This window comes from Thamnophis elegans, chromosome 10 (assembly GCF_009769535.1).
Source record: "Thamnophis elegans isolate rThaEle1 chromosome 10, rThaEle1.pri, whole genome shotgun sequence".
Taxonomy (NCBI): Eukaryota; Metazoa; Chordata; class Lepidosauria; order Squamata; family Colubridae; genus Thamnophis; species Thamnophis elegans.
The window spans coordinates 52,854,935-52,999,113 of NC_045550.1; the positions used below are offsets into that span (position 1 = coordinate 52,854,935).

The 144,179-nt window shown below is 40.6% G+C and overlaps 1 protein-coding gene across 1 annotated transcript; it reads right to left on the bottom strand.

The window, feature by feature from the left end:
- Window positions 1-271: 271 nt before the first annotated feature.
- Window positions 272-76,953, bottom strand: GOLIM4 (golgi integral membrane protein 4). The gene is given in 19 exon segments (XM_032224979.1): window positions 272-3,743; window positions 3,746-3,794; window positions 6,349-6,428; window positions 8,134-8,206; window positions 21,658-21,686; window positions 21,689-21,824; window positions 25,854-25,972; window positions 26,915-26,994; window positions 30,125-30,213; window positions 30,215-30,364; window positions 32,446-32,802; window positions 41,234-41,401; window positions 45,432-45,515; window positions 49,121-49,203; window positions 50,092-50,242; window positions 51,273-51,326; window positions 53,348-53,397; window positions 54,518-54,592; window positions 76,082-76,953. Coding segments are annotated over 19 exon segments (2,142 nt in total). The 5' UTR covers window positions 76,269-76,953; the 3' UTR covers window positions 272-3,615.
- Window positions 76,954-144,179: the final 67,226 nt, after the last annotated feature.

Consider the following 144,179-nt stretch of genomic DNA (forward strand, 5'->3'; position numbering starts at 1 on the left):
TCAAATCCAAACTTATGTTTATGTACTTATGATAAGCATTATATTTTAACAGGGTCATTGCTAGATCTTGATTCTATACATTCTTTTCTTGATCACCTACTTATATTTGTTGCAATGATCAGAAAAATGATTTATGAATCAAAACCCAGATTATTTGAACTTGATTATGAAAAGCAATGTTACTCATCTACTTGGATGGTGCACATTGCTTGAATTTATAGCCAGCACAATAGTAGAAATAAATTAAAAAGCATACACCTTAAAATCAGCATTATTTCAAATTCTACCATTTATTGATGGTCTTCAGTTAAAGCCTCAGAAAAATTAAATACTGCCCCAAGGCATGAAAAATACACAAAATTTTATCAAAATATTTGTATTCCAAAGGGTATGTACATATCATACACTTTACATAACTGTAAACAGGGAAGTTCTTTCACCACCTGTAAGATAATTTTGTTTAATTAGTAAACTCAGATTTGTATTGTTATACATATACAATTGGATGCCATGTTTAACACAAAATCATTTTTTAAAAAAATGTATAAAGATATGGTTCAAAACATTTACAAAAGTAAATACCATCAGGTTAGTACAAAATGAATTATATTACATTCATATAAAAAGACTAAATGAAATTTTCCATTATGGTGGTTGTGGTGTATCTTAAAGAAAAAAAAAGGGAAAAGATTCTCCAGCATTGAATTATTATTTTTTTCCTGTGATGCAAATAAAATGGAATTTCACACATGATCTGAAGAAGGTTTTGTGCTTCTGAAAAACGCTCTAGAATATTGTGTCCTAACCTTGGCAACTTGAAGAAGTGTGGAGTTTCAATTCTTCAATTACCTGGGGAATTCTGGGAGTTGAAGTGCACACATTTTCAAGCTGCCACATTTGAAAAACCATTGTCCCAGAAGATGTACAATTGGCCTGTGCATGAAGGAATCTTCCAAACCTTCAAACTCTTCTCAGTAATCACCATGCTAAGATGCGGAATTCTGGGAAGTAAAGTCCATGCTCGAGTTGGGGAAGACTGCCATAAATAATTGAAATGTGCAAGGATATTGGTAGGTATGCATATGTGTATATGTGCATATACTGCAAGTTACAAACATTTGACAAACTTCACGAATATCCCCTATTCCCAGTGCACTGTATTAAGGGGGGGGGATGGGGGGGAGTAGCACCAGAGACCAATACAGGCTAAAGACCAGTATAAACATAATGAAATCCACATATACGGTTCACATACCTGACATTATTGGATGCAAGCAGAAACATTGAATAAACCTTGAACTTGGGATTTTCCCCCAATGTGTGTATATGTGAAATTCCCCCTCTTGTGCAAAAGATAAGGGGGAGAATTATAGTGAGGAAAATGACTTTTGGGATGGGATCTTCATCAGGGCTCTGTGGCACAGGAGGTGAGAGGCTTCTTTCCAGGATCTGCATAGAATATGTGTTGGAGGTCATAGTCTATTGTGTTTGGGAACAAGCTTTTACTTCCCAGGTAGTTGTACAGCATTTGTGATCCTTATAGCATCAGGTGGTGGAGGCACTGTTACCTTCTGTGCATGCACATATTAATGTATATTGATTAGTCCATCAGCAAGTGCATGAGGCAAGCACTATTGGTTAATCAAAACAAGTCTAATATCTGAAGAAGACAGGAATGGCTACAAGTATTGAAACTTCAAACACTATGAGCATTTGAAAACATTCGGTTACCGATTTTGACACAGATTGGTCAGTTGACATACAGTTCTCATACTTAGTTCCAAAGATGAGCAGATTCAAAAGAAAATTGCCTCTGTTTCCTAGCACCCTAAGGAACAATAAAGATGCTCCAAGATCATTTGGAAGTTATTAAGAACTTGACGTCAGAAATACAAGCATGAATAAAGCAAGAGAGTTGGCCAAAGGCTCCCTCTAGCTATCCACATCTTCCTTTTTTAAATGTTTCATAGTTGGCCCAAAACAAGTATATGGAAAAAGTCCATTTAAGACCAGAATATCTGAGGAAAACAATATCTAATTCTCTTGTGAGTATGACTACTAGAAACATCCCTTAAAATTTAAACAAAACAAGAAAGAGTGCCTTAAAAATAGGGAGCATGGATAATGGAAGGGGTGTGCAAGCGGAACTTTGTAGAGTAGAATAGAGAACATATGGTATATTAGACACCAGGTAAAGTTTTCCATGACTAAACTTAAGTGATTAACTTGTGTCTATGCTGTACTGTTTCAGATGCTAGAGGGGTGACAGGGCTAACAAATCTGGGCTAAAATCCAGTGCAATAAAGAACAGCCATCTGGACTTTTGGACCAAGATACTCAACAAGAAAAAAAATATATAAATATACTTCCAATCCTGTACTATTCGATTAATCCCAACACACTAGCTTTTTGTATGTATAAAATACTTCCTGTACTTTGAATTGATATAACCAAGATCATTGTGATAAAAGAAAAGGCCTTTAGGGAAAGCTATTTTTTAAAAACTTAAAAAGTTAGTCCAGTGTGACTTTTTATAAATTAGACAATGGTGAAAAACAAAGTATGATTGACTGCAAATAAACCAGAGGAAGAAGAGACACACATATACATATCACCTTTTAAACTAGACAAAATGGGAGTTTCTAATAGCAAAAATGTACACAGGTCCACTCAAGAAGCAATTTCCATAGTTTTCAAATGTGCGCTTTCATAGAAAATGAAAACAAGTCAATGTGAAAGACTAAGAACATTCTATCTTGATCAATGGATGACAACCAATCTTGGGTTAAGGCGGATTTTTCAGCTTCATACCATCTAGTTGAGTTATGGCTGTTAAGTCCCCAAATTTCTACCCAGTTGCAATCCTAACACCCCTGAAGAAGAACTAGGTCATGTAAGGCAGAACCAAACATAAAAGCTACCCTGCTGATCAGAACAAAACAACCATCTAGACTAGCATTCTGTGTCATATGATGGGCAACCACTGGGGAGTTCATAAGGTTGGACAGAAGGGTAATAGTCGGCCTACAAACATAGAAGTGAAATGAACACTCTGATCTGACACAAGGTCAGGCATTCATTCACCTTTCACTGTGCCTTTTGGAACATGCCAACATAAGCTGTTATAAATCTGTGCTAACAACATCTGCATTCTATGACACCTGGGAAAACTGATTCTAACCAAAACGATCACAGAGCAGGTCAGCAACCGGCAAGCTCACAGAAGTGAATGAATTGAGATATAGGGAAGCAGTCAGCCCTTCCTCAAGCTTCAAACTCAGGCACTAGTTTTATCGTTGGCTTAAAGAATACCTTGGCTTCTCACCATTTGGGCAATGCCAAACAAAACACATGCACCCTTAAAAAAAAAAAAAAAGCACCATAAAAATTAAGAAAAAAAAGAATACTTTTCCTATTCTATTTTTGTTCCATAAAACTTATATTAAGAATGCAACCTAAAAATACTGTATTCATATAAATGCACAAAAACCCTCCAATAAAAAAAAATATAATATATCATTTTTGTTAAAAGGCTCATTTTCTCTCTCTCTTTCTCTCTCTCTAGAATCTACACAATTTTGTTCTTGCCCTCGTTCCTTTTTCTTCCACGTAATGTCAAGAAACAATCCCAGAATTACATTCCCCTCGGCGGCGGCTTTTATCTGCAACAGGAGCACCATCTTCCTCTTCTTCCTCTTCCTCTTCCTCATAGTTTTCATCGTGTCCTTCTTTCTGTTGCTTCCTTCCTGAATGTCTTCCTCTTGATCAACTCCTTCGCTCACCTTTTCTTCAGCCTGGATATCCAAAATTGGTAAGAGAGAGAGATGATTTCAGAACACAAATTGGAAAAAAAAAAAAACCAAGCAAAATAGGGAAAGGGATATATTTTGGGAAGTAAAACTAATACATTTTATAACTGGAAATATAAAGGATGGAAACTAATCAAGGAGAGAAGCAACTTGGAATTAAGGTGAAACTTCCTAACAGTGAGGACAATTAACCAGTGCAAGCCCTTGCTTTAGAGGTTGTGGGTGCTTCATTACTACAGGTTTTTAAGAAGAGACTAGATAGCCACTTGTCTGAAATGGTATAGGGCTTCCTTCTTGAGCAGATTGGACTAGAGCATGGGTGTCAAACTTGACTGTGTCACATGACGTCTCGTGACTTTTTTGGCTTTGCGGAGCCGGGGTGGGCGTGGCCTGCATGTGATGCATCTGGCCTGCTGGCAGCCAGTTTGATAGGCCTGGACTAGAAGACTTCCAAGGTCTCTTCCAGCTCTATTCTGATTTAAATTTAGATTAAATTCTATAGTATTCTAATTGTTACACCAAAACAGATGGAATTGCTTCCCTCCCTCTCTTCCAGATAATTTTCTGGAAACGGCAGAAAATTCAAAGGAGTATGTGTAATGATATTAGCTTCCTATACCTTTCGCTTCTTTAAAGATGACACAGTCATAAATGAAGTGTGCAGCTTCTAAACAACATAATCTTATCCGATTGAATTGTCTCAGACGCCAACTTTCACAGCTTTAGCTAACGTCATGGAACTCACCCCATATTTAAGAGGTCCCCCCCCAATGGAAGTATGTAAGTCACTAATGTTTCCTATTGCTCTTGTCACATTTTAATTTTTTTATTTGCTCATTCGGATTTGTATTTCATCTGACAAACAACAAACAAATAAATAAACAAAAAATAAATAAGCATTTGGAGTCACCGAACCCATCCAGCAGCAAAATGATTAAATGCAATCCTGTTTATCTATTTTTAATGAATATTATTGTCATTTTGTTTAAAATAATGTAATGTTCTATTGGTCTCTCCTGAGTTGCCTATTGGGAAAGATGGTGATAAAAAGCAGTGACATGCAGTGAGGTTTATGGCTGGTGAGGCACTGGCACAGGGGTTTCAAATTTTTTAGACTTGTGGACTTCAACTCCCAGAATTCCACAGCCAGGCATGATCAGTTTCCAATTTAAAGCGACAGCATTTGTTTTTCTCCTTTGCGAAAAAGTTTTCCATCATTCTTTTTCTTCTCCCTCTCCCTCCTCCCCCCTCTCTCAAACAGACACACGCACACAGAGAAGTTGGATCCCTGTCTCACTCACCTCACTCTCAAACAAACACAAACACAGAAGTTGGATTGGATATATTTTCCAATGGCTTGAAAGCAGTTCCTCTGCCATACCCCCCCCCCCCCCCGATTCCCCTGCTGCCTGCTGATCCGAGCCTTTGATTGCAGGTGGAGCCATGTTGGCCTTTTCAAATTTGTAATTAGTGAAGCTGGGCTTATATACTTTGTTTGTTTGTGTGTAAGGCAATGTAGCTCTGCATGCAATCAAACTAAACTTGGGAAGGGATCTACACTTGAGGATGAGTTTGAATTCCTCCCCCTCCCTCCGACCTACACACATACCTTTTCCAGCTGTTTCAGAGAGGATTTCAACTCTGCTCTTGCTTGCCATCATGAAAAGAAAAAAAATGTAAAAGGAAAAGGCAAGAACTGAGGTCAGGCTGGGCTAGTTGTTGCCAGAGTCACCATGGATGACTCTGCTTAGTGCTTAACTGTTTAAAAAGCCCTCTAAAAAAGTGCCCTCTACAGAGGAGGCGGGAGAAACGATGTGCCTCACCTACGTCAGGAATTTTTCAGCTTTTAACCCTTGCTTAACTCTGCTCGAGTGATCATAAAACACCAGACTAGATGAGGCACATCATTCTCCCACCTCCTCCTGTAGAGGGCACTTTTTAGAGGCTTTTTTAACAGTTAAGCACTAAGCAGAGTCATCCATGGTGACTCTGGCAGCAACTAGCTCAGCCTTTTCCTTTACATTTTTTTTCTTTTCATGATGACAGTGGTGAGGTTTCTGCCTCCCCTGCCTGCACGTTCCGGATAAAAAGCCAAGTGCAATCAGGTTGGAAAAAGCTTGCATCCCTTCACCCAAATGGACCTTTGTTAGCATTTTATTAATGCTGTGCAGATTTGTGATAGTGCTTCACAGGTAAATCCATACATCCCTGGTATTCATTCCTGGTTTCACTACAATCTAATTAGCAGTCCCTTCCCCCCCCCCCCCCACACACACAAGGGCTATATCACTGATTCTATTGAATTTGGCATCTGTTATGTTTGTAAAAATTCTGAAAACTGGTATGAGGATCAAACTGTTTGCCAGTCCAAATGCTGATTACGACTTATTTGCTTTAAATAAGGAATACATTTGCTTTTATCAAAGCAGAAAGAGTAATAGTTAAGCGATTCAATGGATAAGTAACAACATTTTAGATCCGAGTCCATTTCCCACTGTAGCATCTTCTTCGCTTCATTATTTAATTGTGCAGTACTTACATTTTCATCATTTTCCCCATATGGATCTTCACCATTGTGTTCCAGCTCCCTTTTCTTCTCTTCGGGTAGATCTCCTTGGCCTAATAAAAACATACTTATCTAAGAACAAAGTGATATTCATATATATATAAAAATGGTTGTATGTGTGTATGTATCCGAGCATAACTCTGGAATGCCTCGAGCCAATTTCAACCAAACTTAGTACACAGATGATTACTCTCTGGAGAGAAAATACTGTGGTGGTATAGACACGCGCTAACAACCCTTGGGTGTGTGTGTCTGTAAGCTACAGCTTGCTGTGCCTTAAAATGGCTTCTACTGTACTGCCGTAAAATGGCTTCTAATGTACAGCGCAGTGGATTTGCCATGTTAACGGCTTCACGTACTCCACAAGGGCACTCCATCTGTTTAAGGGGGAAATCCAACATTAGAAATTACATGTCTGGAGTTCTACGATGAAATCCATTGCGATCTCCTCCCATGCTCCGGCCATTTTTCCTCCTATAAATGAATACCCAGCAACGCCGGGTTATCAGCTAGTAGAAGATAAAGTATACATTTGGGCTATACTGTGCCTATCGGGTATAAAACATTTATCTTGGCTACTGTATGTATTTATTTGGTGGATGTATTTTACTGCTTTATTGCTTTTAACTGTTTTATAGTTTTAGAATTGTAAGTCCCTTGGTTGAGTGGGAAGCTATAGAGAAGCAAGAAAGCAAGAAAGCAAGAAAGCAAGAAAGCAAGAAAGAAAGAAGACCAATTTTCTTTTTAATGGCTTGGAATAAAGTTCTAAGAATTACCCGTCCGTAAAAATTTCTGGCAGTTATAATCCTGTTTCCTCCTCTAACCCAATAGGATTATGAAGTACAGTTAGTCCTCACCTTACAACATTTAGTGACTGTTCAAAGTTACAACACCACTGGAAAAAAGAGATTTATGACCATTTTTTCACACTTATGACCATTGCAGCATCCCCATGGTCATGTGATTTGCATCTGGATGCTTGACAACTAACTCACATTTATGACGGTTTCAGTGTCCCGGAAGTCATGTGATCCCCTTTTGGGACCTCCTGACAAGCAAAGTCAATGGGGAAACCAGATTCACTTTAACAACCATGTTTACTAATTTAACAACTGCAAGTGATTCATTTAACAAATGTGGCAAGAAAAGTCGTAAAATGGGGCAAAACTCACTTAACAAATTTCTCACTTAGCAACATAAATTTGGGGCTCCAATTATGGCCGTTAAATTGAGGACCACCTGTACGTGAAGTACTTCTTTGGGCTATGTAACAAAGGCCGAGGTGGCCACAGTGGTTAAATGCAGCACTGCAGGCTACTTCAGCTGACTGCAGTTCTGCAGTTCGGACTGTTCAAATCTCACCGGCTCAGGGTTGACTCAGCCTTCCATCCTTCCGAGGTGGATAAAATGAGGACCCTGATTGTTGGGGGCCATATGCTGACTCTGTAAACCGCTTAGAGAGGGCTGAAAGCCCTATGAAGCGGTATATAAGTCTAACTGCTATTGCTATTGCTATGTACTGCTTGAGCTTGTCCTTGCTTGCAGAGACTACCTGTGGACTATACATTACATTGTTGGACTTGAAAAATATGGGCTTAGGGTTCCACTCAGATCTATTATCACAGTTTTTTTCTGTAATGTTTTCCATCATTCAGCCCTGCCCTTCCTCCAAGAACAACAGGACACATAATTCAACCCACCGCCATATATTATCCTCACCATAAACCTGCGAAGTGGAGGTTCATAATTTCACCTTACTTACCTCTTCTTCTCCCTCTTCCTGGTACTGCTCATCCAGATTGTCTTCCTTCTGATCTGGATTGCCCACCACCTGCAGATAAATCAAACAGATTCTGCTGCTCTTATTCCTGCAGGCTCCAGGAATTCAGAAAATAAGCATTAACTTTAAAAATAAAATAAAAATAAAGGACAGGCAAAAACACAGACAGGCTGGGCTATTGCAAAGGTTTAAATCTGAAAGCTCACATATCACTGAGAACTGTACGGGCATACGTTTGGCCAGTCTATTAACTGTGGTTGAAAGATCTGGAATAGTTGATACACAGGGCCATAAAAATGAAACTGATACATGGTCTAATGTAGGAGTGCTGGAAATATCTATCATGGATATCTTTCAAGCACAGAGTCTTTGTCTGCCAAAACGGAGTCTGTTGCGGTACAAATGAGGCCATAATTCACCAAGTTCTTTCGCCTACCCTTTGAAATATTTCTCAGCTAAAATACACTAGGTGCTAAGTGCTTATCACGTTGCATTAAAATTTGCACTAAATTTAAATTTTAGATTCACATTAAGCTCGTAGGTTGGCAAAGATGTATGCAAAAATAAATGCAGGTTTTGTGTCATTCCTCCAGAATAAGACCCTGTTTTTAAAAAAATGCAGAACCACCCAGAATTTTGATGGAACGAATCACTCAAGACATACGATACATCAATTGGATTATCCACTAATTGCTTCCATATATTCTGAGAGTGAGATGAAGCAAATACATTATTAATCAACACTAAACAAACTGGATGTTCTCTTCCCATCATTTTAAACAAATTATTTACATTTATAAGGTTGATACGCTTCTCACAATCAACACAGTGATTCTGTAGTCCACTCAGTAAAAAAATAAAAATAAAAAAATAGGACAACCATAATAATATTCATGAAAGAACACTAGCTACTGATCAAACTAATAAACAAAGAAAAAGAAACTTGTGAACTGAGAATATCAGTTAGCCAACTACATTCACTTAAAGAAATAATTCATTTCATCCGTCAGAATCGAATGCAGTGGAGTGTGTGCAGTGTATGAGGTGGAGTACCCCCAAGGCTCTGTTTTAGGCCCAGTACTCTTCAACATCTTCAGCAATGATTTGGATGAGGGAATAAATGGGGAACTCATCAAATTTACAGATGACACCAAGCTGGAAGGAATAGCCAACATTCCAGAAGACAGGCTTAAGATACAGAAGGATCTTGACAAACTTGAACATTGGGCACTATCTACAAAATGAAATTCAATGGTGAAAAGAGTAAGGTTCTACATTTAGGCAAGAAAAACGTAATGCACAGGTACAGTATTGTGGTACCTTGCTCAACAGTAGTAACTGTGAAAGGGATCTTGGAGTCCTAGTGGACAGCCATTTAAATATAGACAGCAGTGTGCAGCAGCTGCCAAAAAAGCCAACACAGTTCTAGGCTGCTTAAACAGAGGGATAGAATCAAGATCACATGAAGTGTTATACCACTTTATAATGCCTTGGTAGGCCAACGCTTGGAATAATGCATTCAGTTTTGGTAGCCACAAGGTAGAAAAGATTTCGCGGCTCCAGAAAGAGTGCAGAAAAGAGCAACAAAGATGATTAGGGGACTGGAGGCTAAAACATATCTGCGCATGTGCGAAGGAACATGGCTACCGGGCTTTTCGCTCCGGCGTCTACACGGGAAAAATAGCCAAAGAAGGAGAAATTGCCCCGAGAAAATCGAGCTTGAGAGAGACCAGGGCACGAGCGATTTCTCGGAGGGTCTGGTGCTGGCAGCGGACTGGAGAGTTTTTGCTCTCCAAGGCTGCCCTCCACGAAAAACGCCGACGCCGCTCGGAGGTGCCCGGAAGAAGCCGCGGCCCAGCTGATTAGTGAGGCGCTTAAAGACATCGCCCGGGTGCCGTTCGGAGCCTGAAGAGAGACCAGGGCACGAGCGATTTTACGGAGAGTCTGGTGCAGGCAGCGGACTGGAGAGATTCTGCTCTCGAGGCTGCCTTTCGCGAAAGACGCTGATGCCGTTCGGGGACGCCCGGAAGACGCCGCGGCCCAGCTGATTTAGAGCAGCGTTTAAAGATACCGTCCGGGTGCCGCTTGGAAGGCGTTGCGGCCCAACTCGGCTAGAGACGGTGGGTAACTATTGTTGGAGGTTCGTCGTGACCTGTCTGACTTGAGAGAGCCTTAACTCTCCTCCACTTGCTGGCTGAGAGGAATCTCCCCCCCCCCTTTATGCTACTTTCTTTATCCCGTCTGTGTTTGGTTGCTGTGGACTTGCATTGGACTATTCATCGCCCCAGGGAGAAGGCGGTTAGCCTGGAACAGCACTGGGAGAGAATGGGAGGCTGTCTCCATCTGTTGCTATTGCACCCCCCTTCCTCTCCCCTCGGCTTGGCCTCCCCTGTTGGTGCATTCCCCCCTCCACTAGGCCATCGCCATCGCAGGGCCTTTTGCTGGGCGAGATTAGAATCCTTTTGGAATGCGGCTTTTGGACTTTTTGGAGTATATCTCATCTGCTCTTCTATTTGGACTTCCATCTGCCACGGCCATTGTTGCCTGATGCCGCCTTGGACCTGCTACACAGATAGCGCCATTACCGGCCGAGCGGGGGTACTTACAGTACATAGAAGGCCTCTCCTTGCCTCAACCATCTTGGACTTTTTGGACCTTCCCAGAACTATTCGCACTTTAAATTAATTAATTTTTTGCGCAATTTATAATTTATAATCTCTTTCTTTTCTTTCATCTTTTTCTTCTTTCTTGTATGGGTTATGCATGAGGTACGCTTGAGATGAATGAATGTCCCACTTTTATGATCATATTGTTGTAATTTTGTGTTTTTAACTTTTTACGTGGGGACTGCTTGGGGGAGTGTATAAGTATGCGTGATTCGGAGGACCTGCCGGGAGTTGCGGAGGCCACGGGGGTGGTTGAGGGGACCAGAGACACGGGAGAGGGTCGGGGTATTGCGGTCGTAACAGGGAGGGGCAGATACGGCGGGACTTTAGGGCAGGCCATTACCGGGGAAGGAGGGTTCGCTACATTACAGAGATCCCTCCTTCCGGCCCTAGGAGTCCCACTCCAAGACCAGATGGTGCAAGTAGTCAGGACCCTGGTCTCAGGCTGTTGTCGCTAAATGCCAGGTCTGTTGTACATAAAGCTCCTCTCGTCCGGGACTTAATTTTAGACGAGAGGGCAGACCTGGCATGTATTACTGAAACCTGGCTGGGCCCAGAGGGAGGAGTCCCCTTGTAGAGCTGTGCCCAGAAGGATTTCAGGTGCTGCATCAGCCGAGAGCCCAGGGAAGGGGTGGGGGTGTGGCCGCTGTTATCCGAGAGTCGTTAGTTCCTCGTAGGGTCCCTGCTCCGGAGATTGTCGGGTGTGAGTCTTTGCTGTTAAAGTTGGACCTCAAGGGTCAAGTGGGTCTGCTGCTAACGTACCTGCCTCCCAACAGCGTTGCAGCAGCCCTCCCCTCGCTCCTCGAGTCGGTAGCCGAGCTGGCAATTGAGTTCCCTAGGTTGATGGTCCTGGGGGACTTTAATTTGCCGTCGCTCGGCGAAAACTCTGATGGGGCGCAGGAGTTCATGGCTTCCATGACAGCCATGGGCTTGACCCAAGTAATTCGGGGCCCAACCCATTCAGCGGGGCACATGCTTGACCTCGTATTTCTCTCGGAGCAGTGGATTTGTGATCTTGGTCTGAGGGGGAGTGACATCATACCCTGTCGTGGTCAGACCATTACCTACTGAGGCTCGACTTCCGGAGGCCAAACCCCCACTGTAGGGAGGAGGAACCGACCAGGTGGTTCCGCCCCCAGGCGTCTTATGGAGCCGTCAAGGTTCCAGACAGAGCTTGGGGTTATTCCTGACACTTTCGCCCACAGTCCGGTGGAGACTCTGGCTGCTGCGTGGCACTCGGCAGCGTCGGAGGCCCTCGACCGGATTGCGCCACTGCGGCTCCTCCGAGGCGGCGGATCCCGGAGACCCCCTTGGTTTACCGAGGAACTCCGGGAGATGAAGCGCCGGAGGAGATGCCTAGAGCACCGTTGGAGGTCCGATAAGTCCGAACCGAACCGGGCAATGGTAACCGCCTGCACCAGGGAATACACCAGGGCACTTAGGGCTGCAAAAAGATCGCATATAGCCACCCTGGTAGCATCCGCTGAGTCCCGTCCAGCCGCCCTGTTTAGGATAACCCGCTCCCTACTGAACAAAAGGGAGGCGGGGGAACCCTTGCAGGGCAGAGCTGAAGAATATGCCCAATTCTTAGCGGACAAAATTGCTCGGTTTCGGTCGGACTTGGACTCCACCCCTGCAGTTCCAGCCGAGGCGCAAGGGGACCAAGTAGAACAGCTCTGGTTGAGTTTCAGGACGTTACCCCCGGGGATGTGGACAAGGCCATGAGAGCTGTAAGTACCTCCACCTGCGTCCTGGATCCGTGTCCCTCATGGCTGGTTACTAACTGCAGTGAGGTGACACGAGGCTGGATCCAGGCGGTTGTAACCGCCTCCCTTCGGGAGGGGAACTTCCCCGCCACACTGAAAGCGGCGGTGGTGAGACCCCTCCTGAAGAAACCATCCTTGGATCCAGCTGTTCTTAATAGCTATCGTCCAGTCTCCAACCTTCCATTTCTGGGGAAGGTTGTTGAGAAGGTGGTGGCCTTCCAGCTCCAACGGTCCTTGGAGGAAGCAAACTACCTAGACCCCTTCCAGTCAGGCTTCAGGCCCGGTTACAGCACAGAAACCGCTTTGGTCGCATTGATGGATGATCTCTGGAGAGCCAGAGATGAAGGACGTTCCTCCATCCTGGTCCTCCTTGACCTCTCAGCGGCTTTCGATACCATCGACCATGGTATCCTTCTGCGACGACTGCGGGAGGTGGGAGTGGGAGGCACCGTGCTACGGTGGTTCTCCTCCTACCTCTCGGACAGGTCGCAGTCGGTGTTAGTGGGGGGGCAGAGATCGTCCCCTAGGCCCCTAAATTATGGGGTGCCTCAGGGCTCGGTCTTATCCCCCCTACTATTCAACATCTACATGAAACCGCTGGGAGAGATCATCCGCAGGCACGGGATTAGATACCATCAATATGCGGACGATACTCAATTGTATCTGTCCGCCCCGTGCCAACTCAATGAAGCGGTGGACGTGATGTGCCGGGGCCTTGAGGCCGTCATGGACTGGATGAGGGTTAACAAGCTTGTGCTCAACCCAGAAAAGACCGAGTGGCTGTTGTGTTTCCCTCCCAAAGATTTGGCTACTGTTCCACCACTCAGGCTGGGGGGTCAAATTTTATACCCCTCAGAGAGGGTTCGCAACTTGGGAGTCCTCCTGGATCCACAGCTGTCATTTGACCACCACTTAACGGCTGTGACCAGGGGGGCGTTCGCCCAGGTTCGCCTGGTGCGCCAGTTGCGACCCTACCTGAATCGGGAGGCTCTCACAACAGTCACTCGGGCCCTTGTGACCTCTAGGCTGGAATACTGCAATGTGCTCTACATGGGGCTGCCCTTGAAGAGCATCCGGCGACTTCAGCTAGTGCAGAATGCAGCCGCGCGAGTGATTGCGGGTGCACCCCGATTCACCCGCATTACACCTATCCTCCGCGAGCTGCGCTGGCTACCTGTTGATCTCCGGATGCGCTTCAAGGTGCTATTAATCACCCATAAAGCCCTACATGGCAGTGGATCTGGATACTTGAGAGACCGCCTTCTGCCAATTACATCCCTGCGACCGATAAGATCCCATAGATTAGGCCTCCTCCGCATTCCATCGGCCAGCCAGTGTCGGCTGGCAACTACAAGGAGGAGGGCCTTCTCAGCAGTAGCCCCGACCCTTTGGAACGAGCTCCCCGTGGAGATTCGTACCCTCTCCACCGTCCAGGCCTTCCGCATAGCCTTGAAGAACTGGCTCGCCCGTCAGGCCTGGGGATAGGATAGTTGCCCCTCCCGAATGATGAATGTATGTTGTTTGCTATTTTATTACATGTTGTCCTACTGTCTGTATTCCCCCCCTTCCCAGTTTTTGTGTGAGCCGCCCTGAGTCCCCTCAGGGAAAAGGGCGGCCTACAAATTCTAATAAAATTCTAAATTCTAAATTCATATGAAGAACAGTTGCAGGAACTGGGTATGTCTAGTTTAATGAAAAGAAGGACTAGGGGAGACATGATAGCAGTGTTCCAATATCTCAAGGGTTGCCATAAAGAAGAGGGAGTCAAACTATTCTCAAGGCACCTGAGGGTAGAAGAAGAAGCAATGGGTAGAAACTAATCAAGGAGAGAAGCAATTTAGAACTGAGGAGAAATTTCCTGACAGTTGGAACAATTAATCAGTGGAACAGCTTGCCTCCAGAAGTTGTGAATGTTCCAACACTGGAAGTTTTTAAGAAGATGTTGGATAGCCATTTGTCTGAAATGGTATAGGGTTTCCTGCCTAAGCAGGGGGTTGGACTCGAAGACCTCCAAGGTCCCTTCCAACTCTGCTATTGTATCATATTGTATTGTATGTATGAAAAAGGCTTAAACAGCCAGATCTCAATGGTTTTATAGAAACTCAAGAATGGGGAAAATATTAGGTTCTCTGCAGAGATGTTATTGCAGAAAAGTGGGGCCACAAAGGCAGGACAGGTCTCCAGGATCCCTGCATATGTAGGGACCCAAATCAGGGACCCAGAGGGAATCCTTCCTCTTAGATCGCTTCAGGTGACAAAGGCCACTGGGCGAAGACATTTCAGAAGATATACAAGGCCAAAGCTATGAAGAGATTTACATGAACTATGAACACATTTAGTCATACCTGGAAACCCAAAGGTAACCTGAGCAGTTCTCAGAGAAAAGGTATTTATTATTGAATAAATAAATTGCCCTTAACAATCTGAGTTCTATGTTCTGGACTAGCTTATGGACTCAGGTAAAGGTAAATGTTCCCCTCGCACATATGTGATAGTTATTCCCGACTTTAGGGAACAATGGTCATCTCTGTTTCAAAGCCGAAGAGCCAGCGCTGTCCGAAAACGTCTCCGTGGTCATGTGGCAGGCATGACTAAATGCCAAAGGTGCACGGAATGCTGTTACCTGCCCACCAAGGTGGTCCCTATTTTTCTACTTGCATTTTTACATGTTTTCAAACTGCTAGGATGGCAGAAGCTCAGACAGGTAATGGGAGCTCACTCCGTTACCCGGCACTAGGGATTCAAACCCCTGAACTGCCAACCTTTCTGATCAACAAATTCAGTGTCTTAGCTACTGAAACCACCATGTCCCATTTTAGCGTCTTAACCACTGAGTCACCGTGTCCCATTTTACATGGGGCTGTCTTTGAACATCAGTGATGTTCAAAGACAGCCCCATGTAAAATGAGTCCAAATGAGGAGTCACTGGTGCGCTCTGAGCTTGGATATTTTCTTGCAGATGTTTCATTAGCTAAATTAGATAACACCATCAGTGTTAACAAAACCCCGCATTTCAATCCTGAGCTACAAGTATTCTCCTTTATTAGTAGTCCAAATGAAAGTTGGCCAAGGCATGAGTGACTGTGAGCAAGCGCGCGCGCGCGCGCGCGCACACACACACACACACGTGTAGATCCCTCCCCAAATGTAGTTTGATTGCATGCAGAGCTACATTGCCTTACACACACACACACACACACACACACACACACACACACCATGAAGGTTGTAACTGGAGCAAAAAATGAAACTGTGGAGAAAGCCTTCCAATCACAACTGTGACCAAAATGTGTTGAACCTTTTGTATTTATTTATTTTAAAAAATAATAATTTGGAGGCAATTAGATTGCCCAGAGTCACTGGGTGTCAGGTATATAATATATGCATTTAATCTATTATTATTTAGAAATGTACTGCAAGTCACCATTGAATATGGATAGTATAAAACACATTTTTTCTGGCAACGCTTAAGAATATGAACACAGCAATTAAAATTATATAAATATTATATTCATGCTTCAGCAAATGATATGGATATTTTTTTTGTAAACATACATTTTAATATAATTTCCACTTCAAAACTCTTTTCAGTGATGTGAAAGGTGGACACAGCGTTTAGAAACAAGATTACTTAATTCAATATTTATTCTTAAAGCTTCTCTCTTTCTCTTGATCTCTATCTTTATAATGAATTTATCCAGAGGACAAGAATAAATTAACGTTTATTGTCTAGACCTTATAATGCTAGTTTGTATGTATTAGGAGAATCAATGTGAAGCAGAAGAAAGAGGATCAATGCTCTTCTTAATATATATTTTTTAAACATCAGAAAGCCAGATGCTGGATTAAGCATTTATTCTTTCAAAAGCTCCTTGTAACAACCACATTTTAAGCTATCATCAATATCTGCTAATGCCTTTACACAGTGTTTGTACTGTATTTCAACAACAAAAAATATTCAAAAAGTACCATATTTTTCAGAATATAAGATACTCCGGGGTATAAGACTCACCAAGATTTTGAAGAGGTAATAAGAAAAAAAAAGTTTTTCTCCTCCCCGGCCTCCAGGAGCACTCTGCAGGCTTCAGAAGGCTGGGGGAAGGCAAAAATGCCCCTTTTGTTATTTGGTTACAAAATGGGGGCATTGTCCCTTTTGCCCAGCCCTGCTGAAGCCTGCAAAGTGCTTCTGGGGGCTGGAGGAAGGAAAAAACGTCTCTGCTTTTGCAAAAAACAGCCTGTTTTTTTGCAAAAAATGGGATGCGGCAACAGGGCTTTGGGAGGCCAAAAATGGCTGTATTCTATGTATAAGACGCACCAACATTTCCAGGTTCTTGGGGGGGGAGGGTGCATCTTATACTCTGAAAATATGGTAGTTTTGAGTATCTAGACCAGAAATAAACCAGTCCTGTTAGTTCAAGGGCCATAAAACAGTATAAAGAGGGCCACTCTGCAAAAGTGGGTACAGGGCAGCTCTCCCCTCAAGTGTTTAAGGGGAGAAAATAACACTTTAAAACTTTAACCCATGAAGGCTTTAACCCCCCCCCCCCTGCCCCCCAATTTTCCTAATAAAATCTCTTTCCAACCATCCAAAGACAGAAAAGGACTGATTTACCAGAGGGCTCTAGCAATAGCAATACCACTTTAGACTTATATACCGCTTCACAGTGGTTTTACAGCCCTCTCTAAGCAGTTTACAGAGTCAACATATTGCCCCCAAGAATCTGGGTCCTCATTCTACCCACCATGGAAGGATGGAAGGCTGAGTCAATCATGAGCATGGTGAGATTTGAACTGCCAAATTGTAGGCAGCTGACGGTCAGCAGAAGTAGCCTGCAGTACTGCACTCTAACCACTGAGCCAGTGATCTAGGACTGCAGACCCCTGCAGAGAGGTAGCACATTATATAAATGCTTCAAACAAAGCTTAGAAATCCTTACAATACCTTTCTGCTTCTTTGTAGGATATAAAATAAAGATCATGATAGAGAGAGGGACATTTTTGAGCCACCTCTCCTAAAAAAGAGGATTGAGTGACTTATGCATGACTTATGAATAGCAGAGTTTGAATGGATAGACCTTGGAGTTCTTCTAGTGCAACCCCCTGCGCAGGCAGGAAACTCTACGGTCAGGCCTGCAGCAATCTTTTCTTTTGGATCTTTGGCCTGCCACACTTTCTATTATTCTACAATGCATTTTCTATTGTGGGAAAATGGAAGGGGGGATTGTACGGAGTTAGATGCTATGTAGCCATAACAAAATTCTTTCTAGAAAGCCAAGGTCATCCTTTGTCCTTGCATCTCTGCACCTAACCGGAACTGGATGGGTGGAATTGCCAGCAAGACAGTGGCAGATTGGACTTGTGGGTGTGGGGACAGGATCTTCAACTTTCAGCTGAGTAGGGAAAACCAGGAAGCTTTCAGATTTGGGCCAACATGGCTCTCTTAATAAATTGGAACTTTGAGCAATACTTTGCCTTCGACTCTGATTTACTTTTGGATGCTATTTGGAACTCTAACACCTACACCATTTCAGACAAATGGTTGTCCAATATCTTCTTTAAAACCTCCAGCCTTGGAGCCCCCACAACTTCTGGAGGCAAGTCGTTCTACTGATTAATTGTTCTGTCAGAAAATTTCTCCTTAGTTCTACATTGGTTTTCTTCTGATTCGTTTCCATCCATTTTGTGCTTTTTGCGGACGCCACTAAGAGAAGGGATGCGATAGCTAGAGTTTGCGGTAGCAGCCTCCGCATGGATAGCAGATGCATGTGAGGTGTGTGGAGCATCTTCTCCCCACCCCCCAGGAAATGGCAGGGACCAGCTGCACATGCGTTTAAATATTTTAGGGGACAGCTTATTTTGGGGGAGGGCTTATTTTAGCGCATGCGCTCCAAAGCCCTATTGGGCTTATTATTCGGGGAAGTCTTATTTTTGGGGAAAACAGTGTAGATTACAGTGTAGATGCAGTGTAGGTTAATTAAGAAAGGAATGGGATCAAAGGTTGTTTTATTTCAATGATGGCTTGGTTAATATATTTTGGTTTTCACTGAAAGAAAAATGTCAGAAGCCTGACACGAAGAATATATTTTCTGATGTTCAAAGCTCTATTATGAGACCTCTTTCTCCAAGGTATTCTGCTAAAACATTAAAACTATTCATTTAGTTGATGTGGAGTCCTTAGTGTTTTATGAACGTGGCTGTTTACTTGCAGACATTTCCTAGGTAACATCATCAGTCGATCAAAAGCTCGGAGAGCACCAAAGGACACCACAGTTCAACCCTGAGCTACATATGTATTCTCTTGTATTGGAATTTAATTGGTGTGTTCACCTTTATATTATTCAAGCAGGTTTCTGGTGATTTATTAATTGAGCTCTATTATATGTTGCTGCTTTTCTAAAAATAAAAACATAATTTTATGATGTCTTGGGGCTGTTTTGATTTCTGTTTGTTTTTACGTGGCTTTTGAGTTTGCCAAGGAAGGTGAGATAAAATATTCTAAAATATTCTAAAGAACTATAATGAATTTCATCACATGAAAAGTAGCACATTCAAATATTAATAATAAGTGGTTTCAGGAAAGGGAGTTCATAAGGATTTTAGTTATTTGGTAACCCGGAAATGCTTGTGAACTCTCTTTTAGTGCACTGGTTAAACAGTTAAAAATCATTGTGTCATAGATAACTACTACAGGAACAAGGCTGGGGTTCATGTTTACCCCCTTGGGGTACCTGGTAAAGGTAAAAGTTCCCCTTATATATATATATATATGTGTGCTAGTCATTCCTGACTCTAGGGGGCGGTGTTCATCTCCGTTTCAAAGCCGAAGAGCCAGCACTGTCCAAAGACGTCTCTGTGGTCACGTGGCCAGCATGACTAAATGCCAAATGCTCACGGAATAATGTTAGCTTTGCACCAAAGGTGGTTCCTATTTTTCTACTTGCATTTTTACATGCTTTCAAACTGCTAGGTTGGCAGAAGCTGGGACAAGTAACGGGAGCTCATTCCGTTACGTGGTGCTAGAGATTCAAACTGCCGAACACAGACCCTTTCTGATCAATAAGCTCAGCATCTTAGCCACTGAGCCACCACGTCCCTGGAGTGTCTGGAGGTTATAGTAAATAAACATACTCTACATGAGGCTACCCTTGAACAGTATGCAGAAATTTTAGCTGGCACAGAATGCAGATGCACAGATATTAGGAGTCCAAAAATGGTGCATGTTAACACCTTTGCTGCACAAGTTGCATTGGGTGTAGTTTGTTCTAAGGTCCACTTCAACATGTTGGTTATGATCATGCCCTACATGGCATGGGGCCAGGTTACCTTTGGTACTGTCTTCATCTCATCACATCGGTCTCTCCTACCCAGTCAGACTGGGGAGGTAATTTGTGGAGTCCATCAGCCAAACAATTCTGACTGGTGGGGTACAAGAACTGAGCTTTTTCTGCCATTGCCCCTGCCCTGTGAAACATAGGCCCCCTCCCCCTCAAGCGGTGAGATGGGCCCTATTATCCTGCCGTTCTGGAAAGGCATGAAAACATGGCTCTGCAACCTTCCTTGGGGCTCATAGTGATGCACACAGCCATGGGATTGGTTAGCATCCAGAAATCCCTTTTAATTAACTTTTGACATTCTTCTGTGCCTCTTTTTAAATGTTGTATATTGTTTTTATGTTTTAATACTTTATTTTGTACATCACCCAGAGCTTCTGTTTGAAAATTTGATGGATTTGATAAATAAAAATAAGCCACAACAAAATCCATCAATACATCTGCCTCAACAGTGTAACTGAAGCTCCCCCTTTATGTAAGTTGCACATAAAATGGATATACATACTGATATTTATCTTTAGCTGTAGCTTTAATTACATCATCAAAACACCACTTTTATTAAAATACTTTTGTTATTTAGTCAGAAATGGGCCATAGGAACATGCCTTACACATTGTGCTAAGCCATGTTTTTTTGAATATATCACAATTTGACTAGAGTCAAACAAATCAAAACTTACAAACCAGAACAGTTTAGACAAACTGTTAACCAAACTAATCAAAATTCAAAATGCCTTTGTGTGATTTGTGAAACAAGCTTAATTTTCATTTTAGGTACAGAAAATATATCCTATTGTACTACATAAAACCATAAGCAGAAACTTGCTTAGGAAAAGAAATAAGTTCTATATAGATAAAACTAAACTAAGTTTTGCACACACCAAACTTCCCCATATATTGTTGATCATGCCAGCCGAGAATTCTGAAAACTATCATTCAATATATCTTGACGATACTACATTAGGCAAGACCATCTAACATGTTTTTGTGTACTTGTTGGTTGGCAGATTGATGCACGAACAGAATCACCCGAGAACATTGCTTTCATTCATGCAGTTCACTGCTGGGTACTGTATTGATATTCATGTCTAACACAAGGAAACAGATTTCCCCATTTCCCCCTTTGTTTTGTGATTCTAATCCCTGGCAGAGTTTGGCCACAGAGTGCTGATGCTTTGCAATTCTTCCCTTTTGGATTTCTGAAGTTCTCATAAATCATTTGCAGATGCAGCTTCCTTCCAATTTCTATTCTCCTTTACTGATTCCCCCGCGTCCCCCTACCTCCTTTCCCCTTCTCTCCGTTCAAGCTACAGATGCTCACACATGCTCATGTGCACGAAGCATAACTCATCAAGTAGATCTAATGCAATGATGCATATCACTGCATCTGGATTCCTTCGATGTCCTGCACTTCATCAAAGATGCACAAGGGTAACATTGAGTGGAGCAGAAGAGGGAGAGATGTCAAGGAATGGAAGATGGAAGACTCCCGAGCTTGATTTTAGAAATTTTCCATATTCATCCGAAAGAAATATGAGAGGTAGGCGGGGCAAAAGAAACCCATAAAATGCTATCGCAATAGGAAACCTAAATTTCTCCAGTATCCATCCAGAATGACCAGCAGACAAGCCTTAAGATGTTATAATGAATGTATTGCACCTTATGTTTGCAAGGGTTCTTTCACCCGTGCATGGAAAACACTTGTTTCATGAAGAGAGCCATTGTGTTTCACTGACTCACCACCAAATGGTCTTCCATTTCAGAATTGCTTGTTTCTGGTTATTTGGTTTTAGCTCCTTATTCTCTTCAGGGATATTCTCTTCCCTCTCTTGCTCTGCTTCTTCAAATTCATCTTCTCCCTGGTTGTTGGGATCATCAGCTGGGTTGATATCATCCATGACTGTCTTCTGCATTTACAAGATCAAGTGAAAAAACAACAACTGAACAGCTATATATATTTCACTACAGTACCACCACCGTCACTTAGATTTAACGTATTATGAACTAACTAGCAACTTCTGGATATACCCTAGCAATACCGAAGCACATTCTATAATTATATCCTTTCAGCATATGTTTAATGTAGAAATTTCTATTCTGCTTTTTCTTCCATTAGAAGAAAATACAACATGTCAGCAGCATAAAGGCACAGATGAAAGCAGTATGAAATATGTTCATAAATTAAAAAAAAACAAGTAAAGCAAGCAGAACAGAAAGTAAATTCAGGTACAAATTCCTTTTTAGAAATAAGGTATGTTATCCATCTTATTCTCTAGATTGCTTTAAGTGCTTTAAACATTAAAATAGGGGCGCCCGCCAAATATTTTGGATAAAATTGCTGTTTAGAGATAGTGAGTAATATAGTCCACATTCTACTCAGGAATCCTGTGCATGACCACAAGGAACATTTAGAATGATGGATGGTATAGTATAGTATATAGTATGGCAGCCACAAACCTCTCACCCAGTTGGTATGTTGTGGTATGCATATACAGTAGCTAAATTGTTTTTTTAAAAAACAGGGGTGAAATTCAGCTGGTTCTGACAGGTTATGGAGAACCGGTAGTGGAAATTTTGAGTAGTCCAGAGAACTGGCAAATACCACCTCTGGCTGGCCCCAGAGTGGGGGGTGGGAATGGAGATTTTGCAGTAATTTTCCCTGAGTGGGGAGGGAATGGGGATTTTGCAATATCCTTCCCCCAGGAGTGGGGAGGGAATGGGGATTTTGAAGTATCCTTCCCCTGCCATGCCCACCAAGGCCACGCCCACGGAACTGGTAGTACAAAAATTTGAATTTCACCACTATAAAAAACCACAACATCCTATGAAAGCAGGTTATACTAAAATAATGATGGGGCTTACACATTGGATTAAACCATGTGTTTAATGTTTGATTTTGCAGAATGTAAGAACCTGACCATTATGATTCTAAACTATGATTCTAGTTTATAGGCATAATGTTTGAAAGACTGTCCCCAAATCATTCAATGGGCTTTATGACCAAACATAGGTTGATTCAATCATCATGGAAAACCAGAAAATGGTCTGTTTGATATAGGCTTAGTTTGCTGTTTGAACTCAGTAATTATATCATATGAATAAAATTGTGGCTTTGTTTGCTGTGTAAATCTCATCCATAGACTTGAAGGTCAAGTTCACTCGATGTGTTTGTCATTAGAGCAACTCATTCTGCCAGTTTGATTCTGACTTGTCATCTTGCAAATTGGTCTCTGTGAGCACTATAACTATAACAACAGAAGATGGGTAAGTCCATAATGCATTAGAGTCATCTGGATTCATCTCAACTCAATATAGAATTTCATCCTGTAAGTTAATATAGTGTAAGCTTGATCTCGAAAGTTATTACTGAACTATAAAGATGCATCCCCGTATAAATCTTGTGCTTAACACAATAACAGAGTTAGAAGAGACCTTGGAGGTCTCTAGTCCAACCCCTGCTCAAGCAGGAAACCCTATATACCACTTCAGACAAACTGTCCAATTTGTTCTTATCAAGGATATGATTGGATTCCTAAGGAAAGTAACTATCTCTTGCCCTCAATGCCTCTGCTACTGGTTTTATAACCAAGAGCCAAGGTGGCACAGTGGTTAGAGCGCAGTACTGCAGGCTACTTCAGTTGACTGCTAGCTGCAGTTTGGCAGTTCAAATCTCATCAGGCTCAAGGTCCGACTCAGCCTTCCATCATTCCGAGGTGGGTAAAATGAGGACCCAGATTGTTGGGGGCAATAGGCTGACTCTGTAAACCACTTAGAGAGGGCTGTAAAAGCACTGTGAAGCAGTTATAAGTCTAAGTGCTGTTGCTATATGATCCTAGATGGCATTCTGAAGACTCTATTAAACCCTTTTTATATTCTTTTCCCTGGAATTGGCATTTATTTAGAAAAATGTGATGTACATCTTTGCTGAAATTGAAAGGCACTCTGATGGTTCTCGCTTGGTATCATTTAAACACTAAGCACTATTATTCTACTCTCATACACAGCTCTTCTTACTTTCTCCCAAAACAGTCTCTGGAGAAGAGAGTCTAAAGATACTGTTTCTTTTCATAATCCATCTAAAGATTCTTCACTCTAGGACACACCATTCCTTCTTTTTTTTTTTCCATAACAAGACCGTCAAGCTCAGTAGTGGGCTACTGTATGGGTAACTGGCAATCGTTGCTCTAATTTTTGTTTTCCCAAAGTGCTTAAAATTACTACTTCAGGGCCTGACCAGCTTATGTTTACCTCTTTCTGGAAAGAATTAACATCTGTCTACCGATAAAGGAGAATATTTGTAGCTCAGGGTTGAAATAGGTGCTCTCTGAGCTTGGTGTTTTCTTTTTCCATACATATTTCTCTTAGACAAACCACTACAGAGCTATTGTGTGTGCAAACATACAAACACAAATACATATTCTCTCTTGGGATAAATAGCATTATGTAACGCACAGGAGGGTAAAGAAGTACAGGTTGATTTTGATTAGTGACTGTTTGAAGCTATAGAGGATCCCCCAATAGTTACTTATGACCCAATTTTGAAGTTACAATATAAAAATGTGTTGAGTCACATATGCTTAACAATTGCAACGGTTTGAATTATGGGCATAAGTCAAGGACTACCAGAAGTAAAAAAAAAAAAGAATACATTTGTTTTGCAACTGATCCTCATACATCTTCTCTCTATGATCAAAGCAGCTCCACATTTTTGTACTGGTCATTCACTTTTGTACTCAATTCATGCTCATTCATCACCCATTCATTATTGACTTATTCCTTGTTGCTTTAGCACACACACACGTCTTAAATACTCTATTCCAACTACATTCAGGCGCAGTGGTCAGAATGCGAACTGCAAGCAAACTCTGACCACAGCCTGGAGTTCAATCCTCACAGGGCTCAAAGTTGACTCAGCCTTCCATCCTTCTGAGGTCAGTAAATGAGGACACTGGTTTGTTGGGGGCGATATGCTGACACTGTATACATTCCAGAGAGTGGTATAAAGCACTGTAAAGCGGTATATAAGTCTAAGTGCTATTGCTATTCAACTTACTGTACTTTTTGCTCCATAAGGCGCACTTCCCTCCCCCCTCCCCCCAGTCCTTTGGCGAATATCAGATGGGCCCTGGTGGCGGGGTCCTTTCACAGTGCTGAATCCCACCTCGTCTGTCCTTTGTCATTGCCCGCCTCTTCTGTCTCTTTTCCGCAGTGCAGGAGTCAATAGGCAGAGCTGGCACATGAGAGGACACCTATCTGTGGTCCTCTCAGGCTCTCCCTCCTGCCCACACTACACTGCTACTCCATATTTTTGCTTGTTTTCCTCCTCTAAACCTAGGTGAGTCCTATGGAGCGTAAAATATAATAGCTTTCTTATTTCAGTTTATCAAACTGTTTTGGGGTACAGAATGGGGTTAAATTGGAACTGGGTATGTCTAGTTTAATGAAAAGAAGGACTAGGGGAGACATGATAGCAGTGTTCCAATATCTCAGGGGTTGCCACAAAGAAGAGGGAGTCAAACTATTCTCCAAGGCACCTGAGGGTAGAACAAGAAGCAATGGGTGGAAACTAATTAAGAAGAGAAGCAACTTAGAACTGAGGAGAAATTTCCTGACAGTTAGAACAATTAGTGAGTGGAACAGCTTGCCTCCAGAAGTTGTGAATGTCCCAACACTGGAAGTCTTTAAGAAGATGTGGGATAGCCATTTGTCTGAAACAGTATAGGGTTTCCTGCCTAGGCAGGGGGTTGGACTAGAAGACCTCCAAGGTCCCTTCCAACGCTACTATTGTATTATTGTATTAAATACATTTATTGATAATGAGAGAGGGGGGGGAGGATGGAGGGGGATGGAGAGAAAATAGATTGAATGAATGAACACATTAGCTAGAAAAGAATCTGTTTCTCTTAAAAAGTTGCTGAGAAGTTGCCGCCACTTACTGGTTCTTCATTTTGCTCATTCTCTGACTGGTGCTCCAGCTCTGGGTCCTGTTGATCATTTGCATTATTCTGATCATCATCTTCGGCTCTTCTTGGATGATGGTTATGTCTCTCATAATCTAATTGAAAAGAAAATACATCTCATTCCTTCCTCCCACAGGCAGGAAGCATCAACGCAAGCTTAATTCCACAGTTGGAAGCACCATAAAACAGCATCTCAGCTCTAGATTCACTGTGAAAATCACCACAAAATGATGACATATTCTATTGATAAGCCAATTGTCTTTTGCCTATATTGGATATGATCAACCAATAAAAATGGTTGTGTTAATGTTTATATTTTAAAATTTTATTCCATAATTGCTGTTTGAAGGACTTTTTTTCCCCCACAAGCCAGGTCTTTTTCAAATGGAAGTCAGATTAATGGTGATTTTATCTGTTTAAAATATGGTGGGTTTTTTTCTTTAAATTAACAGTTAAGCTCTATTGTACACTGTGCCCTGGACAGGGTTCCAACTCCGAGCAGGGCACAGAGAGGCTGGTTGGCCACCAGGAGACACCTGAGCCTTGGACCAGTGGGGAGGAGACAAGGGAGAGTGAGCCTGAGTCCAGCAGTGAGTTGTTCCTGGATGCCCGGCATCGACGAACTAATAGGTGTAAGAATAGTTGCGCAGTTACAGGAGGTAATTGCACTCAGCTGGTGGTCATTAGGCTCTTCTCCAGACTATAAAAAGACTGCTTGTGCACACGCCCCTCTTTGCAGAAGTCAACACAGGATTGAATGTCGGAGGACATTACTGTGAGCTTGGCAGGCTGGATTGCTGACAAGCCTTATCTGTGTTTATTGCTGCCCAAGCTTGTCTGTGCCGGTTTGCTGCCAAGGGACCTGTCTGTCTGTTAATTAAATGCTGTAACTTATCTTTGGCTCGGAGTGTACTTGGTGTGGAACGAGGGGGGTCAGAACAGTATACTATCATTACCTGTGTTAAGTGGTATAATTTTCAAGAAAAAAAAACATCTGAGAAATAAGACAAACTGTTGACAGGGAAGAGAATTATTACTTACTTCATCTTCTTCGTGTACACCTCCTTCTCCTCCTTGGACGATATCCTGATCTACATTGTCATAGTGGGATTGCTGGCTGAAATGATTGGAAGGTCTATTAATTCAGATTCATATGGAAGGAACCCTTACTGATATACAACATCTGAGCTGATTAATGCTATGTTTCTTTTTTGCTCCAGGCTAATTTAACATTACCCAGGAGGTGGACGAATGAGTTCAAAAAATATAGTCAAATTCTTGGTTTATTAGGTCAGTATAATAGTCTGTATTGTCCAGGGTCTAAGAAAAAAAATTATTCCCAACCCTACTTGGAGAGGTCAGCAATTGAACTTGAGATGCTCCATCTCACCAATTCCTATTCTGTTAGGAAAACATGATCTCTCCTCTAAACTAAAACCCATACTATTGTTCTGACACAGGCTTCCTTAGAAAGCAAGAAGCAAAGTCTTGGTTCCTGCAAAACCTCTTTTATTTACATGACTGTGAATTCCTTGATTCACAGTCAGCAAGGCTTTAGCAAACAGTCTTTCAGAGGAATGTTTATCCACATGCACCTTATCTCAATTAGAGTGCTGCCAGATAACTAGTTTCCAAACACAGGGCAAAGCAAAACTTGGCACAGAGTCTCTTATAATCAGAAACAGAACTCTTTGGACCAAATGAGCGAATTGTTTCCTGCAAAAGCCCACTCCCTGTTCGTTCCTCTCCTGTTTCCTATGGGAGGGGCCAATCACCTCCAAGGTGTGGCTTTACTCCCAAGTCGACCCTGCTTTCTTTGTTGTTCTTGTCTTCTGGCAGCTCTGCGCATGTGCATACTGGGAACAGGCTCCAGCTGTTCCTCTGTCGCGCTGCTGTCTAGCCTCTGACGCAGAGCCCTTCTCTGAACTTTTCTCAGCCCTCAGGACTGACCCATGTTCCTCCACAACCTCCTCCCTGTCTGACTCTACTGCCAGCTCTGCTGGCTGCCAGCGGGCCACAACACCTATTGATAGAGAAACATAGGAATATGTCTTACTTGAAATTAGAATGCCAGTCCATCCAGCTCACCAATTGGGGGAGTTTCAAAGGATAGTAATGATGTTAAATTTTCCCACTACTTCCAATCTTTCTATACAATTTGCCAAGTAATAAAATAGTTCCAAACAAATCTAAAATGGATTGGGAAGGAGCCACAATGGACGACAGCAGAAAAACAGTAGAATCATCCTCAGTATCTCTTTATGCCTAAGAGCATGCATGCTGCCTGGGTGTTTGCCATTTGGCTTTACGTAAAGTAACTTCTCCCCTTAAAACTTAACCAAACTGAAGAAACAAATGTATGGAAATAGATGGGAAGCTTCAGCCTCTAGGGCTATAATCATGTTCAACACTGTGTAGGCCCAATTGGTCGGTGACTGCAGCCTAGTGCTTTACGTAGAAGCATTTTCTACATTTACCTTAAATAATAGAAAAGTACGTTGGGACAATAGAAAGTATTGGGGGTAGTGGTGAGCAGAGGCTTGAGGGGAAAACAATTATTTGATTTTGCTTTCTCATGAACAAATGTTTTCTCATCTGCATCCATTCTGTATCTAGGAAAACCTTCCAAGTGGCAACAGTCTTGTTTGAACGAACTAGGAAATGTTCTCAAAATTCCAAACACGACAATTGCTATCAAAAAGGTGCTACCGCTGGTTTAAACAATGCTAATAATAGGATTGCCTTCTTCAGGGAGGAAAAAATCAGCACAAAAAAGAGACAGTAATATATCTCAGTGTACTGTACATACAAAGATATATGAATTCTGTCTCTTGTCTGCCTGTCCTTATCTGCACAGTTTGCACAAACAATGGTAAAGCTTGAACAGCGGCATATGAATCACTTAAAGCAGAAGTGTCAAACTCAAGGCCCACGGGCGGGACGCTGCTCACAGGATGCTTAAATCTGGCCCATGGGACCAGCCTAGAAATAGCAAAGGACCAGGCTGTGGTGCCTCTGGCAGCCAAAATGGGACATGGGTGGGGATGTGCACCCCCTCCCCGTGTCAAGTTTTCGGCCTGGGCAACCTCCTGCAACACCCTGCCAGCCAAAATGGGGAACGGGGGAAATAGCAAGGACCAGCCTATGGTGCCTCTGACCAGCAGGGTCCCATCTCCTCTCATCCCACCCACCCACCCCTGGCCAGCCCACAGAGGAAAACTACAATGCTGATCCATCTCTTGAAAAAATCCAGTTTGACACCCCTGACTTAAAGGATTCCTAAAGGATACACAGTAGAGGTGGGTTCCTACCGGTTTGGCCAAGTAGATAGTAACTCTGCTGAACATGCACCCGAACTGGTTCTATTGGCACCCGTATCCGAAGCGCGTCCCTGAGCGAACCAGCAGTAAAAGAAACCGGAACCCACCCGGCAGCCATTCTTTTGCTGACCATTAGAGACACACAGCCCTAATACTGAAAACTTTAAAAGTCACTTTTTGAGGGCAGCCATTACAAATGCCATCTTGGAAACAGTTACCATATTTTTTGGAGTATAAGATGCACCAAGGTTTTGAAGAAGCAAATTTTTTTTTAAAAAATTTGCATTCTGCAAACCTCCCAAAAACGGCCCATTTTTTGCAAAACGGGCCCGTTTCCCCCCCCCAAAAAGGCATGAATAGCCTTTAGGGGGTTTGCAGAGTGCTCCTGGGGGGGTGAGCAAAAAAAATGAGCAAAAAAAAGCCAATTTTTCACAAAAAGAGGCCCGTTTTTGTCAAAACAAAATTGCATGCATAGCCTTTAGGAGGCTTATAGAGTACTCCTGGGGGCTGGGGGGGGGAGTTAAGTAAAAAACAGCCCGTTTTTCACTCATTTCTGCCCTCCCCAGTCCCCAGGAGCTCACTGAAAGCCTTCTACAGAATCTGCAGGGCCATTTTGGTGAAGGGGGCGGGATTTCAGGAGGCAAAAACAGGCTGTATTCAGGATATAAGATGCACCCAGATTTTCAGCCTCTTTTTTGAGGGAAAAAGGTGCGTCTTATACTCTGAAAAATACGGTACTTCTCAGATAGGCAATTCATTCATCAGGCCTTGTTTATATACCTACCCTGAAATAGAAAATATTTATAAAAAAAAGGGGGGGCAGCATTCTAAGAGATTTGCAATTCTAGAATTTTCTGAGAAATTTCTTCCTTGCTCAAGTAAGGGAGGGTGGGGCAGAGAGAACTGGCCCTTTGTTGCAAAGACAACCTGAGTTGTTGCTTAAATTGTTCTTCATCCTGTTCGGCCTGTCTCCGCAGCATCAGCTCTCTCTCTTGAAGTTGCTGATGCCGGTGCAAACTGCTCCTGAAGCCTCTCATGGTGCAGAGCCTCCTGATGCTCTCTTAGGCGGGTGGCTTCTTCTTCTCTCTGAGCAGCCAGCTTCTGTTGCTCCAACTGCTGCTCATAAGGTGATTTGTGCCTGGTTACAATCTTCGCTGTGGGTGGCTCCTGGCGGAACACACACACACAAGATCACTCAAGTAATTTTACATTTTGTTTTGCCTGCAGAACCCCCCCCCCCAAGTTCTACTTTGGCACCCCAGAAGTCATAGAAAAATGTATGCATTGTCAGAACATTCATGAACTGGAATAGGGCAAAGCAACAGGTCAGCTATTGGGGACTGGCTGGAATAGGACATGGTAACAAGGTTAGCCAATGTATAGACATGGCAACTGGATCAGCCAATGGGAACAATATGGTGACTGAGAGCCATGCCAGACTGCTCGGAACCTGGGCGTGGCTTACCTATGCAGCTCTGAGTCTGTGCAAGAGAATGAAACTAGTCTGGACTTGTCTGCTGATCTGAACTGAAATGAACTTCTCTGCTGTTGATATTGTATATATATTCTCATACATAAAGAAGTTTCTTATTTAAATGAATCAGTTATCTGTGTGAGCTTTCTGGATGTGATTTTTCCAACAAACTCTGACATGCATGTGACTTTAAACAAGAGTTGCCAACTCATAGCCTCATTTCCAAAGCCCTCTTTTCCAGCTTTTGGTAAGAAAAAATTATTACTGCTTCATTCTCAAGAAAAGAGGGGGGTGCCATATTAAATACAGAAAATCTACATTGTCTAACTCATATTTGGATATGGCTCCACTACTAATTACTTAAACTTCATCCCTTCCTCATTCCCAGGCCAGGTTTACATTTATAAAGCCCACCCACCACTAATTTTTCCCAAAACAAGGTACTTTATGGCATATATTAAAAAAAGCTCCCGTTCTTGAGCCAGAAAAGACAATATTAAGCTAAATGAGACAACAGTTTGAAGTGGGTGTAGGACGAATTTGAATGGAAAGTTTGACTACATCCTTTGGCAGGAGTAATCAAGGATGACTAGGGAGAAATGACCATTTTAAATGTTTGTGAGATAGGTTAAATGTCTAAGTTTCTATAATTTTATACTTAGAATGAATAGAAAGACAACATCTAATGTTGGCATTGGGATAATAGAAAAAGTCTGAAACATCAGGAGGGCTTGGCACATTGTGTATGCTTCAATTTGAAAATTAGTTGAAACAAATGAAAAAGTATATTTTGGTGCCCCAAGATATGACCTAGAAAGTAGAAGCATTTCTTGACACTTCTATTTATAGTTCTGTACAAAATGTGACCTGCATAATCTGTACCTCTGGGATTCTGCCTGCTGGATGCATATCTTATTTAAAGTGAAAGGATTTGCCAAATATTAAGTTACACCAAGGTGGAGGAAAGAGCATTCTGGATTCATAAAGATAAATCTGCAAGTAGAAAAATCTACCTTTCAGACTAACAAGACTCTGTTAATGTAGCCTTGCAATAAAGAAGAATTAATTGAACTGGGCATGGTTTTTTTATGGATTAGGGCAAGCATTAATCTTGCCACTCTGAAAATACATGTCTTCCACATCGCCTTTTCAACCCAAGAACATGGAAAAGTCCTTTCTGAGATATTTGCCATAACCACATTCCTGCTGTGAGCTAAGGTGCCTCTTATCTGAATGTTCCCTGGCTGCAGATCATCTCCTGCCTCCCAAGGTCATTCCCTCATACCATTACACCTGCCTTTTTGTTAGGAATGCAATGAAGCCCAAGTTAGTCTATAACCCAACAGCCTTTTCTTCCCCATTAATTACAAATGAATTCAACGGCAGGAGGCACCCAGAGGTTGCTGCCAAGCAATGATAACCTAAAATTCTCAACAAGTGTGTCTTAATATATCAAAGGTAGCCGATTGATTCCAATTAAATACAACGGGATTGACTTCTAAATAAACCTGAAAATGGTTCTCAGATTCAGGTTTTCAGATCAGGTTGTCTAACCTGATTCACAGCCTTGGCCAATCTCAAAATTGCTAAACAGAATCAGACCTGGTTAGTACTCAGATGGGAAAGCACAAGTCGTAAGGTCATAATCTAGACTAGAAAGTTGCCACAGAAACAATAATGAAGGTGTCCATGAACAATACGAAGAGGTTCACCAAGAGTCAAACTTGACTTGAGAAAGACATGCAAATATTCTCGGGAGGAAAAGTGGGCCCACCTGTGAATGGTTGTGTTCTCCAACCATGTTGGTTTCCTCGTCAGTCTGTTCTTTGTCCTTCCATTCATGCTCTTCTGGGACTTGATCGAGATCATCTGTTAAGTGTTCTGGTTGCCCAGCTTGCTCCATTTCTTCTTCTTCTAATTCTTTTTTCTGCTCTTCTTCATCTTGCTCTGCATGTTGTTCCTCATCTTCTCCTGCTTCTTGCTTTTCCTGAATATTTAATTCCCGTGGCCCGTGACCTTCCATCACTTTTCTGTCAGGGTGAAAAAGTTCTGCTGTCTGTTCTCTTCCTTCCCTGGGGTTTACTTTAATAGCTTCTTCTCCCTCTTGTGACTGCTCACCATTTTGCATAATCTACAATAATATCAATCATTAAATCTGAGAGGTTAGTTCCAAATAATATGCTTCTGGACTATACATTGAATTTCAAAGGATTTACTTCCTGTCAAGCTTTCAATAGTCTGATGTGGCAGTTAAAATATATAAAATTGGGCTAGGATTGGGAGACCATTCAACCATGGAAGCTCACTTAGATGACTTCAGGTCAAATATGATTGTTCTGTCCAATCTACTTTGCAAGATTGCCCTTCTCTCTTTACGTGATTTGCTATTATAGGGGGGAAAAAATGGAGGAAGAAGTTCTTATATGGTACCCAGATTCCCTGGAGGAAAATCAATCTAATCAGCACATAAATCATGATACATTGGAAAAGTTAGAATATACATCATAATATATATATATATTTTCCTACAGTGATGCAGAGAGGGGAAAAATAGAACAGTTTTTGAAAGTAGTTTTGGAAGTTTTGCCTGGCGAAAAATACACAATTCAAAGTGCTACTTTTTAGTGCTAAAGCGCTAGAATAGCTTAGAATTAGGTCGTCTATGAACTGCTTACTTCCCTATGAGTACATGTTCACTGATAACAGGTCCATTCAAGGTGAGAATGGTGAAGGACAGAGTTTTTCTGCTGGTTTGTTTTTCAGTTCAAGCACCTGTCTTCCTAAAACAGATGTTCTAATTTTTTTATTTTCTTTACAAAGGCCATGGAAATATTCATCTTTGTTGTGAGCTTTGTTGAACTTAGAAACTCACAGTCTAGGGCAGGGATCCCAAAACGTGGCAACTTTAAGACTTGTGGACTTCAACTCTTAGAATTCTCCAGCCAGCTAATTCTGGGAGTTGAAGTCCACAAGTCTTAAAGTTGCCAAGTTTGAAGACTCTTGGTCTAGGGCCTTGAAATGGATCTTTGAACATGACTCCAGAGATCCTCCAAATAGTTGCTACTGAATGATGTTTAATATGAAAGAAATGAATAAAAAACACATCAGTTGTCATTAATATTATAATAACCATATGGGAATAAATTATGAAGAACTGCATTTGAATTATTTCAATTATAATTCCACTTTTATTTTTCTTAAGCCTCCTGACATTTCTATTCTATCCTTTTAGGGAAGAGGTACTCACCACAAAATGCTGAGAAAATTGCTGTCCTTAAAAAAAAAACTTTTTATCTTGTTTGGAATAAATCCAGATTGTTGGCTAAACTGATGATGTAGTTTACACTATTTTTACTTTTTTTAAAAAAATATGTAACTAGGGCGAAGGATCATTTTTAAACATTTTACTGCAATTTTTGTCCATATAGTCTTGCTGTAAAGATTTAAGCACTTTTAAAGAAAGTATTTGTGTGCCTCGGTACACATCTTAAATAATTCAAAAGCTACCCCTCAGTCAACTCACATTCTCAAGATGAATAGCCTAAGGATCAAGAATGGAAAAAGGAAGGTAAATACAATGTACCGAGGACAATCTGTAAGGTCCAGGGAATTATGTTGCCATGTTTTATTAATGGAAATAGCTTTATGCCGAGACAAAGTGAGCACTGAAATAATTATTGGACCTATTATACACAAATTAAGTGGCAACCTTACAGAACCCAATTTTAGCTTTCAGCTTTCACCTGTATTACTCTCTAAAACTATTTGGCTAGAAATTGCTGTATCATAAAGCTAGACTTTAATTTTAATCCATCACAAGGTGAATAGATATTTAAGGATAAATTCACATGTATATATTTCATCAGAGATAGAAACAGATGTTTCTGATCACTTACTATGACTTGAGAATTAAGGCCATATTAAGCATAATCTGGTGGCAATTTCAGCACTGAATTCCTTTCCATAGTTGGGTATCAGACTACTAAGACATTAAGGCTTAGGACATCAACAGGTAGATATTCATGTGTGAAATGTAGCCCTAAAAAAACTCAATTTGCCTATGTAAATCTGTATTTTTGCTTCACAGCTAATGTCCCACATCAGCCATATTCTTGGGACCTATTTTTCTCAATCTCACAATCCACAATTACTTCCAAGAGCTATATTTTCCTGATCTGAAGCACCCATTCCTGCCGCTTATTCTTTCTTGATTTTATTTTTTTTATCCGACTCTTAAGAGGAAAAAAAAAAGGCAGACTTACAGATTTTCATTAAGAAATAAAACTGAAGCTTTTTGTATCCAAACAAGATGATATCTGGAATTTAGACTCCTTTACCTTGCTTAAATTATAATAATGTGACATTTGGAAAGAGCAAAGATCTCTATCAATGTTTTATTAAACACAAACATTCACAGAGGGACCATATCTGATTATGCATGGTTGTCCATATGCTGTGGGAGTAAAAAGGACACAAAGGTCTCTTTTCGGATTACTTCCAGCCTGCGCAGCCTAAGCTAAATCAATGCTATGATTCATACTTTTATAGTGCAGACCACTAGCTTGCTTGTTCTTGTGCCAAGGGCTGCATTTTCCTGATGCAAGCAACCAGCCTCCAATTAAAACATCTCCTCCAGAATGGATACAAATGGAACGGGGGGGGGGGGGGAGGAAAACCATGGGTAGGAAAGCAAAATGCTAGGTAACAACCTGTTCCTGTTAAATAGGATAAAAGGTTGATAGTTGCTGAAAATCAATGGCACTTTTAAAAAAATCATTTTATGGTAGAAAACACTGAAAACCTGTCTTAAACCAGCAACAAAGGCCTGAAACAGCCCAACTAGAAAATCCCAGCCTCGTCCATGTTCAAGATGCTTTGTATCATGACATACGGTGACCTTGAAAGTGGGAGAGAGAGAGAAAGGAAAAATAAGAAAAGATAGACTGCCTCTTTTGGCCCCCTTAGCTATTTGTGTGTCTTCTGGAAGGAGCGTCATTCTCCTTCTCAGGTGCAAAAGAAAATTGAAAAGTAAAAGCTAGGGTGAGGGGAAAAGGAAATCTCCTTTCCCTTGCCAAAAAAAAAAAAAAAGTTGAGGAAAAATTCTCTGTATCTGAAGAAACTCATATCTCAAGAGCAGAAGCACAGATACCAAGGGAAGGGTGGCTGATACAACTTCCACCATTTATGGTGCTGAAAGACAAATTACTTAGGAAGTCAAGATTAGTAATTCTTTGAAACAGATAACAAACATGTTTACACTCTAGTGCAGGGGTGTCAAATGTGCGGCCTGCGGGTCTGATGCATCACATGCTGGCCATACCCACGCCCGGTTTAGCAAAGGGGGGAAAAGTCGCGATACGTCATGTGATGCCGCCGTGCGCCACGAGTTTGACACCCCTGCTCTAGTGGGTGGGGAGGCAGTAACGTACCTACCATTGCTAAGGTATTCCTGGACACATTCTTTCCTAGTTGCCTTATGGATGGATGGATGGATGGATGGATGGATGGATGGATGGATGGATGGATGGATGGATGGAAAGCAGGCAGGCAAAGTAAAGCACCAGTCATTTACTTATGCACATATTGATTAAATGTGCAGATTAAATCCCAACAACTCTGCGAGGTTCACAAAGTAAAATACAGAAAAATAGCAACAAAACAAGATAAAAATAAAAACAAAGGAAAAAATATATGATATCGTATTTATTTACAGAATGGCTTTGAGCTCCACAAAGGTCCCAAGAGGATACCAGAGCAAAAGGTAAACCAACCAGCTTCACTTTTCTCATTTAACCCATTTTACATGGCAGAAATGATGGAATTTTCCCTCTCAGGATAAAGAAGCCATGTGGGTCTCCTCAATATGGTGCTCTGTATCACTCTGAAGCCTCAAATGGCTTCAGGCCGACATCCGGAAGTGACTTGTTCAGCTGCAACTTGTACAAAAGTCACTGACTAGAAGACCATCCTGCCCCAAGGCTTAGAAAGCATAGAAACTGATTCTAGATATTGTATCTGCAAGCCCAAGCAAAACATCTTCAAGGGATAATTTGGAAGCATTGCTGACATGAAGTACCCTGTGAAAGATTTGCACCAGTCTAGTGGAAAGCTTTCTGATAAATTGGTATATTGAGACTCACCATATCCAATACAGGAGCCAATTGTGAGTGCACTTGCCAATTACTTTAAAGATGTCAAATGGGACTCTGTGCGCATCATAATGTTTACTCCGTAAGGTAGGACACTCCTGTTTTCCATCATCCATCCAATTTTCTGCCTACCTTCTGCCTTGTATTAATATTTCTGCCTAGAATCAATTAATAATACTAATATTTAATAATGTTAAGTATTCTGCTGCAGTGCTGTGGAAAGCTAGTAAAGTTCCCTTTCCTAGCCAGCCTTGAAAAAGATTGCTTCTCTAGTCTTGATGAAAACTGTATTTATTAGCTTTCTAATTGAGCTTTGCATTGGCTGGGTGCATCTGTCAGCAGCAGCAGGGAAAGGTAAGTGAACTTGGGTGTGGTAGGACAGAGAGAAGGCCAGAGGGGAGGGAGAAGGCCAGGCTTTTCAGGAGTTCAGCATACTACTGGCAGATTTCCATATCCTGTGGCTATCAAGACTGCCAAGGCCTCCCCCACCTCTTGAGGCATGGGAAGTGCTAGGATCGTGGTCATTGAGTGAGACAGCCATGTGGGTGTCTTGCTTAATGGTCATGACAATGGACAATCAAAATTCCAGACTCAATTGTGGTCATAAGTCAAGGACTACTTGTATTTCAGCCAAGCTTCACTAACTTCACTTCAGGGAGAAGTCCCGCCATTGTTTATTTAACATCACATCCCCCTAGATCAGAAATTCTTTTACACTGTCTCATGGTAATACCATCTCACTTTTCTTCCTTTGGGAGGGCAGATTTTGCAATCTTAAACCGCCACCTCTGCTTATGTGGTGAGAAGAACTCCAAACTGTGAGTTGTGTATTGCCCTGTTGCCTCTTTTATACATACATTTGGACTTTCTGTACTTCCCCATCTATAACATATCTAGGCAGGCTGGAGGATAACTATCTAGTAGCTGATCTGGGAAACAGACATCTCAGATAACGTATCCAGATTCTGTCACTTGGCTATGATGGAAGGCAAACTATTATATACAATGGCAAGCACATGTGATGTCGCACTTAATGAACTGAGGTAATTCACTACATCCAAAACTGACGTTACAAGTCAGTACCATTGTGTGATGCTTCATTTAACGACTGTGCCGCTTAGCAGTTGAGTTGCTAGTTCCAACTGTGGTTGGTAAGTGTGGGCTACTTCTATGTGTATTGGTATACCATGCTGCTTTGTTCTTGAAATATCTATTACCTTGTAAGTTATTCTGGGCTATGACTTAACACAGCCCATGCTGACTTACTATTCTGACATAAAACACGTACTGTAGAAGACCCCCTGATTTGTCTAAACAAGGTACAAAGTGATTATGTGTATTTTAGGGTTAAAAAGTTGGAATCCTTATATTCACAAAGCTGGTGCTTTTTTTCTTGCAAACATTTCATTAATTGTGACATTTGCAAAAAGGAAATCAAGCTCAGTAAACATGAAAATCCCCACAGAAAGCTTTTTTTAATGAATATTTATGTTTTATTTCATTTGAAATAAAGACTGGCCATTTCTGACAGCTTTCTGCTGGATTCTTTTATACTTTGGAGACACATCACAAAATGTGTCCTACATCGTAATGCTGGAAATGCAAGCAGCCGTCCTCAGATGACACCAATGTTTTTCCATAACTGAAAATCTGAACATCTAGAAATCATATTTCACCACTGTCCTTTCACCCTATGTCGATCTAACAATTCCACTGTACAGTGGTACCTCAGTACTTACTGTTAATTGGTTCCAGGAGGCGCAATGATTACCACAAACATTGAGTACCAAGCAATTTTCCCCCCCATAAGGAATAATAGAGTGAGTCACAAGGAATCCCTGACAAATTCTAGCTTGTCAGATGAGTACCAGGACAAAATGTTTGCATAAAAATGCATTGAGTACCAAATTTTATGAGTTCCAAGGCAGTTGAGTACCAAGGTGCAACCAAGGTACCACTGTAGTTAAATTCTTCCATTCTTATTGCTATACTTATAAAGTTGAATTTGTCCTACCTAACCTGGTTAGAGTAAAAATGGATGTCATCTACGTGTTCTCTACTACAACTGCCCTATCACTTTGTCTGGAACTGGTATCCTTAATGGACATTTTTTGCCGATCCAAGGCCTGAAAAGGTCAATGCTTTATGGATTTGTCTATAAGAGATGGGATATGGGATAAAGAGAACTTTGGTTGTAAAATAAGAGGGGGTACAGAGTTACAGAATTGGTTTAAACGGTACTTGTGATGAAGATTGGAAGTCACTTTACATATTTCTCTCTCTGTCTCTCTCTCTTTCTCTCTCTCTCTCTCGATTATATTTCTACTTTTCTTTCTCTCAAAGATGCTTGTTCAAGAGGCAACTAAACTTTCTGGTTTTTCTTTGAAGACATATCACTTCTCATCCAAGAAGCTACTTCAACTCTGAAACGTCTTCCAAAAAACCCCCCCAGAAAGTCCAGTTGCCTCTTGAAAAAACACCCCTGGGACAACTCTGACCTGGATGACTGAGAATCTCCACAGGCATTTAATTTTCTTTCTATTTTTTTCTTCTCCCTTGCACTTTTCATTCTCTCTTTCTAGCCTTCTTTCTTTTGTATTAGATTTTACTATTGTAATTAAAACCCTTAATAAAAATTATTCGCAAGTATAAAAAAAGGAATACTACTACATTTGGGGTGCATTGAGTCTGACTAACCCTAGTCAGACTGATTAGCATACATGCCAATAGGTGTGAAATGCACTATGATGTGAAAAATATACAATGTTTAATTCAATCATTTGTATAAAAATGGAGTCAGGTCAAATTACTCAAAATGACCAATGTAAAACTGGCAAATTGGTCTTGGAACACACTTTAGGATAGACGATGTCAAAATTCTAGTCAGACACACAACCTTTACTTGAGATAGTCCTAATTGTCATTTTCTGTTGTCAAAGATTGTACTCAGCTGCCAATTGGCAGTTTCAGGTATCTTTCGTCCTACTGTCCATTTTCAAGATTTTTCTACCCCCATTATACACTATATTGCCAAAAGTATTCGCTCAACCATCCAAATAATCAGAATCAGGTGTTCCAATCACTTCCATGGCCACAGGTGTATAAAATCAAGTACCTAGGCATGCAGACTGTTTTTACAAACATTGGTGAAAGAATGGGTGGCTCTCAGGAGCTCAGTGAATTCCAGCATGGAACTGTGATAGGATGCCACCTGTGCAACAAATCCAGTCGTGAAATTTCCTCGCTCCTAAATATTCCACAGTCAACTGTCAGCTGTATTATGAGAACGTGGAAGTGTTTGGGAATGACAGCAACTCAGCCACGAAGTGGTAAGCCACGTAAACTCGTCCAACATCTCTGTGTGACCTAACAAATGCGCTTCTGGAAGAATGGTCAAAAATTCCCATAAACACACTCCTGAACCTTGTGGACAGCCTTCCCAGAAGAGCTGAAGCTGTTATAGCTGCAAAGGGTGGACTGACGTCATATTGAACCCTATGGATTAGGAATGGGAGGTCACTTACAGTAAGTTCATATGCGAGTAAAGGCAGGTGAGCGAATACTTTTGGCAATATAGTGTATATTTTTCTCCTGTAATCACAGGCCTCCGCCAAACCATAGGAGGCTGTACTTGTTATACATGTGTTCTGCAATTTGGAAATCTGGTTCACTTCTAATTTATATGCCTGGAACAAAGGAATAGGGATCGGGGACATTGATGAAGTTGGAATCTGGTTCAAGAATTTGCCAGAAGCTTCTATTCTTCTCCAAAATTTCCTCTAATCCAGAAGCGGTTTGTGGCCTGCCTACATCCGAAGAGGGAGGACACAGCCACAGAAAATGAAGAAATACATCAGATCCTGCAACTGAAAGTACTTTTCTTAATTTGTATTATTCCTTCCCCTCCTCAGATGTGGAGGAGTTTCATTTTTAGGCAATTCTTCAACTATCTCAACAGGGAGCTCTAGAAGCAAGAACAGATTCCAATATTAGCCTTGGCTGTAAATCAGATCCTTATTATGGCCAATGTTCTGATGTTTATTAAATAACTGCTAGAATAAAGTAAGTGTCCTTTATCATAGTAGGAGTCTGCCATTGCCATAATGATCATAATTCCTTGTCAGAAGGAATTCTAATTTTCATAACCTGGCTGAGGATATCTTAGGAAACTACTTAGGAAATCACTATTCGAGGTTTTTTTTTTAACTGTGTTTTAATGTGATATCTAGATTAAATCATTTGTCCTGCTCAGCTTCTCTTCTCCTGCCCTTTGAAATGATAACAGCGACCTTTTTAATAGGATTGTTACATGGACTACTGCTGCAGTAATGTTCAGAGCACTGTATCAATGCTAATAACCATGATGATGATTAAATACGATTGCTTTGCCTTAATACAGTCATTTCATATTACCTCTTTTTGCTCTTTAGCGGCATCTGTGCCCTGTGTTTTGGAATCACTCAGAGGAGAAGGCACAGGTGTCGCAGGGAAACCATGTGGCGACTCAAATTTTTCAGGTTTCTGGAAACTGGGCATCTTTTTTAAGGTGTCCTTCAACTGCCTGTATTCTTCCACCTGAGACTAGAAATCAAATGTAACCATTAGATTTCACTGACAGAGAAGCTGGTCTCAGTAATAAATGCAGGGAAGCAAGAGGCTCCGAGCTGATGCAGGTATTTTAACTAAACATGCACATTTGATCAAAAATGTCCATGTGCTACATCTTTCTATGCGGCAGAGTGCATCAGTTTAATACATTACAGCAGACATGCAAAGTCTAGCAGAAAATCCCCATAGCTCAGAAAGGGGATTAGTTTTTCATGCCACGCAGAAGAAGAAACTGTCAGTAGTGAATTATTACATCTTCCTTCAATCTTTGGGAAGGAAAAAAAAACAACACCCACAAATAGAAAGCATCATGGAATAAAATAAAAAAGGAGGGAGGAAGGGAAGGAAGGAAGGAAAGAAGAAGAGAAGGAAAGAAGGGAGGAGGGATGGAGGGAGGGAGGGGAAGGGATGGAGGGAGGAAGGAAAGAAGGAAGGGGAAGGGGAAGGGAGGGAGGGAGAAAGGAAGGAAGGATTGTCTTGTTCAGTTGCCCGTAAGGATAGGCTTCCCTTTTTTAAACAAAAGTGTTTGTTTAAGAATGGATCAACCCCAGGATGTCTTGGGGACTCTTGGAAAGAATCTGCAGAGTAGGAGATTGGGAAATATTACCCTGCTAAATTCAGCTTGCTGCTGTCTATAGTGTTTAAAAAGAGTGACTCTTGATAAAATATGGAGAGAGAGAGAGAGACAGAGACAGAGACAGAGACAAAGCGAGAGAGAAAGAGAGAGAGGGGGAAAGAGAGAGGAAGAAAGAGAGGGGGAAAAGAGAGAGAAAGAGACAGAGATAGAGACAAAGAGAGAGAAAGAAAAAGAGAGAGAGACAAAGAGAGAGAGACAAAGAGAGAGGGAAAGAGAGAGGGAAAGAGAGAGGAAGAAAGAGAGGAGGGAAGAGAGAGGAAGAGAGAAAGAGAAAGAGAAAGAGAAAGAGAGAGAGAGAGAGAGAGAGAGAGAGAGAGAGAGAGAGAGAGAGAGAGAGATAGATAGATGACAGAACAGCTCCTTGAAACAAACTTACTCATCATTCTCCAGCACAATTACTAGGTCAGAAGAGCAAGACCTGGTGATGGAGCCACACCAATAGACACCATCTAGTTCAAAACTCCCTGTAAATCCATGTGACGAAGGCTGCATGTGGAGTTAATTTTAATAGTCTCACAGAAAGGAAGACATGACTGAGTGAATGGAATAGAGTGATTATTGGCTTTCTGCAATATGTCTGTGTTATACCTGTGGCTAAGAGACGTGATGACGCAGTGCTTAGAATGTAAAATTGCAGGCTAATTCAGCTCACTGCCAAGAGTTCAATTCTCACTGGCTCAAGACTACTCAGCCCTCCATACTTCCAAGGTCGGTAAAATGAGAAGCCAGACTGTTGAGCCGGGGGGGGGGGGGAATGTGCTGACTCTGTAAACCGCTTAGACAGGGCTGTAAATCATTGTATATAAATCTAAATAGCTATTGCTATTGCTATACAAAACATGAGGGTCCACAATCACCATCTACCTAGCAAACATTAAATTGGGCCTACCTTTCACTGTAAAACATCCAGTGAAATTATCACTGTCAGAGAGCATGGGAAAGAATTCTAAAACTACATAGATAAAAATAAAATAATTTTCACTAACTTAATTGCCAAGTAGATAGAGACTAAGTTTAAAGAATTTTTTTAAAACAGAACAACAACAACTGCATCATTACCTTGATAGAAAGAAAACCCTACACCATTTTAGACAAATGGTTGTCTAATCTGTTCTTAAAAATGTCCAGTGTTAGAACAACCACAACTTCTGGAGGCAACGTGTTCTACTGGTGAATTGTTATGTCATGAAATTTCTCCTTGATTAATCCACTACTTCTTGTCCAGCCTTCAGGTACTTATGAAAATAAGTTAACCCCGTCTTCTTTGTGGTACCCCTCAAATACTGAAACACTGCAAGTGCCCCTAGTTCTTATTTTCATTAAACTAGATCTATCCAATTCCTGAAGCTGTTCTTCATAGGTTTTAGCCTCCAGTCCCTTAATCATCTTCATTGCTCCTCTCTGCACTCTTTCTAGAGTCTCAGCTGCTTTTTATATCATGGTGACCAAAACTAGATGTTGAGGAAGCAACTGCAATAGAGTTCCTAAACCAGAGAGCCATGATGCTTCTCCATATAGTCCACCACACCAGCAAGTTTCCCTCTCCTCATCCACTTCCTGACATGAAAAGCACTCATCTCCAGTCAGCAGCTGATAGGAAATTAAACCTTAAGGGCTTTTGAAAAGGCTGTGTTGATGTCGGTGATGACAGTTTTTAGCTTAATGCCAAATAGAAGACATTTAATCCAAACGCAGGAAAAGTACCAGGACCAGCCTTTGCTGATAAAGCAGAGGCAATGGAATTGGCATCAACTGGGAAGCCAAGGGGATATGCTCTGTTCAAGGGACACTTCTGAGCCCTGAGACTTGTTTCAGGCTACAAAGATACGCAGACCTGCCATGTCGGTTCTCCCTCAAGGGAGGGAAAAAAGATGTTATACCTAAGAAGAGATGATATGGACAAAGCAAAGCAAAACAGATAAGGATTTTCTTTCCTGTGGCTTTCTGTTTATATTTTGTCCCCTTTTTTGAAATTCAAATCATACATAGACACACAAAACAAACTGCAATCTGTTCATCAAAATAGCTTTCACTATGGTTACAATGGGTTGAGGAAGATACAATGGGAGATGGGAGGCTGCAAGAGCAGGCGAGGACACTGTCTGGCTCCCCAGCCTGATCCAAGGACTTATTAAAGCTCCCTTGGCTTTAGTTTGGCTCATATTTAATACTTTGGGGCAGTAGATTAGGTATGCTGCTCCTTTTATTTTTTCTTCCCTTCAACAACATTTATTTATTTGTAAAACCTATTGTAAAAGCCCATCTTGCCTCAGGGTAACAGCATAGTTACTCTTAGGTAAGAAATATTCAGGTGTAAATTACCTAGCTACAGCTCTGGCAGAAATGAGGCAGAATCTAACTCTCAGAGGAGATTGAATAGAGAATGACCTTGAAGGACAGAGGAAGAATCACTACCCAAGCAACAGCTGGATACAGGGAGGGCTGAATCTATTCCAAGAGACTAATAGCAGGAAACATCCAGGGGTGGGCTTTAAAAATTTCAGCAACAGGTTCCCTGCTCGGTTACTAAGTGGGCGTGGTCATGTAGGGTGTGGCCTACTCGGCCTCCTGCACCATGGTGATGGGGGATATTTTCACCCTCCTCAGGCTCCAGAGGCTTTCCTCGAGCTTCCGGGAGGACAAACACTATTTCCCCCCAGGCTCCGGAGGGTCCATTTCCGGCCTTCCAGAACTTCTGGGAGGTCCATTTCTCCCCCCCCCCCCACCACTCCATGAGCCTCTGTGCGAGCCCTGCATTTATCTCGCATCCAAAACAGGCGGTGTGGAGACTCCTGGGAGGGGAGGGCGGGGAGAGGCCAACCAGGGTTGGGATTTGGAGGTTCTTTGAACCGGCCATAACATTAGCTATGGGTTCTGGAAACATCTCAACAGCCCGCCCCACCAGATTCACAATAAAACGAGAAGATTGGGAGAATGTATTCAGTCTTGCAAAATGATTTCTAAAGTCTCTACAGTCTCAAGATCATACAGCTGTAGTGATTCACTTAACAAATATGGCAAGAAATGTCGTAAAATGGGGCAAAAGTCACGTAACAACTGCCTCACTTAGCAACAGAAATGGTGGGCTCAATTGGGGTCATAGGTCGAAGACTACCTGAACATTACTGGAGCTGTAATAATAATAATAAAAAATAGTTTAGCACTGATTTCTTAGCTCTGCAATTCTGGTATAGCAGAAATCCTTCTAGGCATGCAGATCTTGCCCCAGAGGGCAGCTGGTTATTAATGAGAGAACCCAGGTTTGCATGCATAAAAGTTACGGACAGCAGGAAAAAAAGAAGCAAGAAATATTAGAAGCAAAAAGAAAACCACCACTGCTAACGCAATGCCGATCTGGTGGCTGACCTGCGCAGCTTTTAGTGCGCTCTTGTGTTCTTCCAGTGTCATTACAAGCTGGTTGTGTTGGGAGATTAAATTCTTATGCTGAAACTACACAAAAGAAAATACCACATTAAATGTGAGCCCAGGTGTTTCTTCAAAGCTTAGAAGATATTTCTTAAGGAGGCTGTCAAGCGTTGACTTCTCACTTGCTTTTTAACCTTGCTTTTATTAAATATACAGCAAAGCCTCGGTTTAACAGGTAAATTAAAAGGAGTGGCTCTTTCTTGCTTCTCACTATTAAATCAAAGGGTATGTTATCTCCGGCACCATTGTTATGCGTGACATAGATTATGCCATTTATGACAAATGATGTAATTACACACAGTGTTTTCATTCATGCCATTTAAGTTCATTAATATGAGGTTACACTGTACAGAATATGCATTTTATCAAACTTTAATAAATGAGGGGTGGGTTTATGCAGTCACAACTAGAAAACATAGATTGAGAACAGACATAAACCAGGAATGACAAACTTTAGTGCACAGGTTTGCTGCTTGAATATAGTCAAGTGTGGGCGATTTAATACGCCATCATTTAAAAAAATGATTTAACAAGAAAAAATGCTAAAATTGATTTTTCTGTTCTTAATTAGCGTTATACATCAGAACCCAAACAGCCTCTAAAGTTAAATAGGTTATCTTTCCTAATTAAAATGAATCCCATGGAGGAAATCTTAGTTTTATACTGTCCACACACATACACACATATTCTATTCTATTCTATTCATTTTTCTATTACATCCTCTCCTCTCCTATCGAACATACCAGCTAGCTTGTTCCCAGGACGAATGGTTTTGTGCATGAATTTCTACAGAAAATTATTGTTCCTCATTTCCCATCAATAAAAATTATTTCCTCATACATTTCAGGAGAAAAATGGTTCTGAACAAATAAGGAAGTTTCTTTCCACCATCTAATGCATTGGGCATTTCTATGAACTTCATCTGCTAAAAAAACCTATTAGGTGTAATTATTGTATTGATTTCAATATTCCATAAGCAACATTTATATGTTTTATTTATCCATGCATTTATAAATTGAACACATACAAATGTTCTGACGATACTGCCTTTTTACTCTAGCCTTAAACTGATTCTGCAGCTCATAATTCTTAGAGAATTACAAGCTAAGATAATTAATCTGTGAACTATCTATGATCTATTTGGCAACAAGAATGGTTTATGGAAGATTGTAGACTTGGAATGTTAATGGAGTAAAAGGGAAGAGGATGAATGAATAACTGAAAGGAATGAATGAAAGAAAGAAAGATAGGTACATTGTATGCCTGAGAATCTAAGCGGATTGTAAGAGATATGAACGAAGGTAGTTTGATCTTGCGCAATGCTGTTGATGAATACATGCATGAGCATGAAGGTGTGAGTTCAATTAGGAATAGAAGAATTAAACTGAATGCCAAAAACTACTAGCTAGTATTACGCGGACTGTTTTAAGGGTACATGAAAATAGAAATTTATAGGCAAATGCTGCATGTTACGCTCCAGTGAACTGTGATAATGAAAAAATGAGGAATGAATTCAGAGAAAAACTGTTCAACATTCTAAGTGAATGCTGGGGAGGGGAGGGGTGTGTGTGAATTATACAGGTGGTGTGAATGCAAGGATGGGAATGAGTCAAGCAAGTGGAGAAAAACTTTCAGATTCCAACCTTCAGAGACTCAAGACTAAGTAAGTATCGTGAATGTTTAGCATGATCAGCTTAGGAGAAGATTCTCATACTCCCTGACTGGTGTCTCCACACACCTCCTCATATGCTCCCTGACCTGTGTGGTACCTTTAGCACCCCCCTCAACCCATGCAGGGCCTCTTCTGTCACCCCTCACATCTTTGTGCATCCACTCCAACCCTACTATCCCCAACCTATGCAGTGCCTCTTAAAACCCCAGGCAGCCTTCCAACCCACACTTCCCTTTGCATCTTTATGCATCCTACCTGACCTCCACTGAGTCTCCCTCACCCCCTCCTGCCCTTGTGCATCCTCCCAGACCTTCCCTCACACCCTCATGTATCTTCCCCATGCCACACCTCATGTGCATCTTCACTCTGTCTTCCACATTGCAGCAGCCACTTTACCTGCCTGAAGATTTGGGACTTGCAACTTCACCTCAGCTTCCCCACTCTTCTGACCCAGCTCTCCAAACACGACAAATCCTCTGAAGTTAACTCAAAAGATTTCTTTGTTAGGAGCACCAGCAGCCCTGGAAAAAAGTCTCTCTCTCACAGCAGGCTAACAAGTCCATCCATCCAGAAGATAGTTGTCTGCCGCATCTATTCACCTCTTCCCCTTGTCTTTTATCCCCAGAGCTAGGGTGGAGCTTTGCTAGCAGCGATGGCTCTTCCTTTCCCAAGATCGGCCCATAGACTTCCACTGCTCTCTTCTCCTCTGCCTTCTGTAAATCCGCACGTCAGATACAGGACCTAGATGTTCCTCCTCTTTCTCATCAGCCACCTCCAGACCTGGGGGCTCTTGACTCTCCATCTGGAGGCTAATGGGCCATACAGGCTCCATCTCTGTCTCTATCTCTAACGATTCCATTCCCTTTTCCCCCAGGAGTTCTCAGATTGCCTTGATGCTGACCCTGACTCCCACGCCATCTCGTCCTCTGATTCGGTTGCTGAAGGGGCCAGCAGGCAACAGGTTACAACACCCACTGACTTTGCTTGTGGGAAGCTAGACTGGAAGTTACCTGGTCTAATAACCATGGCATTCCGTTAACAATGGCAATCAGGACTGCAGGGATTGCTGCTGCTAAGTGATATAGCCATGCTTTAGTACTGCAATCCCTAGCAAAGGAAATTCTCCTCCCAATTGCTGTCATAAGTTGAGGACTACTTGTGTGAAAAATCTTGAGGTTGCTCAGTCATAAGAGAAAAAAATGAATGTGGCTGGAGCAGAAAACATACAGGAAGGAAGAATGAATGGGTTGAGAAGACACCCAAGAAATTGGAGCTGATGAAATGGATGATGAACACAGTATGAAATACTGTACAGATATAGTGGAAGCAAAGAGGATTTGAAAGGATAGAAGTATCTGTAGTGAATAGCATTAGTATAAAGTAGAATTAAGTAGATCTCCTCTTCTTTTATTATCTCATCTCTTTAATGTCTTTAGCTTATTATTTTCTTACTGCAGTGCTGCACTCTGCATTACCCTGCCAACTTCAAAAAGGGAAAAGTGCAATGGGTATGTGTGTAGCAAACCATATGGAAGTCAGAATTTAATTCACATTTCTACTAGCAATATATGGAAGCCAAAAATGTGACTTACTATGATTTCTTAACATGGAAAAACCAGGGCTTATATTGGTTTATTTAGTAATTTACTGATTTTTTAAAAAAATCAAAAATGCAACGGTTTATATGCAAGATACATGTTTCCTTCTCCTTTTAATTATTAAGAGGGCAGGAAGTAGAGTGATGATATGTTAAATTGTGCATGGGTGATCTGTGTGAACAATTCCAAAATGCTACAATGTGTACTTAAAAAAATATCTACCATATTCCCTTAAGTCACAAAGGTGAAACATTTTTCCCATTGTGTTACATTGCAACATTTGTATTCCTCTTTGCAAAAAAAAGAGGCATTTCTCTCTTTCTCACCACTCATGTCTTTTTAGGAGATAAAGATCTTACCTTCACATCTTGCAGCTGAGTATGTATATTCTGGTGGGATCTCCTCAATTGTCTGTTTTCTTCTTGCAGATTGTACATGGATTCTGTTTGAAATTCAGTGTAAAGAAGTGTTCAAACAGACATATCTTCGTAGGAGGAATTCTAATTGATTTATGTTTTCAAATATTAACTAAATGCTAATCTGAATAGACCTGTCTTGCCCAAATATATGCCTCCCACCGCTGTATCAAACTACAAAAACCCATAATTCATTTCTAAAGGTAAAGGTTCCGCTCGCACATATGTGCTAGTCGTTCCCAACTCTAGGGGGAGATGCTCATCTGTTTCAAAGCTGAAGAGCTAGCGCTGTCTGAAGACGTCTCCATGGTCATGTGGATGGCATGACTAAACGCCAAAGGCGCATGGAACGCTGTTACCTTCCCATCAAAGGTGGTTCCTATTTTTCTACTTGCATTTTTACATGCTTTCGAACTGCTAGGTTGGCAGAAGCTGGGACAAGTAGGGAACTCACTCCATTACGTGACACTAGGGATTCGAACTGCCGAACTGCCAACCTTCTGATCGACAAGTTCAGTGTCAGTGTCTTAGCCACTGAGCCACTGTGTCCCCTACTCATTAGAGCCGAGGTGGTGCAGTGGTTAGAGTGCAGTATTGCAGGCCACTTCAGCTGACTGCTAGCTGCAGTTCGGTGGTTCAAATCTCACCGGCTCAAAGTTGACTCAGCCTTCCATCCTTCCGAGGTGGGTGAAATGAGGACCCAGACTGTGGAGGCAATATGCTGACTCTGTAAACCACTTAGAGAAGGCTGAAAGCCCTATGAAGCGGTATATAAGTCTAACTGCTATTGCTATTGCTATCCCTACCAACTTCATTCATTCATTCATTCCTACCAACTAGCAAATGAGAGCTGGCTCTACAGGATGGCCTATGTTCCCCAATTCCAAAATTACTTAAGCAGCATCCCTCTATACCTTTTAACTTGGACATCGCCTGCTCCTTTTCTTGCTGTAACTGCACATATTTCTGCTTGTGGTCATCAACTGCTCGGTTGAAATCATCTCCCTGTCTCTTGTGTTCGTCTTCCAGATCTGAGTGCTGTTTCTTTAGTTCTTCATGCTGGCTCTGCATAGCACAAAACCAAAACAAGACAAGAGCACAAGGATTTCTTGATCTATGCAGCTGCCAAATTTTGTTTTTGATTTTTCAATGCAGCATCACTCCAATGATCGTTGCGGTTTGTGTGTCTGTGTGTCTGTGTGTGTGTGTGTGTGTGTGCGCGCGCGCAGTGTTGATGAAGATGCTCCCAGTATACCATTTCTGGCCTACTTCTTTATTTTGATTTTTTCTTTTTTTGTTCCATCATGTCCGATTCTCAGAGAATATCTGCAGAAGGATCTGCAGGTTTTTTTGGTGGGATTTTCCCCCCAGAAATGATTTGCCATTGCTTCTTTTCCCAGGGCTGAGAGAAAGCGACTGGCTCAAGGTCAAGCTCAAACCATAAACCTTTACACCCAATTGCTTTCTGTACTCACACGTCAATCCTATGAAATATTTGTGGGGATTTCATATGTGAAAAATATATCTAATTTTCTTCAAAGTACAAAGAAATCTGAGGGGATGATTGGATGGAAAATATTTTGCCATCAGAAAGCCCGCCTTCTCATAAAATCTAGAAGACGCATTGAAGTAAAAAAGATTTTTTAAACTGGGGATTTTGACAAATGCTTAATAGGAATAGAAGCCTAATTTCATCATCACACACCCATCATCTCTTATTTAAAGACTGGATAAAAACAGAGGTGGTCTTATTTTATGTAGCTGAATAAGGGAATAGAAGGTAGCTCAATGGTAGAATGATCTTCTGAGAGATTTCAAGTTTTTCAGATCTTCTACAGTTTTCAAGTTAAATCTAACATTTAATGGCATGGATATTATAAAATTAAGCAGACAAAGATTCTCCAAATGTAGCATGGGCACCCTTGTTGATCCCATAGGGTAGCCACCTGGTTCAGGAAAGGTTTTTTGGGCCAGCAGGAATGCCCACGTTGATTGTAAAATGCCTTTGCCAAATTTATCAAGGCCGTTTTTACAGCTTCTACATAAAATTTCCTTTGTTTGCCAGGAAACTAACAACAACAACTCAAGTATCTACCTTCAGCATCTGATGTTGTACGTTCAGTGCACTATATCTGCTATTGGAATCTTGCTGCAAAACAAACAAACAAACAAAAAGAAACACATAGTTAGATAAGACCTCAACTGCTTTTGGCATAGCAATGGCACTTCTCTGAATGCTATGGAAATTGCAAACTTGTTCTTGAATGTTCCCAAGAAAATTCAAGAGGTGCACAGGGAACAAATTTTAAGCTGCATACTTTCTTGTCTCAGTTGCTGTGTTGAAGTGTTGAATTCGATTGCTAGAGGTCTCCAACTTGGGGAGGTTCAGGGATGTAGAAATCCAGCATTTCAGGACAACACTGAAACAAATCTGGATTGCAGACTGACTGAAGATGCTGGTGCTGAAATCCAATAATTTAAAAAGACACCACAGCATCGAAGACTTATTGTAAAGCTTGCCCATATGCTTGTCTGCCATATTTCTCTGTTCCCTCATATGAAAGCCATGAATTATCCAGGGATCCTACTCACAACTGATTAACATGCTTCAGGGTAAAAGAAGAATGTGGGTCATATTGGTAGAATGGCACAAGTACAAAAAAAACACCCAAAATCCTGTTTAGAATTGTTACAAAAGGACAAGCAATTTCCTTGTATTTGCTATTATTGGCATCTTTTTGAGAACTGTATCGACATAATTAGTATCAATTCTATTCCTAATTATCCCCAACATGGAATTTATTTATTTATTTGTCCATTACCAGATCATTTTCTTGGGAAATCATTAGCATCTCAGATCTCAAGGCATACAATTAAAAACTCCCCCATCGCAGGATTTATGCTCATTTTGAAAATTATTTTAGCAATAGCAATAGCACTTAGATTATTATACTGCGCCTAGTGTTCTATAGCACCTCTGAGAGACTTACAGCGTCAGCATATTGCCCTCAACAATCTGGCTCCTCATTTTACTGAACTTGGCAGGATGGAAGACTGAGTTCCAGCCAAGGTGGCGCAGTGGTTAAATGCAGCACTGCAGGCTACTGCTAGATCAGCAGGTCAGCGGTTCAAATCTCACCGGCTCAGGGTTGACTCAGCCTTCCATCCTTCCGAGGTGGGTAAAATGAGGACCCAGATTGTTGGGGGCAATATGCTGACTCTCTGTAAACCGCTTAGAGAGGCCTGAAAGGCCTATGAAGCGGTATATAAGTCTACTGCTATTGCTATTGCTATTGAGTTAACCTTAAGCTGGTAAGAGTCGAACTGCAGGCAGTGGGCAGAGTTAGCCTGCAATTCTGCATTCTAGCCACTGTGCCATCAGGGCTCCTAAATTTTCCATTTTAACAACATTTTTTTTCTATTTCAGATGATACTTCTGAAAGTAATGTGTTATCACCTTGAACGACATTGTTCCTCCAGTTCAAGCATTCTTAGTGAGGCATCAATGCCTCTGAGGAAACTTCATTTCTCATCTGCCAAGCTCCACACCCCACCTTCTACAATTTTTTTTAAATGTAAAGCTGTGACGTTGTACAAAATCAAAATACAAGCTTCGAGCATAATCCTTATTGCTAAAAATATATCTGGGCTCCCAATGGCTCCTACATGCTTTTTCAGAAAATAAAAATGTTGGACAGCTGAAGACCAATATTGTCTTCACCTGCCCACCCACCACAACAGTAAACGGTTAAATAAGGTCAACTTTATGATAGAAGGGACTGAGGATCTGACAGGAAGCATTCTGGGAAAGGAATATTACGCATTTGATCCCGTTATCCATGGGACTTTTTATGAATAGGTAAAATCATTCCCTCCCAGCAGCTATTTTGCAAAACCACCAAAAACATTTTCAGAATTCCAAATTACAGTTGATTTGGTGACACGCTCTAGATCATTTATGATATTTAAAAGCATCAATCCCAGTACTACAGCCCTGGAGAACACCATGGCTTAAAATCCTTCCTTTTCAGGAAGTGACGATATATTTCAAGTTATTCAGAATTCAGACAATTAGATCTTATTCATTATACCTGGAATTTTCAAAGGGTAGAGGCTTTGATAAAATCCTTACGTGAAAAAAAAACTTATCAATTACTTCTGCTGACTTACCCTTCCTTTATTTAATGTTTCTTGTGCTTCTAATTTATAAACAAGAAAATCTAAAATACAAAAATAAAAAGGGGAGAAATGAATGAACTTCAGGAACATATACATAAATAAAACCCCAGAACCACAGCTATTCTCTCTGGAGGCAACTCCATCTCAAACCTCCTTTCACTGGCAAGATTTCACACAGTAATTCAGCCTTACACAATTTCTCTGCATTCAATTACCATATACCCTTTAGCAGTACCTGAGAACTGATAAATATGGAAACTGACTCTGCCTGTGGCTCAGTGTCCCCCACCCCCACTCCCAAATTAGGGCACTTGGCACCAGTTAAAATCAATAGCACTTCAGTCATCATTAAAATAGATAAGAACTAGGTTTAAATTCAACTCATACAAATGCATGAGATTTGAAGTGAGTGCATCCAGGTATCCAGGTACAGATAGTGTTGTGTTGTACAATGCAGCACTGCAGTTCATTCACACAAATATGTGTCTAGTTATCCTTGTGTGTAAAGAAACTAGTTTTCAGTCTATGAAGATTCTCAGTCATCCAGGTCATGGTTGTCCCAAAGGTGTTTTTTCAGGAGGCAACTGGACTTTCTGTTTTTTTTTCTTTTGAAGACATTTGGATTTTCATCCCAGAAACTTCTTCAGCTCTTTTCAGTTTAGCTTTACCGAGAGATAAAATTCCTTGGTTTCAAGGAAAAGAGCACAAATGACTAACTCATCCCTATGCCAGGCCTGTAGTTCAGTCTGCACCTGACTTTTCAATATGTATCCAGTCTTCAAACAACAGAATGTTCATTGTTAACTGGATTACTACCATGCCTATTGTCATTTTTGACAGAACAGAATCACCAGAAATTCAGCCAGACTGAGTGCTTGGCTCCAACCTGCTGAATGAAATATGTCTCTGTTGGCAGAGAAATTGTTGCAGAGTTTTATCCACTAGATGGTGGTAAGAAACCATAAAACAACCAGCTCTTATTTGCATAGCTGTGGAAATCTCACTCAACCATCACCACCAACAGCATTCAAAAGCCTGTCATTTTTTGAAAAAACACAATTTCAATCCATACCACCCTAAATTGCCTATCTGAATTCTTACACTACAAAACATCATTGCTCAGCTGATAAAATCCTTTAAAATTTATCTGAAATGTTTTACCTTCTTTTGCTTTCTTATGTTCAAGCCTTTCTTTTTGTAAAGATTTTTCTAGTCTTGATCGATGTTCATACACCACTGAAAAAGAGAGAAAAGTTTCAGGGAAATAGCAGATAAGCAAATAAGTAGCTGTTCAGCTAAAAAAGAAATCTATATTTTAGGGATAGTAAGAATGAAGATTCCCAGCAAGTAGCAAACAGTTGGCCAACGTTATCAAGGATCAGAAGGTTTTGGTTTGGTTTTATTGGACTTATATGCTGCCCTTCTCCTAAAGGACTCAGGGTGGCGTACAACATAAAAACATATATGACAAAAGTTTAAAAAGATTAACTTTTGGTTAATCTTTTAAGGTAATTTAGATAGCCCTACACCCCTGTAGTTGTTGACAATTGAGCTTGACTCAAAGGCATTTTTACCTTTAAGAGCAATGAATATAAACTGTCAAGAGAAAAATACTTTAAAATGTTTTGAAAATGGGTGTGTGAGAGAACATGAAGGTATCAATAAAAATGCATGCACCAAGCAAAATATTCTACACATTCAAGTTGATACTTGAACAGACAATGGTGGATTGTACCCACTAAGTTAAATTGCTTCAGCTTGACATTCAAATTTACAGATAGTGACTACATAATGAAATTCAATTCTCCAGCATTTGTACCAATGCTGCACCAATTGTATGTGCTTGTTTGGTGTATGGAGAACATTTGAAATGTGAAATGAAACACACTCTCCAAACAACTGAGTTCAATCATTTCAAATTCCAATCTTTTCATACCCCTGTTGCTCAGATATATATGTGTGCGCGTACATGCACATACAGAAGAAATGTCTCACCATACTGGAAAAGAACAAACATTATCCTTTGTATCCAAGAGTCTGTTGTTGCCTGCCAATGCCCAGCGGAGTTGGCAGCAGATTCAGATAGTGAGGAGGTTGGGGAGGAACATGGGCTAGTCCTGGAGTCTGGGGAAGGCTCTGACGAGGGCTCTGCATCGGAGGCAGAGAGGGGGCCAGGGCCATCTGACTGTTATCAGCTGCCTTTGGAGTCAGACGTCAGTGAGGCAGACGAACAGCTGGAGCCTGTTCCCAGTGTGCGCATGCGCAGAGTTGCCAGACGAAGGGAACAGCTAAGGAACAAGGGTTGACTTGGGTGGTGAATGGCCCCTCCCATAGGGAATAAAAGAGGAACAAAAGGGAAGGTGTGTTTGCAGGAGACAATTAGTTCATTCCTGCATTCTTGCCAAGTATTGTGGCGTCTGAAAGATACCGGCCTGGCCACTTTCCAAGCCTGATAAAGGTTGGTAATTGGGAATTATCTTGAAAGACTGTGGGAGAGGAAAGACTTTGCTGGAGAGGAATTCACTCTATATTAAATAAAAGGGGTTTATCGGGACGAGGACTCAGCTTCGTGCTGCTGGGGGTCAGAACAGTATCTGAGCTCACAAAAGCTCTTTTCAGAAAAGTTTGACAAGTACCAAAGGGGGGAGGGTGGGGAGCTAGGAAAGCTGGGAGTGTGTGTGAAGCAATAAGCCTTGTTTTACCCATTTCTCAGATCTCTCAACTTCCAGATTTCCCTGTAAAGAACATAATGAAAAAAGGCACTTGCAGTTAGGTTTAGAATTGCTAAGTGCCTGGATAAGGCTTCGAACTCAGAACATTTTGCATACTTCTTAGTTTTGCATTAAACCTACTAGATATATTTTGAGTGCAAGTTATGGTATTGGGGCACAATGTATCCAATATTTGTAACAGTACCTTCATCACTATTGGCAGAGGTATTGCACCATGTATGTAATGTCATAACATATGACCACACCTGAAGTACTGCATCCAGTTTTGGTCACCACACTATAAAAAAGATGTCAAGATTCTAGAAAAAGTGCAGAGAAGAGCAACTGAAATGATTAGGGGACTGGAAATTAAAACATATGAAGAACAGTTGCAGGAACTGAGCATGGCTAGTCTAGTGAAGAGAAGGATCAGGGGACACCTGATAGCAGTGTTCCAATATTTGAGGGGCTGCCAAAGAGAGGAGGGGGTCAAGCTAGTTTCCAAAGCACATAAAGGCCAGACAAGGAATGATGGATGGATGGAAACTGACAAAGGAAAGACTCAACCTAGAAATAAGGAGGAACTTTCTGACAGTGAGAACAATCATCCAATGGAACAGCTTGCCTTCGGAAGTTGTGGGAGCTTCATCACTTGAGACTTTCAAGAAAAGATTGGACTGCCATTTGTCAGAAATGGTCTCCTGCTTGAGTGCAGGTGGACCAGATAACTTATAAGGTCCCTTCCAACTCTGTTAATTTGTTATATGTTAAAAAGAGGGGTGTCTCAGTTATGCAATGCTATTGCTCCTGGGATGGGAGTACCACAGTGATTGACAAATCCCTTCAAAATGTATTGCATGTTATTCAATTTCAGGTTAGTATGATATATGGACCCTATAGGTTCATATATCATACTAAAAACCCTATAGGTCCATATATAGGTTATAAATCATGGTTCATGGCCCATTGTTATCTGGAAATCATGTCACAATAGATGGTTCTATAAATTGTACTTAAAACAAACCAGCTCAGCACAATGTGTGAACTGATCCAAAACAGGATCATAGCTTTACATTCTATTGATAGGTCTGGCTGCCAATTCATTTCCAAAGACTTTATACGGGCCTTTGAAGTCCCAAATAGCCAAATATTTGGATGAATGCATCACCCTATTGCTGTCCCACTGTAAATGAAGTCAAGTGGATGTTTGCAAGGGAGAAGGTTTCAGATGTAGGAAGCTAGACAGGGAAGTCTATCTGGCACCCCCACACACCCAACAATGACTTCTCACAAGCATTTTTGCACCTAGCTTTTGAGTTCCTGGATTCCTGTGATATATATGGTTCATGAGCATTGAACACTGAGCCTAGTTCAAGAATCCTAGGCTGGGAAAAAGAGATTTTGAATTTGAAACATCCTGTTTCTGAACTTTTGCTTCAGTTCTGAAATTAGCTGTCCTTGAGACTTTTGAAATTTGAAGTAGAAATTTCTGGAGTTCAGAACAGTCTCCAAATGCTTGAAATGGTCCGTTTTGCATTTGAAACACCATCCTGCATCAGTCCAGCGGTTTAGAGCTTAAAAGAAGATGTACTGCGCTCACAACAGAGAGTTAGAAATTTGAAAATGTCTTAATTTGAAACATTCTCTACATTACTAGAGAAAACAGAGTATTCTCTAGACTATCCATTTAAGATGCAGACTTATCAATGGTTTCTGCTGTGTTGCTTTGTACTCTTGCAAACTATCAGTTGTAGATAACTATGCTTCGTTCAAATTTTCCATATGACTCCAACGAAATTGTGTAAGTGCAGATGAACTGGAGAAACAGGATATCACTACTAGTTTTATGAAAACTACTAATTTCCCTTGCAGAGGTCTAAATCTGTAAATCATTCTTACTAAAGAGATAAAGGCTGAAAGGAATGGAGTGGGTCCTGCTTCTACAACTCTATTTCTGTATGTAAATTAATATAATCCTGCACCACTTTAGAATCAAAACAATTCACTCAGTTCAGAGTTCTCAATGCAACATGGAAGTTTTCAACTATATGATGAAAATATCATATTGATAAAAATATCAGTAGCATACGGCTAGATATGTAATTCAAAAGGACCAACGTTATCAGAACATCATGGGGTACTCATAAAGGGACTCTGAATGAACAAATAATATCAAAGCTTGATGTCTTTTTTCATTTATGTTAGCTATATCTTTTTGCTACTGGAATACGCCATATAATTATCTAGTTCAATTCAATTCAATTAAAGGTCAGGGTCTTTAGTATTTCATTAAATGATCAGAGCTGATTTTGGCTATCCCCATCCTACATAAATCTCAAGACATTGACTTATCAGTGAAGTTCTGACCATGCATATTTTTAAAGTCACACCATATTCTGCTCAAACAAAATATTTGAAAGCCTCTACAAGCAGGTCATTGATGGCTATCAGTCCAAAAATCATACAACGCCATTTCTAGAACTCTGAGCATTCAACAATCCAATTAAAGAACAATGGAGGTGGTCTGGAACAACAGTGAATCCTCCTAGGAGTTACTATCTTGACAAAATCATTCCAAAAGCACAGCATAAACCCACACAGGAATTCACAAAGAACGTCTAGGATCTGCAGGGCTCTCTTATCTTGGCTGAATGTTTACAACTCCATCATCAGAATAGCACTAAGTAATGATTCATAAAGAGTAAGAAGGGAGAAGCCATAGTTCACTTAGAAGAACGCTGTTGTTCATCTTAACTTTTTCAAAAAGGCTACTGGATTATCTTCCAGACTTCTAAAGGAATATTCTATATATAGATGAGCCCAAAGTAAAAAAAAGGACTCCCTTGATGTAATGTATATTAGAACCCAAGCATTAAATTGGACAATAAGAACTTTATAATAAACTGTCAGTTGTGGGGATGGTCATATCATGGTTTAGGGATGCCAAGCTTTTTTGGAACTGAAAAAACTTATTATTTTTTTAATATAATTTTTATAAAAACTTTCAAATAAGAAGATATAAACTAACAGAACCGAATATAAAGTAGAGGGAAAGAAAGAAATCAAAGTAAAATCAAAAAGTAAGAAAATTAGATACAAAAAAGATATAATGAAGTGGCTTCATTATATCTTTTCATAGCAGTTACAAGTATAGATATATATTTAACTTCTCTTTCTAAAATGCCATCCTATTACTCTTCTTCCTATAATATACCATATCTAATCACCAAAACCATGAATCATAAATGAATTTTTTTTCATTTTTACACAAATAGCTTTTAAGAGGTTACTACTCATCAATAAATGTAGGTAGTACATTTTCTATGCAATCAATGAATTTATTCATTTCAGCAAAATCTGTTGACTTTACCAAAATAAATTCTTATTATAGAACTTTGCTCTGTATTAAAGAATTTCACAGGAGAATATTAGGATTTCTACCTATCAGCAAATGGGTGATATATCCCAGATGTACAAGCAAATCTAAATAAAGTAAATTAAAAGTAAATGTTTTAGAATAATCAAATCCAAATCCAGACCTAAATGCCCTTGAAATGTTGAATAGGATCTGAAATGAATAGTTCATTTTAGAAAATCTTAAAAATATTACTGGTTTGAAGCTATTTGCCACTGAAAAGGGGGACGACATTTCTACATAGTGTTCTGAAATAACTGTTTGTCAGTTACAGGAAATCTTCAGTCAAAGTTATTGCAGCCGAATATGGTGCAACTATAATTCCTTAAGCTTTCAAACCAGCACATTACATGTTGGACAAAGGTTTGTTTCAACTTTGGTGTCATTTGCTCACTTAGATTCGATTTATAGATGAACTAACATGAAGCTCTAATAACATTTGGTGAGAAATTCAGAAGGGAGCAAAAAATAATAATAATTCACAAATCTTAAAATCCCCTTTTCTGTTGATTTCATGTTTATATTCCACGCAACTTTGTAGGAGCAGAAAGTTGTACTGCACCAAGGAAGATACTGGTATGCAGATTCTACCTTTGTACAGTTTATGAAATACTACAAAATCTGCTTCTTGGAATGTTTCTAAAGTTTGACATATATTGTACTTTATTGTTATATTTTTTATTTTCATTTTAATGGAGATTTCAATAGACAAGTTTTACTGAAGTATGAAAAGCTTTTTTTCTTAGCCTTCATCTATCAAAAGTCCCTTCTAATTTTCCCTCCCACCTAACAAACTAATAATTAATTCAAAAAGAATATTTATTCTGAGTACAACACAAAATACAATATTGCTGCATTAACCTCTTTGCATGTACAGCTCATTAGATCACTGCAGATTTAAAAGAGTGCTGTAGATTGAACCTAATAATTATCACATCTTTTAAATATATTTTTTTAGGATAAATCCTGAAATGCTTATGAATTTTGCTTGAGAATAAACACTTCTAAAATCAGTATTAGATAGATGTATCTACTGTGTATACGCTTTAATCCCCACACAAAAACAGAAACAAACAGGCCATCTATAAAAGCAGGATCTCTGTTTCCCCAAAATTTTCCACTTGGCAAAAGGATCTCCTGAAAACCAAGAGCTTATTCATCCCTTTCACATTCTCCTTTCTCCCTGCTACAAGGCATGGCCAAGTTCTTCAGCCGTAGGGATTTTCTATAATTACAGATTATATAATTATATACAATTCTATAATTATAGATTTCTATAATTATATTGCCATCTGAAAGTCAGATATCAAATTCACGGAACAGATAAGATTTAATTTACTATTTCATATAAATTTCATGAAATGACATTCATTCAAAATGAATGAAGAAAAGGTTTTAGAAGAAAATAAATAAAAATAAGGAAAATGCAAGAAGGCTAGGTCTATTGCAACCTTTTCGGCACCAAGAGCCGAAACAGAAGCGCGCAGGCGTGCCAGAAACTGGAAGAGCAGCCACCCGGTGCGCATACACATGTTGGGAAGATGGAATTCCAGTTTCCGGCATGTGCATACGCACCAGCCAGCTGGTCTTCGCATGTGCATGCCTGCCAGAAACCAGAAGATCATGCACATGCCAGAAACCAGAAGATCAGCTTCCCAGTGGGGGCATGCGCACCAGGTGGCTGCTCTTCTGGTTCCCAGCACTCTTGCACACATGGAGACCAGCTGGCCAGTGTGTCGGAACCTGGAAGAGCAACGGGCAACGGCTCGCGTGCCCGGAGAGATGGCTCTGCGTACCATAGGTTTGCCTTCACGGGTCTATTGGTTAGGAAGGCCTGATTGAGATCCTATGGGGTAACAAACAAGAGGGTGTCTTTAAAAGGAGGCAATATCCTTAGCACATGTCTTAGAGACAGGAAATCTCAGACTAAGTCTACAATATCTCCAGATAGGAATCGAAAACTCTTTTCTGAAAGCAGACCTAATACTGAACCAATTATCTGCCTCATAAGAGCAGTCCTGCTAGAGTAGGATTAGAGCAACAACCATCTTAACACAGTATTTTTTTCCCTTTCTGTTATACCTGAAGATGGAGACATGGATATATATATCTCCTTTTCATTATTGCTCCCCACAACTGGAATTTTGAGTCATATAGTTTAGAGGTACATAAACTTTTAAGACTAAAGTCTGTCCTCCATGAAATTAGTTAATCTCTCTTTAAAACAATCCTACTTACTGACCATCAGCATGTCTTGTGCTAATGACATTCACAGTTTAATAATTCAATGTATGAAGTATGGGTGGGTTTTGTGTGTGTGTGTTTGTGTAAAAACTCTTACCCTGTTTGTCACCTTTCCAAGGAAAACAAGCTGGCAAACATAGAACATAAATATGATCTAATAAGATTTACCATTACCTACTGACCCTGAAGTGAACAGGTTGAAAAGAGTCTGGCAAACACTGGACACAAATATGATGTAATAAGATTTATCACTTATATCACTTTATCACTTACATTTATCATTATAAATAACCCTGAAGTGAACAGGTTTTAATTTAGCTCTGATTAAGCCCTCAACCACTGCTTTCTAGAAAATGGAGTTCAAGTAGGTTTTGTTGACTTATTCCAAGGTACAAGGTTTCTAGGAGTTTGTAACACTGAAAGAACATCTTTAGACCAATAAAGTAGGATTGATTGGTTGACTGTACCTTAGCAAGTGTATTTTAGGAGTATGTCTAGATCAAACCAAGTTTCCCCAAAAGTAAGACAAGATCTTATTTTCTTTTGATCCCCAAAATAAATGCTTGGCCTTATTTTCGGGGAGGTCTTATTGTTTTTGAGGTGCAGGAAGGGGTGAGCATGATCATCTCATGGCTGCTGCTGTGTTGCAATATTTTCAGGGAGGGCTTATTTTAGCGCATGCGCTCAAAAGCCTGATTCGTTGCAATATTAGATTATCTGGGGAGGTCTTATTTTCAGGAAAATGGTATATATGGTAGGTTGACAGTCAGTTCTGAAATACATCTTTTCTTGTGAGGCACAAAACTGTTTTTTAATGTTTTATTTATTTACCATCGTGACTCTGAAGAGCGTACAATAGCTGAAAAATATAAGAACAGTGAATACAAATATATATAAAAACCCTGGTAATATATTATATTATTATATTGTATTATATTATATTATATTATATTAATTATATTTATATATAAATAAAAACAAAATACAATGAAAATGGAGGAAGAATAAGAAATGCCCTCCTTAACAGTGTCTCCAATTCCTTCGCCTGGTCACCTAGCCTGGTCTTGAGGATCTTACCAAATGTCAAAAGGGATGAGGCCAATCTAATTTCAGGGGGAAGGATGTTCCATAAAGTAGACCTCACCAAATGTAGATCGCTGGCCAATGGTACCTGTAGCAAGATCTCTGCAAGATCTGATGGGTCAGACTAATAGAAGCACCAAAATGTTGATAAGCTACTTTCTCGTATGATATAATAATGAACTAACCTCTACTGCTGCTATTGTTTCTTGGCTCAGGCCTTCTTTGCAAAGGATTGGTGACAAAGACAAAACCTCAAGAAAGATGTGGTTCTTGCTATCTAAAAACGGTTACAGCCACTTCCTTAATGCAGGTCCTATTGCAAGATAAAGGGGGAGGCAAAAAACAACAACAACAACAACCCTTAAACCCTTAAGACCACAACTGGTTAGAGCTATCAATTTGTTCCATTGGTGATGAAAGTTAATGACATTCAGGACAAACATTGGTTCCCATCTGTTCCTATTTTGGAACAGATAAAAGCGAAGAAAATCAAGCAGCTTGATTGGCAAACCGAATACTTCTCTCCACAAAATAAATAAATCTATCTATCTATCTATCTATCTATCTATCTATCTATCTATCTATCTATCTATCTATCTATCCCTCCCTCTTTCTATTTACCTCTGTCTCTCTCCCTCTCTCTCTCTGTCGTCTACGATTCAAATCCTCATCTTAAGTGCTTCTGCAAAATTAATCACAATACAAAAGGCATGTTAAAACATCCATTTTTCAATTTAAGTTAAATGTTTAAAATTATAAAGAGCTGAAAAGCACACATTTACTTGGTCTTCTAAGGCCCTGAATGCAAGTTTAAAACGCCCTGGAGTGCGGTACTTTTCCCATTACAGGGTAGATTGTGGAGAATTGTTCAAAAGTCTTCTCAAATGGAAAAAGTTTTTTGTCCCACACAACTGAGAGTTTATATAAAATTATATTAGTGTTGTTTTTTTAACGGAAATGGGAAGATACTTAAAGACTTGTTTGTTATTTTTCTGTTTGCCATTACTCCAAAGCATTACACTAACAACCTGCACTTCCCAAAGAACAAGAATTGTTCACCACTACTTCCCCACATTTAACCGAAGCATGGAAATTTAGTGTGGCTATATATGTTTCTGAAGAGATAGATAGGGGATTCATTATTTGGCACCGTGGCTACTTTTTCATTAAACCAAACATAAGAACACCACATTCCTTCTAGAAGAATTTTAGCAAAGTTTTTTTCTCTTTAAAACAAATGTCAAAAAGAGATTCTCTTTAATTAAGAAAACTCATAGATTCTTTTTTTTAAAGGAGAGTCTTTCTGTACAGCACTATTAAAATAGAATCCTACTGAAGGCTTAAATGTCAGTTCTGACTGCCTAAGTTCATTACATTTCTGGCTTTTAAAAATAAGCAGCACAGTAAGCTCAAGACATTACCACATATTTATTCCCACTTTGCTCTGATCTCCTGTGAAGAAAAGAATAAAGCAAAAACGCCAAAGATAACTATAACTTCCCAGTTCATTTCAATGGAGATATGTGGGATTAGACTATGAAAAAGACTATCAGTATAAGCCTCATCTTAAAAACTATTGGTCAAATTTCATCTTCTCTTGGGAGAACATTCTATGTAATTGTGTTCATTTTAGTTACCTGCACATCAGGAGATTTCAAGAAATTATCTTTTCTAGGATTTTCCCATGTATTGATGTCAAGCTGATTTGTCTGTAGTACCTGGTTTCCTTTTTTTCCTGATTTTTGGAAAATTGGAACCACTACAACACTTTTCCAGTCCTCTGGTATTCCCAGGATCTTTTATAAGGATCACTAACAGAGGTTAGGGCTACAAGAATCAACTCTTCAGTTCGTGTCTGTAGGAAGTTAGCATCCACCCCTCTCTTAGAAAAATGAAATATTTAGGAAATTTTAAAAGGCCAGAATATTTCCCCTAAAAGGGAAGCAGAAACTCAGCCCGCCTAGCTTCTGTCAATGAGCCATTAAGGCCTGAGCAGGTTTATTTTACATAACAAAGATCTACCTCCTTCAGACAGAGCCATAGGAGGAATTGCCGAAAGCCCCTTCATTATATCACCCAGCAAGGTTCAACCAAGCCTGGGACACAAACACAACCTACAAGGTTACCCCTGCATGACCCCAAGGGAGTCTGGCAACCAATCAGAATACAAGCTCAAATTCAAAAGCCCAGAGAGGGCATGAAACCTAGGCATTCTCAGCATCACTTCCCTTTTTGCCCAGCATCCCCAGCCATGTGATCCTGTTCATCATTAAACCATCTTTCCAAACAGCCACCATGTTTCTACCCACTTGCAACTGAACCCAGATGGACATTTCTTCCAACATGTTGTTGAAGTTTTACTCCTAGTTGCATTCCTTTTAGCAGTCATCCGGAAACAGGAAAATCCTATTTATAGCAGCTGTTTCATGTCAACTTCCAAGATCAGGGTTACTAAACATGAGCTGCAAATATCCAGGCAACTATAGATTCAGATTTCTCTGAAATCTTGTGCTGCCACTTCATAGTTGTGTAGATTGTTGCACCCCAAATCTGGTAGCAATACCCATTACAGACCGCCTACTGCCTCCACTAGACCGATACGATTGCATAGATTAGGCCTCCTCCGAATTCCATCATCCAGCCAGGGTAGACTGGCAACTACCCGGAGGAGAGCCTTCTCGGTGGCTGCTCCGACCCTCTGGAACGAACTCCCCGTGGAGATTCGGACCCTCACCACCCTCCAATCCTTCTGCGCCGCTTTAAAGATCTGGCTGTCCGGGCTGGCCTGGGGTTAAGATTCTAACCCCACTCGAATTGTGTGACTGTTGTGTTTTCTTTTAATATGTTGTATTGTCTTCATGTTGGAACATTGTTTGTCCTCCCCCCCCCCTTTTTTTGAACTGTGAGCCGCCCTGAGTCCCCCCAGGGAAAAGGGCGGCATACAAATAAAGGGAAAATGAAAAAAAAATGGAAATTCCCTGGCTTTAAAAGATGGCTTATTTCTGCCATCTTTCTACATCTGCACAATATACAGATGCATCTAAAAAAAGTATTGGTATCCCTCCGCTTCTTCTCTATTTCCCCAATTTTCTGTGAAATCATTTGAAACCAATTCAAGTGTATAGCATCTGCCTTTCTTTATTCCATAGTCCATAGAGCAGGCACATTGCTTTTGATGTCTGACTTCACATATTCTTGTAAACAATAAAGCAAATGAAAATGTCATTCCTGCGCTATAAGACACATCAGGGAGTAATCTCAACAATTTGCTCTGTTGGAATTGAATGTTTTGTAATTAGTCATGCTTGTGGTGGCAGTTAGTGCTTATTACACAGTCAATAAATAACTACTTGTCTCTTCTGTAGGGTTTGTGTCTTCTGTGAGTGATAACTTTCCACTGATTGTAGAATCAGAAAAAAAAAAAGATCACCTTAGTCCAATACAGAGTTGGGTTCCTATGGGTTCGGACCGGTTTGGCTGAGTAGGTAGTAACTCGTCCTGCTACGCCCCCGAACCAGTTCTATCCTTGGCGGCGCCATCTTGATTTTTGGTTTCATGCATGGGCAGAACAATCTTCATTACAAAATGTATTTTTTCCCTTTTCTAACGTTGTGCACGTGCTCAGACCCATTTAGGTGCAAATGTGCACAAGCGGAGTGAGTACATGCACGCAAAACGTTTTGCCCGCCAAACCAGCAGTAATGCCGGCAGCAACCTCCCCTTAGTCCAATACTTTGTAAAGTGCTGAAAAACTATTTCAACCATCCATGAAAGATGGTTGTCCAGCATCTTCTTAAACATTTTTAGAGTACACTTTCCATGTGCCGAGGTGGTGCAGTGGTTAAATGCAGCACTGCAAGCTACTTCAGCTGACTGCAGTTCTGCAGTTCGGCTGTTGAAATCTCACCTGCTCAGGGTTGACTCAGCCTTCCATCCTTCCGAGGTGGGTAAAATGAGGACCCGGATTGTTGTTGGGGGCAATATGCTGACTCTGTAAACCGCTTAGAGAGGGCTGAAAGCCCTATGAAGCGGTATATAAGTCTAACTGCTATTGCTGTTGCTAAGTAGACTGTTCCACTGTTGTACAGTTCTGGCTGCCAAGAGCTTTCTCATTATATTTATGTTGCCAGGTATCAGTTGATCTTATGCCTGTTACTTCTAGTCCTAATTCCAAAATATGTTCTTTTCTGCAGGGTGTCTTGATCCCAAAGGCAAGAAACAGTGGGAGTTGGACTTTCCATATCAACTGCACAACCTTCTCTGCATTGTACATCTCTTCATGTCAGGCCTTGTCAGCAGTTTCATTCCATCCTGCTCAGATAGAATCATAGAGATGATTATACAGCCAGACTGGATTAATGTTAATATATGTTTTAACTCTTCTTAACTCAACTAGTACTTGCTTAATCAAAAACATAAGATGTAAATTGAATAAAATAAACAAGTTACTCCTGTTAAGTTTGTGTATTGTTAAGTACACGTAGCTTTTTAAAATTTATTTATGATGCTAAACTATTTTCTCGATGTACTGTTGGCACTGTACATTTCAAACTTTAAGTCAGCCTTCCACGATCAAGTCTACTGCAAATAGACTATTTATACATTAGTTGCACAAATACATTAGACTAAAGAATGTGTCTAATACAATGCAAAATATTATTTTAGTGTTGGAGACTTTCAGATGTAACAAACAGAAATTGAAAAACATTAAGGAACATGAGCCACGGTGGCTCAGTGGTTAGAGTGCAGGCCACTTCTGCTGACTGCCGGCTGCCTGCAATTTGGCAGTTTGAATCTTACCAGGCTCAAAGTTGATTCAGCCTTCCATCCTTCTAAGGTGGGTAAAATGAGGACCCAGATTTTTGGGGGGCAATATATGCTGACTGTGTAAACTGCTTAGAAGGGACTGTTAAACACTATGAAGCAGTATATAAGTCTAAGTGCTAAGTCTAAGTGCTATCAAAGTATAATTTTAGGATGCTGATTTACAAAACACAAACTTTATTTATAAATGTTTCTGTTTACAGAGATTGAGACTTAAACACAACCTCCAACTTCAGACTTGTTTTTAGGTAGACGTTAACTCCAGTCTAATACTAGCTGACTGATTTTATTAGAAACATGGTGTGGTAATTATCTAGACCTTATATGCTATCATATTTATTTTAGCTAGTCTGGGCAGGCATTTTTTTAATTCTTCCTCAAGACCAAGGACTTAAATAGGAGTGTTTCCTATTTAAAGCTGTGTAGCATGCTCATTCCAGTGCTCCAAAATTACATCAGTATCCATTTCACAAAAGAACAAGTGGTAAAGCCAGACTGGGGGGAAAAAAACATAGGGGTTATTTATAGAGGGACTTTTTTTAATCACAATCTTGCATGGAATTATATATATGCTTAACAATTGTTATTTTAATTCCACTGAAGTCTGCAAAAATATGGCATGGCATCATACCTTTTCAGTTCTTCTCTAATAATGTACTCATGTCTTAGTAAAACATAAACAAGAAGAAATACTATTTACACTTCTGCAGGCAAGACATGCTCTATAGTTAGACAAAGTATATACATTTTTGAGAGGTGAGAATGCCATTAAAAACAATCCCGAGTCAAGCTCTTATGAATAGCTATACATACTTTAGAAACTGTGGAATGGAAGATGTCTATGTATACAAAACACATTGGCCAGTGATTATGGGAATAACAAATATGCCTCCTGTCTCTACTTCCAGAGCCATGTTAATTAGTGTGTGTGTGTGTTTGTGTGTGTGTGTTTTCGTAGATTTTCACGGGTGTAGGTATGCTAGTCTTGTTGTATTCGGGACTTTTCCCGTGTAAGATTGAGATTGTCTTGGCGATGTTTCAGAGAGGTCTCACTCCCCAGCCTAGTGGCTAATACATGTATGTATGTATGTATGTATGTATGTGTATGTGTGTGTATGTATGTATGTATATGATAAAAGGAGAAGAGCCTGTGGCCTAGTGGTTAACACATCTGCCTAATATGTAATACAGCCCAGGTTCGAATCCCAGTAAGGGTATGGCTAGCTGATGAGAGCTAAATAGCTTGAAATAGATTTATACTAGTCTCCCTTTATTTATTTATCAGCACAAATGCAACACACACACACACACACATCACAGTCATGTAATTAAAATTTGGGATCCTGGGCACCTGGCATGTATTTACAATGTTTGCAGTGTCCTGGGGTGATGTGATCACCATTGGTAACCTTCCCAGGTGACTTCTAAAAAGCGAAGTCATTAGGGAAAACTGGAAATGATTCACTAAACAACTTTCTTGCCTAGCAATGGAAAATCTGTGTCCAACTGTGTCTGTAAGTTGAAAACTAGCTGTATTGTGAACTGAATGGTGTGGTCATTTTAACAAGCCAGGGTCAAAACCATTCATGATTTAGCACTATGAATGAACTAAGCCCCAGAAATGTTAACTAGGAAGCAGCTGTACAAATACACATCAGCCAACCATTAACAATCGTCCCCGACGCTTCTAAAAATAAACCTACATGTTGGTACACACATAACCGGTTATTATTTTAGTTTGATGCCAAACTGAAAAAAAAAAGAATCTAATTCATTGTAACCCAAGTGTTCTCAATGGTAGATAGCATTCCTCTCCTACTGAGCTTTCCACGGGCATAGCAGAATATACCCTTGGTTTTTGTGCTGTCATCCAGAACAGATGTTTGTGCTTAAAACATTCCTGCTGCCTTCTCTGCCTGCTCCACAATCCTCATTATCCTCAAATTATTAATGTGAACAAAAGAGACAAAGAGCAATAACCAACCCAGGAGGAAACACAGAAAATTGCAAGAGGACTGTACAAAACTCATTATTCATCACCTGATGACTGCGACATTCTTTGATAATTTGCAAATGAAAGACATTTGTATGACTGTTTGGTCAACAGAAAGCCAAAGACAGAATTCCTGAATTGGAGCACAAGTCATTGAATAATCTGAAATGGTGTGTGTTGGTGGGTGAATCAAAACTTCACCCATTCCAAAGAAGAAATGTAACAAAAAATATAAATGTGTATGTCTTTTCGCTACCATAAACACATTGAAACATAGTTGGAAAAGTGACCATCCCTCACCTCCCTTTCCAGAATTTTTGCCTCGTATTTGTCTAAACAGAAGGTTCAACAGAGCTTCGATGAGACTTTACCTAATGTATTAAGTATTAACAGATTATTTCATGAATGCCTATTCAAATAAACTGCTCTGTGATCTATGATCTTTTTCTCTCTTGACCAACCACTATGGTACAATGGCCCTGTGAGCTTATTTTGCTATGAAAATACCACCGTTGACTCCAAAAAATAGCAACTTGCCAAAGTTTCCTGTAACTAGGAAAAAAAAAATCCGGAGAAAGGACTGGTAGTTTTCCAGACTGCCGAGAACAAATTGGTAAGAAGCAAGCTGACACGTTGAATTTTAACCTTGTATGGGGACAGGACGTTCATACTCAGCAACTGCTCTCCAAATACGTTCAACAAACATGCCAAGCTGCCAGAGTGGTCCATCTGCCACATTGTCGGTTTCTAGCCAAAATATCTGTTTTATCACTTGGGGCACAGTAGTTGGATTGTACAGGTCTGTCCGTTTTCAATAATACCAGCATGTTTCAACCTGGGGTGTTGAATACGGTATATTCTATTCTAGAATATGGTACACACCTATATAAATTATATAGTAATTATTTATTAATAATATCTTGCACACGTTCTTAGACATATGCTTGAACAAAGAACAATAGCTCAAAGAATGGACATGTGTCTTCTACGCTCCCAGATATAATTTCAGCATCTTTTCTAATGGCCCCATCAGAGCCTGGTTCAGAGGAGGGGTTGGAAATGGGACCATCCAACAGGCATGGTACGTCTCCCTTGGCATGTTTGGAAAGGCCAATGGCTGAGGACAATGCTGTCCCAGGCCACTCAGGCTTTGGGGGGAGTTGGTTGACCCGAGGAAGAGTTGTCTGCCTGCAGACCCAGGGGAGGATCGTCTGATGACAGGAAGCGCTAATAGAAAACAGATCTCCTCTAATGAGGAACAGCTGCCTCATCCACTCCATCCAAGGGTACAGAGAGCTGAGTGTAGGCAAGCTCAGAGAATGGCTGCAAGTCTATTTGCCCCATTCCTCCTCACAAGGAACACCTGGAGGGGAGTGACTTAAGGAGAAGCCATGGAGAGTTAGTCTTTGCCGGGAACAATTGTTTGTTTTGGCTTACACAACCCCAGCTTTTGACTCGTGCTTTTTTGCCTTTCCTTGCTTTGAAGCAGAGGTGGGTTCCTACCAGTTTGTACCTATTCGGTAGAACCGGTTCGTCAAATCTACCGAACCGGTTAGGACAGGTTCCACCAGTTGACCCGGAAAGCAGGCCACACCTACAGAAGAGGTTCCAAAATTTTTTGAAACCCACCACTGGTCCTTGGATATGATTATTCTACACTATCATGCTCATATTTATAAAACTCAGCGCCTCTGTGAAAGGTAAGGATGACTATTGCGTTTGTGGTGCAATCAGAACATTGCATGTGTTGAAGTTGTTTTAATGCAAACCAAAGATGCCTTTTAAAAAACAAGTTTACACCATATTCTTATGCATGCCAGTGCTGTGTGTGAGGTAATTTAAGGTGGTTCTGACAAGTGTCATTGGCATCTTCATATCCGGTCACATGGGCGGCAAGCCACTCCCATCTGGTCACATGGGCGGCAAGCCACTCCCATTTGGTCATAGGGTGGCAAGCCACTCCCACAAAGGAGGCCACACCCACAGAGTAGGTTTTTGAATTTTTGAAACCCACCACTGCTTTGAAGACTGTTTTTCGCCTTTTGCTTTGCCTAGCCTTGACTGCTTTGCCCTTAGAACTTCCTCTTCTCTTTTCTTTGTCTGTGCCCTGAGGACTGCCATTTGTTGTGTGCCTGGACTCTGCTTTGTGGACTCGCTTAGCCGGATGAACCAGACTTGGAAGACCTGGACGGCGTCCTGTGAGCGTGCTCCTACTCTGTGGACTTTACTTGTGTCCTTTTTATGATAACATTGACTCTCCAAAATAATTCACCCAAAATCTTTAAGATGTCGATCATCTACAGTAGCATACAAAATTATTTTACCATACTTGTTTTAAACAAGAGCTTGTCTAAGAAAGCCAAAATATTCTAACATGATTATCTCATGGAATTCTAGTAATTTTTAAATTATGTTTATTTAATTCTTGCTGATGTGACATAGGAATGTTACCCTTGCCCTACTGCCAATCTACACACTCAGGTCGTCAGAACTAAGACAGAAAACATCATTCTTATCAAGCATGTATGTCTATGGATGGTTACATTAAAAAATTGAAAACTCATGGATTGACTTTCTAACTGGATTGCAATAGAACCTGACGCAATAATTGTCAGATCTATTAGTACCGTAACTAAATTAATTGAGATTCTGTATGCAATGTTTTTGGAAAAACAGCTCTATGCCATATATATATAAAGGCTGAAAATTACTATAATTACTAGTATGGCTCTAATAATTAATGCTTTAACTATATTAATTACTGTATGTTTTGACCTCCAAAAATGCATTTCCAATATTCATCTCCAACACAATTGATTTTCACAAGATGCGATATCAATGTTTATATGCTTTATGTCAGTACTAAATGGAAATTCCAATATCCCAATTCCAAAATTCCAATGTAATTATGCTTTTAGATTCCACTTCTCAACATTGCTTTATGGAACATTAATTTTCACAAACGCATTAGAGATTAACAATCTTTCATTATAACATCATGTCATTAGCCAGCAAGCAAAATTGATCACTAGAACCATATTTTTCCCAGCAGATTGACTTGGCTTAAATACTTTAGGAAATCTAGATGAAATCTTATTTCAATATGCCTCTTTTTAAATGGCCAAATATCTGATGATTCACAATTATCAAATATGTATTTATTCCATTAATTTGAACTCGTAATCTCATAAATTCTAAAGTAATGATACAATGATGTATTACACATCTAAAAATATATGTATGTTTATTCAGTTATCTGATTCAGTTTAACAAGCCTTATTTTTAGGCAGCTATGTATAATGGATCCGAGTCTGCAAATATTTGGAGCAACCCCCAATAACCCTTGCTTTTAAACACGTGAGCCAGGATAGAGGGAAATTGGAGACTGGCAAAATCTGAACATATTACTAATCCCAAGTGCAAAATATTATACGAATGTCAGTAATTTACAACTCTACTGCAATAGATTCTACTTGGGCCTACCTTTGGAGATTACCTGGAAGCTGCAGTTGATACAAAATGTAACAGATTATTGCTAGAGTAATCCTTGTGAGGGTAAAATAACACTTATACTGGAGTTGCTTCATTAGTTGCTTGTACATTTCCAGGCCCAAATCAATGGTTCACTATTTTTAAAGTCTTTTGTAGTGCAGCACTGGGAAGTATCAGGTATACTCTTGTTAAGATTACTGGTCTGGTTCAATCATCTAGGGAAGGTCTATAGGGAGTCTCTTCTCCTCGTGAGGTGCATAGAGTGTAGACAATATGACATGCTTTTTCCATTGTAGTCCCCAAAAGTATGTGTCACCTCCCCCATGTCGACTGTCCAAAGCAATTTAATCAATTTATTTCAATGAGCCCTAGCTGGTTAAAAACATTTCCTTATGTTTTTGATTGGAGTATTATTGTTAAGGTTTTATTTTTTAATTCCTTTTTGCTATGGTATGCTACCCAGAATTTCTTGCAGTTGGGGCAGATTACAAGTACTATCAAGAAATAGAGCTGTAAATTTGAATTACAGGCTACCCTATGTAATTCTGAAGTTGGCCAGTCTCCAAACTAAATAGATTAGAAGATAGATAGATAGATAGATAGATAGATAGATAGATAGATAGATAGATAGATAGATAATTAAGATTGTTCATAAAGCCATTCAGCAGCTAGTTGCTAAACTCCCATATCTAATGCATATCCAGGATCATCATAACAATAAAACAAAGGAGAAAGGGATGGTTATTAACACACACACCCATCTCTGAAGGTATTTAAAAGCCCCTACTTTTGGCACATCTGGTTTCAGAGAAACGAGATTCTTTAGTTTGAAACAATCCAATTCTTATCAAAATACTACTTCTCTTCAATATTTGGAAGGCAGCCTTTAGGGCATTTACACAGACTGAATTCAGAAAACATGATAAACCCAGGTTTGGGTTTTAAATGCATTTATTGAATGAATTTGCCAACCTAGCAGTTTAAAAGCACTTAAATGCGAGTAGATAAATAGATACCACTTCAGTGGGAAGGTAACAGCGCTCTGTGATGTCATGCTGACCACATGACCACGGAAATGTGTTCGGATAGCACTGGCTAAATGGCCTTGAAATGAGTACAGCCCCCTATAGTCAACAATGACTAGCGGACTAAAATCCACAGACCCTATTTTACCTTTTTATTGAATGAATTACAACTGGTAGATTTCTACAACATATCAAATCACAATTCATTATTCAGAAACCACAATAGTAAAGATCAAATAAAATTAAAAATAAAGTTAAATTTAACAGAATGGATGACGTGAGAAACAAACTGATCTGTTTCCCACATTATTTGACTGTTGATTTTGGCCAAATGAAATCTGATATATTCAATTTTGCTGAGGATCCTCTTAAACATTTTTCTGCAAATTTTAGTTTCTACATTTTTTTTACGGCAGGCTACTTTCAAGATCACTAACTTTTGAGTTCCTGAGAAATCTGTATTATCCAGAAAGTACAGGGAGGGCAGAAGGAGGGAGGGAGAGAGAGAGAATATAGGTAGTCTTTGACTTAAAAAAACAGTTCATGTTCAAAGTTCCAACAGCTCTGAAAAAAGTGACTTATGACCATTTTTCACACTTACAACTGTTGCAGGATCCCTATGGTCAAATCATCAAAATTCAGATGCTTGGCAATTGGTTCATATTTATGATGGCTGCAGTGTCCTGGGGTCATGTGATCAACTTTTGGGACCTTCCAACAAGAAAAGTCAATGGGGAATCCAGATTCACTTAACAACCCTGTTAGTAACTTAACAAATGCAATGATTCACTCAACAACTGTGGCAATAAAAAATCTTAAAATGGGGCCAACTCACTTTAAACATTTTTCACTTAGTAACATAAATGTTGGGCTCAGTTGTGGTCATAACTCGAGGACTACCTGACCACTGGTAATGGTATCTACTTGGATAATGAAACACTTGCAAGAAAACAACGAAGCTCAGAGAGCACCAAAGACTGCAATATATAGATGTATATTTCATAAGAAGGGAATATTCAGCAATTGTCCTCTGTCAATTAGGCATTTTGGCATCATCTAATTCTAACAATTCTTCAGCAGATGGCAGCACCTAGTCTGCTTTGGCTGATCAGAAAATATGCTTTTTCAACACTGCTTGGCGCTACCAGGCACTTGAATAGGAGCTAGTTTAGCAATTTTTTGAGCTGTTGGCTAGACTAAAAAGTAAAAATAAGAAAGCAGTTGCAAATTATTCCTATTATGTGTCCAGAGCATGAATACAGTCTCAAGAAGTCAAACTCAACTTGAAAGTGTCTTATACCTACTAAAGAAACTACGTTAGCTAATTAGTGCTAAACAATAGCAATTCTTACACAATACAGAGATAATTTAAGGACTTGTCTATTGTAAGATATGACAGATCTCAAGATGATTCTAAAAGAGAATCTAAATTTCTAGATGCTACTGATTCCATTGCCATTTTCAAGTGAAACTAAGAACAAGGTGAACACTTCAAAAGATTGACCTGACTTCTGAATTATGTCTATCAAAGGCTATGAGATACAGTTTGCTACATGGAATTTCACTACGCCCTCAGCTCTACTAATGTAAAAGAGCAACAAATTAGAACTTGACAGAAAAGAACTAATTTGTAAGCCAACAGGCTTTGTGCACACCAACAAAGAGTTGCTTGTCCACATGTTGTTGTTGTTTTTTTGTTAATTTCATCACTGGCGTCAGCAACCTCACAAGACTAACCCACCTGCCGGGACCCCAAAAACTCAAAGGAGTAAGTTCTCACAGCACACTAAGTCATTTGGCTTTGGGTTAAACCAATTGAGGCATGTCAGCAAACTATGGCGAAGCCATGGTGCAATGGGGAGCATGCAGCCCAAGTCAACCAGGTGGGAAGCAGGTGGAGCTTCTGAAGGAGCTCTCCAAGGTAGGAGCAAACTTTACCTTGCAACTGTGCCGAGAGGGACTCTTGATGCTGCTGGTACTTGAGGGCCACAGCTTCCGCCTTCCTCAGCTGGTTCTGCAACTCGTAGTAGAGCATCGCCCCGTAGATGAAGCCAAACACCACGGTGAGGAGCAAGAGGGACTGCAGGATCCGCTTCTGTTTTCGGGAACACATCCCGTTTCCCATAGTCCCTACCTTGGAGGTGGGGACCCAAGTCGATGTCCACCTAGGACTTCAGCAGCATCAGGACACAACATGAACCAGGGAAATAACCTCAAGGACTAGTTGGTTCCCGCACGGCTGCTGCCATAGGCCCTGGTGCAAACTTTGACCAGCTTATTACAACCCCTGCCAGGAATTCAAGGTCATAGCAAGCCAGCTTTGCAAAGAGGGATGCGGGTTCCCCAGGAGATCAGGCGAAGGGAGGGCCAGGTTCAACCGGGCATCCGAAAGGGAGACGTCCCCAGCAGGGCTCGGACTGGAGATGCAAGTTCAGAAGGAGCGGGACGTCTCCAGGCAGGCTCGTCCTTGCTTCATCAATTCCTCTGCCGGGTTTCAAGGTGAACCATCAACCAGCGTTGCTGCTGGGGACGGTTCCCCCCCTTCGGGACTGGAGAGGCTCTCGCTTTTGGCAGGGATGGGTGGAAGGCGAGAGGATCTTCGAATAGCGCCTTTTCCCCGTTAAAGTTACTTTTCTGTGTGTGTGTTGGTACCAAACTACCCCAAAGGTAGCTTTTCTCCGCCGGTTCTCCGCCTTCGCTTTATATTTTTTTCGGACACCATTCAAACCCCGTACTTACGTGTCACCTCCGCTGCCGGGCTGCCTCCCCCTTCCCCCCCCACCCTTCTAGCGGGATCCCTGAAGGAAGTCCCGCTCCGGCCGCCGCCTCATTGGGCGCAGCCTCTGGATACTCCCCTCCTCTCGGAGAAGGCAGCGCGCGCGCGCATTGGGCGCTCGGCGCGTCTGTCTCGCTCTCGCGGAGAGTCCAACCCCTCCCTCCCTCCCTCCCTCCTCCTCCCGAACCCTCCCACCCGGCTTTGGAGAGAGGAGGGAAAGAGAGAGATGGGGAAGTGCGGGTGGGTGGGGCTGCTTGGTGGGAAGAGCGGAGCCGTCGCGCGCCCGGAGGATAATGTATGCAGGGGCGGGGCGAGGGAGCGCGATCTGGTTCGGCGGTTGGTGGGTCTCTTCTCTGGTTGCAAGCAGAATAACGAGAGCGGCTGCCGGTTGGGCGGAGGGCGGTGTACTTTTGTACGGGTATTGCGAACTAAGGAGGACGGCCGATATTATTGCAGCCAAGTGTTGGCTCTCTCTTTTTTTTTTTTGGCAATCTCTGGGTTGCCGACTTGGGAGGGAACCCAAATGCGTGCTTTCCAGCATTTATAGATGACGGTCTCCCAATAGTCTTGGACTCTTTTTTTTTTTTTAACGTACCATGGATTTAAAATATTATTTAGGCAGCTTCGGATTGAACCGGCAGACGTACATAAGCGCATGGATTAAAAGGGAGGGTTTGTTGTTCTATATTAATGGGTAAACGCAAAAAGTTGAGATTGGAGTGCGTTTATCTTGTGCTCAGAAGAGTTGGAAGTCAACGCCCCCTTTTCTTTCTTTTTCTATTCCCCCTTTTATTCCACAGCCTCTTTCTCCCCCACTCCCTTCCCTTAATTTTCCAATTTTTTTCTTTGTATTTTATATATAGTTTTATATATAGTTACTGCTATATATATATATATATATATATATATATATATATATATATATATATATATATATATATATATATGTTTGTTATATTATGCTGATAAATAAATAAAGGGAGACTAGTATAGATCTATAGAGAGAAAAAAAACTTGGGTATGGCTAGCTGATGAGAGCTAAATAGCTTGAAATAGATCTATACTAGTCTCCCTTTATTTATTTATCAGCATAAATATAACAAATGTAACAAAAAAGGCAACAGTAAAAAATATTGGGTTTCTGTCTGGATGGACTCTTGTGACGAGCCTAATGACAGAGAGTGGAAGTGTGACCTTCCTCCCATACTTGGGCATACCAGGGGTTGTGACTTTAAGTATATATATATATATATATATATGTATGTATGTATGTATGTATGTATGTATGTATGTATGTATGTATGTATGTATATATATATATATATATATATATATATATATATATATATATATATATATATATATATATATATATATATATAAAACCTTAATAAAAAGGAGGTTTTGCTGCACGGTCACAATGCGTTACTCCGTAATTGTAAATCATTCTGGAGTGACGCATTATGACAGTGCAGCAAAGCCTCGTTTTAGTAGTGGGCTGCTACTACTACTTAAGAGTGGAATAAGAGATGAGTTAAAAATATAAGTGGCCGGTTATAGTTCACTGATTGAGCAAAGATAGCCTTTGAACTGGAATAGTTTCCAGAAGCTTGGCTTTGCTGCACCGTTGGTGTAATTGCCATAAAAGTCATGGGTTTAAGAATTTATATATATACTAGTGTAGTAAAAGTTTAACTTTCTGCCCTGAGTTTTGTATGACACTTGTCATCGTCAGTTAATGCCTTATAAGGTAATAAATCTATTTATCTTCAAAGCATCAGTCTAAAAAAGATAAGTAAATCACATTTGTCCCAAAGATGCTTTTTCAAGAGACAACTGGACTTTCTGGTTTTTTCTTGAAGATATTTTGCTTCTCATCCAAGAAGCTTCTGCAGCTCTGACTGGATAGTGGGGAATTGAAGGATTTATACCAATGGTGAATTCATTTTTTTTTTTTACTACAGGTTATGTGGGTGTCACTTGGTGAGCGTGGCAGGGGAAGGATACTACAAAATCTCCATTCCCACCCCACTCTGGGGCCAGCCAAAGGGTGGTATTTGCTGGTTCTCTGAACTACCGTATATACTCGAGTATAGGCCGACCCGAATATAAGCCGAGGCACCTAATTTTACCACAAAAAACTGGAAAAGTTATTGACTCGAGTATAAGCCTAGGGTGGGAAATGCAGCAGCTACCGGTAAATTTCAAAAATAAAAATAGATACCAATAATGTTTTTGAATATTTATTTCAAAGAAAAACAGTAAACTAGCGGTGTATTCAATGAAATACTTCACTCACCTCATGATGCTGATGTCCCGCTGTGATGATGATGTCCTGTGCAGCCGCGGGAGCGATGTCCCGCCTCCTATGACACACGGCACAGTGATTCCTATCATTGGATCACTGTACCAGAGGAGGTGGGACATCGCTATGTGGCTGCTTGCCATAACAAGGAGGAGGTGGGACATCGTTGCAGAGCGGCAGGAGGGGGAGGAAGGGGAATCGTAAGACAGCCCTGCATTACATTAGAACGTGAGGAGGGGGGATGGTGCAGTGTGCGCTGCACGGCAAACTGACACAGAGGGAGGGGAAACTCACAGGGGCACTGGGCCATTCACGAGTGTCACCCAGCGGCATGGCCCCGCCCCTTTTTCTCCTCCATTTCGGGCAAATTTTTCACTGACTCGAGTATAAGCCGAGGCGGCTTTTTTCAGCCCAAAAAGTGGGCTGAAAAACTAGGCTTATACTCGAGTATATACAGTACTCAAAATTACTGCTACGGGTTCTCCAGAAGTTGTGAGCACCTGCTGAAATTCATCCCTGTTGTATACTCCTTGCAGATAGATGGTCATTTGCATTCTTTTAGCAGGTCATTAAGGTCACCTGGAGGTTTAGCTGTGTCCTCAGGGTCACCTGAGTGGTGCAAATGGATGTGGAGCCTTCTTGGAACTATTGAAAGGACTGTGTTGTAGATTGGAGATAGATGATGTGGTGCAAATGGATGTGGAGCCTTCTTGGAACTGTTGAAAGGACTGTGTTGTAGATTGGAGATAGATGATATCATATCACTTCCATCTGTTGAAAGAGGACTGTTCAACTTTGGCCTCTTTGACCCTTCTTTTAAGTTAGCAGTCCTCTCCAAAGAAAATCCAAAAAGTGCAGATGCCTCTTGAAAAAATACCTTTGGGACAACCATGACCTGGATGACTGAGAATCTCCATAGACATCATGTTTGAATAGTATTGGGATAAAAAAAAGCATCTGAACATCCAGAGCTATAAGAAAGTTGCAAAAAACCACTAAAAATGACTGTGGCATTGTATATTGCTATGAAATGTGAAATTTGATTCAAGGGAGTCTTTATCTCTAGGTTATTTTGGCTTGAAGATGGGATATAAATTATGGTGAGCATAGTTTACTTATTTACTCAATTCCTATGCCCACCTATTGCAATCAATGACTCCACTTCCCTTTTGCAAATTTGCAGTGACAATATCCTTTCTTTGAGAGGACCACTAACTTGCTTTTGTCAATACTCAGATTTAAAATAAAACAATTGCTGATTGGTTGGCCTTTTAATTCTTCTGCAGATTTATTTTAACTGGCTAAATAGTTCCAATCTTTTTATGGAAAGTTTTCATAAAGCGCTTGGTTTCCTTTTTGTTGAACAACTTTCCAACTACCTGTAATTTGTGTCTATCCTTTGCTGGCCATGCCATATGTTCTGAGCAGGAGTCCAGAAGAACCCCTAGATTGTGTACTGGATCTGTTTCCAGCTGTGCAATCCTTTTCAAAAATAATAAATCACCAGATAGAGGAGGCTCCAAATCCCAAATCCGCTCAATCTTGCCAATGTTTAGCTGAAGCCTATTCTCCAGGTACTGAGGGAAGACATCAATAGCATATCATCCACAATCTGTACTTGGTGAAGTCACAATTCAACAATTTTCCAATTCCCACAATGGAAGAATGGCTACAAAAGTTGATAGAGTTAACAGAGTGGCTAAATTGACCGCTTTGATAAAAGAAACATAAGTACTTTTGTTTCTACTTGGAAACCACTTCTGGACTTCGTGCTTGAGGTCGAAAAAAATGAAACTGATTTTGGGTTTTACCGATTAAATAGATGTGTTGATATAGAAATGGCTGGTTTATACTACTATGTAAAAATAAAAAGTTGAGGTTGGGTGTTATTGTCATTCTACAGCACCAAAGGGTGTCGGAAGTCAATGCCTTTTCTTTCTTTTTCCCTTCTTTTCTGCAATCTTTCATTTTCCTCTATTTTTCCTACTATTTGTTTTCATATTTTTTTGTATTTTATAAACAATTTTTTTAAAAAAGGAACGTACAGCAACCCATAATCTTTAATGGCTTTTCATCTCTTTCTGTGCGATAGGACAAACCTAAAATGCACTGCTGAACCTGAGTAAAATATTTGCAGAAGGAACTCCTGCTCAGTGTTGTTGCAGTACATTTCAAAGTCCAGGTGCTCTTAACTACAACTCCTCCCAACTCTGCTCCCCAGTTAAGTCTACAAGTTAATCACTAAGTCTTGATCCATTCTCTGCTGCATCTGTTAAAACCTGCTGGGCTGTGAAATGTCAGTCTCATTAAGATTAAACTCTTAATAATGAACAGTCAATGACACAGACCTGCTTCAAATATATTCCACTATACTGTAACCGTGGCACACCAACCATAATGGTACAGCTATAATCATAACACAACCAACCCTCTGCCACTCCATGTACCTGCCTCCCTCTTGCCCCATCTTTAATTATCATTTCTGTTTTTATTGTTATTAGAAATACCTACTTTTCATGGTTTTATTGCTTTTAATGTTGTAAGCCTCCCAGAGGTGTGGCGAAATGGGAGGCAAATAAACTCCAGTAACGGCTAAGTTTGCACATATGGGTAGTCCTCGACTTACATCAGTTCATTTAGTGACCTTTCAAAGTTACAACAATATTGAAAAGAATGATTTATGAACATTTTTCCCACTTAGGGCCATTGCAGCCTCCCCGTGGTCAGGTGATCAAAATTCAGATTCTTGGCAACTAACACATGATGGTTGCAGTATTCAGGAATCATTTTGCGACCTGACAAAGTCAATGGAGGACCCAGATTCACTTAACAACCATGTTACTAATTTAACAACTGCAATTATTTGCTTAATAATTGTGGAAAGAAAAGTTGTAAAATGGGACAAATTCGCCTAATAAATTTCTCACTTAACATAAATTTGGGGCTGAATCTCAGAAAATTAGAATATTACATGCAATCAATAAAACAAGGATTGTACATAGAACAATATCAGACCTCTGCATATGTACTCAGTACATATGTTTGGGCCCCTTTTGCAGTAATTACTGCCTCAATGCGGCGTGATATGGAAGCTATCAGCCTGTGGCACTGCTGAGGTGTTATGCATGCTTCAATAGCGGCCTTCAGCTCTTCTGCATTGTTCGGTCTCATGTCTCTGATCTTTCTCTTGGCAATGCTCCATAGATTCTCTATGGGGTTCAGGTCAGGCAAGTTTGCTGGCCAATCAAGCACAGTAATCCCAATGTCATTGAACCAGGTTTTGGTGCTTTTGGCAGTATGGTCAGGTGTCAAGTCCTGCTGGAAAATGAAGTCAGCATCCCCATAAAGCTTGTCTGGGGAAGGAAGCATGAAGTGCTCCAAAATCTCCTTGTAGACGGCTGTGTTGACCCTGGACTTAATGAAACAGTGGACCAACACCAGCAGATGACATGGCTCCCCAAATCAACACAGACTCTGGAAATTTCACACTGGACTTCAAGCATCTTGCAGTGTGTGCCTCTCCATTCTTCCTCCATACTCCATACTTGGTCCTTGGTTTCCAAATGAGATGCAAAAGTTGCTCTCATCAGAAAAGAGGACTTTGGACCACTGAGCAACAGATCAGGTCTGTTTTTCTTTAGCCCAGGTAAAACGCTTCTGACGTTTGTTGTTCAGGAGTGGCTTGACAAGAGGAATACGACATTTGAAGCCCATGTCCAGGATCCGTCTGTGTGTGGTGGCTCTTGATGTACTGACTCCAGCCTCAGTCCACTCCTTGTGAAAGTCCCCAATACTTTTGAGTGGCCTTTTCCTGACAATCCACTCCAGGCTGTGGTCATCCCTGCTGCTTGTGCACCTTTTTCTTCCACACTTTTCCCTTCCACATAACTTTCTATTAATGTGCTTTGATACAGCAGTTTGGGAACATCCAACTTCTTTTGCAATTACCTTTTGAGACTTTCCCTCCTTATGGAGGGTGTCAATGATGGTTTCTGCACAACTGTCAGGTCAGCAGTCTTTCCCATGATTGTGATTCCTACTGAACCATTTAAAGGCTCAGGAACTCTTTACAGGTGTTATGGCTTAATTAGCTGATTAGAGTGGGACACTTTGATCCTAGAATATTGCACTTTTTCACAATTTTCTAATTTTCTGAGATTGTGGATTTGGGGTTTTCATGAGCTGCAAGTCATAATCATCACAATTATGACAAATCATTTCATTTTTCATTTCATTTTAATTTATTTGTATGCCGCCCTTTTCCCTGAAAGGGACTCAGGGCGGCTCACAACTCAAAAAGGGAGGGGAAAAACAAACAGAGTTACAAAAACATGAAAACCATACATAGTTAAAAGCACAACAATCATACCATTCGAAGTGGGGCAGCGAGTCTTTAGCCCCAGGCCTGTCGGAACAGCCAGGTTTTAAGGGCTATGCGGAAGGCCTGGAGGGTGGTGAGGGTACGAATCTCCATGGGGAGTTCGTTCCAGAGGGTCGGAGCAGCCACAGAGAAGGCCCTCCTCCGGGTAGTCGCCAGTCGACACTGGCCGACTGATGGAATTCGGAGGAGGCCTAGTCTGTGGGATCTAATTGGTCTAGTGGAGGTAATTGGCAGTAGGCGGTCTCTCAAGTACCCAGATCCAATACCATGAAGGGCTTTGTAGGTGACGACTAGCACCTTGAAGCGTACCCGGAGATCAACAGGCAGGCAGTGCAGCTCGCGGAGGATAGGTGTTACGTGGGTGAACCAAGGCGCACCCACGATCGCTTGCGCGGCTGCATTCTGGACAAGCTGAAGTCGCCGAATACTCTTCAAGGGCAGCCCCATGTAGAGCATGTTGCAGTAATCCAGTCTAGAGGTCACAAGGGCACGAGTGACTGTTGTGAGAGCCTTCCGGTTCAGGTAGGGATGCAACTGGTGCACCAGGCGAACCTGGGCAAATGCCCCCCTGGTCACAGCTGACAAATGGTGTTCAAAAGTCAGCTGTGGGTCCAGGAGGACTCCCAAGTTGCAGACCCTGTCTGAGGGGCGTACTGTTTGACCCCCCAGCCTGAGAGGTGGAACACTTGGCCAATTAGTAGGAGGGAAGCACAGCAGCCACTCGGTCTTATCTGGATTGAGTACAAGCTTGTTAACCCCCATCCAGTCCCTAACAGCCTCGAGGCCCTGGCACATCATGTCCATCGCTTCATTGAGTTGTCACGGGGCGGACAGATACAGCTGTGTATCATCCGCATACTGGTGGTATTTTATCCCGTGCCGTCGAATGATCTCACCCAGCGGTTTCATGTAGATATTAAAGAGGAGGGGGGACAGGACCGAACCCTGCGGCACCCCATACGTTAGGGGCCTAGGGGTCGATCTCTGCCCTCTGACCAACACCGACCTGACCGAGAGGTAAGAGGAGAACCACCGTAAGACCGTGCCTCCCACCCCCACCTCCCGCAGTCGTCGCAGAAGGATACCATGGTCAATGGTATTGAAAGCCGCCGAGAGGTCAAGGAGTACTAGGATGGAGGCATGACCTCCATCCCTGGCTCTCCAGAGATCATCGATCAATGCAACCAAAGCGGTTTCCGTGCTGTAGCCAGGCCTGAAACCCGACTGGAAGGGATCTAGATAAATCGCAGCTTGAACTATCTTGCTTTGCGTGTAATGAGTCTATTTCATATATTTGTTTCACCTTTTAAGTTGCATTACTGAAATAAATGAACTTTTGCACGATATTCTAATTTTTTGAGTTTCACCTGTATATACACAATGTCCTTTTTTCTAGTATGTGTCAATTGTGGGCAAGAAATCATAACTTGTTTTAATTTTTATCAAAGAATGAAGTATTATTTCTCTCTTGAGGAGGATTTGCTCTGTTTATATTCCATATTAAGCATTCGTATTCTACAATTAAGCCAACAGTTTAGAGAAAGTGAAGAGAGTTTTACTCACTGGTCATAAGTCTGGTTCTTAGAACTGGCTGGCAATAGAGAAGAGAGGGAGGGAAGAAAGAAAGGAAGGAAGGAGGGAAATGTAGTTAAAATGATACTGACTCTGCTTATAGAGTACCCCATTTTAAGACAGATGACACTCATCTGACACTCTCTGGATAGTTTAAACGGATGATCTGAACTTCTGGAGGATGCTAGGTGAGATAAGGTGTTAATATGGCCCTCCCAAGTGTCTGCAGACGGAATGGACAAATACTGGAAGGTAATATAATATATATAATTATATATATAATTATATTGCCCTCCTCCCTTACATCAAAGGCACCACAGATAAAATCAGCAAAATTCTCCACAAGCACAATACCAAGACAGCCTCCAGCACTGCCCAAAAAATAGCCAACATCTTAAACCCCAAAGACAAAATCCAGCTAGAAAACCAAGGAGTCTAAGAAATACCATGTAAAATCTGCCCTGCAACATACATAGGACAAACTAATAGGTGAATAAATGCACGCATCGCAGAACACAAGAACGCAGTCAGAAAAAAAGAAAAAACTTCCTCCCTTTTCCAGCACCTTAAAGCAACAGGACATGAAATTGATTTTGAAGGAACCAACTTAATCTCCAAAACAGAACATTTCAACAAGAGAATAATTATGGAAACTATCAAATAGAGAAACATCCAACAACATGAATAAACATGATGATACCTTCCGCCTACCAGACATCTGGAAACCAGCCCTAGTCAACAAACGAACCACACCCACCACCCAGGTCATTACAACACAAAAGAACAATGGACACACAGCCAGCACTTCAGCCACACAGGATGATACGAAACAGCCGTCCAATCTAGAAACATCAACTCCATCTACCAATCAGGATGCAACTACACAGCTAATCAACCCACTTACAGCAACAAATCCAGCACTCCACCCCCACACACCAAGATTTATAGAAAGACGACAGCTTCGACCAAGCCTTACTCGCACAAGCACGAAGCCGAAAACACCAGCCTGAAGATGGTGAGTGGGACCTCGCCAAAACGTTGCCAAGACAATCTCAATCTTACATGGGAAAAGACCCAAATACAACAAGACCAGCATGCATGCATGCATGCATGCATGCATGCATACATACATACATACATACATACATGCATACATATCTTGTAATAACAGTTGCTAAATAATGCCTCAAGGTTTAAAAATTTACTCCTAAATATCATTTATTTAAAGACGTAGAACAAGAGAGGCTTGTTGAATTCTTGGATATGTTTCAGTTGTAAATATGCTAGAAGAAATATTCTCTAGAAACATGCTAGAGCAGGAGGAGAAGGGCTCCTTTTATGAATGGCAAATTGAAATATCCCATCTTACACATTTGGCTTGAACTATTCACCTTTTGAGAAGTCGCTGGATTTTAAGAAATGATTTACAGATACATGTCAAAATCTGTACACACGTGGCTTGGCTTCAGAGCTACAGTGGATCCGCAGGCTATTGTGAGCAAACAAAGCTATGCAAACATCTCTACAGTTTCAGTTTTATTTGCAGCCCCTGAATTTTTTGTGTCCTATTTTCAGATCTGAAATATCTATCCGTGCAAATGTCTACATGCCTGGAGAATTTTGAAAAAGGATAGGCTTGGGTTTTTTTGAAATGCAAGATTAAATTAGGACATAAGAGTTACATGGAGATAATTAATGGTAGCCAGAGTCAGAATACGTGCAATGTTGAGAGCAGAATTTTAATGTTCTTGGCTCCTTTTGTTAAAATGGGAGCAGCAGGGTGGAGGTAGTTAGACATAATGGAACCTAAATCAATGGCTTAGGAATTAAATAACTATTCAGGGCAAACAGTGCATCTGTCATATTTTTTTTAATGCTTAGTCCTATGGTGAAACAAAATGAAAAAGTTGAAATTTCTCTGAAGTGGGGAATATTGATTTGGGGGGGAGTAGGCTTAGAAAAGTAAAGAAGTCTGTAAGTTCGATCCCTTGCTTGATTGCAAGGAAGAAATTCACGAATAACTATGATGGTGAAAAAATCTTTACACGCATTTGATAATCTAATGGCATAAATTCGCCTCCCAGAGTTGGCTTATAGGGGGAGATGCCTGGCATATAAATTTAATAAATAAATAATAATAAAAAAACATTTTTGCATCTTAAAACCACCTGTAAGTTTACAAGTTAATAAAGTTTACATGACATGACCAGAGTGGGATTCACTTTTCTTCCCTACCAGTTCACAACGCATGTGCTTCATTTGCGCATGCACACCAACTTCTGCCCATGCACAGTGCTCGTGCATTATGGCGGGGTGGAGCCTCCTGCAGCCACCGCTACCCATTCGCCCAAACCGGAGAGAACTGGCTGAATACCATCTCTGGACATGTCACACATTTTGTCACTCCCCTCCCCACCTCAATATCTGTATTTCAGTGCAGTTTTCTTAGCAGTGTTAAACTGCAAGGTTTTGCTGTTCTACCTCAAAATGAATGGAAATCCCATCATGAATTAATTAACTAACCAATCTCACAGCCTCCAGCAAGGGTACAGACATTTGACACCAGGGACTGAACACTTGGGCCTGGAATGTGGCATCGGTTTCAAGCACTGGCTTTTCATTCCCCAAGAACAGTCTATCGCCAGATTTGCAATGCAGGAAGTCCTTGACTTACGACCATTCATTTAGTGACTGTTCAAAGTTACAACAGCACTGAAAATAGTGGATGACTTCCATCCACCGTCAGTCTTCATTTCCGTATTCCACCACCACCACCACCCCTTTTCTGTATCTGAGCACCAGTCAAATATTCAACAATCAACCATACATCCCACCCCAACTGTCGGCTGCTAATCACCTCACCACATACACTACAGGTAATCCTTGACTTACAACTTGACTGTCAGCCTCTGCTTTGCTGCTGCTTCGGCTGCCATTGTAACGGGGAGGGGGGGCATGGTATTTGGGAGGGGAATTATGATGAGCTGGAGGAAGATTCTAGACGCTGACCTGACCATCTTACTGCGCATGTGGAGGAAGGGAGTTTCCTGCCAAGGTTAACTGTCCGGCATTCCATCCTGGTAATGTGTTTTGAAGTTATCTCCCACCTGACAGTTGGGTGCATTATAATTGGACTATGGACTGGGCTGCCAAGGGGAGGGGATTGAATTATACATGATATTCTTTGCTTTTGCGCCTAATTAACCAGATTCAGCTTAGCTTTGCTACTGTTCGTTTATAATTAGTAAAAGTACACTTGATTTCAAACAAATGGAGTTGAGTGGTTTCTTTCCTGATTATTAAATGAAGTCGCAGCTGACAATGACTTTGAAAAAAGTGACTTATGATCATTTTTCACGTTTATGACCTTTTTTAGCCTCCCCATGATCATGTGATCAAAATTGAAATGCTTGGCAGCTAGGTCATACGTAGAACCATTGCTTAGAACCATGGGCCAAGGTCAGGTGGTCCTCTTTTGCAACTTTCCGACAAAATCAGTGGGGAAGCCAGATTCACTTAAGAACTGTAGTGATTCACTTAACAGCTGTGGCAAGAAAGGTCATAAAGTGGGGCAAAACCAGCTTAACAACAAAGATTGTGGGCTCAATTGTGGTAAGTCGAGAACTACTTGTATTTCTACCTACTGCCTCCATTGGGAACAGAAGGCGCCTTGCTCCAGAAAATGACCCAACCTATTGCAATTGCATTTCACATCCCCATCAAGACATTCAATACTCCTTTCTCTATTACCCAATCCAGGCAGCTGCAAAAAATTAAGACCTATGTATATACCAGAGGTGGGTTGCTAATTCTTTTACTACTGGTTCAGGTGCACTCCCATGATCGCTCCCGTGTGTGCACGACATTTCTGTGCATGCCGCTACTACCGGTTCGGCCAATCCGGTCTGAACCGGCAGCAATCCACCTCTGCTATATACTTAATCTCTTCTCATAAACAAAGGGCAGATCTAAATTCCTGACAGTTCTAGGGGCATCAGTCCGTCAGATGATCCCAGAAGGAAACTTAAAAGCCCGCTAATGGAAATATTCCAAAATAGACTAGATTCATAGAAGGGACCTTGGAGGTCCGCAGAGGAAGAGAAGGAGGGAGGGAGAGAGGGTGGGAGGGAGGGAGGGAAGGAGGGGGAGAGAGAGAGAGAGAGGGAAACTTTAACTGGACATGGAAAACTGATGCCCAGCAGTCACAGGTATTGAGGGAAGCATTAAGGGTGGCTTAGTTCTCATTCTAACATGGAGATCATAAAATGCAGAGAAAAGATGATGGGTTGTAGCACAATTAATGATTCTCTGAGGGAGCATTTTTCTTTTTTGTGCAAGAATAGTTAGTAAACTGTCCCATGCCGGCTTTCAGAGTAATTACCAGCACCTTGAATTGCATCCGAAACATACACATGCCAAAGAGTCGTTTGGGTAGTGAGATGGATGGCATATAAATTTAATAAATAAATAAAAATACATGTGAGTCTGTGTAGCCAGAGATGTAAGGCAAGGAAAACTTAGTGTGTTCAAAACTGCCTCTGCTGATATATTTTATACCGGTTGAAGTTTCTGAGTGTTTTTCAAGCACAATCTCACATAAAGCATATTGTACTAATCCTGTCAGGAAGTAACTAAAGCCTGAATAACAGTGAGCATCATTCACATAAATGACGTGACTCACAAGACATAAAAAAGATGGCCCTTTTGACCATTCTTATATTGGATATGTGTTTGCATTCTTCACATATACATGTGTTCTGACCCCCCTCGTCCCACACCAACACACACTCAGAGCCAAAGATACTTTACGCAATTTATTAACAGACAGACAGGTCCTTGGCAGCAAACCAGCACAGACAAGCTTGGGCAGCAATCCAGCACAGATAAGGCTTGGCAGCAATCCAGCCTGCCAGGCTCGCAATAATGTTCTCTGACATTAATTACTGCGTTGACTTCTGCAAGAGGGGCATTTGCACAAGTAGTCTTTTTATAGTCTGGAGGGGAGCCTAATGACCACCAGCTGCGTGCAATTACCTCCTGTACTTGCCCTACTGTTCCTGACGCCTATTAGCTCTTCGGTGCCGGGCATCCAGGAACAACTCACTGCTGACCTCAGGCTCACTCTCCCTTGTCTCCTCCCCACTGGTCCAAGGCTCAGACGTCTCCTGGTGGCTAACCAGCCTCTCTGCGCCCTGCTCAGAGTCGGAACCCTGTCCAGGGTCCTCCACATCCTCCAGAGCTGACTCATAGGGCCCCTCGCTGTCGGAGTCTGGTGGCAGCTCCAACGGCTCCTGCTGGGCCACAACATACATGGCATAAGTTTTCCATTTGTTTAGGTACCTTAATGGGAGTGGGGACAGGCTATAACACTATAAAACACCATTCCTCAAATACATGTCTTCTCAATATGCGTGGACTTTAATTGTAATGTCCATCTTCCCTAGCTAATTATTTATTTTTATTTCTTTATATTCTGTCTTTATTATTTTTATAAATAATTCAAGATGGCGAACATATCCAACACATCTTCATCCTTCTATTTTCCCCACAACGGCAGCCCTGTTAGGTGAGTTGCGCTGAGAGAGAGGGACTGGCCCAAACTCACCCACACTGGCTTTCGTGCCTAAAGTGGGACTTGAACTCAAAGTTTCCTACTTTCTAGCCTAGTGCTTTAACCACTAGACATCATTGGCTTGTCCTGGAAATCCCAGGTGATAAAGAATGATTTAATAACCATTTGTGTACATATTTACATGCAGGTATCAAAATTCTTTGTTAAGTGTGTGGAGGAAGAGAGAACCCAGACAGAAAGGAAACTGCACAACATTTGCACAACATTTATTTCATAGCATAGCTATGACTTACTTAACACTATTGCCTAAATTATCACATTAAAATGATTTTTAAAGTAGTACTGACTGGATGTGGATAAGACAGTAACCACAAATTGGCCAATCTATCCCCTTTTCAAATTCTTTCCTCCATCCTACTAGGGCAGTGGTTCCCAAACTTGGCAACTTTAAGACTTGTGGACTTCAACTCCCAGAATTCTCCAGCCAGCTCCACTGTACTAGGGCTTTTCAGATATTACAAGTGTGGTTTAATAATTAGGACAATGATCACAAGAGAGAACCCTGGGCTATAATCCACCAGATTCAATGGTCTTGAATCCAATAGCCCTGTTATCTCTAAACTTTTTTGCTGTTTCTGAAAGAAGTATATGTCCAGAACTTCCACGTAGGACATTCTTACTTATTACTGAAAGGACTTTAATAGGTTATTGTGTAACTCCAACTTATGCACACCAGATGGCAGCAGCTGATTTTGAAAGAAAAAATGTATACTCTTGGGAAAGACTTGTGTACAAATAAATTGGTATAACTAGTTATAAAACCGTAACACAGTTATAGCCATATTATGAATTCATTCTAATGATTAGTGCTGCCTAAAATACTGGAATGCTATTAATTTGAGTCTAAGGTTCTTTTTATACTGTACAAAGCATTATAGTAAAAAAAAAAAAAACCCTAGATAAATAATTCTTTTAGTAGCTTGCTATTGATTTTGTCTTTTAAGTTGTCAATGTTGCTGCTTAAAGAAGAAAGATACAGGAGAGAGAAATGCATCTGTAAAATACCCAGATCTGAAAAACCTCCACAGAGAGAGCAAATGATCTTTGGATGCAATCTCCTCAAACTGGTTCAATGTCATTTGGCTTCATCATTCTTTATGGAATTCCCATAGACCTTTCAAAGCTTTCAATGCAAACACGATTCAAGACTTTTTTTGACCATTTTTGAGCTGACCAGAGGTAGTACATAGAGCCGTGATGGCGGAGCCATATTTGATGGCACGCCAGCCATCAGCTCCAGGGCGCGAATGTGCGCTGGCCAGCTGATTTTTTGCCCTTCCGGAGGGCCAGGGGAAATCATGTTTACCCTCCCAGGCTTCAGGAAACCTCCAGAGGCTGGGAAGGATGAAAAACGACCCCAACGGGCCAACTGGAAGTTTGTAAACTATCCATTTCTGGCTTCCAGAGGGCCTCGGGGAGGGGCAGGGGATGCTGTTTTCACCCTCCCCAGGCTTCAGGAAAGCCTCAGGAACTTGGGAGGTGTTGTGCGTGCATGTGTGAGGGGGTTGCACACGCATGCACAGCTGGGCGTGGCAAGGTGAGTGGGCCCACGTGTGCGTGCAATAGCGCATGTGTGTGCAATTTTGGCACTCCGTAAGAAAAAGATTCACCATCACTGACATAGAGAATATTTCAATGCTTCTGGTTTCTTAATGCAGATTTCCCCAACCTTTTTGGCTTTGCAGACTGGCGGGGCGGAGGGGAGAGGGGATCATCCTGCACGCGCAGCAAGGAAGTGTGAAAGCAAGCAACTCCATTTATGTGAGCTACGGACATACGGACTGGCCCCTCACACAAATGGAGCTCGTGAGCATGTGGTTGCTTCCTGCTCACACAAATGGGGATGCATGCATGTGCAGTTGCCCACCATTTCCATGGCCCAGTTCTGAAAGGATCAAGACCCGATAATGGGCCACAGCCCAGGGGTTCGGGACCTCTGTTTTAAAGTATGGATAAAAAAGAACTCAAGTCTCTGAGACAACTTCTAGTAAAACCATGGGCACCTCCATCTAATTTTCGGTGCAATGATACATAAGTAATAGGTCATGGTCTACTTAGCAGAGTTCATCTATTATTCTAATCCGTTCATCAAAGCAGTAGCACTTAGACTTCTATATACCGCTTCATAGTGCTTTTATAGCTCTCTCTAAGCAGTTTACAGAGTCAGCCTATTGCCCCCAACAATCTGGTCCTCACTTTACCCACCTCGGAAGGATGGAAGGCTGAGTCAACCTTGAGCCTGGTGAGAGTTGAACTGCCGAACTGCAGCTAGCAGTCAGCTGAAGTAGCCTGCAGTACTGTACTTCAACCACTGCGCCACCTCGGCTCTTATGCCAAATTCAAATTGTTTACAAAGCTCAATGTCTGAGTTCACACATTGTATTGAGTTAGAGTACAATATGCCACACTATACCTTCTGAGAACCCAGCTAATGATTGAATCTGTACTTAACCTGCCCATCCCTTCAACAAAGCCCTCCAAAACTTCTTGATGAAAAGTGATGTGACAGCACTGCTTTGTATCATATTTAAATCTTTTTGAACAGTTGAATCGGTAAAGGCAATAGCTTCTGGTTTATGGAACAGAGGGATAAGACTTCTGTGTAATGATATACAATATGATAAATAATGTTTGTTTCATGGTATGAAATATCTTGTCAAGAAAAATTGCAGTCAGTTTGCACATCCCAATACTTATTTCATTTTTTAATAGGCTGCCTTAGATTACAAAATAATCCAAATCCATTTTATATATCTGATTTCAGTCTACGGATGGATTGCTCATTGTACTCTGATATGTTTGTTTCTGCAAGACAGATTCTTGAGAAATGAAATGGAATCCTTTTATCGCCATGAATAGTCAACAGTATTGTCTTTGATGTATGGGGCTCTGCATTTCTAAATTAAATATTAATAAAGTTATGGTTATCCTGAAGATTCAGTTTTGAACTTATTAAAATGTCAACAGATTAGAATCAGCAAGAAAATCTCAAGCAATCTAGTTGGTAAATTCTCACCTGCCTAGTTTTTCCATCTCATTATAAATTTGGATGGATGGATGGATGGATGGATGGATGGATGGATAGATAGATAGATAGATAGATAGATAGATAGATAGATAGATAATAACAAAAAGTAGCAGTGTAACAATTGTGTACATAAGACAAACACACTCCAAGTTTGCTTAAATTTTAAATAATGGATGTCTTGAAGTAAGGCAGGGATTAGGAACAAACAGAATATAAATCCAAATGTCTTAACCTGAATACATGGGAAGAAGCGAGATGATGGTATTTAGACTGAAACATTATATATTTTTGTAGGAGATGACCAGGTTGAGCCCAAGGGAGGGATCAAACACTTCATCAGTCATTAGTCCCTGCATATCCACAAGAGATCTAAGTCCGTGAATTCCTTTCTTAACTCATGCTAGTTTCCTTTGACCTTTTGTATTTCAGATTCTTGTAGAGAGCTTGCAATAAATCTTTATATTCATTTAAACTGCTTGAATCTCCTGATTTTCCTAGTACTTGACAATTTCTTTGCTCACAAGTCTTGATCCTGGTTTCTCATTAATTGCCAGATTTTACTATATGCATTTACTACAGTTATGCCTCCTCTAAATATTTTCCATGTAACTGTTGGGGACTTGAGAGCATCTTGAAGTTGTATCATTGAGGTTGTATGCATATGTTATGCTAAAACCAGGTTTTTATAAACAACATTTGTTGAACAAACCCTATTGTCCTTATTCATGCATAAAATAAACTACATTGTTCCTTAGTATATTAACTCATGAATTTTGTGTAAAGTTACACATATTGCTAAGCCATGATTTAATAAACCATGCCTTACTGATAAACTACAATTGGCAAGTTAGATGATATATGAAACCAAAACCAAATTTATTCATATTATGGTTTAATGCAATTTCAAACACTGCCTTCTTATCCAGAATGAAAGGAAGAAACTAATACTATATTTTTGTCCTTGTTTACTTGCTCGACTGGATTTTTTGCCTTCTGCTTAGATGTTCTTCTCAGGTGCTTAACAAGATCAGGCAGAGTTCAAGCAGCTTGCCTAACGTTGAAAGGAGAAAGGAAAATAACAAGTTATTATGAGAGCTAGAAACCAGAATAAAAGAAAACTCTTTTACTTCTTTCAATCAGATAAAGGGATTGAAAGGTGTGTTAAAATAATTTATACAAGTGAAGTCCACAAGCAACTGAGGGTACTGAGTTAGAAAAGAGGCCTGAGTTAGTAAAGAGGTTTGAAAAAGCCAATTTCAAGAACAAAAGAAAAGTTAATTTCACCTCAGAGATGGTGAAAACAGCCTTGATTAGAGATCAACAGTTTTGAAGGCGGAAGAGGGCTCTACGCCTCAACGGCAGATAAAGCCATCTTCTAGGAGAAGAGAAACTCTGATTGCAAACCTCCACTGCCTTGTGGCTATATCCATACTGGAAAAGGCTTCAGGAGTCAACCTCAAGACAAAATCCGGAGCCAGACTCCCGGAAGCAGTTTGTGACTATGTACAACCACTTTCTGGTAACTCCCGCGACGCAGCTGGAACCAATCGTATTGGCTCTGCCATTCCATTGGGCTATTAGGGAGAGGGGGACTACATGGAGAGGGGGAATCTGCTGCTTGGGTAACAATCTATCCTCCATATTAATCTACTCAGACCTCGTGCTGGAGAGGACACTCCAGCTTTGACCTCTTTCCAGCGCACGATACCATAGTCCTTTGAGACTGAAGGATGCCAATGATGATTAGAGATAATAGACTAGGCAGCTTAATAAGAGACTGGAACCCATTGGGATACATTATGTGTTAAATACAATAATAGAAGGCTAACAGAGGATTTTGAAGACTAGTGTAATATTTGGACTAACCGTTGACTGTTGCTTTTCTCTTTTTCTTTCTTTCACTTTTTATATACACAGTATTAGATTATGGGTCATTCTGATTATTAAATAAATTGAATATTTCATCTGAAATATTTGTCTAGACAATATATTTTTCTTGTTAAATAAGGATGAGAAAGTTGATTACTACTTGCTTTTATATAAGGGGAGGAGAATTTATCAGCTTTATTTATTTATTTATTTATTTGCAGCATCCAGCCAGGGTGAATTTTTCTTTTAATGTTTAATGTTGGATGTTTGGGTCATTTTTTTTTACACCATTTTGTTGTTGTTACTGTTGTATGCTTTTTTCTGGGGTTTTTTTTTTGTATTTTATTTCCATTGATAAAACATAATAAATATATGTTCAAAAAAAAGAACAAAGTAAGTTTGACAAAATCTTTTACTTGGGATTGTTGGAAGAAATGTCCATCTGGGTTCAGTTCCAAGTGGGGAGAAAGACACTGAAAACATGGAGATTGCTTGGAAGGATGGTTTTAATGGTGCACAGGACCACATAGTCTGAGGTCCTCGGCAATCGAACACCAGAGAGAGACGGGGGGTTGATTGATTGATTGATTGATACCCTGCCTTGGGCTTTGAACTTGTTTCCTCTTCCTGTGAAAGAAATATATTCTGATTGGTTGTCAGACCAGACCATGCAGTGGTAACTTTGTCTTGAGTCTCAGGCTTGGTTGAGTCTTGCTGGGTGATGTAATGAAGGTGCTTTGGGCAATTCCTATTATGGCTTAATGGCTTTGTCCTCAAAATTAGAGAGGGCTAGTCCTATCATGTCCTGAAGGTGAAGGTCTTTTGCTTTGTAGATAAGCTGGCCCAGCCTTTTGTCTTGTAGCTAGGTTGGCACCAGTCTTTCTGGAGGCTATTAACAAAGGTGGGGGTTGCTTTCCAAGAGCATGTTTCTCCCTTTCTCATCCAGGGAGGTATAATATTCTGCCTTTTTAATATTTTCTAAAATATTTCATTTTTCTAGTAGAGGGGTGGGTGCTAACTTTCTACAGGATGGAGAACAGAAACTCCCTCATGTCAGACCTGGAAGCCATCTTTTCCTTTTTGAATTTCAGGCCTTGCCACACTTTCTACTGTGGGAAAATGGGAGGAGGAATTATACAGAGCTGGGTGATGTGTAGCCATAATAACATTCTTTCTCAAAAAGTCAAGGTCACTTTTGTCCCTGCACCTGAACAGATGTGGACGGGCGAAATCTGTCTCCATGGCAATGAAGGATTGGACCATGTGATAGACTTGTGGGTGTTGGAGCAGGGTCTTGAACTTTCAACTGGGTGGCAAAACCTGGAAGCTTTCAGATTCGGGTTTTCCCTGATGTGCCAACATGACATCTCTAACTAAGTGGAACTTTGAGGAAACACAAGCCTTGGAGTTTTCTTTTGTTGGGGGTGTTTCTTGGAACCCTGATACCTCACTGGTTTCAACATAGATTGGCTGGTTTCAGAGAGGCTGTCTTTCAGGAACTCAGATTCATGTAAGGCATTCTGCACTAGTACAAGGATTAATCCAGGCTGCTCAGAAGCAATCAGTCCAAGTGTTTTCAAGATTACTGCTACTTGATCTTATTTATCTGTCTTACTTAACAGCCTTGCAGTTACATTTCTGCACTATGTGCAGAAAGCAAAGACAAGGGCTTTCAAGTGTAGCCCAAATAGTGTGCACTGCAGTAATCCAGCCTGTAAACAATTGACTTGTCTGATAAGAAGTCCCCCCAAATGTCAGGATGAATTATACTAGTGCTTTGTCATCTTCATTCATTCTAGTTTGCTGTAGGTATCTGTCCAAATAACTAGCTTGGGTCTAAAATCATTTACTTCTTGGGACTTGAAGTGCTGATTCTACCTATTTGAAGTATTTTTTTTTCCATCAAGACAGACCATAATGGGTGGGTACCAGTGGTGAGTTCCTATCGGTTCGGATCGGTTCGGCTAACCCGGTAGTAGTTTGGCAGCCTGGGTCGCTGGAACAGGCCACACCCCTGAACCAGTTATCCAGGCAGCACCTACGGTGGCGCCATCTTGTTTTTCGCTTCTGCGCATGTACAGAACAATTTTTATTGCACTGCGGGTGTGTGTGCACAGCGCGCCCACGAACAAACCACCAGTAGTGCCTCCCGGAACCCACCCCGGTGGGTACAAATTAAAGGTTTGTCCAGTGCCATTCGAGCTATGAATTGACCACCCCAGAGATGTCTGCTCAATACCTTGCTTAAAATGTTATTTTTGATGATCATTTAAAAATGTTATGGAAAACTTTTCAAATCATGTGATTATGAACGTTGTTTTAGCTTAGCTGGTTTATATAATAACCTATTGTTTTATTTGTCTTGCTTTAATACATTGCATTGCATTGCAGATTACAGGTAATCTTCAATTTACAACCAAATTGAGCCCAAAATGTATGTTTCTAATAGAGAGATTTGTTCAGTGAGTTTTGCCCCTTTTTACAACTTTTCTTGCCACATTTGTTAAGCAAATCACTGCAGTTCTTAAGTTAGTAACATGGTTGTTAAGTGAATCTGCCTTGACTTTGTTTGTCAGAAGGCCATAAAATGTGATCACATGAGCCCAGGACACTGCAACCGTCATAAATATGAATCAGTTGTCAATATGAAGCACGTGACCATGGGGATGCTACAACGGTCGTAAGTGTGAAAAATGATCACTTTTTTCAGTGCCTTCAGTGTAACTTTGAATGCTTATTAAGTGAACTGTTGAAAGTGGAGAATTTACCTGAACTGTTTTGTTTTAGCTCTGATTAAGGTCTTAAGCATTTTTTTTTATAATTCCTTACTGCTGGACCATCATCACAATACCTTTCAATTTGCCAAAGCTGACTAATAACTACAGCACCAGGAACATTTAAATATGCAAATGCAACACTTTTATTTGTTATCTTCATGTTTCAGATGCAAGCACTAAAGTAGAAAAGGGTGAGTCTCTGAAAATTGCCTGGAACATAATGACTGTGACGATATCTAAATAGGGAATATTTTTTTTCCAACCAGAGGTTAGTCTTTTGACCCAGAGAAGCATTGAACTTTTCTGGTAATATATAGATTAGCTTTACCTTCTCAACCGAGCAAAAGCAAAAGTCAAGTGTTGATGCACAAGTGACTCTATCCTTAGGTTATCTTAAGGAAAGAAACCCAAAGTGAAAAACAATGAAGTAATGTGGTCTGGAACTCTAGCCTGTTCAGAGAGATAACCTAATTGTAAGCACAAAGATTATCTATTTTACTATGTCATCTCAGCAAAGTTTCACTTCACACTGACAAGGGCAGAGAGCAGATCCAAGGAAGTAATTCGGTATTAAAATCTCCAAATGAGAGACTGTTTTTATAGTTGACCTTGACAACATCTTTTTCACTTAGAATAATAGTTTGAAGAGTCCTTCAAGGTCTTCTAGTCAAACCCCATGCTTAGGCAGGAAACCCTACACCACTTCAGACAAATGGCTATCCAACATCTTCTTAAAAACTTCCAGTGTTGGAGCATTCACAACTTCTGGAGGCAAGTTGTTCCACTGATTAATTGTTCTCACTGCCAGGAACTTTCTCTTCAGTTCTAAGTTGCTTCTCTCCTTGATTAGTTTCCACCCATTGCTTCTTGTTCTACACTCAGGTGCCTTGGAGAATAGTTTGACTCCCTCTTCTTTGTGGCAACCCTTGAGATATTGGAACACTGCTATCATGTCTCCCCTAGTTCTTCTTTTCATTAAATTAGACATACCCAGTTCCTGCAACTCTTCTTCATATGTTTTAGCCTCCAGTCCCTAATCATCTATGTTGCTCTTCTCTGCACTCTTTCTAGAGTCTCAACATCTTTTCTACATTATGGCAACCAAAACTGGATGCAGTATTCCAAGTGTGGTCTTACCAAAGCATTATAAAGTGGTATTAACACTTCTCAGTTACTCCTAGGAAGCTGACCAATGTGTGCTATGTTTGAGCAACATATTAAGCCATCGTGTGGATTCTCGGCTTAATTGGCTTAATGGAAGTTGAGAATGTACCGGTAGCTGTTTTGTGATTTGTGGCTGAATGTTATGTGTTGATTAAACTTTTGTGACTTATTCAATGAACTGTGGTTAGAACAAAGAGGAATATATCTCAAATGTTCAAGAACTGCATACATAAAGAACTGCACAGCAAGATAAGCCTATGCCCACTTCATCTACGGACCTGTCCTATTGAACATATTGGCTGTATATGTGCAGAACATTAGGCACAGCTAAGCTAAAGTGGCACTGGATAGTTCCATATGGCTTGCCTCAGCCTGTTATAAGAGATTTATTTTATTTTTATTTATTTTGGTTTGTCAAGCATGTAAGAGACAACAAATATAAGTATGAATATAACATGTAAACATATAAGTATAAACAGGTATATATATGTACATTGGAAATGAATACAAATAAATGGGAACAGTAGGACAGGGATAGTAGCAGTGGTGGGATTCAGCCAGTTTGCACCTATTTGGGAGAACCGGTTGTTAACTTTCTAAGCAGTTAGGAGAACCGGTTGTTGGAAGAAATCTCATTTTGTGTTTTTTCCACTTTACACAGCTAATACTGTAAGGAAGGCAGGAAGGAAACATTCTGGCGTTGTTTCTAGCCTCATCTTTATTGCCCTGCTTACAGAAACTGCCTCTCCATTTAACCCTTATTATATTGTCACAGCTAAGGCGAAGTGCCCATCGATCTGAATGATGTTGAGTTGGCCACGCGCACCCAGTCACATGATCACCGAGCCACGCCTACCCAACTGGTCATTAGGGCAGAAAACTGATTGTTAAATTATTTGAATCCCAACACTGGATGGTAGGCACGCTGGTGCGCTTATGCACACCCCCTTATAGATCTCATAGGAGTGGGGTGAGGTCCATGGTAGACAGTTTGTTAAAGCTTTGGGGGTTTGAGGATGTAACAACAGAGTCAGGTAGTGCATTCCAGGTATTGGGCACTCTGTTGCTGAAGTCATATTTTCTGCAATCGAGTTTGGAGCGGTTTACTTTGAATTTGTATCTATTGTTTACCCGTGTATTATTGTGGTTGAAGCTGCAGTAGTCATTGACAGGTAGGACATTGTAGCAGACAATTTTGTGTACTAAGCTTAAGTAAAACTGCAAGCGGTGTAATTCTAGGTTGCCCAGGCCCAAATTTTCAAGCCTAGTGTAAGGTGACCCACCAAAAAATTGGGACTCTTTTAAAACGGTGCGGGACGCGGGGCAAATTGTTCAAAAGTGGGACGTCTGGTCACCTTAGCCTAGTGGCATAAGGGATTCTACTGTGAGCAGAGGAGAGGAGTACTCTTCTCGTGAAAGGCCTCTGGAGTTCATTATATAGTGAGGATTCCAGGCAGATGAGCTGTATTCGAGAATTGGTATGCCCTGGTTTGCAGTGCAATGTTACTGGAGAAGAAGGTTTGCAAAATTAGGTTAACAACTCTTAATGCCTTTTTGGCAATGCTGTTACAGTGAGTTAACCTGGCTTTAGAATTTACTACATTGTGTATACCTCATTCTTGTACTTTCTTCACTGGCATAGGGATCTGCAGTGGGGCAGGGAGGCGAAAGTGGGGGAGGCACACCATAAAACTTGCATTGTGATATGGCCACAACAACTTTTCCCCTTGTGTACTTGCGAGTAACAGAAAAGATTAGAGTTTGTGTCATGATGTTACAACGCTTGATCATTTCTGATTCATGGGGCTAGGAATGAACACCGAGCACTTTTCTTTCTCTTTTTAATTTTGAAGCAATGTATGTGTGCATCCAGAGCAACTTATTGCGAGTTTTAGCAACTTATCTTCTCCTGAGGGCTCCCAGGGAAGAAAAGAAAATGGAAAGATAGGTTAGGAATTTTGCCAATGTTATCCTTTAAAGATGTGTGCAGCTCTGAATTTTGGAACCCTCTAACATAACTGGACTTATCTTGGAGCTTATATGTAGCCTTGAACCGTTAATCTCATTTGCACATTAATGTGATTTGCATAACTACAGGGATGCATATTGCCTTGAAAATCAGCAGTGTTTCTAACCTGTAGCATTACCATTTTTGCTGTTGTTGGGCACTGTAACTGTTAGATCTTCTAAGCCTCCAGATAAATAAATATGACATAGCTGTCATTTCTTGCCCCAACAATTTGCTGGTGTTAGGATGCATGATCACCAAACCTGTCCAATTTTCAATTACTTCATTTACATTTTCCAGCAATAACTGGAGATTAAAATATCTGCCCCTGTTTGAGACCATTGAATTAAGGCTGGTTTATCTATCTATCTATCTATCTATCTATCTATCTATCTATCTATCTATCTATCTATCTTTCTTTCTTTCTTTCTTTCTTTCTTTCTTTCTTTCTTTCTTTCTCCTGCTCTTTGGAGCAGTGGTGGGTTCCGTATCCCGGTGCAACATGGCCCGGCAGCCCCCACATGAATGCGCACAGCACTTGCATGCGTCCTTACTTCTTGTGACTCCTCCACGATGCTTCAGCTGCTCGGCGGAGCATCGCGCAGGAACCATACGCTGCTTGTGCCTGCGCAGATGGCCCATTTCCTTCAAATACAGGTAAGGAACGAGGGCGGGCAGGTGGGCCCTCTGCAGCACCATACCAGAACAGTACCCGGTGCTCCCGGCAGGCCCCGGTATGCCCATACTGGGGCGTACCACCTGCTATCCACCACTGCTTTGGAGATTAAAGTGCCCTGACTCTGTTTTATGTTACACATGACATATCATGTGAGAAGAAGCACTCTTGTTGTCTATAAAACTGTTTGCAAAACTGCAAAACAATATGTTTTTCTCCTCTATGTGCTATAGTACTTGCTAGTATTCCCCCCCCCCTGTGAAATGACAAAATAAATATGGAACAGGATTTTCTGATTTCGCTGTATTTGCATGATACTGTCTTTATTTTCCTAGTTGGCTTCCAGGTACAATTTAAAAAGCTGGATGTTTAACATCATTCATGGCTTAGGACCATGATGGCGAACCTCTGGCACACGTGCCCGAAGTGACACGCGGAGCCATGCCACCTGGAACATGCAGAATCGCCCGTTCCTCTTCTGGGTTTCTGGCATGCATGCGCGTGCAATGATCTGACACGTATGCATATGTGACGATGGCCTTTGCACGTGCAGTGTTGCCGGAAACTGGAAGAAAGCCGGTCTTCCGTTTTCTGGCATCAGCATACGTGCCAGCCAGATGATTGGTGTGTGTGTATGTGTATGTGTATGCACGGCAGTAACCGGAAGACTTGCTGGAAGTTCGTTTTCTGGCACGCGCATGCCCCCTGGGCAACTCCTCTTCCTGATCGCGGCCCAGATGAGCCCAAGGACAAAATGCTCCCTTTTTGGCACTTGGTTCCATCATTGGCATAGGACCTAGTCAGACCCAAAGTACCATTTTCTCTCATTGGTTCTGCCAGCCTGGTACATTCAGGTAGAGGAGTACTTTCCAGCTCTCGTCTATTAAAGGCTGTCATTTTAAAAGACCTAGGGCGTGTCTTCTAGGTCACAACCCCCCACCTTTTAGAACAGCATCCCAGAGATACACATGGTGTCCTTTTCCCTGGGATTTCCCAAAACCATAAAAACCTGGCTTTGTTCTCAGTTCTAGAATTGACATGGTTGGGTTTTTTTTGCGGGGGAGGGGGTGATTATGCTTTGTTTTAATGGTTGTTTTTATTCTGGGTTGTTTTCCTTTTGTTTTTAATTGTTTTAGTCTAATATTTTATAAGCTGCTGAGAATGCACCAGCGTGGGCATCTGTATTAATTTTCAGGAATTAGTAATATTTATTAATATTCAATAATAAACATTTGAACCAGGAATTATGATGCGCATCTATTTACTTATCTGGATTACTTAGGAGAGCTGCATTCTGAAAAAGGGTAATTCTTGCAATTTGTATTAAATCTTTTGCACAAGGAAATTCCAAGAAAGAAACATAATGATAGTAATGTTGTCAATCTATATGGACAAATCCTAGAAAAAAACATTGCAATTTTGAATATATGTTCAGTTCGGTCTAGAGGTTAAGGCACCTGGCTAGAAACTGGGAGACCATGACTTCTAGTCCCACCTCAACCATGAAAGCCAGCTGGGTGAATAAATAAATATATATCCTGCTTTTTATCTAAAGGATCAAGCGAGGTTTCCTGGGAATCTCATCACAACTGCAATCATGTAAGGTTGGTTAGACTAATAGTAAGGGACTGGGCCAAAGTCACCCATAGAGAGAACATTTGAATCTGGGTTCCCCCAGTCCTAATACCAAATCTTATTCATACTGTATCTCTTCTTTCTATGCTATTTAATGTTATGTAATAGCAAGATAGGAGATTTAAGGGACCAGCCCAAGCTTCTCCAAGTGGACTGTCACAAGCAAGCTAAGGTTCTTTCTTTGTTCCACTTCTGGACCACAAAAGAGATTTCCAACATGTGTCTACATCATGTTAACTTTTTTCGAACGGAAGCAGATGTGGTATTCAGTCAGTTCTGAACAGTTCTAGCTAACTGGTAGCAGAAATTTTTAGTAGTTCAGAGAATCAGCAAATATCACCTCTGGCTGGCTTTACCCCCATCTATTTGCTGCCTCCCAAGTCCCAGCTGGGTCTGCCCTGCACAGGAGAATGGAGCTGGAAAGCTGGTTAGTAGGGTGGGGAGGTAATGGGGATAATGCAGCAACCTTCCCCAGGAATGGGGTGGAAATGGGGATTTTGCAATATCCTTCCCCTGCCATGCCCATCAAGCCACATTCACCAAGCCACCACGCCCAACAAGCCACACCATGCCCAACAAGCCACACCCACCAAGCCACACCACGCCCATCAAGCCACACCCACCAAGCCACACCATGCCCATCAAGCCACACCCACCAAGTCACACCACGCCCACCAAGCCACACCATGCCCATCAAGCCACACCACACCCATCAAGCCACACCCACCAAGCCACACCACGCCCACCAAGCCACACCCCCAGAACTGGTAGCAAAATATTTTTAATCCCACCACTGAACGGAATCATTGACAATTTGCAAAATGTTTCATTGATCCAGTCAATTATCTTAGTCAAAAGTTAATTGAGATGAAATTAAACCAAATTCAAGTGTTTGCACCCAAACCATCTGCACCATGGTATATCTAGGTCTCCAAGAAAAAGCGAGAGGGATAATAGGGTATTTTCTTAGCATTAATTCACATACGGAATTGTTTTTTGAACCACCTAGTGAAGGTTATTTACCATTTTGCCACATTGGGTGAAGCTGTGCTGCTTTGGTCTGAATGCTGGACTTAATTGTGGAAACAAGCTTGAAGTCAGTGCTCCTTGTATGGTACCAAAGCAGAGGTAGGTTGCTTCCCATTCAACCCAGGTTGGGCTGAACCGGTAGTGGCGGCAGCAGGAGGCTCCGCCCACCCACCCGGATGCCTCTGTGCATGCGCAGAAGCATTGCACGCAAGCACGCATGCAAGCATGAGTGAACCGGTAGTAAACTGGTTAGCAAACCACCACTGTACCAATGTTTGACACCATCACTGTTCACATCCTGCATCTTGTCTAGTTGTTGAAGAGAATTTTCCAAAAGTGAAAATAGACGGAATACTATAGTTCACACACTATTTCTACTAAATCAACTTATTTCTCTGGGTTTGTAGAATGGTACTTGCACAAAAAAGAAGGTATTAGAAAAATAATATTATGTGGAATGTCTAACTTCCATCCTTTCAAATTTATAGTTGGTAATTTGGACTGACAGTTGGACTGAAATCAAGGCTGTCTCAGGATATTTGCAGTAGCTTGTTTAGAGTCATTTCTATTTCCATTGCTTTGTTTTAAAGATATATTTTTCTATTTCTATCAACAAATGCAACAGGACCAAATTTGGGGGACCAAATATGCTAAGTCACAGGAAAAATAAATCAAAGTTCATACTAAGCTAAACAGGTTGTCTGAATACAATTGCTAGATGTTTAAAGACCACCTTAAAACTACTATGTGAATACAGTCTTTATATACTGAAATTGTACTGGACAGGTCTGACTCTGCTTTCATTTTTATTGTTCTTACTATTTTTAATGTCGGCTCTCCAGAGTGTCATGGAGTTCTAAATTTAATAAACAAATAAAAGTATGAAAGATTTGAGGCAAGAATGGTTTGAACACATTCCTACTTCCCTGAAACAAATCCCCTAAGATGTGGCCAACGTTTGTCTGTTTCACTCCCTAATATATATTGCTTCGGTTTTTATCACAAGGTGATTCCAGCATCACCGAATAGGGCAAGAACAGGAGAAACAGAAATAAAGCAGCAGAATCTTCCCCTGAAATCTGAAAGCAGTCATTTCTGGCACAGCAATGTTCAACCAGTTTGTTCTTTTAAAAATATGGAGCTTTAAAATGTTTTGGACTTCTAACTAGAAGTCATAACTATCATAACTAAATAATGCGGTCTTTTCCTATCAGCCTAGTATTACGTTCTGAGAAAAATCTATTACCATGAATGGTTCTTGTTGCTTTAAAAACATGATTTATTTAGCTACAACTAGCTACTGTTGTACTAAGAGTCAATTTCTGCATTAATAGTACAACTTACTTCCATGTCAGAGACATGACATCTGACATGTGAATATAGCATAATGTTGTGACCCAGCAGGAGCCATTGGAGCTGCCACCAGACTCTGACAGTGAGGGGCCCTATGAGTCGGCTCTGGAAGATGTGGAAGACCCACAGGGTTCCGACTCCGAACAGGGCGCAGAGAGGCTGGTTGGCCACCAGGAGGCGCCTGAGGCCTGGAGAGCCAAAGGGAGAGCCAAAGGGAGTCAAGCCTTGGAGCAGTGGGGAGGAGACAAGGGAGTGTGATCCTGATGTCATGCACCGGAGCAGTGGGGAGGAGACAAGGGAGTTGGTCCTGGATGCCCGGCAACGGAGGGCTAATAGGCATAAAGAACAGTTACGCAGTTACAGGAGATAATGGAACTCAGCTGGTGGTAATTAGGGTCCTCTCAAGACTGTAAAAGAAATGACTTTCCACACGCTCGTCGCAGGAAACAATGTATTTACTAGAGCTGGAGAAGCAGGCTGGATTGCTGCCAAGGTCAGTCTGTGCTGGATTGCTGCCAAGGTCTGGTCTGTGCTGGATTGCTGCCAAGGTCTAGTCTGCAGGTTAATAAATCCTTGAAGTATCTTTGTCTCAACGTGCTTTGGTGTATGAAGAGGAGGGGGGGGTCAGAACAGAATAAAATGGTACATGTAGCATAAAAAGTACAGGTAGTCCTCGACGTATGACCACAATTGAGCCCACAATTTCTATTGCTAAGCAAAACATTTGTTAAGTTGAGTCTTGCCCCATTTTACGACCTTTCTTGCCACAGCGGTTCATTAGCAGCAGGGTTAAGTGAATCTGGTTTGCCTTTGACCTTGCTGGTCAGAAAGTTGCAAAAGGTGATCTGGGACATGGCAACCATCATAAATATGAGTTAGTTGCTAAGTATCTGAATTTTGATCACATGACCATGGGGAGGCTGCAACCGTTGTAAGTGTGAAAAATGGTCACCCTGAAAAATGGTGAGGTTAAAAGCACTTAGGAAAATTATGTTATGAATGTTCTTTTAAATATCCTTTGGAAAGTAACTATGTGGCTCATTCTTTACCAATAGCTGGCTGGTAAAAAAAAAAATAGATAGCCATCATGATGTTCACTGAACATCTTTTTGGCTATGTCAGGTTAGCACAATCTAACCCTACCTGTTTATTCAAAAGTAAATACCAAACCAGTAAAAGGAAACATTAGGTTAATACAGAATACACTTTCACTGATCTACTAGAGGCCATATTCCCAAAAGTCGTGACCTGGGCTTGCTAAAATTAACTGCCTGGAATCTCATTTACATTTGAATTTACTTGTGATTACATAAAGTTACTATGACTATTCTGCAGCAAAGTATCAAGTGATATATTTGTAGCAAAAATGCAGTTGCTATACTGTTGATAGGGTTTTAAAGACTGTTTTATTTGATAAATGGGTTACCCTAAAGTTTTGGTATTTTATCCTATTCCTGTTTCGTTAGCAGTTCTATTGTTATCATCTGTTTTAAATTATTATGGATATAAATAGAATTGATCTTAACCCAGGCACTGCTTTAAATGTATTGTTCTTGCATTAAGAATTCGGAGCTAATATTACATTGATTTGTAATTGTGTTAGTTTTGTTTTATTCCGAACTAGCTGATAACCTAGTGTTGCCTGGGTATTTATTTATAGGGGAAAATGTCCTGACCAAATATAATTTATAATATTGGATTTTCCCCCTTACCAGAGGGAGCCCCCTTGTTGAGTACTGTGAAGTTAATATGGCAACTCCACTGCGCTGTACAGTAGAAGTCATTTTATGGCAGTACAGTAGAAGTCATTTTAAGGCACAACAGGCTGAGGGGTGTTAGAGGTGTCTTACCCCCACTATTTGTTTCCAGAGAGTAAGTCATCTGTGTATCAAGTTTGGTTGAAATTTCTTGAGGCGTTCCAGAGTTATGCTCACACACAGACACACTGTATTGCCAAAAGTATTCGCTCACTCATCCAAATAATCAGAATCAGGTGTTCCAATCACTTCCATGGCCACAGGTGTATAAAATCAAGTACCTAGGCATGCAGACTGTTTTTACAAACATTGGTGAAAGAATGGGTCGCTCTCAGGAGCTCAGTGAATTCCAGCATGGAACTGTGATAGGACACCACTTGTGCAACAAATCCAGTCGTGAAATTTTCTCGCTCCTAAATATTCCACAGTCAACTGTCAGCTGTATTATAAGAACGTGGAAGTGTTTTGGAATGACAGCAACTCAGCCATAAAGTGGTAGGCCATGTAAACTCGTCCAACATCAGTGTGTGACCTCACAAATGCACTTCTGGAAGAATGGTCAAAAATTCCCATAAATGCACTCCTGAACCTTGTGGACAGCCTTCCCAGAAGAGTTGAAGCTGTTATAGCTACAAAGGGTGGACCGACGTCATATTGAACCCTATGATTAGGAATGGGAGGTCAGTTACAGTAAGTTCATATGGGAATAAAGGCAGGTGAGCGAATACTTTTGGCAATATAGTATGTGTGTGTATGTCTCTCTGTGTGTGTGTGTGTGTCCGTGCTTGTGTGAGCAAAGTGTGATTGGAGCTGCCGTCTTTCTTCGTGCACAAGCACGAAGCCGAAGGAACCAGCCTGAAGATGGCGAGTGGGACCTCGAAACGTGGGACCTCGAAACGTCGCCAAAATACTCTCAACCTTACACGGGAAAAGACCCGAATACGCCAAGATCTGCATACCCATGAAAATCTACGAAAACACACACACACACACAAATACACACACACAAACACACTGTACTGCATAATTCTTCTTCATCATCATCATCATCATCATCATCATCATCATCATCATCATCATCATCTTCCCAGCTCAGAGCAGAAATTCAAATTAAAACATGCCATAGATGTCAGTATCTAATCCAATGAAGGAAGCCTACTACAGTAATTGGTGTTACTGTCAAACTGCTTTTAATGGTTAAGTATCTTTTTTTTTTAAAAAAATAATTCATATGGAATCTTCTTCCTGAAATTTAAATCCAGTCTTCCGATCTCTGGAATGAGAGACAATAAATCCTGACCTTCTTTAATATAACACCATTTTGGATATTTGAAGAGTATTATAATAATCTATTCCAACATCTGGGTCATTTTTTTCAAGATCCAACTCATTAAATCTTTTTACATAACTTAATATTTAGCCCCTGATCATCTTCAATGAGTAACAGAATAACAGGAGTGTTGGTCTTCTTAGTTGTTTGCTTTAAAAAGGGAACTCAAAAGCTATTGGAGACCTAATTAGACTAATTGCTATTGATTGGAAGAGATGCAGTGATTGTGCCTACGTTTTCACTGCAAAATATCTTGTTTTGCAGACATCTGTGATATCACTAGCTAAGATTAAGAAAGACTCAGTTGGAAGTCAGAGTTGAAACCAACACTAACCATATTGGCCTAAATCGGTGCTTTTCAAACTTACACTAAATACTAAAAAAATGGAAAGACAATTTATAGCAACTAGGGCAACCAACACCACTGAGGGTTTCTTTTTTCCCCCAAAACTGGCAAAGGGCTATCAAGTCCAAGGCCATCTTGATGTCAGTCACATAACACAATAACAGAGTTGGAGGGGACCTGGGAGGTCTTCTAACCCTTGCTCAGGCAGGAAACCCTATACCATTTCAGAAAAATGATTGTCCAATCTCTTCTGAAAAACCTCCAGTGTTTGAGTGTTCACAACTTCCGGAGGCAAGTTGTTCCACTGATTAAATTGTTCTAACTGTCAGGAACTTTCTCCGTAGTTCTAAGTTGCTTCTCTCCTTGATTTGTTTCCATCCATTGCTTCTTTAAGTGCTTTGGACAATATTGACCCACATCTTATTTGTTGTCAGCCCCTTAGACATTAGAACACTGCTATCACGTCGCCCCTAGTCATTCAAGTAGACATACTCAATTTCTGCAATGGGTCCTCATATGATTTAGTCTTCAGCCCCCTAATATCTCAACGATGGATTTACAAATGTGCAGTACTGAGAAACATTTATGCAACTCTTGGTCCTTAGAAGTTAAAGGAAGAGTTACTTTGATAGAGCAGAGCCTCTGAGATGCTCTCCCCCAGGTTCTGCTGGAAGAACACAGCCTTGGAAACCTCGGTTGGGTTGAGTTCACCAACTTTTATAAGCTCAAAGGGGCTTTGTTTACTGGGGTATGTAAGTGTTTTGAGGATGCAGCCAACTACAGCAAAGGATGGTTACATGATACCTTCTCAAAACAGAAGGGACTAACAGTCTGTAGAGATTCTCAGGCATCCAGGAAAAAGGTGTTTTTTCAGGGGGCAACTGTGCTTTCTTGCTTTTTTTCTTTTGAAGACATTTCACTTCTTCAGCTCTTGACAGGATAGTTGGGAATGGAAGGATTTATATTCCTTGCAGACAGCTGGTAATCTGCATCCTTTTAGAGGGTCAATGAAGCACCTGGAGGTTTATCTGTGTCCTCAGGGTCACCTGAGTAGTGTTCCTGGTTCCTATAGTCTGCAATTTTTCCTCTGGAAACCCAGCCCTACTGCCCACACCATTCAAAGGGGGGTTCATCCCAAATTGTATAGCTAAAAGTCTGGAGAGATTCTCAGTCATCCAGGTCATTGTGGTCCCAAAGGTGCTTTTTCAGGAGGCAACTGGACTTTTTTGCTTTTTCTTTTCTTTTCAAGACGTTTCACTTCTCATCCAATATGCTTCTTCAGCTCTGACACGATAGGTTCCATTCCCCACAATCCTGAAGTTGAAGAAGCTTCTTGGGTGAGAAGCAAAAAGCCTTCGAAACAAACACACAAAAGGAAAAACCCAAGAAAGTCCAGTTGCCTCCTGAAAAGGCACCTTTGGAACAGATAACATTCAACCTCCAACGTTGAGCCAGCCGGGCGTCGCCGTAGCGACCGGGCCAGCAACTTCTTTTTCCGAGCCCATCGGGGAGTCCGATCAGCCACCCCGTCCTAAGCGGTGGGCGGGCGCTCGAAAATCCCGAACCTTCCGATTGGTTCTGCGGGAGCTTAAGTGATTTGGAAGGCTCTGGCGGCGGTAAGCGGGAAGGTGGCGCTTGCCGGGAGCCTGTTGCTCCCGTTAAGTCTCCGCCGGGCGGACGAGAGAAAGCGGGCGAAAACTGCCGCGAGCGGTCGCTTTGTCCAGCCGCTGCTCCCTCGGCAGCGCTCGGTGAGCCTTTGCCGACCAAGCGCTTGGGATGGGCGGCGGTGCTCCGAGGCCAGCCGGCTCCTGCCCGGCTGTCCTCCCGCCACACCTGCCTGCCTGCCGTGGTCGCCTGTCAAGTTTCAGCTCTTCTCTTCCGCGGAGGGTGGCGAGCCCGAGCCCAGCCTGTACCTTTGGTGGTCGTGGGGCTACCAGGGAATCGGCGCAACTTCGGCGCGACCTGTAAGTATGTCGGGGATGTGGGGGAGAAAGAGACTGTGGGAACGGAGGTCGGGGAAAAGGGGCGGCCGCTTCCGCGGGGAATCTTTTAAACATTTCAGGTAGTTTGCCTGAAATCCTCTTTGGAAAGCTTGCAAAAATGTGCGTCTTGCATTCTCATTCCATCCTTGGGTAGCTTCCTCCCACTCCCCCCTTCTCCCTCTTTCTTTCTCTCCCCCTCCCCTTCCCTCTCTTTCCCCCCTTCTTCCCTCTCTCTTTCTCTCCCCTTCCTCTCTTTCTCTCCCCCTCTCTCCCCTCCCTCCTCCTCTTTCTTTCCCTTCCCTCCCTCCCTCCCTCCCTCCCACTCTTCCTCTCCCCCTTCCTCCCTCTCTCTTCCTCTCCCCCTCCCTCCCTCTCTTTTTCTCCCCCTCTCTCTTTCTCTCCCCTCCCTCCCTCTTTCTTTCTCTCCCCCTCCCTCCCTCTCCCCCTCCCTCTCTTTCTCCCCTCCCTCTCTTTCTCTCGCTCCCTCTCTCTTTCCTTCCCCTCCTCTCTCACATGCTCTCCCCTCTCTTTCTTACCCCCTCTCTCTTCCTCTCCCCCTCCCTCCCCCTCTTTCTCTCCCCCCTCTTTCTTTCTCTCCCCTCCCTCCCTCTTTCTTTCTCTCCCTCTCCCTCCCTCCCTCTCCCCCTCCCTCTCTTTCTCTCCCCCTTCCTTCCTCTCTCTTCCTCTCCCCTCCCTCCCTCTCTTTCTCTCCCCTTCTCTCTCCCCCTCCCTTCCTCCCTCTCTCTTTTTCTCCCCTCCCTCTCTTTCTCTCCCCCTCCCTCCCTCTCTTTCTCTCGCTCCCTCTCTTTCTCTCGCTCCCTCTCTCTTTCCTTCCCCTCCTCTCTCACATGCTCTCCCCTCTCTTTCTTACCCCCTCTTTCTTTCTCTCCCCCTCCTTCTGTCTCTCTCACTCTCCCCCTCTCTTCTCCCCTCTCTCTTTCTTACCCCCCTCTTTCTCCCCCTTCTCCCTTCTCCCCCCCCTCTCTCTGTGTCTGTTGGTGTGAAAACTCCCCCACATCAAAAGGTTGTTGTTGTTTTTTTGAAAACGGGAATTGTAATCTGGCTATTAGGGAAGCACCTAGTTAGAAAAGTCAAAAGACTAACCAATATTACCTGTATCCACACAAACATCTGGACAGGGTATGTTGTTGATCCCCTAGGTTAAAGAATTTCACCTGATGGGACCCAGATAGAGAGAGCCTTCTCTTCCCTTTGGGCACCCTTTACGCTAGAGGTGAGTTAGATCCTTTTCCGCTCTTCAGAGACAGAGAGAGTGAAGACCTGGCTCTGCCAATTGGCATAGGGTCGAAGAGTCTTAGGTTAGGAAAGCGCAAGATTGTTTGGGGTCATGAGGGTGCTTTTTTCTCTTCCTTTTCAACTTTTAATCTAAATCTTTTAAATTCTGTTTTTAACTGTGTTCTTCTTTATGTTTTAAATGTTATGGTATATTTGTTGTGTAGAAAACCCACCAGAGTCACTTCGGTGAGAGGGGTGGGTTGATGTGATGAATGAATACATCTGGCATATCAGAAGAGGCCTCCTTGTTGGGACACTGGGACTAGTCAATATTAGATTGCAACATTGCAATATTCATGCAATATGTTTTATTTAGTTGGGTGAAGATCATGGCAAGTATATTCAAATGCCATGCTAAGCTTGTTTGAGTGACAGTTTAGTCTGCTTAACTTTGGCAAGCCCCAATTTGGAATTCAGTAGATAATCCCCGTAAATATTTTGCATGAAGGCAGGCAGAAATTCTTTAGGCTATTTTTTGAAGTTCCTCTTAATTGCAGATGCTGGGATTGAACCTGGAGCCAACTCCAGCCTGATTCTAAATGCAAATGCTTTCATTGATTGCATTGACACTGAAAACCTTGGACAAGATACAACTTTTGCTTTGCTTTTGTGTGGCTGCAGTGTATACTTATTTCTATGCTCTACAAGGAGTTACACCTAGGATGAAAAAAATGCTAGATCACATCACAATAAAGTCCACTGTATAGGCATCATTTTTTCCTTTCTTTTGAGGTGGGGACAGTATCTAGCCAGAAGATGTTCTGTTCCAGTAGCCCCATCATATACACAGTTTTCCTCCAGTTTCACATTTAGACAATTTTGCTGGGTGTTAATTCTTCTGAACTCAGTGGAGCTTAGTCTGAATAAATATTGTGTATAGGTAGAATGGGCGGTGGCTCAGTGGCTAAGATGCTGAGCTTGTTGATCAGAAAGGTCGGCAGTTCAAATCCCTAGTGCCGCATAATGGAGTGAGCTCTTGTTATTTGTCCCAGCTTCTGCCAACCTAGCAGTTCAAATGCACATAAAAATGCAAGTAGAAAAATAGGGATCACTTTTGGTGGGAAGGTAACAGCGTTCCCTGCGCCTTCGGCATTTAGTCATGCCGGCCACATGACCATGGAGATGTCTTCGGACAGCACTGGCTCTTTGGCTTTCAAACAGAGATGAGCACTGCCCCCTAGAGTCGGGAATGACTAGCACATATGCGCAAGGGGAACCTTTACCTTCACTTTATAGATAGAATTCCACTGTTGGTCTCTGTGGAGTTATGAGTACCTTATTTCCATTTGCTTACTACAATATTAATACTTGTATTCTTTGCTGATTTCAAAAGACATTGGGGAGGGGGAAGTGTTTATACCTCAGCAAATGTATAAAATGTTGCAGCATTTATGTTTTATTAACAATATAATAGTGTTTTGCTCCACTTCTCTAGTTGATTTATAGTATTGGAGGGACACTCTTCAAAAGCAGAGTCTTCTGAATACTAAATTCTTCAGGCAAAGCACACACCCACACTTCCATGGTTTAGTCATCTGAGAAATATATCTTTATTGCGTTTCTTACATTTGTAGAATCTTAGATTGTTTTCAGATATGTTTTGTTCTACAGCCCAGTAACCACCTCTCTTCTCTTCTTTATCTCATGGAGAAATTATCTGATTTGTTGTTGCTACAGACTAGTGTTATGTCTTTCAATCATTACATTCAAGCCTATTTCAAACCAGAGTTTGTGAATTCTGATGGTTATCAAGTAGGCAATATGTTCATAAGCAATCCATAGTAGGTCCCTACCTTGTAACTTGAAGATCTTTCTGTCTACAAGGGATATTCAGACAAGTACAAAACAATGGAATTGTCCTTGTCGTCATTTCAGATTCCTTTTGAAATGTATGAATACAATGGCTTGAACCTGTGCTTGACAGATTGAACTACTGTAGGCTGCAGTTGTGCCACAATAATTAAGAGTCAAAGTGTGAAGTTGTGCAAAATGCTTGCATGTTAGGTTCTGTCTGAATAAAATTGTGTGGTTTGGACTTTAGCCTATAGTTCAGCCTTATAGAAAAAAAAGGTTTAATTGGATTTATTTTCTTGATAACCGTTTTATATGCTAGATGCAGCCTTCAGGGCTGTGGGGAGGATTGTTAAAGAGTGAGGCTCAGAGGTACAGTTTCTGAGGGAGGGAAGAAAATATGAATTATTCTCTGAAATCTCTTAAAAATAGGTTCATGGGTTCAAACTGCTGTGGTCATGTGCCAGTTGGCGAGTCATAAATTGGTTTCATTGAGTTTTAATCTAGGTCACAGGTGTCAAACTCGAGGCCAGTGGGCCAGATCTGGCCCACGGAATGTTTAGATCTGGCCCATGGAGCCACCCTGGTAACAGTGAAGGACCTGCCAGTGATGCCTCTGCCAGCAAAAACAAAGCTCGGGAGGGCTGTACGCTCGGGAGTGTTTGCTGGGAGTTTTTGCTGCCAGAGCACTCGGGCCACTACAGGCACTGCTGACACGAGTGACATCATGTAGGCCATGCCCATCCTGGCCACACACACCATGCCCCCTGAGGACAAACAGCCCTCAATGAAATCAAGTTCGACACCCTTGATCGATGTCTTTTTAATTAGTTTGATGAGCATATCATTTGTTTGGCTCCCATATTAATCTAACACACAACTGTCCTTGGAAAACTGCTGGACAAACACAATTAATGATGTCACTTGGAAGTGTGATGATGGAATGTGTTTTTTTTTTTAAAAAAAGGTAGAAGCAGGAACCTCAAACTTAAAAGGTAAAAAATCCAAATTACAGTTGCATTTTTGGGTTCCATTTAATCACTTTGGATCACTTTTTAAAGGGTGAAAATAAGCATAAGTTTCCCAGGGACATCCCATTTCCAACACTTTTTTTTTTTAATCACTCAATTTGCACTGCTGAAAATCAGTCCTTTTTCCATCAGTTCATAGCATCATAAACTTGACCTGTAAGTTACTCACAGCTTGTCTAAACCAAAACCTAACTAACCACCCTCTGGCTTGGAAACAGCTAAGCCATAATGAATCATTGCAATTTATCAGCATTTAGTAGATTTTTCCATCTGGGGATCAGAGTTAGCAAAACCTGATACATTCCCTTGGGGATGTTGGTACTTACCTTAATGTTTTTAATGTCAAAATTAAAAGATAAAAACCTTGTGGTTTACCATCACAGCTTATCTTTTGGTGACTTCATGGACAAATATCTGGGCATTTACCTGTTTAACTCAATTATGTATTTTCAAGGGGCTGTGCATTGCTATTGAATGATCTGTGTGTTGTCTTAAAGATGCTAATGACCATATCCAAATGTGAAGTACTTTTTCCTCTTCAGATTCAAATACTGCTATCCACTATCCATGTAGATGTCTTTGACACAACATTGAAGTCATTGTAATTCCACTTAAATTCTTAATATTTCCTAATAAGCATCCATTCAAATACTAACCAGATCTGAGTCTGCTTAGCTGTTAAGGTGTGCTATGATCAGCAAGAGCCACCATCAAATTTAGCATTTCATAAACCATTTCTTTACCAAAGAGGATGAAGACTGTTTATTGAGTCATATGATAAATATCTGCTGAATATAGGTTGCATCAGACTACACTTGACCATTTTATTTATCTTAGGCCTGATGCAATGGACAAAGTATTTCTTGGAATTTGACCTGCTCCATTTCACTTGATCCCAACCCCTCATTGAGAGGAAGGATTCAGCCGGTTCAGACCAGTTCGGGCGAGCTGGTTGTTAAAATTCTGTCCAGTTCGGCGAACCGGCTAATCCCACCACTGGCTGGCCCGCTCCTGCCTGTTTTTCAGGCCATTTTGGGGTATTTTCAGGTCTTTTTCAGGTTGTTTTCACGCCATTTTTTTGGGCCATTTTGGATGTTCAGTAGTAGTAAATAAATAGAGGAAATTGTACTTTGTTGAGGCCTTTGAGGCAAGTGGCAGGGAGGTGGGGCTGGGTGTGATGAGTGACATTGAGTTGGCCACGCCCACCTAGTCACATGACCATCCGGCCATGCCTACCCAGCCAGTCATTAGGGCAGAGAACCGGTTGTTAAATTATTTGAAACCCACCACTGCCCTCATGGTTTATCAGTTATCACATCTACTAGGAAAGAGTTATATAGTTGGATTCAGAACATTATAAATTCATTCATACAAGGGGAAATGGTTTCAGACTCATAATGGGAAATTGTAGTGAAAATACTTCTGCAAATAATAATATTCAAAATATTTTTTTAAAAATAGGCCAAAAGCCAACAGAGCATCTCCTTCCTGGGCTTCAGCATATAATAATATCTGATCAGATCCAGATATTCTTAAATGCAACATATTTGTAGGTCTTATGATGCTGGGGGATTTCTGTTGGACCTCATGGAGTTTACACCAAAGGGCGGGGGGGCTGCAAAGCTATATTTTATTTCCAAGCTGTTCAACTTCCAGAGGAAACTGCTGAGTGAGATCATTTTTGAGATTTAAAGTGTCATCAGAATGCTGATGACATCCAATTCCACCTTTCTTTTTTATTGGATCCAGATGAGGCAGTGGAATTGCTGAATCAATGCCTGGTACAATAATGGACTGGTTGAATGCCAAATAAATTGAACCTTAGTCCAGAAACACAAAGCTGCTATTTCTGGACAGTTCTATCTGTTCTGGTGAGTAGTATTCATTTCTCTTTAAGCATCAGTTTCATAGTTTGGGGTTGTTTCTGAAGATATCTCTGGCATGACCAATGTATCAATTTAATAAGGAATGAATAAAGGTAATGATAACTTTTATCACTCAAGGTTTTTCCAAGTGTGCCACCTATGTCTCAACTTGCCCCAAGTTAGACTTGTTACATAATCCATATCTGGGCTTGGAAAATGATTTAGGAACTTCAGTTAACAAAAAATCATCACAGCAAACAAATGACTGGAATTTGATATTAGAAGAGAATATCAGAGTTGGAAGGGATCTGGGAGGTCTTCTAATCCAACCCCCTGCCTAGACAGGAAACCCTATACCATTTCAGACAAATGGTTCTCCAACATCTTCTTAAAAACTTCCAGTGTTGTAGCATTCACAACAGGAGACAAGTTGTTCCACTGATTAATTGTTGTAATTGTCAGGAAATTTCTCATCAGTTCTAAGTTGCTTCTCTCCTTGATTAGTTTCCACCCATTGCTTCTTGTCCTACCCTCAGGTGCTTTGGAGAATAGTTTGACTCCCTCTTCTTTGTGGCAGCCCCTGAGATATCAGAACACCGCTATCATGTCTCTCCTAGTTCTTCTTTTCATTAAACTAGATATACTCAGTTCCAGCAACCGTTCTTCATATGTTTTAGTCTCCAGTCCCCTAATCATCTTTGTTGCTCTTCTCTGCACTCTTTCTATTGCTGGTGCTTTGTGATTAACTAGCTGGAGGAGACTGGAGGTCTTTTAGTTTAACCCCCTGCTCAAGTAGGAGACCCTATACCATTTCAGATAGGTGGCTGTCCAGTCTTTTCTTAAAAGCCTCCAGTGATGAAGCCCCTACAATATCTGAAGGCAAGCTGTTCTACTGGTTAATTGTCCTCACTGTTGGTAAGTTTCTCCTTAATTCCAAGTTGCTTCTCTCCCTAAGTAGTTTCCATCCATTATTTCTTGCCTTCCCTTCTAGTGCTTTGGAAAATAAGTTGACCCTCTATTCTTCTAGTCAGAAGTCAATACTTTTTCTTTTCTTTTTCTTAATCCTGCCTCACTTTTCTTCCCTCCCTTCTTCCCTGCTGTTTTCCTATTTCCCTTTGTATTTTGCATCTTTTTTCATCTGATAACTCAATAAAAAATGGGAAAAGCAAAGTATAGAAATCCAACAGGCTACTGGAAAGAGAAATCATAATATCTGGTCCCAAGAAGTTTGAATGCAATAGGACTACTGTGGTGTGTTTATAATATGAATATTGTAGTGTGTCATAATATGAGGTAAGAGCAAAGGGTGGTTCTTGTATGAGAGGGAAGAGGATGATATTAATAGTAACTGATTTCCATGTGGTATATTGGGGTTAAAGACAAGGTGCGAAAAGATTAGGGTATTGGAACAAAGAGCTAATAAACACTTTTATAAACTGTGGTTACTGTTGTTAGCAGTTTCATACTGATTATCAAGTGATAATTGCACTTAGCAAACGATTAACACATTTGGAATTCTTTGGGAGACGTTGAAGTCTTTTTAGGGTTTCACACACATCTAAGTGATAGTCTAACATTGGCCAACATTAAACTTATTCTAATATGAGTCACCTTTTGCTGTTAAGTACCTTAACAGCTGTTTTGCTAGTGCGTGACAGACCAGAATAAGTTGCCTGTAACTGCTTTCCAAGCTCCATTCAAAGTGCTTAGGAAGAGAAATCATACTGACTTTAGGCTCCATTACCTGCAGGATCACCTACATCTATCCATCACCTTCTGCTCCCAAGTAAGCAGTGCAACACCTTTTGCCGACCCTGCCGTGGGTATGTGTAAGGTAGATAGTTCTGTCCTTCCTGTGTGATAGAGTTTATATTGGGAAATATATTGCTCCCTTTCCTTAAGAAGGATATGTAAACTACATTTTACAGTTTTGTACCTTAAAATGGAAAGGGTGGCTCAGTGGCTAAGACACTGAGCTTGTCGATCAGAAAGGTCCGCAATTTGGCAGTTCGAATCCCTAGCGCCACGAAACGGAGTGAGCTCCTGTTACTTGTCCCAGCTTCTGCCAACTTAGCAGTTTGAAAGCATGTAAAATGCAAGTAGAAAAATAGGAACCACCTTGGCAGACCAATCTCTTCTTGAAAGCCTCCAGTGATGAAGCTCCCACAACCTCCGAAGGCAAGCTGTTCCTTTGGTTAATTGTTCTCACTGTCAGGAAATTTCTCCTTATTTCTAGGTTGAATCTCTCCTTGACCTGTTTCCATCCATTATTCCTTGTCTGGTCTTCAGGTGCCTTGGAAAATAGTTTGACCCCTTCCTCTCTGAGGCAGCCCTTTACCTATTGGAACACTGCTATCATGTCTCCCCTGGTCCTACTCTTCACTAGACTAGCCATGCCCAGTTCCTGTAACCGTTCTTCATATGTTTTAGTCTCCAGTCCCCTAATTATCCTGGTTGCTGTTCTCTGCACTTTTTCAACATCTTTTTTATAGTGTGGTGACCAAAACTGGATGCAGTATTCTTGATGTGGTATTATCTGATCATGTTTTTACAAGGTGGCAAGAGACTTTAGGTTTGGACAAGATAGGTGTGCTATGATGAAATAAAGTTGGGGTGAGAATTGGGGTTGCCTGTTTCGAGGACAAAAATAGGAGCTTGTTGGAAAGAATCACTACATCTTTGTGCATTGGTAGAGGGAATTTAAGTTGCCCCTCCCCTTTCTGGTTCCGCTATTTCCTCCCTGCATCAGCCCTTGTGTTTTTCAAAGGATATGCTTATTGCTTTCGCAGCATTGCATCTTATTCAGCTCAGGTTTAGATAGTATATTGCAAATTTAAATTCCTAGGCAATCAGGTGAGAAGACATATCTTTGATGAGAAGCCAATGTCTTCAAAGAAACCTCAGAAAGTCCAGTGGCCTCTTGTAAAAGCAACTTTGGGACAACTGTGACCTGGATGACCCAGAATCTCCATAGCAGTGGTGGGTTCCCAATCCCGTTCCAACCAATATGGTTGGAACGGGCTCAGCAGCATCCACATGAATGCGTGCAGTGCGCACATGTGTCTTAGTGCCTCCATGAGCCTCCACGATGCTCCAACTGCTCAGCGGAGCATCACGCAGGTGCTGTATGTGCCGTGCACGTGCGTGGAAGCGCTAAAGACTTAAAAGACCGACAAGGAGCTCGGGCGGGTGGGTGAGCCCTCCGGAGCACCGTAGTGGAATGGTATCCGGTGCAGAACAGAACAGAAAATAGAATAGAACAGAAAATAGAATAGAACAGAACAGAAAATAGAATAGAACAGAAAATGGAATAGAATAGAACAGAACAGAAAATAAAATAGAAAAGAAAATAGAATAGAATAGAATATAACTATATAAACATGTCTTTTCTGCAATAATAGTGAGTAGGTTGTTCAATTGTTATTCTGATATTAATTTATATGCTTCTGGTTCTTCATAAAACGGGCTTCTCCATAAGTTAGTTGCAGGTTACAATTGGTTCATTTGCAGTTGAAGCTAACAGTGTTTTGGAGTCCACATGACATAAGTATGCCTGAAATTTTAGCTAAAAAGCTGTGCACAAGGCCAGAGTAAAGATGAATATTTAAAGATTCTTCCTCTCCCTGCCCATTGTTTTTAAACCCAAACTAATCCAGGGTTTTTAAGTCTGAAGAGTGATGGGGGGAATCTTTGGCAGCTTAGTCCTTATTCAACAATTTTTCAGAACAAATTTTCCTCTGCAAAGTTCTTCTGCGCCCACTGGGGGAAAATACAATTATGATTATTTTCTTTTTTTTCCCTTTTTGGTAAGCGTATCGGAATAAATGAATTCTGTTATCACAAATATCTTAAATTAGGCTGTACTGATGCACAGAGCTGGAGAAATCTCAGCGGAATAGAAAACTGGAATCTAATATTGGTGCACAGTGATATTTATTCAGATCTACCGTTAATGTGACCCATGGCTTCACTTGTTTCTTTCTTTCTTTTTTAACACTGCTGCATAAAACATGATTGGCACAGCTTCAATGACCATTGTATTTGAAATAAATCTTGATTAAAATTATGTAGAGATAAAAGTCTTATTTGATTCTAAGTTGCTGAATTATTTCAGTATGCTTACTTTGGTTTACAGAAAGAATTTTGGTACGGGAACGTAAGACTTTCAGAGTTGATACCTAAAATTAACATGAAACACCCTCCCCTTTTTACAACCTTGTAGTCCCTATTTGAGAGACACACTGGCTCAGCGGCTAAGACGCTGAGCTTGTCAATCAGAAAGGTCGACAGTTCAGCAATTCAAATCCTAGTGCCACGTAACAGAGTGAGCTCCTGTTACTTGTCCCAACTGCTGCCAACTTAGCAGTTCGAAAGCATGTAAAAATGCAAGTAGAAATATAGGAACCACTACAGTGGGAAGGTAACAGCGTTCCGTGCTCCTTTTGTGTTTAGTCATGCTGGCCACATGACCATGGAGACGTCTTCGGACAGCGCTGACTCTTCGGCTTTGAAATAGAGATGAGCACCGCCCCCTAGAATCAGGAATGACTAGCACATATGTGCGAGGAGAACCTTTACCTTAGTCCCTATTCGGGATAGAGTAGGGGTAGCTGGATGGAGCTAAAATTAACATTGCTAGCCATTATTTAATCTGGTAGTTTCACATGCTACCAGTTTCATACATATTGGCATTGTTTTATTTTGGATTAATATTTAACAATATTAATACATTGATTTAATGTGGGAACCATAATGAGGAGCAAGAGCCTAATTTGCAATTATGGTTTTCATTTTAGTCTGATGCACAAACTCAGGTATATCTGCCAATGATTCTGCAAACCATGGCTGAATTTTAGCTTAGCATGATTTCTGGATCTAGTTGGTGATTTTGCTAAATTTATCTTATTAATCAGGTTTACATGGCCATCCAGCTCATGGACAGCATATAGCAATCCAATAAAACAGTAAAATAAATAAAACAATCATTACCTAAAGACATTATATATTACCTAATAATTACCTAAAACCACTATGTTATTAAATAGAATAATTATTAACCAAAATTTTAAAAGTATAAAACCAATATAAAAAATGATGGGATTCTACAAAAAGTGCAGAGAAGAGCACAAAGTTTATTAGAGGATTGGAGGCTAAAACATATGAAGAATGGTTTCTGGAATTGGTTATGTCTAGTTTAATGAAAAGAAGGACTAGGGGTGACATGATAACAGTGTTCCAATATCTCAGGGGCTGCCACAGAGAAGAAGTCAAACTATTCTCCAAAGCACCTGAGGGTAGGACAAGAAGCAATGGGTGGAAACTAATCAAGGAGAGAAACAACCGAGAACTAAGGAGAAATTTCCTGACAGGTAGAACAACTAATCAGTTTGTGAAGTTGTGAATGCTCAAACACTGGAAGTTTTTAAGAAGATATTAGTTACCCATTTTTCTGAAATGTTATATGGGTCTCCTGCCTAAGCAGGGGTTGGATTATAATACCTCCAAGGTCACTTCCAACTCTCTTATTCTATTCAGAGCTCAATTATCTATGGTTTATTGATTACACCACAATTAATTACATTTATACAGCATTCAAAGCTATAAAGTGCAGCTTACAAATCAAAATAAATGGGTTCATATTGTATAGTAAGCCAGTTCATATCATAGCACAGTATATTGTACAAAACGATCTGATTCTGAGCTTCCACAGTTAGAGAAAATCTATACTATTTTTTTCTCCATTACCATACTGTTAAGCACATCAAGAACACCTTGGGGATTCTTGGCATCCTTTTCCATGTCCTACAGTATTACTTGATATTTCAAGAGTGCCTTGTATCTCCCTGTGATGTTTTAAATCTACTTATCTTTAATGAAACCTTGTAAGATATTCCATAGTGTGATATTAGTGCTTAACCTTGAGTCCAGGTAGATCACAAATGCATTTACATTTTTTATAATCAATAAAAATTAGCTGAATTAGTAAAAGTGCTATTTGATGGCATCATATAGATTCTATTCTCTGCAGAGAGCAAAAACTAATATGCAGAAGTAAACATTTGAAGCTTACATTCAGCCAGATGTTTTCTGGTGATACTTCCAAGCGTTCCTTATTTCATGTTACCTTAACATAAAAGCTCCCCAGACCATGACACATATTTGAAAATAAACAGTTGTCAGCACTATGGATATATGGCTTTTATTTGTGATGGACACCATCTGTAAATAAGCAAGATTCATTGTCTATTTTTTCAGTGAATATGTTGGCAGATTATTTTTGAAATGGGCTTTATCAAAAAGATAGCTATATCAGTCCATTGATCCCTTCGTTTAGCTACAGGCAATGTAGCAGCCGTTAAACTTTCAAATTCACTCTAAAGTGGCTTCCTTATCCAATTTTGGGGCAGTTTAAGCACAAAATGATCACTCGTGCAGCTCGCGCGAGTGATCGTGGGTGTACCTCAGTTCACCCACGTAACACCTATCCTCCGCGAGCTGCACTGGCTGCCTATTGGTCTCCGGATACGCTTCAAGGCGCTAGTCGTCACTTATAAAGCCCTTCATGGTATTGGACCTAGGTACTTGAGAGACCGCCTGCTGCCAATTACCTCCACTAGACCGATTAGATCCCACAGATTAGGCCTCCTCCGAATCCCATCCGCCGGCCAGTGTCGACTGGCGACTACCCGGAGGAGAGCCTTCTCTGTGGCTGCTCCGACCCTCTGGAACGAACTCCCCATGGAGATTCGAACCCTCACCACCCTCCAGGCCTTCCGCAAAGCCCTCAAAACCTGGTTGTTCCGACAGGCCTGGGACTAAAGAGCTGTTGCCCCCGTCTCGAATGGTATGAGTGTTGTGAGTTTTAAATTATATATTGTTATGCTGTTGTTTTTAAATCTTTAGTCTGTATCCCCCTCCCCGGTTCGAGTTGTGAGCCGCCCTGAGTCCCCTTCGGGGAAAAAGGGCGGCATATAAATTTAATAAACTGAACTGAACTGAACTGAAAATCCTTATAGTTTTTTAAAAGAATTTTGCATGGCAACTGCTACAAGGACTCATCAACTGAAATGAATAAATGAAGAACTCTAAATTTTAGTATCTCCCTTGTGTTTTAGATTCACAATGTTTTCAGTTATGGGAAGTGTATAGACCTCATGCCTCCAATGTGGGCTTCTGCTTCTTGTTAGTCCAGAATCGTGAAAGAATGTATTACTATAGCTAGAACTGGATTGCTATAAATTAGATTGAGCTTCCCAATCAAACATAGTGTCTGAAGCCATTTTTTGATACTTCTGATTATTCCTTCTAGCCAAAGTTGCTGAAAACTAATAGGGTTGTTAGCTGTTATCTTTAGGTGAGAGGCATACGAAATCTAGTGGTGGAATCACATATGTCAAAATTGCCTTGAGGGAAAAAGTAGAGTGTCTTCTCTCCATCTATTGTTCAACCCCCTGAAATCATTTGCCACCAGAAGGTAAATGTAGATTTCTGTCCCCCTCTTTAGAGCAAGTATTGTGCTATTGTTGTACAAGCACGCCACTGACCACATTTGGAAAAACAATGGCAGATAAGGTCAGGAGAAAACCAAACTCAAATTAATTTACATTTAATCAATATATTTAATATGTGAATATTTCATATGATTGTGCTGGTAAATGCCGCAGAAGTTGGAGATCAACAATTATCCAGAAGACTAGATGTTCTTCTTTTGAATACAGTGAGATGGAGGAAGCCTAAAGAAGCCAATAATCTTAACTGGATAGGGACCAAGGCAGTGCCCAAATTTTATTTATTTTCCTCTCTTTTTTAATTTTTATAGAATACTTTGGGGTATGTGTGATGTATTGATATATAGTATGTGTGTGTATGTATGTGTGTGTATGCATACCGACACACATATTAGTTCTTGGGGCTTTTAGTTGAAGATACTAAATAATGGGACATAATCAAATAACCAATGCTATCAAATAACTATTAGTGTATCTTTATAATAGTTTATTAAATAGAAGAAATCTGTTATTTACTCATTTAAACATGACTAATAAATGTGGACATAAATGTGTCCTATTAAGACTAGAAAAACTGAAGCTCCCCAAATTCTCCATATTAGACTCCTAACCCATTTGGAATCTATGCTTACTCCAGAGAGAAAACAAGGAGGAAATAAATATAGATGCTGACTACACATTTAAGTTAAAGTGCAGCTTAACTATACATGTTAAGTGATTCTGTGTACTTCCATTCATATCTACTTGCTCATTTGCAAATACAAACTCTGCAAAGTCTCCAAAGCTATTCTTTTTTTAATTAAAGTTTTTTTAAAAAAACTTTCATTTTCATAACATATAATCACATGTATACTATTACATAACCAACATTATGTTGTATTATTAAATGTTTACATCCATTCATTTTACCAACAACTCCCCAAAACCAATTATTGGCTCTTATCTTCTCCATACACCATATTTGTACTTTATCCATCACTTTCTTCTCCCTCTCTCCTCCCCCTCCCTACCTCCTTTCTTCCTTCTGTCATCCTTCCCTTCTCAACTTCCCCTTCCTCTTTCCTTCTCCTCCCTCCCCTTACCACTCCTCATTTCTCTCCTCCTCTTCCCACTCCCCCTTACCCTCTCTCCTATCCCTCTCTTCTTCCCTATTCTTGCATTCAAAGGAAACTGAACTCTGTCCTGTTGCTCATGGAATTGGGACATCAATAATGTGTCTGCATAACTTTATACTGACTTCAAAGAAATCAATAATGTTCAGATGGCAAATGTGCTTCTTAACTTGATCCAGTTTGTGACACCTTTCTTTAATAGAGGCATTAAAAGCTCTTCTGTTAATGTACAAGTGTAGTGTAGTACATTTAACACCCAGAGAGCAGTTTTTTTTTATTGATAATATATTTATATTATTTAATATGAATTAAAGACATTTCTAAACTATAAATCCAGTGTTCTGAATACCATCATGTAGCACTGGGAAACAGTGGTTTAGTTCATTGCTCATCAGTGAGCAATTGAACAATGAGTTATCGGTGCAGTGTGCATACAGAGGCTGACTCGTCCCTTTTTTCAATCTACGTAGTCAGCTCTTATCATTCTATCATTTGGGTGATCCAAATAAATATCAGGATCATTTGACATAGCCTTTTTTAATGTTATATATAAGCTTTGTATTGTTTAGATTGATTTTCTCTCTCAATATTTTAGGTATAATGTAAGTCATGGTGAGACACCAACAACCTTGTCAGTGAGTATTTATCAGTGTGGTAAAGATATGGAAGCAATCCATAATGGCTCATAGCTTAAAAGTGAAGGTAACATATTGGCTTGTATTTAATTTTTTTTGATAATAGCTAAATAAATGGGAGGGCCTTCCTATTGCCCACAAATTTCCCAACATCTCCAAGGGACTACATTTTGTTTTATTTTTCAAATAATTTTATTAAGCTTAGAAATGGGAAAGTAAAAACCAATGCAAACTATACAAATATTAGAAAAATATAAAGAAAAAAGAATGAAGAAGTAATTCCCCCCTTATCATTCCTAGTCATCATAAGACCATTAAGGGCTACCAGAAATAACTACATAACTATTTTAACCTTGATCAAATAAGCCAAGGTTATTTGTTATATTCCTCCCCTGCACTTTACCCATCTCAGATTTTAATCCCTTAAAATAATGTCATAGAGTTTGATCTGTTTGATCTTCTGTTTGTCTCCTTCCAGCAAATCCTTCAAAGCTTAACCATATCTCTTTTGTAAATCCAATTTAAAAAACCCAAATCACTCTTCTCAATTAATACTTGCATGTCCCTTTTAAATATCAAGTCATCAGTTAGTTTCATTTGTATACTCAGTGTGTCATCCTTTTACAGAACATTCTTATAGCTTGCCATATTTAAATCCACATTCAGATCAATTTCAAATTTATCCAGAATAAATTGTTCTTTTTCTGTAATAGTGTTTGTCACTATCTATGATACTAGATATTCTTAAACTTAATTTCTCAATTGATAAGTCCAAAATCTCCATAAAAGCATCCATTGTTAAAATATTTTTTTTTCGATTTTGTACTAACATGTCTAATCTGAGTGTTCTTCTCCTTCAAATAATCTTTAGCTGCCTCTGGTTTCCAACATTCAAATTGCCTTCTTATTGTGCTATATTTTCAGCAAACTAAAGCAAACAGTGTTTTCCATGGGAAGATTACTATATATATTTAATTGCAAATTCTCATTTCAAAATCATCTAGACCCTTAGTCCAGTATTTACTTCCCAAAGCCATCATTTTGGAGCTTCTTTGGCTATTTTTTTAAAAAAGCTATTTTTATGAAATTAAAATCATATGTTAAACTTTTTTCACACAAAAAAAGGAAATTCACTCAGTGAATACAACAAAGTCTTGCTGTTTGAAAGAGTCTTAATATTTCAAAATCAGTAAAAAATAATTCCATGCAGAGGTGGTATTCAGCCAGTTTGGACCGGTTCAGGCAAACTGGTAGCGGAGATCGCAGGTGGGCCCTCCCATCCGCCCCGGCTCTATGCCACCATGTTTTTGAGGCTGGGCACATGCTCAGAAGGTGCATGCATGAGCAAAGCACATGCATGGAAGGCCGGGTGCATGTGTGAAAGGCTTATGCCTGGGCAAAAGCACCTGAGCAGGTGGTCAGGTGCATGCACGGAAGGTGTGTGTGCAAAGTGGGGTAAAAATAAGTGAAACCCACAGCTGATTCTATGGTTGATTAAGAGATGAGGCTCATTCAATTTTTTAGTCTGTAAAAACAGTTGTGTTACAACTGTTGATTCCCTGCCAATTCAATTCAGAAATCTATTGCAAAGCTTATGTTCCTGTGATATGCTTCCAAAGAGGGACTGTGTAAAGTACACATGCATTATCTCATGCTTTCTTCTTGCTCTGGAGATCCAGATCCTTCATCCAACTATGATCTCCACTACGTACACTGTCCAGTTCAAAAAAAGTTGTCTAGTTCTCCATTAATCCTCACCAAAATTTTCTCACAGCATTCTAATATGGTAAAGATTATGTATGTAAAATCAGCCAACTATGACTTTTACAGTAAACCATCATTAAACAAGCCTTTACTTGACTTCATGGCACATAATCTAACAAAAACAAAAGTAGCAAACCTGGATTTGTGAATCCAGTCGCTCAGTGTGAGTTCCACTACTACTTTAGATTCTTCAAGAAGAGGAACTTGGTAAAGGCAGGCATATAATAATTCATAGAAACACTTCTCTTTATTTATTTCTAAGTATTTTCAAAAAATATACAATTAGAAATTATTTTAATGTTTGAATTCTTCTCTACTCCGTCAATATATTATGATAACAGGCATTTGTCACCACAAATATACATCAGAGTTGTGAGAGATTGGAGTTCCAATATCTAAGCCTAAATTCACAGCACAAACCAAACCAAACAAATTGTATTAAAGTTGTTGCATTGAATAAATTGGACCTAAGATGTATCTAAAGTTGCTTCATATCTAGTCAAAAGCAGTAAGTGTGTGAGAAAGAAAGTCCCATTTTGCTAGTTCACTACTGAGAGTTCACACAACCAACATAGGAAGATAAAGTGTAGAAGATGGTTAGGCTGAGCTGAAGGAGGGGTCAAATGCATTATAGTCTCGAGTTCCTTTATGCCCACAAGAAATCTGACTTCGGACCACCTTGAATTCCATTGACTCTTACCTATCATCAATTTGCTTTGACCTTTAGGAGTTCAGATTATTGTAGAGAACTTCAGGTTGCAATAAACCTATATTTTCACTTGAACTACCTGGACTCCTGATTTTCTGAGCTTGACATAAAGACTTCTTTGGGTTGAGCTGGACCCTGATAATTTCATGAATATGTCCATACAGGAATTAACAAAAAAAATGGTAAGAGTACAAAAATGATATTCCATCCCAGCCTTCTGAGGTTTTTTTTTATTCTGAAAATAATCTAATTCTGGGATATCGTTTCGTTTCGTTCGTTTATTGGTTTTGTATGCCGCCCACTCCCGAAGGACTCCGGGCGGCTCACAATGAAACGGGGGAGGGGATAAATAAGACAATACAAACAATATTAAAATACACAACAGTCACAAATGAAGCGGGGCAGGATACTTCAACAACCCCCAGCCAGGACTTGGTAGCTTTACGGAAGGCCGGGAGGGTAGTAAGGGTCCGGATCGCCACGGGGAGCCACGGATATTTCTTAAAGGTCTTTTATTCAAGTACTAAGTTAGACTTCTGCGTCCATTAAATGTTGTCCTATATTTAAACTTGCCCTTATTAACCTTTGTGAGTTAGAAAGCGGTCAAGTGTTCTTGCAGAGACTTAACAGTCCATTCTGGTTGCTCATTTGAATGATGATGAATCAAGGATGAATCAGTATGAAAGGAGATTGAAAACTTGAAATCCATTGCTTTACAGAAACTGATTCATGTGTCTCAAAATAAGAAGTCCTAGAAAAAGACATGCTCTTCAATTTCTGCTAGTTGTAGCCCTTAACCCCGATTAAACAAAATAGGTGAATATTTGATTTAAAAATGTGTTCCTACATCCTCTTTTAAATATGTCTAATATGTCTAACTACCTCAAAGAACACGGCATTATACCATCTATAAGAAACTGTATACCATCATGCTATTTTTAAACATTGCCCTGAATAAAACAGAGCAATGACATTGACAAAATGCTTCCTCTACAATCTTGATTCATAAATATAAATAGACGTTTACAAATGTGTATGTTGAAAGGGGAAAGCCCAGGATAAAAGCTCCATGGTTATGTATTATAAATGCAACTTTTGCTCTGGCCGAGTTTGCATGAATAGGAAATTCTGGATCTGTGGATGTGCAACATGCAAAAAAAGATCTCAAGCCTGCATTCTTTTACAGGTAGTCCTCAACTTACAACAATTCATTTAATAACCATGGCAAAAAAGGTTGTAAAGTCAGATGAAACTCATTTAACAGCCACTTTGCTTAGCAATAGAAATTTTGATACCGATTCTGGCCTTCAGTTGAGGATCACCTGTATTCCTGAATAGATTGGTTAGGCAAACATGCAGCTTTAAATGGGACATGAAGAGTTTCCTGAGGTGCTAAGAAATGGCATTAATAACAATTGCTTATTTGCTCTCTGCCATCCTTTCAATCCATTTTGATGCTTGGTACATACTTGCTTCAAGGGAGGCTGGTGCTTGCAAAGAATATCCAGATATTCTTACAAATTATCTATCTATCTATCTATCTATCTATCTATCTATCTATCTATCTATCTATCTATCTATCTATCTATCTATCTATCTACCTACCTACCTACCTACCTACCTACCTACCTACCTACCTACCTACCTACCTATCTATCTATCTATCTATCTCAAGGAAGGCGGTGGCTCAGTGGCTAAGATGCTGAGCTTGTCGATCAGAAAGGTTGGCAGTTCGGCAGTTCAAATTCCTAGCGCCGTGTAAGGGAGTGAGCTTCTGTTACTTGTCCCAGCTTCTGCTAACCTAGCAGTTCGAAAGCATGTAAGAATGCAAGTAGAAAAATAGGAACCACCTTTGGTAAGAAAGTAACAGAGTTCTGTGCACCTTCCCCATTTAGTCATGCCGTCCACATGACCCGAGAGATGTCTTCGGACAACGCTGGCTCTTCGGCTTTGAAATGAAGAAGAGAACTCCCCGCTAGAGTCAGGAACGACTAGCACATATGTGCAAGGGGAACTTTTATTTTATCTATACTCTATCTATTTATCTATCTATCTATCTATCTATCTATCTATCTATCTATCTATCTATCTATCTATCTATCATCTATGAAAAGGGGACATCGTGCTAGGAAATTAAGAGCCAAGGTGGCACAGTGGTTAGGGTGCAATACTGCAGGCCACTTTAGCTGACTGTGATCTGCAGTTCAGTGGTTCAAATCTCACCGGTTCAAGGTCGACTCAGCCTTCCATCCTTCCGAGGTGGGTGAAATGAGGACCCAGACTGTGGGGGCAAGTTGCTGACCCAATTTGCTAAAAAAATTTGTAAACCACTTAGAGAGGGCTGAAAGCCCTATGAAGCGGTATATAAGTCTAATTAATAAAATAAATAAATAAATTCTGTGCTTCTTAGTGGAGTGAATGAACAATCCTTTCCATAAATGTTATGAATCAAGTTATGGGACTATGGATCTTGAGAAGGAAGACCACTGACCAGGTAATAGTGCTCTTTCTAGTCAAGCACTACTTACTGATAAGATCATTTTGTACTTTTCCTGATTAGTTTGGCTGTTCCTTGTATTGCTTCACTTCACATACTATAACAGGATTTGTAAACCATTCAGAATCTTTTGATTGGATTGGCAGGGAAACATGAGTAAATAAACTTGAAGTTATCTAAATAATATGTGGAAGGCCTCAAATAATAGAGAAAAATATTTATTTTATTTGTCAAATTTAGATATACTGTATCTTATGTAATTATCCAAGCAACTCTGTATATGTGATGTATTCTAGATTTATTTTCTGTCATGCATTTACCCAGAAGACGTATCTGCATGAATTCATGTGTAACAATCCATGATGTCTAGATCTCTGCTTTATTAAGATTTTAAATTGCCATGAGAGCTATATATGAGTCAGGGAAATGGAAGGGTCACTCTTTTTCAGATCTCTAACTGAATGCATGGAGGTTAGGGGAAATAGGAGAAAAACTACAGCATGATTTTGGTCTTGACCTACCACAGGCAAAGTTAAAGGCACAAAACATAAGAATACACAAAACAGTTTTTTTTCAAGACATGAAATGCTTCCAAGATGCATAGAACAGCCCATTTTATACTTGAAAGAGTAATTTTGCACTCAAGATAGGCTATTTCACAGACGTTCCCACTTGAAGCATCACACATAGCAAAAAGTGTTTCACTGCTCTAATAAACAAGGCTCTGTATTAGCATTCTTGTAAATAATGTTGGCATTTTCCCATGAAACTTCAGTAATTATTAGGGATCAAGGAAAAATTATGCAAAGAATATCCCAAGTGCTAATTGAAAAAAAAAATCTAAAAGCTTGATGTGATTTGGATAAAATCTTTTATTAGGGGACCTATATAAATTACTTATGGCAGACTAAAGTCAATGAGATATCTCTTGGTCTGCTTTAGCACCCCTTTTAATTAAACAGAATAATCTGATATAAGATGAAGAATAACTATTACAAAATCAGCTGGAACCAAGTGCTGAGATTGATAGGTAGGTAGTCAGTTTGATGTCCTGAAACTCAACGGTGAGCAACGAAAATGTCTGACATTATTCATTTTATGATAGACTATTCTCTAGTCCAACTTGGTGCTGTTGCACATTTGACTTTAGAATGGTTTTTGTATAATTTAAAAACTAAATTGTAATATGGAACAGTGAGCAGAAAAAAAAGCTTGTTAGAAATCTTGCAACCAATAATTAATAGAATAGCAAATTCATAACAGCAAGTTGGAGGCGCTGAATGAAATTGGGGTTCTAGTAATGAGTGCAGTGTGTCCACTTCAGCAGAAAATTAAGAGGTAGGGAAAAAAGTCAGCAGTTGGTAAACTTCAGCCATGAGTACAGCAATTTCCTTAAAAACACCTTGAGTGTAAAGGTGTTTCCTAGGGCCTCCAAAGCATTTGGCAGTTTGAGAAGGGTTAAACGGCGGTCCTGTAATATAGGCAGGAATAAGGGTAGGTTTGGGAATCAGAAATGAGCTCCATGGGGAGTTGATTAGAGGGTTGATGAGATGCCATTGAAAGCAGTGCTATTTAGTCTACCATTTGTAGGTTTGTGCTTTTGAGAGGTGTTTTACCATAGTGATCTGCACTTGAGGACCTGCATGGAATTCAGTCATTAGCTTCTGTTACATGCCACTACACCTGCTATTGAGAGAGTGACAAGTGGATAAATGGATGAAAGTTTGGAACAGACTTCGTCAGCCTAATGTTCTTCAGATTGCAACTCCCAGAATCCTCAGCTTGTTTCCTCTCCTCAAGGGACAGCTACTAGCTTAATTCCTGTAGATACTGATTTACCAAGGTGGTGGTGGGGAGGGGTGATGTATAACATTGTGTTTTGTGTTACCAGGCCAAGCTACCTCACAAAAGGGATAAAATGAAGCAACATACAATACAAACTACTTTGAACCCTTGGAGGAAAGGCAGAGTAAAAGATTGAACAAAAATAAACTGAATTCACAGTGATTATTTATGGTGCAGTTTTTAGGTATAAGGCAAGTATTTCTGCTTTGGTATTCTTGCATATGTCATAAGTATCTATTTCTTTCAGTTCTAATATTTTATACTGGTTCTCAATGTCTACTCAAGGGACTAGTTCTGAGGTGGTATTCAGCAGGTTCTGACTAGTTCTGGAGAAACGGTAGTGGAAATTATGAGTAGTTTGGAGAACGGGCAAATACCACCTCTGACTAGCCCTGCCCCCATCTATTCTCTGCCTCCCGAGTCCAGCTGATCGGGAGGGAATGGGGATTTTACAGTATCCTTCCCCTGCCACATTTGCCATGCCATACCCACCAAGCCATGCCATGCCCACAGAACCGGTAATAAAAAAAATTGAATCCCACCACTGGTTATCCCTATAAAGATCTAAGTGATTATATATATATATATATATATATATATATATATATATATATATATATATATATATATATATATATATATATATATATATATATATATAATCACTGTGTATGTTTTTGTGTATGGGGGCTGGTATATATTTATGTATGAATATAGCATGTATATATGTGTGTTATATACATGCATGGGTAGATAGATAGATAGATAGATAGACAGACAGACAGACTGACTGACTGACTGACTGACTGACTGACTGACTGACTGACTGACTGACTGACTGACTTTCTCTTGAGAGCAGGAAATTTCATTTTTAATGTGGGACAGTATGATCAGAGCAAAAAAATGGTAATAATAATAAAAAGTTTAAGTTACTTAAGTTGAGAATAGGTAAGCAGTGCTAATAATATGGTTTTGGATGGGTAGGTGAGTGTGGATTGTTTTTTTAGCCAGGACATCATGAGTTACATCTTGGGAAGGATTTAATTTTTGTATTCTGCCCAAAGTCACTGCCAGGAGATGCGTGGCTCTATAAATCAATGTGTATATGTCTATGTCTGTCTCTAGGTCTCTGTCTCCTAAGTACGGTTCTTTTTTTTTTTTTGCTTTTTACCTTCCACACCAGCATATTGGAAGAAAACTGGCAAGTGAGTTTTCGAAAAGAAGACACATTATTAATGCATTATGCTGTGGCTCTATTGACACCCCAGGGATATCAACAATTTGTGATAAAGAGCAGTTCTTTTGCAATTGGGAGGCTATCCAAATAACTCCATAATATATTAACAATTTGTTTTGTAAACCTGCAGATGTTTCTTGGTTGTGAGGTGTTATCGTGGTTATGATTTTTCAAATTGGGTTTTATGGAACAGTGGCCAGAAATACAGAACTTTTTTTCGCTTCATCATGCATGGTTTACCTTTCCTAAACAGCCATGATTCAAAAGGGATTGAAAGGAAACTGTTAGGAAGAGCTGACCACAAGCTTCATTAAAAAGAGAAAATAAATGCTTAGCCTATGCGTTAAACTATAATCCAGCTTTTGTTTGCAACAGTACATATTTTAATAATAAGTATGTCATTCTTCAATTATATATGTTTTTAATTTGTCTATTCAGAATAAAGGAAAAGATCAGCATTTCATCATGAAGATTTTAGCTTCAAAATGAGAGTTGAAGTTTGTATTTGTTTGGTTAGCTGATCAATATGGCCTAATAATTAAATAAAGGGACTGCAGAGTTCAGATTATGGTTGTGAATATATGAACAGAGCTCATGTGATGCATGAACAAAGGGGTGGGACTTCAATCACATGATTATGACTTCCATTTTGACTTGAGTCCCCTTGCACGTTTCTGAAAAAGAGCTGCCATTTGGCAATTTGTCCTCACCACTCTCCCGGCCTTCCGTAAAGGCGACCAAGACCTGGCTGTTCCGGCAGACCTTGGGCTGTTGATTATTCCAGCCCCATTTGATGAAATGGATGTTGTGTTGATTTTAATTCTGTAATTTTAAATGTTTTAAATGTTTTTATTTGTTGTGAGCCGCCCAGAGTCCCTAGGGAGTGGGCGGCATACAAATACCATGAAAGTTTGAAAGTTTGAAAGTGTGCATTTATCTAAATATTTCAACTTTTGGGCAAAGGGCTTTTCATATAAAGGTTCCAGAAATGACTATGGAATTGGATTTGCAAAAGCTGTCAGATTCACATTATATTAAGCAAACTTAATTTGTCTATTCAACTTTCTAGCCTTCCTTTTAAGATATAAGACTTTAAAAAAAGATTAGTTGTTTCTTGCAACTAGTCTATCCTTACAAAAAAAAACCACTTTAGGCTTAGTGTGGAAAATAGTTTTTAAATTTCTTTAATAATAAAAATGAGCTTCGGCTCTTGTCTGTCGCAGGTTTGACTGCCTGTTAATTGTAGTTAACAAATATTATGCATAGGAAAAAAAGCTATTTCCAGAAGTCCCTGCTTTTTTTTTTTAATTAATGAGTCCTCATCTCATCCACAATAATAATTGGCCCACGATCAAAGTCTTTAGCAGGAAGCTCATATTTCCCTCACTGTATTTTCTCTTTCAAACTTTCAGGCAGCTTAAATTCTTCATGAGGCATTCCAACATAGTTTGACACTTCTGACCTGAGCTATTGCAGAATGGAGAGGCATCTTCACGTTGTTGTGGTAAAGGGAATTGCTTTTTCGTATGACAACAAAGATGGAAGAGTTTATGTTTTCAACTTCACCCTCACTAACCCCAGTATAGGTTTCGCTTCTCAATTTTTCTTCCAAAATTGTCTCTTTTGAAAGCGACAATCAAAAGGAGATACCTGTGTTAGGTTGTTTATGTTTATAACGACCTTTTTTTTTAAAAAAAAAAAAGTTCAGTGATGCTAGCAACTGGGTAAGAATGTCAATTTATTCTTGAATGTGGGGAGCAAAACATTTGCTAAGGTGTAGGGCTATTTTGTGTGTATTGAATGCCTGGCAGAGGGCTCTGAAGGATGTTTTTTCCAGAAGCAAAATGATTACAGTATTGTGGAAAAAATTCTGAACTTTGACAAGAATTTGTATGTTGACCTTATCTCTAGGTTAAAGCTAGGAAACCTCTCAGTTTACAATTATTTTAGTTTTTCAGTTTTGCATTTCTTAATTGGGCTTTTTCCCATTCCTGGAGCAGATTTTTTTTTAGAGTATTTGTATGTATTTTTGAGTATGTTTCTGCAAATGCACACACATTGTTGACAATTTTGCCAAACAAATCCCCGCTAAATAGAACCTCCCTGATATAATAAATTTCTTATTTTTGTTATTATATTATGTGTGTGGATAAATAATGTATACTTTGAAGAATAAGCAACTTTCTATCTATGATATTTAAGCATGAAGTGTTAAACAAGATTCATGTCAGATGTGAACGGGTCATTATTACCACATTAAATGGAATCATTCTTTAAAGAAGATATACCAATAGCAATAGCATTTAGATTTGTATACTATACTGCTTTGCAGCACTCTCTGAGCAGTTTACAATGTTGCATATTGCCCCCAACAATCTGGATCCTCATTTTACTCACCTTGGAAGGATGGAAGGTGGAATCAACCTTTAGTTGGTCAGGAATGAACTTTTGACACTGGGCAGAGTTAGCCTCTGGAATACTGCACTCTAACCATTGCACCACCAGGGTTCCTGATTATCCATACACTTATCCACTTTTAATATCATAATAGGTTTGTGATGCAGGTTGCACAGAGAAATGGTTACTGGCCTTAAGTTATGTTGTAAATTTCCTAAGTGGGTGGCAATTTAACTCTGAGTCTCCTGATCCAACCCTAATCTCCTTGACTGTAAACATCACATTATTTTAAGTCCATCCTTTTTGAGTCAGAACATTGGCTTACAAAGACGATAGAACAGATAAAGATTTTATTGATGGAATATTTGATATTTTACAATGTCAAATGCAGGGGCCCGATAGTTCAGCGGTTAAAGACACTGAGTTTGTCAGCAGGGAAGCTGACAGCCCACGTTTGAGACCCGAATACTACATGACGGGGTGAACTTCTGTTATCTGCTCTAGCTCCTGCCCACCTACCAGTTTGAAAGCATGAAATTGCAAGTAGATAAACAGGTATCACTTTGGTGGGAAGGTAACAATGTTCCATGCGCCTCGGTGTATAATAATGATGGCCACATGATCATGGAAATGTTTTCAGGCAACACTGGCTCCCTCAGCTAAGAAACGGAGATGAGCACTGTCCTCTAGAATTGGACATGACTGGACAGGAGAAACTTTACCTTTATGTCAATGCACATGAGAAAGATTTTCAAGGTTGCTTGAATGCCTAGTGTTTGCGTTTTAGGAATTATGGTCATGATATCTATGGCTCTGTTACCCTGCTATAAAATTCTTAGCAGAAGAGCACTTCTGGAACATCCTTTCTCTCCTGATGTACCAATGCACACCAATGCACTATATCTCCTCTTTCTGGGGTCTGCTTTAAAAAAAATAAGCAGAGGGAATGAAAACTGTAAAGTGCAGATTGAAAAATCATTGTCTGCTTCCTGAACAGATGTGTCAAGACATTAATCCATACATCTTGACAAACTGCCCTGGAGTACCTGAACTTTAGAGCTATTAGTGCTGAGCGACGGATAGATGAGCAAGAGAACTGCAAACTGCCAAATGGATGTGACAACAGTAAATGCTCTCAAGAATAACCAGTTGAGAACAAATGCATTCTTAATGCCTGCAACGCAAGAGGTTGTTTACTTTGCCAGCTTGGAGAAGTGGGGGTCTAAGCAGAAATAAATGCATTCTTCATCAGTGAGTGGGGTGCACAGATGATTTGGAAAAATGGGGAAGAGCAAATGTGGCAAAAGATGAACCAGGGGTCCTACGGGAAATTCTAAACTACAGGTGAAATAGCTATATTGAAGACGTGTGCAGAAAAGAGGACCTATGCATAACAGCAGCCTGGGGGGAAGGTTCTAGTGAGATGAATTTACAGAGATAGAACTGTCCTGTTTCCCATTAAGGTATACAGGTGGTCCTCAACTTACGTGCACAATTGAGCCCAAAATCTCCATTTCTAGGCAAGACAATTGCTAACTGAGCTTTGCCCCATTTTATAACTTTTCTTGCCACAGTTGTTAAGTGAATCACTGTTTCAGGGTTCCAAAGGATGCCCTAATTAAATCATGAGCCTTGAGCCAACCTTCAAAAGAAATGCAGTTATTTATTAGGAGCAACATGTAAGCTCATACCCAAGTGAAGCCAACTCTGACCCCACGTAATTTACAGCCCAATTATCACCCTCCTTCCCCCAGTGTGTGTCATAAATCACATTCTCCAACGAGCACTTTTGTGGGCTGTAGAAATCACTCCCGGCTGCTGTGGGCAACCTGGGAGACAGCCTTGAGAAAGATATGCCTGGAATGTGCTTTTGTTTGTGGCTGCCATGCTGATTTGTCAGTTTCCCATCCCCTTGCCCATGGCAACTCAAGAGCAGGCCAGAGATGCTTTGCGAGTTGACAACTGCAGTTGTTAAGTTAGTAACACAGTGTTTAAATGCATCTGATTACTCCATTGACTTGGCTTGTCAGAGGGTCACAAAAGCCGATCACATGACCTCAGGATTTCATCTGTCATAAATATATATAAAATGCCAAGCGGCTGAATTTTGGTTACATGACCATGGGAATGCTGCAACAGACATATGTGAAGAATGGTTATGTCACCTTTTTTTTAGCACCATCGTAATTTTGAATGGACACTAAATGAATGGTTATAAGTCAAGGACTACCTTCAAAAGTCTTTCTTACAAGTCAGAGTAGTCTGTCCATTCGGCCTACATAATCATTTTATGTTCACTAAGCTGTAAAGTGGTTTGTTTATGAGAATTGAGCTGCAGATTATCAGAAAATGAATATTTATGAAATTCTCAGGACTTTATCTAAGCTTCTCCCTCGAAGAGAACAATATTATTCAAAATTCATGAATGAATATCTAGTTCTTGGTTGCACTGTTCTCATCTTTACTTTTTACTGGCTGTCATGGTTGTCCATGTGTGTAGGGAATAAAATGTTTTCATATTCTGTGGACTAGCCCAGCTCCATGGAGTTAGCTTGGCACCTTCCAAATGTGTTGAGTTGCAACTATAATTCCCACCAGCATGGCCTAGGATTGATAGAGTCAGGAAGGGCTGTAGTTCAGTATTAATGAGTTTCTGCTGTCTATAAATTGTCCCGCCTATCCTTTCATCTGAAAAGCTAATCATGTTTGATATTGATCCATCTGCTTGCTGTTAGAAACACCATCCCAAAACAGCTTTACAACAGAAAAGACAAAGATAAAGGTTTCCCTCGCACATATGTGCTAGGCGGTCCTGACTCGAGAGGGTGGTGTTCATCTCTGTTTCAAAGCCGAACAGCCAGTGCTGTCCAAAGACGTCTCCGTGGTCATGTGGCTGGCATGACTAAATGCCGAAGGTGCAAGGAACCCTGTTACCTTCCCATTAAAGGTGGTTCCTAGTTTTTCTAATTACATTTTTACATGCTTTTGAACTGCTAGGTTGGCAGAAGCTGGAACAAACAACGGGAACTCATTCCATTACGCAGCACTAGGGATTCAAACTGCTGACCTTTTCGATTAACAAGCTCAGCATCTTAGCCACTGAGCCACCATGTCTCTACGGAAGTCATATTCTAAGAGGGGCTAGGAAGTACCAGAAAGTCCTTCATGCTTGCACAAAATCTAGGGAATTCTTTTGCAAAGAATTCCTAAGTTCTGAGAGTCACGAAACTTCTCCTGAATAGAGAATAGGTTACATATCTAGCTATTTTCCACCTGCCTCCAGCCAAAGGTAAACACCAATGGGTTTGCATGCAAAGCAGAAGGAATTAACCAGCCTCCTCACCTTTTCTTGTCTTCTCCATGTGATGTGCCAATCCCCCTTTTCCCCCCGAGTTTTCGAGAGGAATAATTTCATTTCCAGTGCATGCATAATAGTTTGTAGGCATTCGAGCACCTTTTCAGCTCTGCTAGAGAGTTGCGCTAAGAGGGGCAGCAAAGTTAATTACACTGTCTGTCTAAAAGTCAGGCAAAAGACCCATCATCAACCACTCAGTAGCCCTGCTCCCATCAAGAATGAGCTCTCAGTAGGGGCATCTGGATCTAATTAGGAGCTGGCAACCCTGTGGTTTTAGCAGCAGCTGCTGGAAAATGGATAATGCTAGTAACTTTTCCAGCAACCTGCATTAGAGTGTTTTCTTTCCTTTTTTTTTTTTTAAAAAAAAAATCTGTCATTTGATAGAATGGCTCACCGAACAAGTATTAACGGGAATAAAGATTTCCCTAGAGAGGCGACAAATAACAATGGTTTCTTTCCCCCCCCCCGCCTTTTGTGTGGCTTGCATACATATATATTCCATTTGCTTTGATACAACCTTTGAGACTTGAGTTAATGTAAACAGCCACTTAGCATATCAGGTAAGAGGGTATGTTTTAAATTTCCTAAAGGTAAAGGTTCACCTCGCACATGTGTGCTAGTTGTTCCTGACTCTAGGGGATGGTGCTAATCTCCGTTTCAAAGCCAAAGAGCCAGTGCTATCCAAAGATGTCTCTGTGATCATGTGGCTAAATGCCGAAGGCACACAGAACGCTGTTACCAAAGTGGTCCCTGTTTTTCTGCTTACATTTTTACATGATTTCGAACTGCAGAAAAGTTGGCAGAAGCTGAGACAAATAATGGTAGGTCACTCTGTTACGCGGCACTAGGGATTCGAACCACCAAACCGCTGACTTTTCTGATTGTCAAGCTCAGCAACTTAGCCACTGAGCCACCACGTCCCTTTCCTGCAGAAGCATAAAAGCAGGGATGGTCTCCGTGATGTCTCAATTGGACGGGGATCACAGTTTGAAATTTCCCCTTCTGCATTCTTTTCCCAAGTTTTCTAAAAGCCATTGTGCTGGCTGCATTCCCAAACCGGAGTTTAAAAAGCGAGCTTTCTCCTCCCTCGATCCCTCCGGTCACCTTGATGAAAGTGGTTTGCATTGCTTTCCCGTGGATGCGAAATGTTTTGATAGCATTCTTCCGTTTGGGATGTATAGAAAAATAACGGGAATAATATTTGGAGTTTTGCCTCTTTGCAGAGAACTTATTTCTAACTCTTTCTCCATTTTTTGTAAATCTAATTGCTTTAGGTTCACCAAGAATTCACAGGCAATTGCTTTCTTGCTGTTGCCAATATTGCAAGCACTTTATATTCAGGGTTGCTGACCTAAATCTGTTTTCCTGCACAGTAATTTTGTAGCCTTCTGGAGCTTAGAAAAGCTGACAGGGATGGCAGAGGCAATATCCATCGGTTAGATTGCCAGCATTTTGCTTTCGGTCCTGACTTTGAAGGTAGGGCCAGGAAGGCCTGACCCTAATAGAAAACTGATCTCTAGACATTTTTACATATCCTCCTGATGAATGCTGTTCAAAACATACCTTCAGTACAGGTGTTCTTCAACTAGAAGGACAATAATTATGCAGTTCCTTTTATTTTGCTAGAAAATACTTTCCAACCACAGTTGCAAAAAACTGAGGCAATTGAGAGTCTGGGCATTTATCAGATCTGTAATGTTGGCTTTCAAGTGGGCATAACCTTTAAGAATTTTAAGATGCCCCATCGCTGGAAGAAACAAGCCCTGAAAAAAATCACAAAGTCCTTATGTCCCTTCATATATGGGTTGCTTGGGTTGCAAACTTGCCTTCTATGAAACACAGTGTCCCCAAATATCTATCAAAATAGCCAATAGGAAGAATGTATATCAACTTGATGGCCACATCAGGCTCATCATGGAGTGAACCCTCAAAGTGATGGCAAGGGAGAGGGGAATCAGAGGTTTGATTGGCAAAAAGATTAAGTTTTTGTATCCATTTCACTCCTTAAACTTGTTTCTTCGAAACCAAAAGTGCCCAAAATATTTAGTTTAACCCATATTGGAGAGACACAGAAGAGCACTATAGCACTTAGACTTATATATCGCTTCACAATGCTTCACAGCCCTCTCTAAGTGATACAATGCAATAATACAATAGCAGAAGTGGAAGGGACCTTGGAGGTCTTCTAGTCCAACCCCCTGCCTAGGCAGGAAACCTTATACCATTTCAGACAGATGGCTATCCAACGTCTTCTTAAAAACTTCCAGTGTTGGGGCATTCACAACTTCTGGAGGCAAGCTGCTCCACTGATTAATTGTTCTAACTGTCAGGAAATTTCTCCTCAGTTCTAAGTGGCTTCTCTCCTTGATTAGTTTCCACCCATTGCTTCTTGTTCTACCCTCAGGTGCCTTGGAGAATAGTTTGACTCCCTCTTCTTTGTGGCAACCCCTGAGATATTGGAACACTGCTATCATGTCCCCCATAGTCCTTCTTTCTCTTAAACTAAACATACCCAGTTCCTGCAACCGTTCATACGTTTTAGTCTCCAGTCCCGTAATCATCTTTGTTGCTCTTCTCTGCACTCTTTCCAGAGTCTCCATATCTTTTCTACATCGTGGCGACCAGAAATGAATGCAGTATTCCAAGTGTGGCCTTACCAAGGCATTATAAAGTGGTATTAACACTTCACGTGATCTTGATTCTATCCCTCTGTTTATGTAGCCTAGAACTGTGTTGGCTTTTCTGGCAGCTGCTGCACACTGCTGGCTCATATTTAAATGGTTATCCACTAGGACTCCAAGATCCCTTTCACAGTTACTACTACTGAGCAAGGTACCACCTATACTGTACCTGTGCATTTTGTTTTTGTTGCCTAAATGTAGAACCTTACTCTTTTCACCATTGAATTTCATTTTATTGTGCACAATTAATTTTGATGGGTCTTTGGTTCTTTCTGAACTTAGTTGTTTTCTTGCACTGACAATGTTACCTAGTTTGGGTAATGAAATATCTGCAAGAAAACAACCAAGTTTAGAGAGTACCAAAGATTCCACATTCCAACCCTGAGCTATATTCTCTTTTATTGGTACAATTAATTTTATACAGTACCTGTGGAAATTGCATAAAAGGATCTATTTATACATTTAGTGTTTTGAATATTTGGGTGGTGGAAAAAGATATAAAACCTTGATGGCAATAATGAGGATGAGAAGGAGGAGGATTGGATAGAAATGCATTTCCAAAATTGTGTAATAGAATTATTTTTCATCTAGCACACTTTGAACACTCTTGAAAGTTCCAACAGAATGATTAAAAGGTTCAGCCTAAGTCCTTCCTCTTTTTCTAAGTGCATGCTGTTTTATTCTAATTTGCCT